We start from the raw sequence: 144,179 nt of genomic DNA, 5'->3' as shown, positions 1-144,179 counted from the left end.
CTGTCAGGCACACCATGATGCACATTCCAAGCATCCTAGACACCACTCACATACTGAGATCCCAAATGATCCTCATCCCTCCAGTTTAACCTTGAAAATACAATAGTTGATGGAAAAAAGAGGGTAAATATTCCTCGAGTGACCCAGCCAAATACACATACTGCTAGTTATCTTTAAACAATGAGGTTAGAAGAGTCTGGTCCAATTCTGGTATAACCTACCAAGTTGAGAACCCAATTACCATTTTAGAGGAAGACGTGCCACTGCTCTTTCTCTCCTCAATATTGTACAAAAAATCTCTTCCAGCTAAATTCCTTCAAAGATTAGAAAGGCATAGCAAGTTTTCTAAAGGTCCTAGAATGGAGGAATAAAAAGGCACAAAATCAAAACTGCATTACTGTCATGAAGTGCACTTCAAAAGTTACCTAAGGAATAGAAGAAATAGGATTATGAGCAGAAGACACCTCCGTTGGAACACTTACATGGTAGATCCTCTCCTCAATAATCCATAGTGTTTGAATGGTAAATTCAGTTAACCAAAGACAAAGTTAATTCACATCTTTCTTTCAGTGGGGGTATCACACAAATTCTTAACTGATGTTTTATTCTACTGAAAGAAAATTCAATTCTATTCAAGTGAACAAAAATAAAAGATGGGGAACTGACACTGAACCAGTGATACATTTAAAGCAATCATAGGACATTCAGTAATTTTGATTTGCTACTACGCAATGTTATTTCCTGCCCCTAAATTAAAGCTGGTCTTCAATGGAAAAGAACAGAATTCAGCCTATATCCTCAGAAAGTTGATGAAGACAAGTAGGAAGCGTTGTAATTGCAAGAAGATGTGGAAAATCACTTGCAACTCAAGCCAAGTAATCTCTTTGTGCCTTTTTGGTTTGGTATACAGACTACATCCTTTTCCCCAGTTTTGGAGGAGACAAAAAAAACCTGTTCTATTTTCAATCACTAGTGTGCACCGATCTCAGAATCTGCTGCTTTGGTGACAGCTGTTGTAGAAATTTAATTGTACGGAGATGCACACCTGCTGAAGTGAGCAGTTGCACAGTGCATTTACAATCCTATAATCTCAGTCTCAGGATACAACTTAAGACATCCATTTTATAATAAGAAAACACTGCTGAAAACAACAGTAGCGAGAACTAGGAAGATGTTTCTACTCCTGACTCTTAAGAAAATTAAGAGGTGTGGGGAGACCAAGCTTTCTGTGTTCATCTATTAGAAGCCTGGAAAAATATAATACGTACACAAACTTCTTGTTCATAAGCAGTAAGGGTTACATCCACTCAGTAGTGCGTGCCTAAGGCTGAGGATTTCCACATGCCTGAGGAGACAAACAGATCTGTCATCTGACAAGCTGGTTCCCTTTGCTGTTTCTTTTTTCAGCAATAAACTTGGATGCTCCCTTGATTGTGTATGTGCCATGAATGGAGAGATGCTAAGCAAATTAGAAAAGCCAAATCCTGCTCTCCATTGCTCAAGACTGAATGCAAGCACCACCATGTGCTTTTAAGCAGCAGGGCTCTCCTCACTGCCTCCCTTCAAAATTTAGTATTATTAAAGTCATAACAGCCACCTTTCCTAATTGCTTCAAAAGCACTGTGATCACATGGTTGTGTCTTCTCAAGTAAAATATGATCAGTTCCCAACAGTGAAGAATGAAAGCCCTCAAGCTTGTGAAGGGTTTGCTCACCACAGCTCCACTTCACACAACAGCCATGCGCTACAAACTTCCTCTCTCTAAATACTTAGAAAATTTGCATAAACTGGGCATTAAGCCCCAAGCTCTCTAAATACTTTAGGAAGAAACAAGTATTTTTAATTAATAATCAGGAACTAGAATTCCAGTGTTAAATTTTCACAAGGTTAAAAAAAAAAGTAAAAAAAAAAATCAGAAAAACAAAACACAAACAAAAACAGAAAAACAGGGCATTTTTTGACTTTCAAGCCTTAAATTCAACTCCTACTGTGCCCAGACTATGTTGCCTGTCCTTCATATATGAAAGAGAAGCATCAATAGGCAGGTCTCTCTAGGTTCAAGAAAGCTCTTTGTTACTCCTTCTACTATTTAAATCATAGTAACACTTTCAAATTTCCTGCTATATAAAGATGCACCTTGCACTGATGTAACTAGGTTTGAAGTTACGAAAATTCTACACATAGGCAGGTGAGTTCTAATATATAATATAATCCAAATCAGAAATACACCAGCCTTGAATAAATTCTAGCTCAGTAAATTAAGTTTTAATTTGAAGGAAAACAGGTAGTCTGAATGTAATAACCTTTAAGTTAGATACTTGTAGTAGAAAATATTTAAAAAATTTAAAGTACTTTATGAGCTTTTGTCACACAGCCCTTCACACCAACATGTCTGTAAAAAAAAGCACATCAGTTAAATGAAAACATTCAAAATCCAAACAAGAGACAACCACATCCCATGATGAAGGAGGGCCGGTAAGTGCAAAGCAGTAATGAGAAATAGCAGAACCCTGTTCCTGCGAGTGCTTTATCCCAGGAGAGCTGGAATAATGTTTGGAAGTTTTTGACACCCTGTAAAGAGTTAAAGCACACAGCTGCCTGTCTCAAACACTGTCAAGGCCACAGACAGAAACTGCCATAAGATACCACAGCAGGAACTCAAGATAAGCACAGAAGGGATGAATTTGTGACAGGAAGCTGCTGATTCCAGACCTGTCAGTGGTGAGATCTGGTTAGCGCATCCTGGTTAACGCATCCAGACAAAATTCTCTGGCAAACTGTGGGAGAGAAAACAGGTGTTCATACTCATATCACTGCTCAAAATCACGCTAAGTTATGGGATAGATGAAGTCTGTGACCACCAACAACCCCGATGTACCCCCAGACTAATTTCTCAGGCTTCCCACCAGAGGACTGCACATGATTCACAGTGTTAACATCAGACAGCGTAAAACTCCCCCCCCCCAGGGGAGGTACCAGAGCATTCCCACCTGAACCAAAACATGTATGAATCCAGTGAACCCATGTATGAACCCTCTTTGTTTCATGGGCTTCCGCCATCCCTGATGGATCAAGATTGTGACCAACACTTTGACCAACAAACATCTAAAATGGCAATAATCGAGTCTTGTTGTTGGATCCTTGGATGGTGATGTCTTTCATCTCTACTATGTACTCATATATTTTCTTTCTTTCCTTACGTATTTTCTTAAATGATATCTTTACACTTTCATATTGTTCTGTTTCTATAGACAATAACCAAAATAGCTACATACCTTTATTCCATTGCAAGCAAACGGCTCTAAAATAAACCTGATATATATATATATATGCGTGTTACCTATATATATATATATACACACATATATATGCGTGTTACCTATATATATATATATATATATACATACATACATATAGCTCTATATATTTATATAGATACATAAACTCTGGTCATGCAGTGTCCTTTTGCGGGTTGTAACACAGCCATCAATCAATACATTTGGGACATCAAAAGTTAGGAAGACAATTTATTACATATTATTTTCAACATAGAACTTTGTTCTTGTACATTTCAAGTTGTACAACAAAAATAAGAAAAACATTTTCTTCTACTTTTATTCTACAGTAGAAAGTTTAGAACTTTGATTGCTTTCCCTATAATGGATAACTGATAAAGTCTCAGTCTTTTGGTGAAGCAAGTTCATCAAGGCAGAAGATACACTGATTTGGGATACTTTAGGAAGCACTTCATTGCTATTTATTTGGTAAAATAAAGCAGAGTTAAATTCTCTTTCTTTTAGGGACATTGTTTATCTTCAATCACATGCTTTCAAAAATACCTAGGATGGTTCTGCTGTAGCCTGATCCTTGGCAGTTAGAACCAGCTCTGCAAGGGCTGAAAAGCTTTTTATGCTGCTTGTTTCCAGTCCCATCTTTTGTATCTAAAAAAGATACAGAAAATCCATTAATTTTCTTTAAAATATTAAAAATTCACTAACTATTCTACTTAAGACATTTAGTGAAGCCTATGCTTTGTCCTGCACTGACATGTGGCAAAAACCACAACTGCATATACTGTAAACGATAAAAATTTGCATCCAACTTTGCTCAGTTAAGTCCCTCTGGTTACAGAAGTGTCTTGCAGGGAATTATTTCACCATCTTCTAGGCAACTTGTAACTAAAGCCAGCTGGAAGTTTCCCAATGTAGCAATCAGAAAGAGAAACTTGGCTGTAGTTGGTTTTAATGCATTGATTTCAACGGATTCTTTTTTTTTCCAACTCCAAATGAAGTTTCTGGGCAATACTTTAAAGATCAACATGAATACATCCAAGAAGAGCCAACAGCATGACAGTGAAAGCATTTCAATAGGCTGCAAGAGCTTATGGTTCTAGCCTTGAACTTCCTGGGAGACAAAAACAACTCTACAATTACAGAGGTTGCTGAAAATAATTTCTTAGCCAGGAAATCTCTTGCTCTGACAATAAGAAAAATATGGCCATGAAAAAACTAAGAGTGCAGTGAAGCAGAAAAATCTGGATCTAACTGAAACCATAATGAAGTGATTCTGAAAAGGTGTTTGCTGCTGGACCTCTTTGTAATAGTCACATGTACCAAAACAATTCCCAAATGATTATGAACAATCTGTCCCAGTTCAGCTTAAATTCACACTGCAGTCATAGAAAAGAAGAACAAAAGCGCAACCCCAGGCAAAAAGTGACAAATAATAGTTTTCGTTAGTAGGATTTCCACAGTTCCACCCAACTGTGATTAGTCTCGTATCTGAGAAAAGCATCTGCTCACACACAAGCAGACTTAATCTACCTCTTATAATGCATCAACAGCATCTACTCATAAACAAGATCAGACAATTCCTTGGCAACTAATGATATAGACCCTTAGTTGGAATAGCTATGATAGAATATCATAGTTGGAATAGATATGACTTGACTTAGTTGGAATAGATATGATTTTAGAAATAATGGAGTACAAAACAGTATGTTTATACAATTTAATGTAGCTACTGCATACACTTCCTGGAATATTTTCTTCAATGTTATGCTATTTAAAATTTCGTATTTGGCACTGAAAAGCACTTACAGTTATGCAGCACAACAAATCAGGCTGACATCCTCACAGCTCTTGGGAACAGACCCTGACCATGCAGAAAGTCAAGGCTGGAAACACCCCGACAGGAGACAAACAAAAGAAGGGCCATAAAGAAGTTTCTATCAGACCTAAGTCAGGTCCCTGCCCTCTCATCTGCAAAGTCAGTGTTTCTTCTTAATGCTTCCAAGCACTGAGCAGTACTTGAATTTTAAGTAGTAAGAAATATAAACTTTGCATTTGTACAAGAAAGGACAGGAAAGTATGCATTGCTGAAGTGGTATCTATAATCACCAACATCTGAAATCGTCTCCTTTATACAAACGTGAAAACACAAACCCACACCAACAAAGCTCTCAAGACCAAAATCAGAGTCAAGATTCCCTTTCCCCTTCCATCTCCTTTCCAAAACTATTAATAATAAAAAACTCGTTTGTCGTAACTTACTTGTTCTCCAAAATACTCAATGTCTAAGGCCAGCTGCAGTCGGATTTTGTTATCATCACTCATGCCCCCATTTGTACCAACAGGGTTTGAAGTTGCAGCTCTTCTGGCTTGCTTCAACCTTTTTAGACTCTCTTCCATTTTCTTAACAGAACTGAGCACATCAGATACAGTTTCATAATACCTGAATTAAGGAAGGTTATTGAGAAATAAAACATTCCATTTTACAGAAGAGCCTACTTCATACACAGAAATACATCACTGGCCCTGCTGAACAATGCCAGAAGGAATGGCTTCCCTTGCAAAGAAGCTACTTATTAGCATTATCAATTAATCAGTATTTCCATTATTAGTTCCAAAGGTTAATCTGAAGATTACTACTTAGTCTTCAAGACTTCTCATCACAACATTTTCGACTTGTTCAAGATGTTTGTACTCAATAGTGATCAAGGAATGCAGCTGCTCAATTTTAAACAGTCAAAATCAGCCCCTCTTTACAATCAGTAGACTATTGAGTAAAACTGATTTTATAAACAGCCTGACAGACCAAAACCCATGTATTTTTAGGCAAGTATAAGTGTATATGAGAGCACACGTGCACACCAGTCAGAAATGCCTATTTCTAAAATGAAGAAACTGATTTAAACAGGAGTCTCAGGAAGCTGGCAGGAAAACTCAGAAAAACCCTCACCCTAATTTAGAAATAGTAGAGATAAATAAAACACCACTGGCCAGAGAGTGGGATCCACATTAAAGAAAGCATAGAATCAAACATTAACTACACAACAAAAGTTCAAAAAGCTTTGTGGACTGAAATCTCATGCCTAAGTGGGAAGAGCATATCATACAAATTAACAGATGCCCAGGACAGTGAGTTAACAGTAAGAAGAGAAAACAGAGCAACAACGGCAAATTATAAGATCCATGAGAGAAATTACCTGATTGAGCTATGTTCTGCAATTTCCTAAAATACGTAACTTTCAAAGAGCCTCTCTATGAAAAATGTTACTCTAAGAATTAAGAGTTGAAACAATCTTCCTGATGATTACTTTTAAACAAGGAGGCAACAGAAAGCAGACAAGCTTTTTAAAAGAATAATTAGATAGGGATGGCTAAAGAAAAAGTGCTTGCCAGTGCCATGGAAACGTGTTTCACGATAGCATTCTATGAAAAGCAGAAGTATTCCAGTAAAAGTCAGTCTATCCTCTTTTCATATCTTGGTATTTCCTAGTCCCACTCACTTATGATTAATTCCTACTTCTGTTGTACTTCCAAATCATTCTGCCATTTAAGCAGAAGCCCCCAGTGATTTTTAACTAGTTTATGCTCTTTTCTATTTTTTTTTCATTTGGATGCAAGAATGTATTATGACAGCAAGAAATTAATTATTTGCATCTGTATTCTCAATAAAGAAACTACAATATTCCTTCATGTAAAAAAATCAGTTTCTTTGACTTATCGCTTGTCAGTGAGGGTAAGATATTTTAAAACAAAATGATGAAAATACTAGCAACAAACCGTGAAAACAGAATTTGACAGAAAATTCTAAGGAGTTAAAAAATGAACCTGCCAGTCTTACTGGTGTTTAAGCACTGTCACCATGTTTAACCTAAGTTTTGGAAAGTGAAGAACTGCTTTTTGGGGGGCAAAAAAGCTCTGGTTGGGTCCAAGGAACTACATAACAGCTACTTGGCATGGTGTCACCAGATTTACTGAAGCTTTAAAAGCAAGACTAATCAGGCAGAGAGATGTAGAGAGACAGACAAGAATTCACCCTAATATATTTTACCTCAATAACCTTGAGTGGCTTGAGATTCCAGGCATCTTTGCAGTTCTTCAGCAATGTTACTTAACAAATAAAAATAAGCTTTTTTCTATGCACTAAAAACTGATAAAGAGACACCAAGCTTGAAAAAAGTGGTTTTGGGCAAAATGAAAATGACCAGTGCAGTCAAGACCAACCTAAGCTTAGTCTTGTCCAAAATACTTAAGAAAAATTTTAAGAATGGTTGGTGAAGGTGTAAAATTGTCTTACAATTTTAAGTCTATTCTGAAACGTACCAGAAGAGGAAGAGTAGGGAGGCAAAAGGAGGCAAAGGACAAGAAAAAACTCGTGTTCTGACTATGGTTTAAAACCTCATATTACTATGTGGTTAATCTCAGGAAAAAAAAAATCAATCTATGCTCAGCAGCAGCCAACAGACAATATAATATGCAAAGAATTATTGGGAAAAACTATGTAAGGACAGACAGAAAGCACACATTATACTCTAACCTTCATGGATTCTTCTGATATTATCATCTATAGTCAGAAAGGTCAAAGAAAACCAACAACACAAAACTATAATGATGGGTAAAGGAAAAAAAAAACCATCCAAATAGGCTAAGGTGGCTCTTTAGTTTTAGGCAAGGTCAGAGATAAAAAAAAATACAGCTAACACGAAGAGTAAATTGTCCACAACACAAAAAGTAGGGGGTATCCTGTGAAATTTTCTGGCAGAACTTTCAAACAAAAGTAAGTATTGCTGTCTCATGTTACATGCTTTAACTGGCAGAACTCACAAAATGCAAAATCCCTGCTCAATAAGAATTTAAAATACAGCTAGACAAATGGAAAAAAAATCCATTAAGGAATCTAATACATATGATTAGTCACGTTCAAAAGCCCTCAAGATGCTAACTAGGAAACAGAAGATCTGCTAAAGTATTACTTTATGACTGCCTTATTAAAACTGCGAACAATTAGCTCTTCAGCAGTTTAAAAGGCCCAAAGCTTTAAACCACTAAAAAGTTGGATAATGATTGCATACATTAAAGAATTCAAAGGACAGTAGAACTCAAGTTCTTGAAAATTCAACCACAGTTCATTGAAAGAAACAAGGTTAGTAACTTTCATTGAAAGTAATGAGGTTAAGGTCTTGTATCAATTTTGAAACAAAATGCGCATCTTTAGTTCACTGCTGCACTCCCAGAACCAACCAATTTTTCAAATGCCCTATTCACCATGTCATGGTTTGCACAGATCTGAGCAGGAACCAGGTCTTTGGATTCCCTGCACAGCTTTTCATCTGCTGAACATGCAATATGAGAGTAAATCAAGGAAATATATGACACATAAAGAGTGCTGTATTTTGGTTTTCTTTACAGTTGTGTTAATTCATAGCAGTTTTTTTTTTCCTGTGCCTGTTCAACAGACATTGGAGTTTTTATCTAAGGCAAATAATGTGCTGTATAGTTCTCTTACTTCTGTGTGCTTTCAGAGAGAGCACCTTCCAGCCACTGATGAATCATGGGCTGCTTCAAGGTATCTCTGTAGTCATTCTGCAGTTGGTAGAAGGGCTTAAGAGCACTGTCAACATAAGGTGAAGCTTTAGTTGGCACCTCCTGGCAGATGACAGGGGAACAAGTTGGGGAAGAAGGAACCAGTCATTTACGTACTGAAAATATCAACACCCAATTCTATCCCATGTAAAAAATGCTAATCTTGTACCTAAGCGAAGAAATGCATAAGGCATTTAGGACAAGTCAATGAGAGATCATTATACACAGGAAAGACACCATCACAAAATTATTCAGTAGCATTATACAGCACGATACACTATAAAGGTTCAAAATGCCCAAAGCTTTTTCAGAGATGCTTGTGCCAGCCATTCCTGTTACCAGGGTATGATCCTGAATGCTCTTTCTGCTCATTCTGATTCCAGACAAAGCTGAGCAGACTCAGTGTCCAAAACAGACTATTACACCTTTGTTAAAATACCTACAGCTTTGTACTATACTTCCTAGGTTGTAGACATTGTCATGGGCTCTGTCAAGCAGATATGGACAGGCTTGAAGAACTCACAACAATCTCAGCACAGCCCCTTCTGAGATTTATTTTTTCATTTGCAAGCAGCACTGACCTTGTTGGTTCTCCTATATAATCTTGGAACTTCCAGTGCACTCTTCAGGTATGCAAAGGAGGACTCACTGAGATCCTGGATAATCCTGTTATTCAAGGTAGGTACACAGGTTGATAGAGAAGTCTTTGAATCTTCCAAGGCTCCTATTAAAGTAAAAATGCTGAAGTTTAAACTGAGCTACCCTGCCTGAACACAACACATCCCCTCAGCCTCCTAATCCCACTCACTATCTGGTGTAACGTACAGGATATGCTTACCAAATGAATACACACCAGCCACTTTTAAAACAGTAACAGCCAGTAACACCAACCATTCCTCAGCCAGAAACACAGACAGAGGCAAGGAAAGAGAAGCGGAGTAAAGTAACATTCTTCATGTTCAAAGTTTTTCTAGTATTACCAATGAAGCAAGGGCTTGAATCAAAAGGTTCTGCCCTTCCAAAGAAACTGTGTGAAATTCTCTCTGAATTCCCTATGGAATGACTGGAACATGTTAAACTCAAAGATGTGATTGGCAACAGACCATCTACTGAGCAGGAGATGTGCACAAGCTCCTACATCTCTAACAGATTTGGACATCTACCAGTAGTTCTGATTTAGAGATTTCAGTGGAGTTCATGATGCAGAACTCCTGGCTACGCTTGCAAACGAGGACTAGTTCACTCATGCAGCTACAAGCCTAGCTTTAATTATTAAATTAAAATAAAACTCCATATTTCACATAAAGAATGATCAGATGAAAAAAAAAAAAAAACAAACCAAATGAACCAAAGAGACAAATGACAAACCCAAAAACCAAACCAACCCAAAACAAAAACCCAGAAAGAAAAAAGGAGACTAAAACACTGAATTGCTTCTACCCTCTTTAGTTAAGGTATTTAACTGTGTTACTTTGATAACCCTCTGCCTCAAATGACTCATCAGGCCTGAGAGAGAACAGTCATTTTAGAAAAACATTTTAGTTTCTACTGGATAATGAAAAGCCTCTCTTTATGTCTTCTTCTCCAAATCTTTCAAAAGTTTAATGATATGAATCTTCTAGGATAAAGTCCTCACTTTCTAGAAAAAATCCTAAACGCACTTTAGACTCACTCAATTTTAATTGTTAAACATTATCCAGACTCAACAGGTCTGTTCAAGATTGTTTCTATTTAACAATTTAAACAGAAGGCAAGTTCCATTAAATATTTTCATCCTAAATAATGAAACTGTAAAAGTTGATTTCATTTTTTTGGGAGAAAGGGGAAGGAGCCTCTCAGCTTTACCTGCAATGCAAGATACATTCTTGAAGCCAATCATTTCAAGCTTAGGTTTAATCATGTCTAAGATGTCAGGAATCTGAAAAAAAAAAAAAAAAAAAAAGCGCCAAAGCTGAGAGAGATATAGGCATGTTATAAAAATTTTAATTACTTTTCCTACATTCTGTAAGTTTGAAGTGCACACAAAACACCCTCAATTTCTATGGGTTTACTGCATTTCTGTGCAATCAATACTAGAAGTTTATAATATGCACAGGAATTACACACTAAATCCTCTACCTTACTGTTGTACTCAGAGGAAATAATTTAGAATTAACAAAACTCTCCTGCAATTTACAACTTCACAAATTACAGAAAATTCAGCCTTACTGAAAATAAATACATAGGAATCATCCCTACTGGGAGACAATTAATACCATACATCTCTCTTCAAGATTCTGGATCATTAATCAAGTGTAATCATGATGATAAAACCTTTTCCAACCTCAAAGACTAAAATCAGCAAACACTTAAACACATTAAAGCTGAATGTTGCACCACACTCCAAGCTGCAACACAGACTTCACTAGAAAAGGTAAGAGTGGCAGAGTGACACTTCACACCAAAAAACTGTAGAAAGATATTTTTTTAGGAGTTAAGTCCAGCAGCTACTGATAAAAATAACTTAAATACCTGAAGTGGTTTGCCCATAATCTGCCATTCCAAATAAGCGCAGAGTGGGCCATATATTTCAGGTATCAGACACCCCAAGTTTTAGCACTTAAGATTAAAAAAAAATATATAGTACATTATCTTAAACAATATAATGCCCTTACAAGATGCCAAAAACATCTATGAAAATTCTTTCTAAGTAAAGGCAAAAGCACAAACCCGATCCTGCAGTTTGTCCAGATCTGCAGCAACATATATCAGCTGACTAGTAGATATAGAAGACAATGGCAGACTTTCTGGAGAACATCCATTCCCTTCATCTTCACTGGGGTTGAGGCTTAAAGAAGATTCCTTTCTACCAACTGGCACAGGTTTTTTGCTTTCCTTTGTATTCTCACTGGAAATGGGCCTAACGGAAACCTGAAACATCAAATTCAAGTGTGAACCCTAGCAATAGTGAAGGCAGTTAAAGCTGGACAAACTGAAACAGTATATCAAGGATTTGTAACACTTCAGCATTAGAATGCCACACTTCCAAGGGATATTACCAAATACCATTACTAAAATAAGTATAAAGTAAATGTTAAAAAAAATTGAGTGCACTACAAAGTTGGATAATTTAGAACAAATTTGTCTAACTAAGGTTAGTAGAGGGCAGTCCAGTCCTGCTGTCAAACAACTCCTTTCTCCCAACTCCTCAAGCTCTCTGCTGTCAGGCAAGTGCTTCCCCTGACTACTCTGTTTTAACTCTGGTACTTAACAGTACTTTGCAAGAGCTCATTTAGCTGAGAGAAGTCACTGAGTCACAAAAGAAATTAAAAATGGAGATCTTACTGCTGTCTTCAACTACCAAAGGGGCACGTACAGAGAAGACAGAATCAGATTTTTCCTTGAGGTACAATGAGAGAGTAATAGGCAATGGATACTATAGCAAGAGAAATTTTGATCAAATAGGAGGAAAAAGCTATCAGTCATTGGACCAGGGTTCCTAGGAAAGAGTGCAATCACATCTTTGGATATACTCAAAATTCAATTTAAGAGGCTCTGCACAACATCATCTAAGCTGATCCTATTTTGAGTAGGAATTGGGAACCAAATGACTTCCAGAAATCTCTCCAAATCCCAGTTCTTCTATCGCACTTGTCTCTCTATGGCACAAGAAACAGGGGCCCACGTGTGTGGCTGGGAGCCACTACAAGAACAAAGTCCAGTTTATCTGCTCAGAAGCAGTGATCATTGATGCTGAGTCAGCTGCCCGGGAAACTTTGGTTTTGCATTCTCAATACTGAACAACTGATTCAGATTATATCAGTCCTTCTTATTTGAAGGGTTATTTTTTACCTGTCTCTGTTTCACAACTTCATTCACTCAATCAACAACACATGAACAGAAGAAAACTAAGATTTTGGCTTCTTGTTTCAGTGGCAGAGGCAGAATAAAGCAGCATGAAGTACAGCTTTGGCAACCACCGACAGCAGCACTGCAACAGTACTGATATTTACAACTGATCACGTATTCTGCAGTCATACTTTTTATAAGCCAAACTCATGAACTGCTTGAAGGTTAAAAAAACATTAACTTCACAAAAGAACTCTTAAAAAGAGGTCACATACATTGCTTCAAAAAGTCTCTTTGATGGACATATCCCATCACCAACCCCTTAAAGCAGGCTGCTCCCTCACCTCACTGATGAACACAGAGTAGCGTGCCAAGATCTGCAGGCTGAGCTTCCACAGGCGGTGCGCTAACAGTGGTAAAAACAGCTGATCTGACCAGCACTTCACAAGACCAGTCCAGACCATGTGAGTGGCCAAGAGACAGAATGAACTCCCAGCTACAAACAATTAGGCAACAAAGGTCAAGTTCCTAAGCATGTTGTTAAAAGACGCAACATCAGTGTAATTGCATTACCCAAGATTTACCCAAGATCTTTCCTAAAAGATACAATCATAGGACAGAAATGTATTAAGCATTGCCTGAAACAAACCCTTAAAATATTATCTCCTCAATGCTTTAGATTTCAAATTCCACTAAAGTCTTGCTGTAGCAGTGCAGGCAAAAGCAAGAAACAAGAATTTGCCTGCAATAAAGGCAGAAACAGCTAGGCCAAATAGTCCATTTTAGGAAATAACATTTCCAAAATAATTTTTGGCAGTCTTTTGAAGAAGTTACATTATATATCCCTGCCAGCCATAACATAATACTCTCTTAGCACTAAACTATTGCTCCTCTCCCAGTTATATGATATATTTGCTATAAATATTTATTTAAAACACTGTACCAATATCCATATTTAAACAAAATACTTTTAATGCAGTTTAGACAGCTTCACATTTGAAGCTGTTTACACAGTTTTACATTTAAAGCAGTTTACACAGTTTTAACATTTTAGAGAATACCATTAGAAAGATAAGGAATGTGTCTGCAAGTTCCAGGCCTACGCCTTGAAGTAGTAAGATCTATATATTTTGTCTCCATTAGGATTTTTTTCTCCTGGTTTGCTTCAGAGGATATTTAGGTGGCTCATAGATACCTTCTTCATAAGTATTCACTCTGTTAGCTGAAATTAGTTCTTCTGATTACAATATGCTTCTAATGCATGTATCAGGTTATACTCTTCCACTCTTACCCTTCCTGTGCATACCTCCTCATCTCCTCATAAATCAATGTATGTTTTTGGGGCAGACACCAACATTATGAATGACAGCAAGCCTAAATGTTGCCAAGAGACAGCCATTTTCACCTCTACACAGTGCTACAACAATTAAGAAAAATATGCTGCAATAACACAACATAGCCTTTTGGTTGTCACTTAGAAGATGTCAAATGCTAACAACTCCTTCTTGCACTGAAGGGGTGGTTCCATAAGTATGTCAGTGACAGCTGCTAAAGAGGGGGTTTTTAGTAAGAAAAGTGATCACTGACCAGAATTTTCACATTGCCATCTCTGTAACAATGTTTTATACTGCTTGAACAGTTAATCAGAAATAAAAAAAGCTCATATGAACCAAGGGATGCATGTTAGTGAATACTCAAGAGACAGAGTGATCACTGCTATTTATACCACTGATTCCTTTACAATAAATATTTTTTGCAATAAAATGTTACCTGGTGCTTCCTCTAGTGTATCTGAAAGTGCTTCTTCTATGGCCCCTGCTATTTCTCTGAATCTGTGAGAAAGAAAAATTTTGAATATCACAATTCAACAGTTGCTTAAATTGATGCCTAAACATTTTTCAATGTTTACTTTAGTATTATTTCTATGTGCTATCAATGGACATACACAGATTTTAAACCTGGGGTTATTTTTGCCCAACTTAACAACAGCATTCTAACACTTGAAAGAGAACCTTTGACATTTTACAGGCATATACAAAGCTTATACTTTAGGATATTATTAAAGTTATGGTTGCAAACATTATCAAAATGATAGCTCACAGAGTGACAAGTCCTCAGCTTTTCCAGGAGGGAAGTTTCTTGTTTTGTTACTGTTTTTAAACTATAAGCAATCAAACTGACACATACTTTCTTTAACCTTCAGATATGTCACGTGATACTGGAGCTCCAGCTTTCTACATGTTTGTTAATGAGCAGTAACATAAGGTTCTGCAAACAACTCTGTACCTAATAAAAATCAATACATGTCCTCAAGGACACCTGTTTTGTTTTTTTTTAATTCCCCTTTTAAAATACCATTTTTTTAAAAATTCACCAAAGCAAAAAAAAAAAAAAAAAAAAAAAGAAAAAAAAAAGAAAAAACCAAACCAAAATGACATCTCCAAAACTGTTTAGGTATAACAGCAAAAGTTATTAAAACCTCTGATACTTTTGCATACTTGCATAATTTTAAGCTTCCCTGTAGAAAGGTCTGTTGTCACTGGTTTCCTCTTTTTTTGCTTTTATGTGCATCATAATAACTCTGAAAGTCTTTCTATCAAACTTAGTAATTACAAACCTGGAGGGTTTCTCTTAAAGTCTCTTAAGTATCATTTCCAGAGCACGACAGGAGCCCACCTAGCTTTTTTTGCTCAAACTCCTAATGGACTAGGATCAATGTTTAGCAACTAAACATGCTTGTGAATTGGCTTCAAAACCTCAGTTCTGCCTATGCACTCCTTCCACCAACAGAGCAGTGAAAAGGATATGGGAACAGAATAAAGTTTTTAACAATGACATAATTTTTGCTGAGTATGTCTGACAGAGGAAATAATTTCCCCAGTGTGGGGTTCACTACAGCTCCACAATCAGCCATATTGACATAACCAAAAGAATGAAACACGGGAAAGAATTTGTGCCAGCACTACTACAGAATAAATGCCTGATAATCTGTCCCTCCAAGGATCATTTCTAAAGGCTTTAGTAATGGCTGATTTCTCTGGGCAATTTCTGTAATTGAAAAAAGAAAAAAACAAACAATCTTAACCATAAATGCCAAAGCGTGAGGTAACAGTTCAATCAAAATCTTGTATGACTTAAAGGATATTAACACACATCAAGCAAAAGCTTCCCTGATATATATAATTAATATGTTGTATTATTTTCACAGTTATGCACTGAAGAATTCATGGGCACTTCCAAAGTAGATTTTTCCAATATAAAGGAATACTATCGTTGAAGATGAATCAGCTGTTGTTATCCAAACATTTCTCAAAATAGTACACTATTTAGACTTCTCAAAAATAGTACACTATTTAGACTTACAGTAATCTTGGATTGAAAGAAAATGATTTTTAAAAGTGTTTTAATCAATCAGAGCTCAGAATACCTAATGGGAAACATTTTTGAAGAGATATATGCTGAAGCTCCATTTCAATTTTATGAGCAAGATTATCAAAGTTTGATCAATTGGTCTCCTACTAGAAAAGCTGGACTTGAAACAAAAAGGGCAATTAATGATACATATCTGTTAAAAGGTTCATAATGGCTGCAGTTCCACAGACACTTTCAGTCTGTGCACCACTATGTAGTGAATCCTCCTGCCCCTTCCTTTGGGAAACATGAATAGTTGTACAGTTAAGTGGTTTGGGGAAATTGACTGGAGTTGAAAATCAATCTTTTTTTTTTTTTTCCTGAGTAGCAGGTCCTTATCAGTTCACTACACAACTGCAGGAATAGATGTGTAAGCAAAAAACTAAATCAGGGTATCAGATATTGTGACTACAATTTTACAAAATAACATGAACCACCAAAATATTAAGACCCAACTCCCAGCCCCATGTTCTTGTCACTTATATTAACTCTACCACTCATAAGATCCCTGGGTAGAATTTTTCAGCACAAATGTAGACTCACTCTGGATTAAAGAAACTGTATAAATGTGGTAGTGTTATTGCCAGTTACAGAATTGTGCAATAAAAAAGGCCACTAAAGTGATACAGGTTAAAAATAAACATCAATTTCTCTTCCCCCTCTTTTGGAAATTCCACTTTTTGTTTGTTTAGGTTTGTTTTTTTTTTTTAAGAGGTTCTCAGAACACTTTGGACCAAGAGAGATCACACATGGCACAGTTGGGTCATAACAGACTTCATTAATGGTTCTGTTCCTTGCCCTGAAGGGTTGCTCTCCAGCCCTACAATCAGACATGTAGTCTACACTTGCTAAAAATACAGTTTTACATTCTATTTTGTTCATTAAAATTTTAACATTACTAGAATTAAAGAAGAGCTTTCTTGGGTCTCTCTGTCCTTTTCTAGCTGCAAGGTCTGTAAAAGAAAATATTACAGATACATCAGACCTGCTACTAAAATATCCTAGAAGTTATTACTTAGCTCCTCAGGAACAGGGAATAGGAGGACAATCTTTGGGAAGGCAATGCTACAATTTAAGGAGTACATCCTGTGAGACAAAAAGAATGTCAGAAACACGGCCAGGTCTGGAAAAGCTGAAAGTTCTTAAGTCCTTTAGTTCTATACCTCTAAGAAAAAAGACTTCTTCCCTCACAGTAAGTATTCCTCTGGATTTGCATATGTAGCATTTAACATACAGCTTAGTTTCAGGAACACTGGAGAAAAATAATTTGAAACAAGAATTCAAGACTTATTTAGATCTGTTCCTGGAAGTCTTAGGAGAAGCTTATCAAATCTGGTGTAACAACACAGTACACATTGAAGAATAGTTATGTGGTTTTCTGCTAAATTGTTGAAAGATATATAAAAGTTACTTGACATAATTAAATTCTTAGTTTGATTTCCACTATGATTTGTTGACAAGTAAGACTTTGAACAACAAGGATGTGTGACCTTAAGCCAGATCATTTTGCCATGACTAACTGTGGCACCAGACTTTCTTAGGCATTTTTCTGGGGAAAGCTGTGAGAAGATTAGAGAAAGAATGAGAAACAACTCTTATCCCCACTTGTTGCACCTGCTGTTGTGCAGATGTAGAATGTGTCATGGAGATTTGTTTACCAAAGGGTGATTTCTTAATTAGAAACTAGATAGTGTTTAGATTGATTGACCAATTAGGTCAAAGCTGTATCGGACTGGCTGTAAGAGTTGCTGAGTTTCTTAGTAAGTATAGAATAATACAGTATATTATAGAATAAGTATAGAATAATATAGTATAAGATAATATAATAAAGCAATTGATCAGCCTTCTACTCTATTGATCATAGAGTCAATGCTAATTATTACCCAGCTGGGAGCCTGCGGTGACAACTAACCTCTACTTTTGAAAGAGTGAACAAAAAAAATGCATGCCAACCTTATTTGAAAATATACAGGCAAATTCCATTTGTTGTTAAAGCTGTGGTAAGAGGGATGAGCTCTTAACCGCTTCACGCTGGCTTGGGAGCCACACTGCCGTTCAAATTTCCGTACGAAATCCATACTGGTGGTGTATTTCTGCAGGAAGAGAAGGAGCATTCTGATCACACACAGGCTCCCAGAAAACAAGGAAGGCCACCACCTATTCAGTAGAACCCTTGTACCATGCTACACCTAAGCTCGAGGTTCAGGATGGGCTGACACTACCCCTCATCACCTAATCATACAAGGCTAAAAGCCTGGACTGCAGAGACACCAAAACCAAATTAACTTGAAAGGGTTACTCTATGGTAAGGACACTTCTAAAAAGCATAAAACTGTCCAAGCACACTGATCAAGCAGAACTGATTGGAGATTCATGACTATTTCTGAGCTCAATCACTGGGGTGGTGCTGCACAATACTAACAGAGTCAGGTGTAGCAGATAAAACTACACAACAAGGAGAAATAATCAGGAATGAAACTCAGAAGTACACATAGCCAACTGCACATGAGAATGGAAGCATACTATTTTTGTCTGTTACACAGAACCTGTATTATAAGAATTTTTAGAGTTGTTTCCCTAAAAGTGTTTTGCAAATATCGAATATATGCAGAAGAACTTCAAACTATTTCAGATAAACTAGCTTCATCCAGTGCATACTTCTAATAAGATGTTTATGAATAATATTAAGTTGGTTGTAAGCAAAAAAAAATATTACATTAATCCCCAAACATACTGTGGATTTGGTCTCAACAGTATGAGAACACTGAAAATAATTAAATAATAAATTAAATCATGTACAAAGCAGAAAGTCAAACACTTGATGAAAATCAGAAGTAAAACAGCCCAAAAAATGTTACTTCATACAAAATAGACCTTGCTAAACAGACCACAAAACTTACATAAATAAATTTTAAATAAAAAAACAACTGCAGTTAAAATTACTTCTATGAACTGAAAACTAGTTTGATTTCTGTGCAAGTTTCTTCTATTAAATAAAATAGGAAACAGTCATAAAACCTATAATATATTCTCATAAATCCACTTCTGAATTAATTAAATAAGCCTGACAATCTCTCAGTGCTTCTGACTTCACTGCAAGGTTAGGGTTCAATCCACAAGCCAGACCACTATGGGAGCAATGTGATTTTGCCTCTTGTGAAGCAGTAAAACATTATCAGGAGAAGGCCCTGTGTTGCTGCTTAGAGGGCCTGCTCTCAAAAACTCTCTTCTGAACAAAGGACATGAACTGCCACAGGGATGCTTTTGTATTGTGTATCTCAGTAAGTTCATAACTTTCTGTTAAAGGTATAATTATGGAATACCTTTCTTGTGACATGGTAGTTTCAGTGTCAAGACAGTACTCTGAAAAATGCACACAAAAGCTTTTAAGTAACTACTTTTCTCTTAACCTGGCTGTATTTATAACACAATGGACCCATAAAAGGAATGGGAGTTAGACCCAGACTGAATGACAGATTAGCTCTCTTTCAGGCCTCCTTTTTTAGATAATAAACCCAGCACTGTAAAAAGGCAAACAAGCTGTTAATGCTCTGCTACCCTAAGTGTAAGTCAGAGATATAAACCAAACACTCTGTAAAGACCTCTCAGTTTCAAAATAGAAGGCACCTCAAGAGATATTTATCTCAATATTGAGAACACTATATCCAGGAGTGGGAATTAACTGCAAGATTGGTTCCTATTTCAGATTCTAGGATTGGATTGTTGACTGCACAGTTATTTAAGAGAAGTAAAATCGGGCACCAAAATGGAGCAATTTTTAAATAGGAAAATCTAAACTTAATCTCAAATGAATGTTTAGGGATAAAAGAAGTATTCTTTTCAAATATCCATAAATCTAGACATCTAACTCAAATAAAGGTGCATCACAACCTGAAACAATTTTAAAAAGTCACCTCACACAAACACTTATTTTAACATACTTAACATTGCCAGTCTGATTTTTAAAGGATTTTAAACAAATGTTTCAATCCCTCTGTCTCCTCTACACCTAAAAACCCCATAACAGAATACACTGCATATTCAAACTTTTCAGCATTAAACCTATACATAGGTACATATGCAAATAAACATTGAGAAAACAAACCTGTTCTGCATTTCTAGCAACCTAGAAAATGGAGAAGAAAAATTATTGTCTAAAATCTGTGCAGCATTACTTGGCTCATCATCAGTGCAAAAAAACATTTTAAAAGGCTTTCCCCTCCCTCTCAATTCAGAACTATTAGTCTTTGGATAGGTGTAATAGCATTTTTACACTTGGTATTTCAACTTTGTATTGCTTTTAAAGTAAAATATTTTAATGATTTTAATGACTATGAGTCACTTAAGTAGTCAAAAGCAGTCTGGAAAGTACTTTGGACTTACTACGTGATTCACCTGGAAGTCATGGGGGGGTTGCTGGGTTTTCATAGGTTTTTTTTTTTTTGATTGCTGGGTGTTTTTTAAATAAATGCAATGCCTTTGCTGGCCAGTATCAGTGTAATGTAAGACAGGCCTTCCAAGCAAATCCAGCTTTTCTGAAGACACAATACATTCCTGTACATCATGCAGCACAGTACAGAAAAAACCTAACAAGGCTCACAGTCTACAGTATGTAGGGCATAAGGTGAAAATTAAGAGTGACTAAAACTTCACAGTAAACTAAGAATTCTCATGAAGGAGGAGGAACACATTACAGTGTCACTTGCATGGCACTATCACAGCTTTCTTCAACATCCATGTAATTTGCTTCTTATTCAGAGACAGCACTGCAAACACACTCAGTCATGCCTACCTGCCTTCATTTATTCAATCAATCTGTACAAAAGAGATCTTAAACCCCAAGAAAAAATATCTAAGTGTTTAGTAAAAGCAGTTTTGCAGGAACACATAAAGAATATATATTATAAACCTCTACTGCCAAGCCAGCATTTCCTTAATTCATCTGTCCTGATACACCAACAATGCCTTCCTTCAGACAATTTATCCCTGCCTCCCATCTCTAGCTTGAAAATAAAATGTTTCACACTAATCACAAGTCAAACTACCAGGGGAAAGAAACCCAAATTTATCAGTAATCATGGTTAAACACAAGCAGACAGGACACAAGGAAAAGCAGAGCTCATATTTTCTACTTGTAACATACTGTAAAGCACTGCCAATCTTCATACTAGACCAAGAAATATATCTCACCATTAGTAAAAGATGATGTTTTAGAGACAGAGCAGCACTACCAATGAAGAAAATACAAGCGTGACAAGTACTTTAAATTCATTATTTAATGTAACCTTGTTATACCAGAGAAATACTATCTCTGTTTTCTAAACCTGATGGCGCTGCCAAATATTTTCAGGTTTTAGTTGACTTGTGTATAAATACAACATAATCTGCAGTACTGCAAGAGAGAAAAAGCTAAAACAAGTAAGTAAAACAAAGGATTTTTTAATCTTCCTATAGTAAAAAATAAGTTGCAACACAGGTATTTAATTAATATGACAGCTCCTGCTATACAGAAGTTCTAGACTTGAGTGAACACTGGAATCATCCACTCCCACCTTCAATAACATTGCAATTCTACTCCCAAAATAAACACTAACTCATCTGACTAACTGGTGTCGAATAACTTCTGTATGAGCTTTCCTAACAAATTTGAGGGGAGAATTAATTCCTATGAAAATTGAACCAAGTGGTTTGAGATAACCTCCTCTTCCAAGTCACGCAGTAACATGAATTTAGACAAAAGCAGCAGGGGGGAAGAAGCTAGAGAACATGACTCTTTCAATTCTCATGTCTGTCACTGAAATTAGAAATGGAAAAATTGAAAATTAATTACCTCATGAAACACATCTGGGTTTCCAGGGTTAAAAAGTGATGGTAATTTCTCTTCCAAACCACGTACTATTTCTGGCCACACCGAATTCACTAAGAAATCATATCCAGGAACAATATCTGCTTTTACACTGAAAAAAAAAATGCAATTATTCCACAGTTATATTTTACCACCAGGCTTCTATTTGGAGACAGAAATCACTAAAAATTAGATGCACTGCACTATACAAAATGCAACAAATTTTTTTTCATATTTATACTGATTCCCTAAACTGTTCTTCCTTTGAAGATTCCTTATCTGATTCCACAGTCTCATCAAATCCAAGGTGTTTTTTTGTAACCCTCAAAGTGTTTTAAAAATTTATCAGATCTATATTTTGCAAGTGTGTACTGAAAAATCAGTACATTTCAGCTGAGAAATCCTATTATTATTGGTACAATTCAAGTTTTAATAGCTCCAAACTTCCAAGACCTACCAAGCAGGAATAATGTGACTAATGCAAAGAAAAGAAGAACTTTTTCTTAATTGATCCAAACTGTATTTATACATATTGTGTTTGATCAAAAGATTAAAAGCTACCTTGATTATGAAAACTTAAGAATTGAGAGCAGAAGAGATAAAAGCATTCAATTCAAATTTAGTACACCCCACTACAAAGAAGAAACATTCCATTATTAAGAAGAACAATTATAACTTGCTGAGGGATTAAAAGAATTAAAATGTTAGTAAAACTTAGGAGTCATAAAAAGCTCAGCAATGGATGACTAATTAGAAAAGTAATTCTGCAGTCCCTAGGGGCTACATCCATAGTTCTGCTAATTACAGCTTTTTTTTTTTTTATTAACCATCCTGCAAACAGATGAATAAATGGATACAATTCAGTAGACCTGAATTATTTAAGCTTGAAAAACAGGCAATTTAATTGCATAAGGAATTAAGCACTTTTTGAGAACACAGTGGAATCACAAATAAATTAAACCTGTAGTTTCAGTACATGCAATAAATCAGTCAAACCTCTGAGGACCATCCCCACTTTTCTGATGTGCACTAACAACTCAATAACTTTTGAACTTATATTTTAATAGCTTTATTATGCTCTTCTCTTTGGATGAAGTGTACAATCATATTTAATGGATTCAAAAAACAAAGTTATCTGATACACTGTATTATGCACGGGACTCACTTCTACTACTGAAATACAGGATTGTCTTTGCTTCCTCTGAAGCTCAGGGCTGCAGCACCAGGAAAGTCTGTTCACTGTTTTGTTTTGAGAGGCATGAGATACAAATCAAACTTGACTATGAATCTTCAGGAAAGGCCAGATAAGTCATGAGTGCATGAAAGCTGATAATGCAAAGGATTTCAAAGCATATGATACTTGTTGTAACTTCAGTCCAGCAGAGAAGCCCAAGATATTTACCTGGAAATTGCACCCCCTGTAACTTCCCGCAGGAGACGACAATGATGAGGAACAAACTCCAACAGCCTATTGTACATAGCCTGGAGGCCATTAGGGTGAGATTGCACATACTGCTCCACCATCACCTGCCAAGAGCAGTTCAATGTTAAATGCCAGAAAAGTGAATATAAAATATGCTGTAATGCAAGACTCACAAAACTCTTAACACTATAACCTCAAATACTGAGATAGTCAGTATATTACTTTTTTTTTCATTATATTTTCCAAGTATAACTTGCCAGCTTGAATTATTACTTCCTTTAAAGCAGCACTCTTAACTGCCAAGACTGGCCCCAAAAATGGGAAGGAGATCCTTTCTTTTAAATGTGAGCCACTGCGTCTGGCTCCCAACCCACTGCCACATCACTGTCACCTGAAGCAGTCTGTCAAGTTAAACAGGCAACTGGTAGAAGCTAATCAAACTCAGAAAAAAGTAAAAACTCCTTCTAAATGTTGAGGTGGTTGATCCAATCCCAAATACAGGCAAACTAAAGCAAATCATATTCTGTGACATTGCTAAGCCTTTAATCAGCTAGTTTGTCTGGACAGTGCCTCATACTCAGTGAAAATGGATAATCTCTGCCATAAAGAGAAGGAAGACAGCAGGAAAAGAACAACAGCTTGTTTCTTGGTATTCTTCCATATGTCTGAACACATTTGCCTCTTGCTACATAAACAAGTGGAATGGTGCAGAAGTGGCGAAAGAATAGACCCTGAGAAAACTGAGGGGAGAGTGACATGTCCCACACTGTAGCAGCTGTCACAGCACTTAGCAGACACCCAATGGAAACCTGTCCTAAATGGGAGAGTTTTGGTTTTTTGATTCTTTAGCCCAAGAAAAATGGAGGTGAGAAAAAGAATCCACACTGGATATAACCTGAAATTAGTGACAGGCAGGTAAGAGAATTCCTCCATCCTTTTTTTCTTAAATAACAAATTGACATTTTGCTGTGGCTCACTTCTCCTGTTCTCTCCACAAAGATATTTTGAAGCTGCTAACAAAAGCTGGAGGTTCACAGGAAAAATAAGCATGTTTGGAAAACAAATGGAATTTTAAATTTTATCTTACCTCATCTACATAGGGTTTTACAAGCACTTGACCAACTAATGCCTCTGCATCTCGTGTTTTATCAATTGTTGCATAAGTGCGTAGACAGTGGTGTATTATGTCAATATTTGATGTTTGAAGGCCTTCCAAGAGCAGCCCTTCCAGAGACTGCTGCAACATGGCTGTTATTCCAGCTATACGCTACAAAGAGAAAGAAAATATAGTCATAAAAAGCCAAAATCAAAGCCCGTCATCATTGTTGAAGTAAATTCATCCAGATGTACCTAACTCAGCTTTCTATCCTTACTTGAAAAGTACAAAAATTTGATAACTGCCAGTGTTGAATGACCATTAACACAAACTTAATGGGTTACTGATGCTATATAAGACAGGGTTTATTATAATAAAGCTAAAGGCGATTATTATCTTCTATATGTTTGAAGTTATATAGTAAGTTATATCAGGTCTGCTTTATCCTGAGGAAATAAGTCAATAATTGTTCCTTGTTCAACTGAACCAGTATGTGACAATAAACAAAAGATTTACAGTAAGTGACCAGGGATAACAAATGTAGCATTTATCCCTCCCTGTCAGAGACAAAACAGACAGCGTGTACCCAGCACTACTTGTTGAATTACCACAAACCAATGACACTGAGTGACACTAGCAAACACCAAAGAAATTAGATTCCTTCTGGCTTCTGCCAAACAGCTTCTTCAGGCTGCACATATTCTACTTTTTGCAAACCGTTTTTCCCAATCTCCCATGACATCTTTTCTACTAGATCCGACTCACTGGTACACCACCTGCAGATAAACTCCTGGCCCAAGATGGTCCCTATAACTCTGCATTTGAAGGAAGTTCAGCAACACACATTACGGTAGTCAGAGCTGAACTATGAATATAGCCAGTAAAATTTCTTCTTTCCCATTTTACATGCTGTATTGTGTCCATCCATCCTAAAATGATTCATGTACTGAACATGCAAAGTCAGGAACCCAGCTGCTGACTGGTCATGAAAGCTACATTCTGACGAGCCTTAGCAACAACAGCTACAGGACAGAAGTCCTGGCAAACACCATTAAGGAAGCCATGGGACAAATATTCTCCCACATGACAAATATTCTCTTACCACATACACTACTCTGCTGCTCATGCTCACTGCTGCTATTATCCAAGTTTGATAACTCAGTGGCCAGAGGAGTCTAGTAAAATGTCCATGTAACAACGTGATTCCATGGATGTCTGGAGCCGAAACAAGTTTATATTGCCAACAGGCAGAGGCACAAACTGGAACTCTGAACTATTTCAATAGCTTGAAAGCCATTAAGAATGACACCCTCATGCTAATCAGCTTACCCCATCTCTATATTCACAGCTTTCTTTAAGCACAAGTTATCATTTATTCCATCTCCCCACTGAATGGATAGAAGAAAAAAATCCCACCAAAACATCAATTAATATTTTACAATTTTACAGGTAAAAGAGTACCCTGGGGGATTACTAATGGCCAGCATAATTTCATGAGAAGACAAAATCGAATATATTCAAGCCAGCCCCTGTGTAGGCACATTCCATTTATATTCTGGTCTGTACACTACAGCTAACAAAACCAACATAAATCTCTAGAATGAGGCCTCAGTATCAGTAAGCAGATGAACTGCAAAATACATTAGGCTGACAAAAACATCTGTCGTATCTCCTACTCTTATTCTCAGTAATTAATCCTAAAGAAGTACGCAAACGGCATAAATCCTCAGAAAAAGCAATAGTTCTAGTCAACTGATAAAAATGACCTCATGAAACCCATTCTTCTCCATAAATTAATTCCATAAAACTCTGTGGAAACAGGCCATTTGTCTTCCAATTATACTGGTTTTGCTTGACTGTGCAAGTGTTAAGTGTCATGCAATACTTACTGGTCTCACTTTGTCTAAAAGGGGCATTCCTTTGCTTTGTACTGCATGAAATTGTAGTTGATTAAATTCTGTGGCAATTCTCTCTAAAACTTGTCCAGTTAGAAGTGGACTAGAAGAGAGATGAAACAAAATGAGAATACAAAGTTAAGATCCTTTCAAACCAACTCACTCTTTTCTGTAACAGACAGACAGAGCTCTCCCTCAATTTTTTGTAGTTTAAATATTTTGAATTCTGATAGGTACTACTATAATTACTGCAATCAAGCAATAATGATCTGGAGCACGCTACATGATTAGTGCTGTTTTGCAGCTCTATCTTGAAGTGGCTGAAGCAGAAGCTGAGAGGAACATAAGCTCTTGCCTCAGCAGTATGAAGCACTTTCTTCTAGATGGCAGTTTTGTTATCACATAAAAAGTCAGTCTTAAGAGAGCTCAGAAACTGCACCAGGTGACCTTCACCATCCAGATTTGTTTCTTTCTTACTCTGTCATATAGTAAAACTAATGATAGTTATCTCTAGAGAAACAGTCCTGCCCTTCTCAAGTCCACACAATCCCAATAATGAGCCGAATTTTCAGTTGTTCAAGTATGATCTTAACTGCAAACTTAATTCTGCAAAGTGCCTCACCTGATTGAAAACATCTGCTTTTGTCCCTCGAGAGATCAACCTACCTTCTGGTACACCTACCCCCCACTACCATGTGATCCAGCACACTGAGCTGAAGAGACAGTCTCATACTGTGCTTTCCCTCCAGCTTAAATTGTACTTGCATCCCAGTCAAGCCTTTCAAGTGCATGACTGGTACATCAGTTCCAAAACTGGCTGATCGACATCCTGCAATCTTCAGCAAAGGCAGAGGAAGAAGTTTGACTGGAATTTGTCACAAACCTTCCTTGTACTAGGTTTGCCTTGCCTGCCTTCAGCTATTATTGCAGCGGTCCTTTCACTTACACATAAGCAGGGAAAACAAGAAAAACTATTTTGTTTCACTTACAAATGACATTGGAATAAACTATAGAGAGTATATTGGACATGACAGGACTAGTGACTTCTAATAAAATAAAGTAAAATAAAATAACTGCACACTAACTTCACAAAGCTTCCTTACTGAAAGAACCACAAGTAACTTGGAACTTTGGAGCCTGAATTACACAATCTGTGAATGACTGGCTTGCGGAAGACTAAAACCAAGAAAATACTAAAATTACAGTAATTTATTCCATCAGAGTTACATTTCTAAAGATATATCCTACTGCTTCTAAATTCACCTTCAACAACACCATGAAATTAAGTTAGTCCCATCAATTACAACAAAACTGAACATTACATTTTTTTTTACCTGTTTCCCTCTAATGAGGACAATTCTTTAGTGCCTTGGGAATGTAGAATCTTCTCAATTTTCTCAACAGACTGAATAACATGAATAAGTCTCAGGACACACATCTGTAATTAAAGAAAGATTTTTCATGTCTAACCCCAATCCCCACTGACATCACCTAAAGAAAATATTTTAGATGGTTTCTTAGTTCTTTGGATTTTTTTCCGGTTTAAGTTTTCTCCCTTTATCATAACACTTGAGTCATGTCTCAGTTGAAGTATTGCTCACATAAGTCCATAAAACACCACAAATGTTTGTCACAGATGTAGGACAGCTGCTCCTATCCCTGATGCTTTTCAAAGTTAAGCACAAAGATAAATGTATGTCTCCTGCCCATAAAAAATCAAACAGCTGTACTTCAATTCCATTCATAATAAGTAAGTTTATATGCTACTGCAGTCAGAAACAAAAGCAACTATAACAAAAAAAATCCAACTAAATCAAACATATGTTTTGGGCAACTACAGTAAAACCAAGATTTATGATCAACTAGACACTGTAAAATATGAAGTCTCTCAACCAAAATGTCAATATATTTTACAAGTACAAAATCCTGCACTGTTCATCTACACAGCCTAAAACCTTCTAATTTTCATTTTCTCTGGGTTAATGGCAAAATCAAAGTCATCCTAAGGATGCTCTTTTAAAGGTGGTAATTTATCTGCTGTACCTTTTTTCTTCTAATGTCTTCTTGTTTAGTCATCCGGTCATCTACTGCTTGAATTCCTTCACTGACACATGACTTAAGACTCTGTGAGAGAAAAAGTCAGTATGTGAAGCGTGCTTCCCATTTAAGGGTTGAACAAAAACCTAAAAAAAAAATCTAAACTTAAAATACAGATTAATAAGATTATGAGACTAATAAAAGCTACAGTACATCAAGTGAAAAAGCTATAAATACAACTTAATAACTGAAAGTAGAATGTGCTCCCTAGGTATTGCTACTGCAAATATAATTATTTCCACCGTTCTTTTAGTACCTTAGAGAGAACAAATGACCTTTGCCTAAAAACACTATGTTTTTATGTCTTGCAGCTGAAGCTATAAATCACTTTTAAATAGTATTTTTCATGTAATAAAGATTTCTCTATGCTAGCTGACCCTGTTTTCTGTGAGACACGAAGGATGTGATACACTGAAGGCACATTTATGCAGCAAGCATCCCTTTGAACTGGCTGCCAAGATGATAATCAAAAATTGCCCCTTCCTATAAATACCAAGTCAGTGTGGAAGAGCCAGAATAAGATCCACCTTCAAGAGGATGAAAATAAGTCCATAAAGGGACTGTGCTGCATTTGAATTTTCTACCACCTTTAAGTTATTCAAATATTAAAACAGCTCCAAGATATCTCCATGGACTTGTCATGCAAGAGTCTATTCACTTATCAAATTTTAGAAACTCTTTATCTCTTGGTTGAAATGCACTATAGGAAACATAAATTTACTGCAATACAGGTACCTGAAAACACAATGCTTCTCCTACTAGCAATGTAAGTCATCAGTTTTCAAAGAGTTTATTGTAACAAATATTAACTTGAGTAGAAGACGTTCTGTACATCATATGAGAGCGAGCTGAAGTTTACCAAGCTGTTGACAATGATTGTTTTGAACATACCATAACTTCTTCTCTTAACTGTCCCAAGGGTACTGAAAGCTGATTGAGAGCCTTGTCCATGCCAACCTAAAGAAATTACCACAAACAAATTTATTACTTTTTTGATAAGATCATATGTGAATTACTGACAAAGCCTATCATTTTACAGATACTGAAAGAGAACTGAGAAAACATAACTTCCTTTATAATTTCCAGTTTTTAATTCAATGCAAAAATATGTTATCTCAAATACAAGCATAAAGATGTAAGACTGCTTTAACACAAAGCCAAAAGATAAACAAAATTTCCTCCTATGGAAATTTTTCCTCTCAGAAGTATGTTAAGTCTCAGTCTTTGAATCTGTGTAATTGGAACAATTACAATTTTCAGACACAAAGTTGGGGATTTTTTAAGATACTTTGACTATACAAAAAGTTTAAAGATTTCTAAAAGAATCCTTCAGAACAGGCTTACTTTTATCATTGCTATTCTATTATAATAATTTATTTCCTTCAATTTTAAAAGTGCTGACAGTCTGAAACAAAGTTTGCCCTGAGTCTAACTCCCTAAGAAATCAGCTTGTCAAGACAAAATGCATACATCTAAAACATTTACTACAGGCCAACAGCAATTCTGTACAGCAATTCTGTAACTTCTACAGGAATGGTGTCTCAGTGCAATGATTAGAGACGTCAGTTTAAGACGTCTCTATATTTATTAAATAATAAAATGCCAAAATAAAAACCAAATACTTTTCATATGAAAAATAAAAATCCCACTGAACCACATTAAGTCTGAACTACACAATACAACGAGTAACACTTACTAGATTTGTTGAGAGATTAACAAAATCTGCATAGTCCTTATTTATGAGTTCTACCATAGCAGTTTTAAGGAGTTTGTAATAGAGCTCCAGATCCTCTCTGAGCTCTTCCAGCTGCACACGTTTCCTGCAGTCTGACACAAAGTGATCAACATCAAAATCTGCCTGAAACAGGAAAGAGAGAAGGATGTAAGTAAACAGTTCATACAAGGAACACACCCAAAATAAAGTACTCCATATGCCTGTCAGTTCACCAAAGTAAAGCCCTAGGGGGTAAAAGGCTTCTTAACGCAGTAGTTAAACTCTCGGTTTTTAGGCTGAAAAGCACAGAGTGTCGTGGGGCTGAATATCCAAAGATCAGCTCTCCAAAATACAGGAGACTTAAAAAAACAAACAAGCCACGAAACAGCAGCCAAGAGTCGAAACTGAGAGTTCTCAGTTCGAGTACTGAGAACTACTCGACACTCTCCAAGCAGCGAGGCCTCTCGCTCCCGTCAGTCTCAGAGCCCAGCCCTACCTGGACACGGCCGCCTCCCGGATCCCCCCGTCAGTGACAGGGCGCTTCCCCTCGGCGCTTCCCGCAGCCCCCGGCCGGGGGAAAGTCCGTGGCGGTGTGGTAAAATCCCGACCAAGGCTCCGGGCCGCTCTCTCCCGCAGGGAGCCCGCCACTCCCATCATCAGAAGGCCCCTCGCCCTTCCACAACCCTCCGGCCCCGGCGGCCCCCGGCGCACCTTCATGAACTCGTCCTTGTCGAAGCAGAGGTTCTCGGGGCCCCGCGGCAGGCTCATCTCGGCCTCCATGCCGGGCCCGGCGCCTGCACCGCCCCCTCGGCCAGCGCGGCACTGCCGAGCGCGGTCGCCGCCGCAGCGCCCCCTGGAGCGCTCCGGGCGGCGCTGCGAGCGGGTCCCGTCGGGCGGCGTGTGGGGCACGGCCGTTCCGAGCCGGCCTGCCCAGGCTCCGCGGGGGACGGCTGGGAGTCACGGGAGCGGATGTGTTGGAAAACGTCTCTGGGATCATCGAGCCCAACCTGTGACTGAACGCCGCTATGGCAACTACGTCATGGCATTGAGTGCCACGTCCAGTCTTTTCTTAAACACCTTCAGAGACTGTGACTCCACCACTTCCCTAGGCAGCCCAATCCAATGTCCATGCACCCTTCCTGTGAAGAAAATCCTTCTAAATGTCCAGTCTAAACTTTCTGTGGCACAGATTGAGGCCATTTCCTCTCATCCTGTCGCTGGTTGCCTGGAAGAATAGGCTGACCCCCACCTGGCTACAGCCTCCTTTCGGGCAGTCGTAGAGAGGAGTAATGAGGTCCCCCCTGAGACTCCTTTTCTCCAGGCTAAACACTCCCAGCTCCCTCAGCTGCTCCTCACAGAACTTATGCTTCAGATCTTTCACCAGCTCCATCACCCTTCTCTGGACACACTCCAGCACCTCAATGTCCTTCCTGAACAGGGAAGCCCAGAACTGGTCACTGAACTCAAGGTGCAGCCTCACCAGTGCCAAGTACAGAGGAGAAATCACTGCCGCAGTCCTGATGAACACACTCTTAGTGATAGAGGCCAGGATGCCATCGGCCTTCTTGGCCACCTGGGCACACACTGGCGCATGTTCTGCTGCTACCAACCAGCATCACCAGTCCCCCTCCACTGGGCCTTTTTCCATCTACCTTTCCCCCAGCCTGTAGCACTGCATGGGGTTTTTGTGGCCAAAGTGTAGGACTCAGCACTCAATACTCACACCCAGCTTTGTGTCCTGTAGATTTACAAAGGGTAAATTCAATCCCCTCATCCAGATCATCCAGTAGTGACGCTGTTGAGCGGGACGGGAACAGAGAACTCCAGATCAGAAGGCTAAGAAAATGAACTCTCTCTTTATTTCAAATGTACCACTCTATATATACAGAACATTGAGAAGACTAATTTCATTGGTCTTAGAGTAAAAACATGTGTCACCATTGGTGTGCAGTGAATGATGCACAGTAGCAGAACATATCTATAAACAATGTGAGTAACAAGATAGATTAGAGAATTATTTACATTCTTTCCCAACTGTTTCCCAGGCTCTTGCCTGGTTAGGAAACCTTTCTCTTTCTCTCTGAGCTGAGAATACCCACATTTCCTCTGTTTTGTTTACAAAAAGAAAAAAGAAAAGAGAAAAGGCAGTGTTTGTGCCCTCCTGCAGGGCCCTTGCAGGAAAGAGAACAAACACAGCTCAAGAGCCTTATCAACTCCGATCAATCAAAACCTCAATTTGGATATTGACTCACAACAGTCGAAGAGATTCCAAACTCAGTATAAATTTCAAGAAATCAGTTACCAACTCTAAGACAGTAACAACTCATTGTCAGTCTGCCAAAGGACTGGCAGTCCAACTTGTCAAAACCCATTTCCCAGTGTGAGCAGATGCCCACATGACAGAAAAGAAGGCATTAACAACATGTGCACATACCCAAATCAGCCAAATTCGGAATCTGGCAAGATGAGTAACATCTGTTTGCCACAGCTGCAATGCCTTTAGGCCTCTGGGATTTATCCCAGCCAGTAAGGTGCAGCAGGTCAAGCCCTGGTTGGCATTCATCAAATTGCTTTTGCAAGATGTGTGCACTTGATAGAAGAATCATGCAAGGCTTTTGGCCCATGCAGTCATGTCCTCAATGAACCACTTGAGTGACATATGAAATGCCATGAAATCTCTGAAATGCCATGGCCACAGCCCTTAATTCAATCACTTGGGCCGAGGCTGTTGTGGCTTTCCAGTACTTTGAGCTGTTAGCTCTTTCCCCTTTTTTGTTTTTTTTTTTTTTTTTTTGAAAAACCAGCAGCACCTGCGGGCTCTAGGACCCTGCGGTGCTCGGCGAGGCGCAGGACCCGGTCCAGGGGGCCGGGACAAGCGTCCCAAACCTGGCGCGGGGGGGCAGAGAGCCCAGGCTCTCTGCCGAGCCGAGATCCACGCGGGTCGGTCCCTCCCCCCAGCTTCTCATAGGTATCACTTGAGGACCCTGAATCTGGGGTCCCTGGGACACTCCGTGGCCACCCACAGATGGACGACCTATTCTAACTTTATATTTCGGTGCACGCCTCCACCAGGCTGCAAGAATCCCGGCAATTCCTCCGGCTTTTCGCCCTCCCCCAACCCCACCTGGCCATGGATGAAGCCACAGCTTCACGGAACCCCGCCTCTCCCGCTCTGCGAACAGGAGCAGGACGCGCGGGGCGCGGGCAGGGGAGGTTTTCCCGGGAATATAAAATTCCACCCTGGTTTTGGGGATCTTGGCACCACTCATGCCTGCCCAGTACAAGGGACTGCTCCTCGCTCTCAGTGTGTCCGTCCTGCCGCGGAATACAATGGACTGAATCGCGGCCCCACCCCCATCCCCAGCCACGGTAGCTTCAGCAGTGGCGCTGCTTCGGACCAAGCCGGTGTTCGCTCCCGCTGCCTCTGCCTCAGTGGGACAGAGCTCGTGGCAGTCTGGGGGAAGAGGAGGGAGTGGTGGGCTGGATGCAGACTCTGAAACAAACAGGCTGGATGTGTTGTCCAGCACAAGGCTGCCTGCTTCTGCCGGCGGCGGTGGATCACAGAGCGAAGTCGCTGCTGAATCGGCTTCAGGCAGCGCGGCGATGGGAGCCGCTGTGCCCTGCGGGCGCTCCCCGCCCGCAGCGAGCGGCGCGGGGGGTGCAGTTTCCCCCGTGGCGTGGCACGCCGCCAGCCCAAGCGGAGCGGGCGGTGCGGCTTCGGCAGCGTCTTTCGGCGCTGGCGGTCCCGGGGTCGGCGACGATGTCGGTCCCGGGGCGGGAGGCCGCGGCGGCGGCTCTCTCAAGAGTGGCGCTGGCGGTCGCGGCGGGCTCGCTCCAGGCGGAGCGGTGGGTGGAGCGGCAGGCGGGGCGGCGAACCCCGCTGCCGGCAGGTGTGGCGCTATGGTCGGCGCTGGTATCTCAAAGGATTTCAAACCTGTCGGTCTGCTCGGTGCGCAGGGAGGCGGACCGGGAGGCAATTGCTCCTGTCCCGTTGGCAAAGCCGAGGCCCCCGCGTGCGGCCGGGGGCCTGCCAGGGGATGGATGGATCAGAGGCTCCATTGCCGGTCCTGGCAGTACCAGAGGGTGGGACCGGTACATCTGCGCAGGCTCTATCAGCGAAGGAGTCGGGAGGGCTCCAGCCCCCACCGCGCCGTGGACTGCGGGCGGCGCCGGCCCCCCCGCGAATGCGCTCTGGAAAGGGGGGGGTGCTGCAGAGCCGCGGGCTGTGCAATCAGTGGCCGATCTGTCGGCAAAGAATATCTTGGCTGAACGTAGTCACAGGGGTGGGAATACTTGGGCTTAGCATGAGTTCCCGGCGACATGTAAAGTCCGCGGGGCGTCCCAGCGTCTCTCGCAGACCCACTCTGCGCCGTGGCGGGCCTGGGCACCGCCCCGCCCGCCTGTCGCCCACTGATTCCCGAGACACCGCTACATACCGAGGCGGCATCCTCATTTCCCGACAGCTCCCATTCGGAGTCACTGCTCCTCGGGGTCTTACGAGGCAAGGCCGTATAGATGCATCCCCAGACTGCAGACAGATCAGACGCTGTAGCGTCCCTCTTCCTCACTTGCTTCAGGAGGCACCGGCCCAAATCGTTCCAGACTTTACGATCAAAGGCGAAACTAAGATCTGCAGGGAATCCATGGTCCCGAGCCCAACTCAGGAGCCTGATGAAGTCATCATCCGAGACCTGGATACCCAATTGTGGGGCTTAGCCTTGCCAAGCGGTCAAGACCACCCGTTCAGCCGTAGATGGCTGGTTCCCCATTGTTAGGAAACCCTCCCTTAGCAGACGTCCACTTCAAGAGACAGAAAGTCCACTAGTTCAGGGAAAACCGTCCCACTCAGTTCTCGGCTTCTAAGAGCCAACCCGCGGTCCAGACAGGACCAAGCCTTCTCCGGAAGGCACACGGTTTCAGCGTTACCTCTCTCAGGAGGCCAAAGGTGTCCGGCCAGAGCCTCCAGGCTACTGGCATGGAGCTGCGCAGCAAAGCCCCCCCACAAGACGCTGTGGTTCGGGGCTTCAGCCGACGCTGCAATCACGTCGGGGTCACCAGATGACGCTGTTGAGCAGGACGGGAACAGAGAACTCCAGATCAGAAGGCTAAGAAAATGAACTCTCTATTTCAAATGTACCACTCTATATATACAGAACATCGAGAAGACTAATTTCATTGGTCTTAGAGTAAAAACATGTGTCACCATTGGTGTGCAGTGAATGACGTACAGTAGCAGAACATATCTATAAACAATGTGAGTAACAAGATAGATTAGAGAATTATTTACATTCTTTCCCAACTGTTTCCCAGGCTCTTGCCTGGTTAGGAAACCTTTCTCTCTGACTGAGCTGAGAATACCCACACAGTAGTACTACCACTGTAATCCCCAAATCACTAAACCGTGTCACCCAGAGCCACATCCAGATGCCTCTTGATTCCACCACTTCCCTGGGCAACCTATTCCAATGCCTGACCATCCTGCCAGTAAAATTTTTTTCTGATATCTAACCTGGATCTCTCCTGTCTCGGCTTAAGGCCATTTCCCCATGTCCTGTCAGTGCAGGCACAGGAGAAGAGAGCAGTCCCCACCTCACTACAACCTCCTTTCAGGTAGAAAGCAATGAGGTATCCCCTGGGCCACCTCTTCTCTAGACTAAACAAACCCAGCTCCTTCAGCCATTCCTCATAAGACATGTTTCTAGACCCTTCACAAGCCTTGCTGCCCTTCTCTGGACATGCTCCAGCACTGCAATGTCCTTGAATGATTTGGGTTGGAAAGGATAATATCCTTGAATGGGTTAGGTTGGAAGGGACCTTAAAGATCATATAGCTTTAACACTCATGCCATGGGCAGAGACACCTTCCACTAGACCAGGTTGCTCAGAGCCCCATCCAAGATGGGCTTGAACACTTAGGGTTGGGACATCCACAGCTTGTCTGGGCAATCTGTTGCAGTGCTTCACCACCCTGACAGTAAAGACTTTCTTCCTGATATCTAATCTAAACCTATGGCTCTTGCCACCCTGAGATGTCGGGGTAGCTGAGCTGTGCTGCTGGTGTGGGTGCCTGGTGTGTGCCCCACAGTGGGCACCAAGCGCACCAAATTGACCCAGTCATGTAAAGCTGCAGGGCCCAGCCATCAGGGCCTACGGCACAAGCCAAGGAGTCACAGGGCTGCAGAGAAGGAAAGGAGCTCCAGGGGATGGAAGCTGAGCAGGGTCATCCAGATCAGCCACATCTCTTCAGGTTTTATGTATTACCAGGGGTTATTACAGCTTGGTGGTCCCCGGGGGTCTGTCTGGCCCCCGGGGCAGCAGCTGCCTAGGTGTCCCGGATAGCACTGTGCTGGTGAGGCACAGCCTGTCTGGGCCCCTGGGCTAGCTCCGAGCCGCTGGCTACTTTGCAAGCACTTGTGGAGTGATTTCAGCTCTTAGCGATTTCAGCTCTGTGCTCGCAAAGTGCCTCAGCAGACGCAGGGAAGGAGAGAGGTGAAGGCTGTGTGGAGTTCTGCGGAGATGTCTTTATTGGCAGCTTCTGCAAAGGGTTCCAGTGACAGCTCTTCCGTCCAAACTGGGAAATGGTATGGGTTTAAATAGGCTGTTGAGGGATCAGGATTTGTCCTATGACTGAGGTCGAGGAGCATACGACCTATAGCCTTACAGAGAGATAACAGGGGTCTGATGTGTGGAAGAGGGGTAGCTCTGTTCCACTCATCATGAGTCTGCATTTCTTACCTTAGGCTAGTGACCGCCATGGAGGCCTTTCAGGCCTCTGACTGCTACAAGGGGTGGAGGATATCCAGCCTCTATAGGCAAGAAATGTCAGGGTCAGACCATTCTCTAATGCAAAATAAGCTTTTTCTCATGTTTAAATTTATTGTAGTTTGTGCCCATATGATCCTTAGTAACAGGAACTGAGTCAGAGCATAATTTACTTCCCCCATCCTTTTCAGCAGAATCTCTTCTTAGGCTCTTGTTTCCTTCAAAATCTTTTGTTCAAGGTCACTGATGACTTAGTGAAGACAAATTTAGCTCTAGAAAGCCTCCCTGCTGTCACTTGTTTCTGTTTGCACCTCAGGATGGAAGACAGCAAATGATCTTGTTCCTCACATGAGCATTTTACAGATTTAATTTTGTCTCAGTGAGCTCAAATGAGGAGCTATCCCAGTGACTTACCAGAGAGTTGTAAAGGTACATCCTGCACAACTCTTTCTCTGCTAGTTGCTCTGTGGATAATGACAGAGAAGACTTCCCAGGCCTGACGAACATAGACTCAGTGGTACGCTGGGCTTGAAACCCCCAGACCTCTTGGGCAGCCAACATTTTGACAGCTCCAACACATATCTCCTGTCCTAAGTTCTTCAGCACTGCCACAGAGCCAGGCTGGTCTGTAACCAGCAAAGATTTGTGCCAGTGATTCATGGCTAGCACTGAGTTTCTCAGAACTTCCCTGAGTTGCTAGGAGTATGAAGGGCCAAGTGGGTCAGTGGTGAGCATGGTGGACATGTGCACCTGCTGGCTGGCTCCTTGTGTGCTCATTGCCCCTGCTTGCTTTCACCCTGTCCCTTTGCAAAGCTTTTCAAGACTGACATGTTTCAGAGTGTCCAACCCCCTCAGAGATCTCAGAGGTTGGCAGGCATGATTTATACCTGTTATGTGTTGTCAGATGGAGAGCAGAAAACAATACACCCCACCTCCCAAATCTACACTGGCACTTTTTTGCAATAGCTACGACTGTGCATGTCAGGTTTCTTACATTGTGATATTGAAATGTCTACATTCTGGTATAGGAACAAAGCCACATTATTGCTTAGCCATATTTTAATTTAATGAGCTGGATGCTTAAAATTAAAATTTTAACCAGCATTTAATGTTAACTTCTTAACAAGTAGTTACACCTACTTCTTTTAAGTGTACTAGCTATGACAAATCTTGTTGTAAAAATAATTGCTAGTGCCATTTATGGTTTTGTTTACAAAGCTCTAATTATGAAGTGCTTTGAGGAAATAAAAAGTATGCTTCTAACTTGGATTTGTTTATTGATGAGCTCTTACACTCTTCATATTTATTGATGTAATTGTAAATTCAAATATGAAGTTTGTGGAACTTAACAATTTGCTAGCAATATGGCATTTTAGTAAGTTAATGCTAAAAACAGAATTAGGAGTTGTAGGTTATTTCTACATGCCCTTTGTCTCTGTACAGCCATTTTCACCTGGGGCAGTGGTGCACAAAGTAAAGTTTCTCCAAGAAGAGACAGGCAAAGCAGTGAGGAAGCTAGCCATTCCAAAGAGTCCTGCAAAGCTCCCTATACTTCCATTACTTTTGTTTACTTAGTTCATTTGTACTACAAGCCCCTTCGTCCCTTTCCTTTTCTGATTCTTGTTACTGTCATTTCAATACCCCCTGGCTTAGAAAACACAGTTTTAAACACTTTTTCCCAACAACAAAGACATGGCACCTAAGAATTTCTTGAAAACTTTAAATCACCATTTAATCTGCAGCTTTGAATAGCATATTATTAATGGACCCATTAGATGAATGGAGAGAGTACTTGAAAGTCTGTCTCAGTTATTATTGTTATTATCTGAATAAGGATAATGTAGGTGCCTGAGAGTAGAAGAGCTACTTTTAGCTGTTGTGTGGGCACTGAATTTTAAAGATTCTAGGACCCTTCCTTATTCTCAAATAAAGAACATTTCAAGGGAGGAATAATGAATGATACAACAAATTATGTTTAGGATAATTGTATTAACATTTTACTGAAGGCTGCCAGTGACCAATCCACTGTCTTGGAAATTCTGGTGGATACCAGTTAAATTGGGAAGGATAGCAGTTAGTTTTACCTTCCACCACATTCTTGAAAGTCGTCTCTGGTTTTATTATTTACAAGAGTTGAAGACATCACCTACAATTTATATTAAATAGGAAAAGTGTGACTGAGTACAACATGTAGGGACAGATATACTACAGTTAATATGTGCTACAACACTCCAGGTACTGAGAAGCTTCAAAAATTTAGGTAGTAACTGAGGTGCCAGTGTTAATGTATTATTTTGAGTACTTTGCCTTCCTAAGATGATACCTCCATCAATGTATCTTCTGGCCCTCCAGCAAAACTGAGTAAGAAATAGTCTATGTTAGCTGCTTTCAGTAGATGTTAAAAACAAAGAGCATCAGTTAATAAATAGAAGTTCAGAAAGGAGAGAAGGACATTTTTTGAATATTGACATCTTACTGAGTGCCTTTATTTTGTTTCCTTTTAGAAATTGAATTAAATACATGAAAAAGTGTAGAAGAGTTTATATACCTGACTTCAGTCCTGAACACTGAAGTCAGTGAGTGAATGCTGCTGATTTCTGTGGTTAACTGTCAGTAACCCAACTCCAGAGGTGTTAATAAGCCTACTGACCTGGTGAGGGTCTAGTCATGCTTAATGTCAATAAGTAGATTAAAAAAGACTTAGTCCTAAATAAACAAACCAAAGAAGTTTGGAAATTCCTTAGGTGATGGTCTTGGAAGACAACTATAACATTGCAGTAATGACATTGGTATGTGGATATATCAAAATATAAATTTATATGTATGATATAAACATGAATCTTGACCAAAAAATATATATTTTTTAAACAATCATTCACCAGAGCAATCTCCCCAGGGACATGGAGAAGTGCCCATGGCTGCATCACTGGAGATTTTCAAGATGCAATTGGAGAGGGTGCTAAATAATTTCACCAAGGCTCCCCTTCTGATGAAAGGTTGGATCAAATAATCTCTGGAGGTTTTTCCAAACTGGGCCATTCTGTGCTTCTGTGGCACATACTACAAGATCTGTAGTGAATGTGTGTAAAATGTAGAACTGCGGTATGAAAGTATGCCAGCTTAAAATCAGTTTTGAACATACACCATCTTAAATTGTTTCAGAACTGTCCCTTTGCCCTGATGGGGTAAGTACAGACTGATACTTTACATCAAAAATATGTTGAGTACAGTGACATGAGAAAGGAGAGAGGCAGGAGGGGAGAGAAGTGGAGGAGGTTTCAGTTCTCTCATGCTTGAGTTGCCATGCCCAGAGAAGGCATAGTGTAAAGGAGCTGCTTAACTTAAGACATCCTGCCTCAGGGCCCCACACAGCTGAAAAAAAGGCTGTGGTTTTCCACCTTCAGCTCCTCCTGACATGCTCACAATGACAGTTAGGAAAGTTCTCAAAATGGAATTTAATTATTTTGAGTTAACCTGAAAATTTCTTCTCAGTTGTTGAGTTAGCTGATTAATTGGAGTTCAGTGATATCCCAGGCATTACAGAAGTAGCAAGACTAGAGCAGAGATACCTGCCTATACCTGATTCAGCAGACTATTTCCCAAAATTCAGGAGTTATCAATTTATTACCATCAGGAGAGGAAACAAATGGCAGAGTTGTTTATTAATTTGATAATGTGCTTACTACAAGAAATTACAAAAGGCAATTTTTAAGACAGAGCGTTCAAACAACAGTTGCATTGATTTATAGAGCCAGATCCTTTTTAGTTAGTGCTTTGCCCAAAAATATTTGTTAAATTTTTGATCAAGATTACATTATTCACAGGCAGGGCCATGAAAATCATCATAGGGCTTGGACACCTCTCTTATGAAGAACGGCTGAAAGAATAGAAGATTTTCAGTCTAAACAAGAGGACTTATAAGAAGGATAAAGACTTTTTATGAAGGCCTGTAGTGACAGGATATGGAACAATGATTTTAAACTGAAAGAAGGTTGATTTAGATTGGATATAAGGAAGAAAAGTTGTGTTCCACAACAATGAGGGTGGTGAGATACAGGAATAAGTTGTCCAGGTAAGCTGTTGATGCCCCAATGTTGGGGAAGATGAAATAGGAAAGCCCTATAAATATGATGGCCTGGCAAAAGAGTCAGAAAATACAGATATTGAGATGAGAACAAGATTTGAAATACCAAACCCTAATTACTGAGCAACTCGAAAACAATAATACAGCCAAGTTGAAAGCAATCCCCGCTTCTGATTAAACAATGCCCTTTACCTACAGATAGATCCAAAGGTCAAATGGAATGTTCTGTCTCACCCCCCAATGTATGGTTCATCCCACACCTGTAACCCTCCCCTGAAGTATCAGATGTCTGTAACCCCATTGGCCCAAGTCCTGTCCCAGCCCACCTTGAAGCCCCCTGATAAGGTGTGGCCGAGGGACCGGACGCTCTCTTGGACCTTCCTCTTGGGACGGTCACCTGGAACCCTCTCTCTCTCTCTCTCTCTCTCTGTCTCCCCCTGCTCTCCCTGGGCCTGCCACGAGTTGCGGCTAGCAACTCCAAGCAGGGCCCTTCACCCTTTATAATAAACCACATGTTCTAAAGACCTGACTTCAGAGATCCTTCATCACCACCCATCCAAACCGTCCTGGAGCCCAGCAGTCCCCGCACCCCAGCACTGGAAGTGTTCAAGATCAGGCTGGATGGGGCTTTGAGCAACCTGGGCTAGTGAAAGATATCCTGGCCTATGGCAGGGAAGTTGAACTAGATGATCTTTAAAGGTCCTTTCCAAGCCAAATCATTCTTTAGTTGAACTAGATGATCTTTAAAGGTCCTTTCCAAGCCAAATCATTCTTTAGTTCTGTAGTTCTGCAATGCTGTGACTTTTCAGGAAACCTCTGCTGTTCCTTTTCTTTCATTCCATATTGTTTCTTCAGCATGTCTCATTCTGCCACGCACACTCCTCCCTGGAACACTACTTAGTGAAACCCTTTTCTGCATTTGGTTTAGATTTCTCTGCATTTTAACATTTGTTTGTTTGTTTGTTTTGCATTGTGATATGTATCTGTGTTTTGATTGAAAGTGGCATAGTTTCAGCCATTTGATTTCTTAAGGGAGCTCAATGGTTCCTTAGGGGAGCTCTATAGTTTCTTATAGTTATCACAAAGGAAAGATAACAGTTGTATATTGCAAGTTCTGTGAGATTTAATCAAATCCACAATGTGTTTTGGAAGAGCTGGGGAACAGAAATTTTCACCTTTCTCTAATAGGTAGCTCTTAGGGAAAGAGATGGAAAGTTAGGTGGCCCTTGGCAATAGAATTATGAATTTTTAGCATTTTAGCCACTGGATGTCACTAATGATTCACAGAAACACAGAAATCTGTGCACTTTTTCCAAAGGGTAAAAAATTATTTAAAGAACACAAGATTTGGAGGAGAAGCATTTCCATCTGAAATGGGAGCAAATCTTATTAGCCTGCAGTAAGCAGAGATATGGTTGGGCTTGTCAAGTTTTGTTTAACTTGATGATTTTTAAGGTGGCAAACAAATACTCTGTTAAGAGATTCTGAAGAACAAAGCCAGCAAAGTTTTTTGCACATTTCATTTAAGAGGTGTGAGCTAACCAAGCTGGAAGACAAACTCTGCATGGGAAAATATATGAGTGAGTTGTGGACCGTATGTCACGGAAATTGCATGTAATCTTGTACTTACACATGTGGAGCCCACCTAGAAACACCACAACAGAGGAAATAATGAAAAAGGCTCAGATGTGCCATTATTGTATAAACAAATTAAGAGGACAAATACACATCTGAAGATTTTAATAAATGTGCTTTAGGATGGCAAAGCATCTTCTGGCCAACATCCCCATATAAATGCCACCACTGCTGTGCCTTTTGAAATGCAAGTCTCAAGAATACCAAATTACTTAACACTGTCATGAATTTTGCATTAAATTAGCAACCCCTACAATACCTGCTACAAATGCGTGTAGGACTTCTAGACTTCTCTTCAAGAAATCCTAGAGAACGATTTCTATTTATGCAGTGCACATGCCAGATACCAGACATACCCCAGCTGCTTCAGACTTGCTGTGAATCTATAGATCAGCTGTGCAGCCGCTGTGCAAGGGACACTGTCTGCTGCAGTCCAGGCAGGGGTTTGGTCAGGTCCACTGGCCTCAGACACATTCCTTTTGACTGGAATGCTACAAATTTCCTGACATACCCAGCTGATCTTCTCAAGCAGCACCAGCCATCTGCCAGGAGACACCTAATTTGTAGAAAATGCAGAAAAATAACCAGACTCTGCTTTTTCTTCTAGGGCATAAAATGCAGGGAGGAAAAGAGGGCATGCTAATCAGGAAATGAATCTATGAGCAAGAATACAGAGAGATTTTACTATAGATTTAGGCAACGATACTCTAAATACAGGATCACCATTCCAGTCTGGGGAGTGGCACACATGTTAAGGCAAGTTGCCATTATTAATGAACACATTGTCATTTCAGTCTTTGGGCTTTTTTCTCTCTCTGTTTTGAATACTATTAATTTTTTTTGTCTATTATAATTTCTATTTAAAGTTTTGTCCTGGTTTCTAAGCCGTAGTCATGTGAATATTTTTGTGCTTATTAAAGCCCAGGCACAATTGAAAGTGATAGTGGCAGTATATTCAAGGTGACAGTTTTACAGTATGTGTTACAAAACAAACTCAGGCAGACTTTAACAAGGCTCAATGTACTAACCACCTTGGTACAACTCTTATGACTTCAGATGGATTATATGAATTGAATAAAAGTTTCGTTTCTTAGTGTACAAAAGGACATGCTGTGCCATGAGGCACAATCAGTCAATGGGTGCTGAACATAAGAGAGACATCTGTGCTTTTAAGGGACTGATCATTCACAGACACCATCCTCATAGCTCTCTTTTATAAGTGCTAGGGCCCAAGGACAGATATTACAAGATGTATTATCAGTTCCTTTGTGGGACTGTATCCTGATTTAAGGCCTTGGGAAGATGAAACTTAAAATCTCAGCTCTGACATTGTTACTTTTTGATCAGAGACAATGTGCTTACTCTTTATTTGTACATTTTTAATGTAAATTCCTGTATATTTAAAAATTACTCTGCACAGATAGAAATTTTAAGTGACATTATTTAAAAAAATAATATCCTCAACTGAAAAAAAAAAAGAAATTAAATTAAAAAACACCTAAAAATAATGCTCCAAAACTTTATTTCAGTTAAGCGTACCCAAAGGCTCATAAAAGTCATATTTGATTTGAATTAAGTTTGCCTGTTCTTACCTTAAGGCTGCATAATTTTTTTTCTGAGAAGAATTCTTAATCCTCATGCAGATGGGAAGTAACAATAAACACCATCTGCTGCAAATTAGGTTACTCTGTTAGCAACGAGTGACATCAGGCTTTGTCTCAGCCTCCCATTTTCTGTGCTTAAGTACACACTGACACTTCAGCCTGTAACAGAGCAAGTGATCAGAAACAAAGTGGAAATAAGAAATGAAAAATCTTTCTTACTCCCCTCCTGGCAAGATCCTTCCTGTCCCTGACAACCCCACAGTTTTATTGCTGTATGCCAAAGGGGCCAAGATCTGCTCATCACCCCATTTTCCTCTGGCTCCCACTTCTCCTGTGGGAGTGGGAGCAGCATCATGAAGTGCTGGCAATCTCTCATGACTGCTAGGTGCTGGGATCCAGCCCAAGAAGTAAATAGGATCAGCAGGGGAGGGCAATGTATCAATTGAGAGTGGATTTAAAGCTGTCTGCTGCTGGCAGAGCTCTCAGGGAAGAGGGCCAGTGAGACACTCTGCCTGGCTTCCCCTGGCAGAGCCTGTTCCCTGACTCGGCTGCCCCATGGGTGCTGTTCGCACCCAGTTCCACCCCAGGACTGCTCCATGATTACAGCGTGTCAACTTGTTAAGGACAGCAGGTGTCAGAGCAGATGCTTCTCATTTACTTGGCATGACATCTCTCCACACAAAGCTCTCCTGCACCATGACAAGGTGATTTTGAAAGACAATGGTCTGGTTTTTTTCCATTATTTTATACTGTGTCTGATGAACTTTCTCTATTGGCAATGTTCATAGTGTCTTGACCAGGTTCAGGCAGCTGTTAATTCAAGCGCTGTGCAGATCACTGATTCATATACTCTCTTAAAAGATAAAAATTCATGAACTTTAGAAGTCATTTAAAGAATCTTTCTGATGCAACTATATAAGGAAATGTTATATCTGCCCTCAAATCACCAAAAATACACTTGTAGTTAAAGGACTCAAGTCTGACTCATTACCAGGGGAAAGTTCTCTTTGCTCCTTATTCAAATATTTGTGGAAAAGCCTGCGCATCTTGACAGTTTCAAGAACTCATAGAAATAATGTTTTTGTCATTCTTTTTTTGTATTTGTCATGCCATGGTTTCCAGTTAATGCACAGGTAGGTGAGTGTCAGCATGATTAGTGACAGGGAACCAACCTTTTTTAATATGCTCAGAAAATTTTACTGGCTCTGTATTGGATTTGGTAAATTAACACTAGTGATGCTCCTAAAGTTTTAAGACTCATCTAAATACTAAAAGCCATATAGAATATTCAATTTTTCTATGATACATCTCCTGAGCTTGTACAGATGTGCTCATCAGCTGGTGCTCCTGAGAAAAGTAGGTGTCATGAGCACACGTGCTACACCATCCACATGGCCATGTGGTGGTCCTGCAGGCCAAGCACTACAAATCTAATCTCCTGATGTTCTGAGGAAATATCCCTGTGTTCCAGACATACAATAGGCTGGTTTGAGCTAGTGAAAAATAATGCCAGCTGCCCAGAAATCATAGGCAAATGTAAGAGATCCCTTCATTCTACGCAAGCAAAAATTTTGAGTGGAAAGAGGCCATACCTGAGACAGATGGTATCCTGAACTACACATAGGGTTGTGAGTCACTGCCTTTGTCTAATGCTGTACAGATAGGGGAGAAAAACCCCAAACCACAAGACCATGATTTTCAGTCTTCATTCTGTCCTTAGGCTAGTTTTGTCAGACTCTCACTTGGGCTACCAAATAATTTACACAGAGCAATAAATGACTGGACATGAGCTCATATTTTCTGTTGATTCCACCATTTTCTGCTTGTCCTCTGCCATCTAATCTTAACAAATGGCTCTTGTCAGGACTCTTGTGCAGCCAAGTGCCTTTGACAAAAAAAAGTTTTCCTCTGGCTTCAGCTGCAATATAGAAAGATATTGCAATTGCAAGTGAAATTTTTTAATCAACTAGTTTTATGGAGCTTTTGGTTTAGATAACTTACAACATTTTAAGGGACTGCATATTTAAAATCCATGCTTGACACTTCTTATGAATCAGATCCCTATAAAATGGACCACATTCAGCATCTGAAAAGCAAGGCAGGCACAATCGTGAGTCATTTATTAAAAAAGTAGGATGTATCTGTGCTTTACCAATGGTGTAATTATATGCACTGGATTAAGAAAGTTCTTTTCATTAAAAAGAATTTTTAGTATGCACCCTCCCGAGATATAAGCAAAGAAATTAGCAATAGAAATTACCTGCTTGGTTATTAAGTCCATCCCTTCACAGCAGGATAATTGTTGTGCAATAAAGAAGACAAATCGCTCCAATAAGCTTAAATTTGTCATGGGGAAGACTAAAGGCAAGATATGATTTCTTTATACAGATTAAAAGGACTTGTCTTGATGGAGTGGTCACCATTTGTTATATAAGAAAATAAATCTTTGTGCCAAAAGACAATGCCCAGCCTGACCCAGTTCTTCAAATGCAAAAACTGTGTTTTCATCTTTTCCAATGTCTTTGAGTATACAGTTCCTGTGAGATATGGAAAAGATGTGCAATGGAGATTGATTAGAAACCGGAGTGCTAAATGTCTTTTGCTATGAGGAGCTACTACTTCTCCCTTACTGATCAAGGTTACTGGCATTGTCAACTTTCTGAGAAAATACATGTGGTCCTATTCTGCAAATCTTGCATGAGGAGCACTGGATATATGGAGTTTTTTGCTGGGGCTCTCCAGACCCACACTAAATGTCAGGATGGAGGGCAGGATTCTGGGATAAAATATCACCTGTGGCCTTTCTCTAAACTGACAGAGCCAGCTACCCCTGGGTCACCCCACTGTGAGGGAACTGCCAGTGTGAGGGAGGCATTTATATCAGCTGCTCTCAATGCTCCCACACTTGCTGCTTGCTGGTAATTTTCATTAAAGTCTCACAATGCAGCACTTGTTTCCTTGAGTTCCTCTTTCATTTCTCTTTGTCATAGCCAAGTGGCAGAGAGACAACAACTGTTTTTCAGTACTTGGGGCCATGAACAGGGAATGAGGTGTATGTATTTGATTGACAATTAGAGAAATTAGGAGAACTTCTCAGACTGAGATCAGAGTTGCACACCTCCCCGATACAGGGTGCAACCTGCAACCAATCTGCTTGGCTGGCAGGTGTTTTTGAGAGTGTTGTCTGGGTTGCTGTCTTTAAAAAGTCATGGCATTGAGGAAAGCTGCATAACATATTGAGTGTTACTTTGCATTTTAGAATACTTGCATTTCAGGTAAGGAGAGCAAGAGAGCAAAAATGGAGGTAGAAAAATAACAAAGGAGCCAGAGTGGTCTGATTTTACTAAATAATCCCATATACAGATGCTGCTAAGATGCCCAAGAGGGCCGTGTGAAGCATTTGAGGTAATGGAATCACAGGAAATGAACCTGGAAGAGTTACAGTACATCTGGAAATATCAAAGAAAGTGGATTGAACTCAAGGGAAGGAATAGTTCCTGTTTCAATTATGGGAGAAACTCATGAGGAAAACAATGAGAAGTTTTTCTTTCAAGGAAAAATAAATTTAATACTTTAAGCCTTTCTGAAGCTCACGTCTAAATTGTTGCCTTCAAAATTCTTGACAGTGCTGAGTCATCTGGTGCTCTGTGATGACAATTTCCCTCACTGTTCACAGCTTAATTCCACTTGACCAGGTCCCTTAGATCTACCTCCATTGCCTGATTGGTTTTGCACACCCCTGAAGTCTCATAAACTGCATTTCACATGGCTGTAGTAAGTGATTCCCAGCTGTGTATGTTGTCACCCACAGCAATGACATTGTTTGATAAAGAGAGAAAAGAGCCTGGGAGAATTTTCAAGGTAAAAGTACATTTAAGTACATTTTCAGTAGATGTAAATAGACTAAAGCTATCATCACACCTGCCTCTCTTCTCTAAAGTCCTGCAGATCACAGACTCTAAGTGTCACACTCAGCAAGGACAGGAGAATACAGAAGAAAGAAACGAGTGCTGTGGGCAGTATAAAAAAAATACAGGGTTTAAATTTATTTCTGACTCATACACCCTAAACCATGACTATTTTGTGCAAGTTGTGAGTTCAGCCGTGAAAGCACCTTGGGTCACCTTGCTACAAATAAAACTCTTTGCTATTTTCTCCCATCGTCTCATAAAGTTTGGCAGGTGAAATTTCAGTTCTGCTCTGCTGTTCCAGCTGTCTCACATTCTGCAACATCCATGTCCTAAAATGTTTTCTCTAATCCCCTCTTTAAATTAAATTTTTTTTTCTAATTGAGGTTTTGGGGTTTTTTTAAGATGATAGCAGTTGCTAGAGCAAGTCTCGTTGACAGCTCAACTGGCCCCACATTCTGTCTTTGATGGTGTCTAAAAAAAATAAGAATATTTATTAAATCCCTGAAAGATACTCTACTGAAATCTCTCCCTAGATAACACTCAAAGGGACTCAGATGCCTCAAAGCAAATTAGCAACCTGAGATGTCAAAAAAATCTCTTCTTATGCCAAAAATTGATTGCAATATTCTCATTAAGGAAACAAAAGAACAAGATTTAGCCTTACAATTAGATCCAGCCTCAGCCGGATCCAGTGGCTATCTTAGCCTTGTGCTTATAAGGACCCTGCCACATGCCAGACCCTTCATTCTATCAAGCCAGCCCTCTGCAGCAACCACTGCTTGGAGAATTTCACTGAAGATAATTGAAGATCCCTTTCCCTTGGAAGGAAAGACAGCTTGATATGCACTGTAGCACAAGTTGGTAGTGATGCTGGAGTAACAGATATGTTCTTGTGGGATGTGGTGGGTTTGCAGCTCCCAGATCTCTTCTGCAGTGCCCCATGGAAACACTGAGCCCATATTAGGATCAGCACTGCCCTGTAAAAGTCCTGGTGAGGCTTGGGAAGCAGGTACAATGTGGAGTGGCACACTGGAGGTGAGCAAAGAGAACATGAAAGAGGTGGAAGGGATGAAAACAGTCATGGGATGGACTCTCATCACATGGGTAAAGGTAAATGTGTTTATTTTAGGACAACTTAGAGCTCTGAATCCAAGTTTGGCAGATTGCCCAGTTTTATTTCAGGCCAGTCTTTACAGCACACATTCACTCCTCACCAGAGAAGGAGGAGAATTTTCTTCAAAACATCTGAGCTGACAGGGCCAGCTGGAAGCAGATAGTGTGGAAAAGGGAAAGCAGACTTTGAACTGGTCTTCAACCAGCTTGGATGATGGCAATAATGTAATTTGTTCCTTCAACTCAGGGGCTTTGCAGAGAGCAGTGTCTCATCAGCATCCCAATTTATCTTTGTGACCCTAGGACAGAAATCTCTGCTTGTATTTTTTGCACTGACCTCTCAGATTTTTGTTTGGTTTGTTTTGTGGTTGTTTTTAAAAGAGGGACAAATGCTCTAACAGCATTTGCTGTTTATTATCCTCCATCTCATTCAGATTATGGCTTGCAGCTTTTACTCACTGGGGAAGTTTGCATAATAGTTTCAGTTCACTTGTTAACAGTAATTATTTTTTTCTAGTCTCTCTTTTGATGTAAGCTGAATAGCTTGGCCTCTAAGAGATGTAATTAGTGATTCCTGCAGTTTGCTATGGAACAGGAGAGTAGCATCATTGAATTCAAGATAAGTCTTAACTTGGTGTTTCAGACACTCACATAATGTGTTATGCAAGAAGGAGATAAAAGCTACACAATCCTGCCCTTTGGAACTTTCCCCCAGTTATTTCTCCCCACAGCTTCAATGCAGAGAGGAAACACAGATTTCCCAATGCAGGTGGAAGGACATCAGCTGCTCAGATTGCTCAGCTGGCATGTGGTTGGCTTGTGTGACATGGGATGAGGCAGCGCAGCTCCCCCTCTTCCCCCACCCTTTTGTCCGTGCAGCTATGGACAAAAGATGGAGTCTGGTATAACGTGCAGAAGCAAGGATGAGATGTGATCCTAACACAAGAGAAAGCAAATAAATAGTCCCAACTTATTTGGATGAATTGTATCTAGAGAAGTCAGGCCATTCATTCAAGAGGCTTATAATTTACTGTTTCCTCTCAGCTTGTTGATTGTCTCCTCTGAAAACCCATTTACTGTAATAACAACACTTGAAATTTTTTTAGCATTAACTGTCAGTAGATCTTAAAATTCTTAGTGTTATTTAAGTCTCATCTCACTCCTCTAAAGAAATCATGATGATATTAATAGAAATACCTCTTACTTACCTCATAGGGAAACCAAAAGCACAGAAATTGTAATGTTGTTTGTGTACGGCTGTGCATGAAGTAAATGCTAGACCAAAGAACTGATCTCTAGTATCATGCAGCTTTACCAATTCCCTACCTGCCCATTTTATTTCAGTAAAAAAGTAAATCAGTAAAAAATCCAATCGCATGGAAAAAATAGAATTTTATTTATTAATATTAAAATCTACTGTTTAAAATATTATTTACTATTTTCATTTTATTCACACCCTTTCTTTGCAGATAACTAGAGATGATTTAAAAGTAACAGTTCCTGAAGTTTATGTAAAATCTCCTTTAAAAATGCTTTTTTTTGGTACTGTCGTTTTCTCAAAGTCACATGGCAAACCTCTGATAGAAATCCAAACTGCCATGAAGATTGATAGGACACTGCAACATAGGAGACAGGAGCACGTTTTTAACAAATTTCAGTCCTATCTGAGACTGCTATGCAGAAGTGCATAACAAAAAAAAAAAAAGGCAAATACACCAAAACTCATCACTTTTTTTTCTGTCTTCCCTGACCTGAAAGCAATCACATAGCTGGCTGGGCATCTCCAGTGTTTCTTATCAAACCATCAGTTGTTCAAACTGTGCAAAGCCCACACAGTCATTCTTTGACTGTTCCCTCAAGTGGGGACATAAGGGCAAAATGTGTCAATTCTACAACCAGAAGTTTTAATAGGACTAATGCCTTGTCCCTCTGATATTCTCAGAAAGCATAGGGAGAGGAGAATAGAAATGTTCTCTTCTTTACTTATGTAACCTTTTTTCAATTATTTTTGTGTGGTGTATCTCTTGGCTACATACATATTGTGAAATGCAGTAATTGTCTCTTCCAGGCTTCCCTTTCATGTGTTTTCCAGCAGTTTTTTCTTCCTGTCCTCTGTACTCTTCCATTCCAATTCATTTTAACATTCCTAGGAGAATATCCTAGATATCCCGATGGATTCTGGGACAGATTTAAAATCCATTTTAACCAAGGGAAATCTCCCCATTCCAGCTGTAGATAGAAATAACATATCAGGAACTGGTGGTTGGCGTATCTGGTGTCTTCTTCCGCAGCACAGATCACACACTGGAATTTGGCAGCTCTGTCCCATATGCTGATTTTTATCTTTGCAGAGATACAGTTCATCTGTAGGCCTTGTGCATGCTTCCTAATTTCTGAATTAGCCAGAGCTCTTTTAATTTTAACATCCAGACTGTCTAGTAAACATGTCTTATTACAGCAGTACCAGTATTCCCTTGAAGATAATATCCATTTCAATTTTTGCTTTTTTGGACAAGCTGCATCTTGCCTAAAAACTAAAACCCAGAATCAATTTTTTTAAGAAGTCCTTTTACATTCAATTGATTTTTCTATTGTATCTAATGCATGAGGCTTTTAGTTCATTATTCTTGCTGTGGCCAGTAGGCAAGAGGAATTCCTCTAAAGCTTGTTACTATTGGGATCAAGCCCAATGTCTTAGGATGATTTATGGAATATGCATGGCTGTACTCAGGTGGCTGAGCCTCTGTTTCTCTTCCCCACAGCCACCTGTCCCACTGATGGATGCACATTGTTGGGATCTGTGATGTGAGAAGGACTGTGTAGTGTATCTCTTCCCAGCTTTGTTTTTGCCAAAAAGAAAAAAACAACAGGTGAAAATCTCTGATTAGGTTGGGAGCAGAGACTGTTCTAGTGACATAGGTGAAGAGCAGCTCCACTTGCATTCCCAGGAAGATCAGCTACCAACAGATGATAATTAGTTCATTAGCATCCCCATTAGTGTCTGACAGCATGTAATTAAGCTGCAGAGAGCACAGTGTAGGAGCCAGTCAACAAGCTAGGAGGAAACCACCCAAGCCAGTCTGAAGAAGTCTGCCAACAGCAGAGCATTGGGAGATACCACTGAGGTGTCAACACAAGTCACAATGAAAGGGATTGGACCTTCCACCAGATCTGAGGGAATGTGAAAGGTTAATTGGCTTGTTCTCTACTTTCTCAATCTCTCTTTCTCACCACTTCCCTCAAAACCACAAACTTTTAATTGATTCCCAACATGAAGCAGTTCCATGTAGAGCACTGCTCATCTGTGGATGATAAAGGCAATGTTCTTTCATTCTCTCCTCTCCTTAAACCACAGTTTAATGACTAACAGCTGCAAGCAGCATAGCAAGGCACAAATGCAGATAGAAGTTCAGGAAAGCAGAACCCATAAGCTGACCCCAGAAGAGTATCACAGACAACATAAGTGTGACAGCCCTGTTGTTTTGGTGGTAGCTTTGGTCCTGTGGCTGTTGCAAGCTGTCATACTACCCTAGGATCAGTACATCACCACGAAGAGGTTTCTGTGTCCTTATAAAGACCTCTGTAAAATAACTGGATAGGGAGTTTTTGAAAGAACAGCTATGGGGATTATTCATCCATTCATTGCTAAGACATTTTCTTATACCTCTATCTTCTATTGTGTTAGTATAATTTTGTTACTACAAGAAAGCACTACACAGTACTACTATTTCTTTTATTTTTTGCTCTCTTTCATGTTATAAACTGTGTTGCTGATGGAAAAACCACATCTTCTTACCTATGATATAGATTATGTGCATTAGCTGTAAGTCCTTAGAGGTGGTAAGGACAACCTTTGACAACCAGAATAGAAAATAATCTAGACTTCATTCTGTTTCACAGAGAGGGAAAGGTGTATGATTGTTTGCCTTATAGTTCCTCTGTTTCCTAGGACCTGCAAGGCTTCTCTCATTGCATGGGAGGTGGGTAAGAGCATCACTTTTGCATGTTTCTGCCTTGATTGGCTGCTCCATACCCAGGACGTGACAGTAAGGAAGTGCAGAGGTTCAGATGACACCAACAGCTGCCTGGGCCAAGCCCACTTGCACAGGCACTTCCACCAGCCATATTGTGCCCTGTCCAGTTGAGTAATCCCTCACAAAGCCACCTGGAAAAAGGGCGGAAGGCATACCAGGGCCCCTGTTCTTCTTATTACAATTTCCCACTCTTCTCAAAGGCAGAGTGCAACACACACACAGACCCAAATCCAAAGGGTAGCATGCCAAAGTCCAGAGCTGTGGTTTCCCTTTAGGACAATGTAGCTACTAAAAACACCTCCTCCACAATCGCTAAAGATTGTATTGTATAAGTTATTTTGCACTCACCTAGGGAAATATCTTCTCCATGCCTTGCCTATTGCAATGACTTTGCAGTTTGTGAGAGTCCTAGGCTTTATTGATTTGAAAGATTTGTTACAGTATACTCACCTCTTTATTTTTAATGAAGTGGCCTAAGAAAGTTCTGGCAGCTATGTTTTAGCCATTTCCCCCCTCAGTGTGACTTAGGCACTATTTTTCCTGTAGTTACCTCTCTTTTAGGAGAACCATAAATCATCAGTTGTATAGCACTGTACTGGGGATGCAACCTTCAAAAATGTGAGAAAGAAGCCAATTACTGTAGAAATTATTTTGGATAGTCAAAGAAAGCTGCCTTCACATGCCAAACTTAGCTGTCTTGACAAGACTTTAATATTATGTTGGCAAACCCTTTCTTTTTTCTTTTAATCTGTATTTTTAGTTGAGAGGCTACACTGATTTTACAGAAGACTAATAATGAACTAATCCAATCCGTGTAAAATCAGGGCACAAAGTTACAAAGAAAAAGCAATGGAAAGGAGAAGAAACATGAAAAAGCATATTGTGGCAGGGCTGAGTTCCTATCATTGCCTGTAAGTAAGTCTGCCTGACACTTCCCAGATAAGACTGCTTTCTGTTGACTGTAATTATGTAACTCTAGCTGTTTAGGATGAAATATGCCTTGCTGGGTGACTGCCACAAATAGATTTTTTTTTTTAGGCCAGTCAAATACTCAATAACAGAAAACAAACCCCAGGGAAGCTTTCTCTGATGTTCACCATCTGGAACAGTAAATTCCAGAATGGTATCTTACAAACCAGGGCCATCTAGAAAAGCCTGGATTTTTTAATGGATTATGATATATGTTGCCATTGACATAAGCAAATAAAAAACCCTGCCTGCTTCTTTAACCTAGGTAGCAATTCTCTGTCCTTGGAAACCTCAGTCTTATTTAGTGACCTATCCATTTTAAGAACCTACTGTTTCTGTGATGGGATGTGACAACTTCTCGGTTTTGCAAGGCAGTGCAATACATCAGATATATTTTTCTGAAACTGAGGACAGCAAAGGTGACCAGCTTTTCTGGTGATGAAGATGAGAGACTAAACCTCTATATGTATTTTGATCCTTGCAAGAGACAGCTGTAGTCAATGTTGTGAGCTGCAAATACAGTGGCATATCTTTTGATGAGGAGGCAAACAGGCTTTGCATGTTAACTTCACAAGGTGACTGTTCCTTTGTGCTTTGAGTACTGCTTTGAGAGCAGTACTCCAGAAGTGCTTTATGACTCCACCTGTCAATGGCTCAGATCCCAATTCTCCTGTGTAGAAGGATGAGTTGTGTAAAAGCTGTCACTCTACCCTGAGCCTCTCCGTCTCTTTCCTCAGCCCTCAGTCCATTGTGTGTTTGAAGCTCATTCTCGTCTATCAGTTCAGTCATGTCCACTCTTGGGTTGCTGTGAAGGATGGATGACTCCTGCTTCTGTAAATGCTGCCCAAATCCCTTAGCTCCAGCTCCCTCAGCAGAAAGTAAATAACAAAAATACCTTTCCCTGGGGTCTGTGATCAGTGACCTATTTTGGCTGGGTAACTTCAGGTCTGCAATTTATGACAGACTCAGAACTCATTTCCAGTGAACAGAGAGCACCTGATGGACCAGTCTGAGGCACACAGCCCAGAGAAAAGCCACAACAGTTTTAGGGACTGGTCCTCACTTCTCTGAAGTGCTTATGGGTGTCACGGTTTAACCCTAGCCTGCCACCAAGCCCCACACAGACAGTCAGTCAGTCAGTCAGTCAGTCACTCACTCACTCACTCATTCCTTCCCCCACCAGTGGAACTGGGGAGAGAACAGGAAGGGTAAAAGTGAAAAAACTCATGCGTTGAGATGAAGACAGTGTAATAGAAAAAGCAAAAGCCATACATGCAAGCAAAGCAAAGCAAGGAATTAATTCACTGCTTCCCAATGGCAGGCAGGTGTTCAGCCATCTCCTGGATCCCCCTTCTCATTCTTTCACCACTTTATATACTGAGCATGATGCCATATGGTCTGGAATATCCCTTTGGTCAGTTGGGGTCACCTGTCCTGGCTGTGTCTCCTCTCAACCTCCCTTTCACCCCCAGCCTCCTTGACAGCATGGCAATATAAAAAGCAGAAAAGGCCTTGGCTCTGTGCAAGCCCTGCTCAGCAATTACAAAAACATCTCTATATTATCAGTCCTGTGTTCTGCACAAATACACACACAGCCCTGTACTAGCTGCTGGGAAGAAAATTAACACTACCGCAGTCAAAACCAGCACAATGAATTATATAAGTGAATAAAGGGCACACTGCCTTTGCAAGAAACACTCACATCTCAGTTTTATTAACAATGGAGGAAAACTGTCATGACATAAACAAACTCACTAAAGCCATACTTTTTCTAAGCATGACTTCTGAAGCTGAAGAGGTGCTGAGCTTTTCTCTCTTTCTTTTTGCATTCTCAAGGCATCCTTCTGCAACAATTGGAAGTCAAAAGACATCAGATTTGTCCTTGTATGAGGTAGAAAATATTCTTGAGTTCTGATATCCTGGTCAAAGTCACATTTTTAATATAACTTGCAGCAGGTCATTGGTTGTATACATACCATTGTCAGTTCTACCAAATCAGCTAAACAAAGCTGAAAAGTCAGCTGGATTTGTTGCTGGATTCAGAATGCTGGTCTATAAATATACCCCAAGCTGAAATTTTTGTTAGCAATAAGATTGGTAAGAATTGTCAGATTTTGAACAATTTTTGTAGCTCTTGCCTTCAAATCTTTATTTGATACTAAACTTTGGGAAATAAAATATTTTAAATAGATGGATTAAAACCATGGATCTATTACTTTGATTGTCTGAATTTACCTGTCACACACTTTTGCATTTTGTCAGACTTTAAAAAAAATACTGTTGTTGTTATTATTACTATTAAGCATTTGCAAACCTCATCAATTTCCAGGTTTCTGGTAGCATTGCTACCAGAAAAAGTTGTGGTGTGTCCTTCCACTTTGGGTGAATAGAACTGAGCTGTTGTTTTCATAAAAGGGTAGTTGATGAAATTTCCAGACTGCAGAACTTCAGAGAGATGTTGTTCATTGTGATTCAGTAGTAAAGGGAAAGATTAACATTTCCATCTGGCATGACATACCCCACCATTCAAAGTCTCATTTCATGAACTTTCACTGCACTCTTTCAAAACACAGTGTACCAGACAATTTTAGAAAGTAAAGCCAATGCCTTTATACAGACAGTTCCTCTTGCTGGATTAAAGACATGCATGCCTAATGCTGTGACTAACACTTCCCACCTTATGTCCTGAAATGCAGCATCCTGTTCAGATCATCTTTTGCTTCCTTTTTCTTCTCCATGGAGTTATATAAACAGCTTTTTCTCTTATGACGGTTTTGGCTCATTACATTCAGGGCATGCCTGTGGCAACTACTACATGTAGCTCAGATTTCCTTCTGTTGCCATCTGCTTTCTACACCTGATACAAAGCCTGGCCCATTAGCAAAATCATCACTGTGTGTGCCCTATTTTTCTTCCACAAGAATCTGTTATTGTTCCTCAGAATCACTAATCTCAATCACATCCATCAAGGACTTGGGGGTGCTGGTGGATGAGAGCCTGGACAAGGCCCAGCAATGTGTGCTTCCAGCCCAGAAAACCCAGTTGTACCCTGGGCTGCATCCAAAGCAGCATGGGCAGTAGGGCCAGGCAGGGGATTTTGCCCCTCTGCTCCGTTCTTATGAGTACTCACCCAAGTACTAACCAGGTCTGGGATCCAGGTCCCAGAGGAGGGCAACAAAAACAGTCCTAGAGCTGGAGCATCTCTGCCATGGAGAAGAGCTGAGACAGCTGGGGTTGTTCAGCCTGGAGAAGAGAAGGCTCTGGGGATACCATAGAGCAGCCTGACAGTCCCTAAAGGTGACCTACAAGAGTGGTGGAGAGGGACTTTTCAGCAGGGTCTGTTGTGATAGACCAGGGGGCAAGGTTTTTAAACTTAAAGAGGGTCAATTTAAATTAGATATAAGGAAAACCTTTTACAATGTAGGTAGTAAAAGACACACAGATTCCCCAGAGAGCTAGTAGATGCCCCATATCTGGAAGCATTCATGGTCAGATTGTATGTGGCTCTGAGCAACCAGATCTAGTTGATGTCCCTACTCATTGCAGGGGGGTTGGACTAGATGACCTTTAAAGGTCCCTTCCAACCCAAACTGGTCTATGACTCTATGTGACTTGTTTATTTAATGTCCTTCAGTTTATTTATAGCTCATTTCAAATCATGAGCAGCTCCTCCCTCATGCAGCAGAGTATTTAAGCACGGAAGCTGGTTCACAAAATTGCCCTGAGCAGGATGGTTCACAGAGGTGCTTATGTTAACTCTGCATTCAAATATCTGAGCAACAGAAGATCTAAATAAGACTCCTCCTTCCCTAATTTTTTTTTTTTTTTTTTTTTTTTTTTGTGGTTCTGCACTAGACATGCAATTTCTGCGCTTAAAATTATCATTGTCTCTTTGGGGGCTGCTCTAATTGCATACTGAAAGTACCTGAGCTGGAGATTGTGTTTACTTGTCTCCACTCTCAGCATAAAGATGCTTTTGATCAACAGTTTCTGTACAACTTTAATTACAGGAGGGTGCTTGTACTGGGTCAGAATAAAGACAACTCTAACTTGACATCATGTCTCTGATACTGGCCAATACCAGCTACTTAGAAGAAGAAATTGAGAAAAAAAATGGCAAATATGAAACAATCTTTATTCTATTTATTGATGCATCAGCATCAAGTCCAGGTTTTTGGACTGGGAGGTTTTTTTCACCCTCAAGATTTAACTGGGCTTAAGTTAAAATTTCACATGGTCAAATTCCACACTAATGAATATATCTAGCAGGGCTTTTTTAACCCATTCTTGCTTTTGTCTCCCTAACGCCTATGCCAAAGAGTTACATGGTTTCACTACCTGCTGTGCAATAAAAGCACTTATATTTTTATTGTTTATATTTGCTACTGGCTATTTTGGTTTTGTGCACCTTAATTCTTTCATTATAAGAAGCAGTGAAGATCTGTTGTCCTTTTCCAAGCCATTATCATTTCATAAATGTTGATCCTATTTTCCCTCAGTAATCTCTTTTCCAAGTTAAAATGCTCTGAGCTATTTCTATAGCTTTGAACAGACTTTCCTTTGTCCACCTCTTTTATGGAAAAAAAATATTCTCAGAAAAGGCATGGGCACACTGTACTAATCCAATTAATGATGGCTTCTATTTGTGATTCCTGTTCTTTTTTTCCCCCCAAAGTCAGTAGCTAAATTAGAGCTCATCCATTTTTATGTATACATAGAAGTGTTGTTCCTGTATGTGATACGCTGGTCTTATGTTTTACCTGCTATTATATCTCACAGCTATTCAACATTGTGAAATCCCTCAGACACTTTTTGCAGTCAGCTTTAGAACTGATTTTAATAAACCATTTTTAATCATCACAAAAAGTTTTTCACCTATACATGCACCTTCCTTGCCTGTCTGTAACTGCTTCCCAAGTCTGAGCACATTATCTTTGGGATTCTTAGTGGTAATTTCCCTTCTCTGTGAAAAGTAACCATTTGTTCATATCTTCTTTTCCCTATGTCATTAGCAGATTTTAAATGCATGACTTCTCTTTCATGCCATGACAACTATATTCATCTAAGAGCTTTCTGCGAGAGCTCACTGAAAACACAAAAAGGAGCAGTGCAGCAGCAGCCTCTGAAAACAGGGGATTCAGATTACAGAAGCAAAGCATCTGGGTCAGCTGGAGGGAGATAGAGCTGCTGAAGGTCACAACAAAACAGATGCAGAAGTATTAAGGAAACCTAAAATGAGGTCTGTCTGAGAGAAAATCAGCTGGAGAGGCTAAATGATTGGCCCATATCAGGTCTTGCTCAGAAAGCTAATTCAGATTAAGCCATGCAATGTGAATGTGAAGAATTATATTAGAATCATGTCACAGAAAAAGAATTAGATTACTTGAGGGACATGCTGTATGTCTCATTCCTATTTGATCGTCATTTTAAATCCAGATTAGCTCTGTGCTCCTTAAGACTTATTAGCATCTCATGGCCTATCTGAGTACATTATGAACCTGTATTTACAAGCAGTCATTCAAATAGCAGAACACAGAATTTCCTCTGAGTGATAGCTCCATGCCTGGACCAGTCCTCATGACCAAGCCTGCTAGTGTGTATGGATGGTATTTTGTCCCAAAATTTCATATTAGAAACTGTTCCTCTTTGGGTGACAATTAATTCAGAGGAGGAATGGCACTTGGTTTTGTCCCACAATAAATTTTGAGGAGCCAGAGCATGAAACTGGTTTTGCTTTAGTCTGTTAGTGATGAAAGGTGCCAGCAGAGAAGCCAAAGACTGACTGGATAGGAGGGAAAACATCATTCACAGTCCACCAGCAAACCCATTTCCAATGGGCTTGCACTAATGACTGAAGACACACTATTTTGCTTGGTGAGATCTTTCAGCCTACTTGATTTTGTCTTTATACCAGTGCTTACCTCTGATCCAGCAGATTTATAAATTTCATCATTTTGAGAGAGAGGTTGAAAATTTGTTTTGAAAAATATTAGGAGCTGCTTCTTCATTTCCCAGCCTTGGCTTTTTGTATGTGCTGCCTGTTTCCCAGCCTTGGCTTTTTGTATGTGCAGCATGCTGCATGCTGTAAGGGTCCATGGAGCTTGTTGCCACCAAGTTGTCCTTCTCAGTAATAGAATTGTGGTATTTTATCAAATGTATTTTTATTCTCCAAACTTACATTTCCAACTGCTCCTTCTGCAGTGTTAACACATATTTTTAAAAGGGCAAAGAAACAAATAAACTACATGATCTATTTGAAGCAAAGCAATGGCTGACTGGAAACTTGAGTTTATTAAAAAATATACATGTCTTAGTTGATTGAGACACGGCTTTAACCACATATCAGAAAAGTCCTTCTGTATGTGTAGTTATGTCACCGACAGAATTACAGGGAAAAAGAGTTGGCATTTCTTTGTAGAGTTTTCTCATGTGCCATCACAGAAATGTACCTGGTTCACCATTGAAGGAATGTTTTTGCGGTGTGAAAAGACAGGGTTTGTTATGATATGCAGCTGTGCTGTGCTAGTGGAGGCTTTTGTTATGCTGTGCACAGAGCCAAAAGCTCTTTCAGTTTGGATGACTTTAATTAAAATTTCAGATAGCAAAGGCAGAAAAAAATTCCATGTCTGAGAAAATACAGCATGTGTCTGTGTGTCTTCTGCTCAGACTATTCCCAGACTACTCCCAGAGGGTTATTAGCTTGAAGAGTTAGACACTGGAAAGGTTAGTTGTATTTCCAATGCAAAACCTTTGTCTAGAGCATCTCTGTCCCCATCTTTCCAATTTAGTAAATAGACATCCAGAAACCTCCTTGCCACCTTCTCTGCCTTTATCCCAACATATTTGCTGATCAGTTTTCATTGGGAATTTGATGACAGGAGTTGAAGATACCCATTCTGGGAATACCCTTTCATTCTCATCCATCACCCATTCATTCACAATTTCCAGGCAAAAACTTTGTGTTTGGGTGAGTGTGGGAGGGTGTGAATTAGTGAAGCAGGCAAAAGGTGAGAGAGTCAAACTAGCAAAGGGAAAAAGGATGCTTGAAACAGTGACTATTTAAAGGGGGGAAATAAATGTTGAGTTTAGTGTTTGTTTGATAAAAGGGGCAGAGAAAAGCAAAAATGCTTGAACTAAGAGAGAAAAGGGTGAAAAGAAAGCAAATGATCAGAGAGAAGAAAAGAATAAAACTGCAGGAGTAAATTAATAGAAGGGATGAAAGCCTAGGAAAATGGTATTTAAAAACCCTCAGTATTTTCCTGAGAAAGCAGTTTGGTTTTATGCCCATGCCTTAGTGAATGAAGTTGGTTGCGGTGCCAATTAGTTTCTGAGAGTTTATAACTTGTCCTCATTTTTTACTGCACTTTTCCTCTTGTCTCAACTGCAGTTTCATTTCAGGAGCACAGCTGTAAGTCTCTTTTCTTTTGCTGGAGTTCTGGGAACCATGACCTTCCATGCCACCAGCATCTCACTGGACATGCATGAAAAAATTCAGGGTTCATCCAAGGCAGGACAGGCAGCAGCTGTCTTTAGACAGAGCTACTTCAGCACCCACACATGTTCCTCAGAGTAATAACCCAACTTGTCAGGGTCTAGCTTCACCTTGGCAACTGCTCACACATTCTCAAAATGGCATTGTAGCAGTGTGGGTCTTCAGAAGACATTAATTTCTCTATAGCCCTTTAAAAGGTGGAAATGTATAGTTTTTTCAGAGGAGATGGTGTGTTTTCTGTAGCATTTTAAAACTGTGGGGAAGACATCATTTTTCCTTGAAAATTATGGGAATTTTAATATTCATTTCAGTTGAACTTCTTTTAGACATTGCATTGTAGCAGTGTGGGTCTTCAGAAGACATTAATTTCTCTATAGCCCTTTAAAAGGTGGAAATGTATAGTTTTTTCAGAGGAGATGGTGTGTTTTCTGTAGCATTTTAAAACTGTGGGGAAGACATCATTTTTCCTTGAAAATTATGGGAATTTTAATATTCATTTCAGTTGAACTTCATTTAGACATTTGAGTGTTGTTCCCAGACACCACTCAGAGAAAGATCTTCCCAAGGCCATAGGATGTTGTGCAGAAGGACAACAGGAGCAGCAGTTTGAAGTATTTTTTTTTTTGGCATAAGGAATAAAAATAAACTTTTAACCAAAGAAAGGAGAAACCTGAGAAACCTTTCACATTCCCAGATGAAGAAAGCATAAGAACCCATTTCCAGAACTCCCTGAAAGAAGTGGTGAGCTTCACTTTGACTCTGCATGTTCCACAGTGGTGTCTCAGCTCTCCCATTAATATGAAAGCAAGGTACCTTATGACTAATTTGTTTAGCATCTAAAAGCTCATTAATTCCTCATACCCTGTAAAAAATCTGCAGTGAGACAACAGCAAGAAAACCTGTAATTTATATTTAAAAAAAGGATAACAGTGTAGTAGTTTCCTTACGCATAAATATTTCAGTAAGAAACTCTGGAGAGCATTTTTATTAACAAGAAGAAAAGTAAAAATAATAATGATGGCAAAAATGAAGAAATACATTTTACCTTTATACAAAGGAAAAAGGTATCTAGAAGTTTCCTTCCAACAGTGACATTCTAGGGACATGCACTTATTGTGTTACATAGGTACCTAATGAAATCTAGGCAACCATGCTCCAGTTTTAGATATCTGATATTTTTAATAAACTGCAAGAACAAAATCTATCTGTCAATAGCATGAAGATCTTTCAGGGGCAGGTTTTATTAATGTTTATTCCTGTCAATGAGCCCTTAGTCACATGAGGAATCCTGTGGTTAAATGAACAAGAGAATAATGTGAAACTTCTGCACCTCTACAGATAATTTCACATAACTTAGGGAAGAAATCTTAGCAATATTTTCTTTGTTCCTTCTCTTATTGAAGGTGGTGGCTAAGCAAAACATTTACAAGTCACATATACAGATTTGTAAACAGTGTTTGAAATTATGGTTTTAAAGTCACTTTCTATCGGTTTTCATCCAATTTTGGGATGTGCATGGTAAACATGAATGTTAATTTAGTCCTTGTGTTGACTCCAGCTACTAACATAGAATGCACTCTGCTTATCAATAATGAAATGCTTTCCCTTGCATTAGTGGGAAACTGCCTTGTAGTATCAGATTTACATGGTACAATCCTGAGTCTACATTTTTCCTCTGGCTTTGAGCCCCTTAGAATTTCCTTCATGATTCAAATGGTCAATATATGTTTTAGATTCTGCATCCCTTAATTTAATTTTTCTTTATATTACTGTTGTTATTATTACCAGATATCCTTTCTTCTTCAATGAGTTCCCCCACTGACAGAAAGAATTAATGTGTCAGGTTTAAGAGAAAATTTCTGAAGTCCATGCTTATAGAATTATTCACATCTCTCTTGACTCCCTCTCACCCTTTCTTTTCTCAGATACAGGGAAGGTAAATGATTAATCATGAAGTTGGTTGCTAAAAACAACAATAACATCAGAATCCTTTGATTGTTTTTATTGTGCAGTAAATTCTTACATTTTAATGTTTTTTTTTCAGTGCAAGTCGCATTCTATTCAAAACTAACTGCCAATTTCTTTCTAGACTGGAACTGTGAGGTATTACACTGGGCTTTTATTTTGATTCTGGGGTTTAGATACCTGCCTTTTCCTTCATTGATTTGCCCCTAGCATTTCAGGTACTTATCTCAGCAGAATCATTGACTTAAGCTAAGACAACCACAACAAGCAAACACAAAGCTACACACCCACACAGCAATTTCTGCCTGGCATAGTACACAAATGACAAATGCTCTTTTGCCTGTTTATGCCATTCACCTGTGTTCTACTCATCATAGTTTGAATGCTATTATAATTTTCCCTTTCATCAGGTAACTTTAACAACCTCTCCACTTCTGCAACAACAATTTAAACATGAATGCTCACCCATCAGTGCTCAGACTCACTCTGAGTGAGGTAATGCTCAGCAGAGGTGTGAGTGGCTATACAAGCATCAAAGACGATTTTTCTGGTAGCAGTTTTCCTCTGTGAGTCAGATTCTACATGAACTATGAGAACACAGATTGAAAACCCCTCCTCTAACTTGATTCTGTATATTTTCTCCACTTTTCCAGCCTACGGTTGTAGGCAGGCATCATTAGTGTCTACAGAGGAGGCCATAGCTCCAAATGATGTGAAATACAGTAGTTGGGGAGATCATCTGAAGTTGTTTACTGTCTCTAAAGAGAGTATTCAAATGTTGTGACATCCACTCATTAGCATCTACAAAGGAACTGTAAATGAATATTAGATATTTATCTTGAAACTAGGTCAAAATTTGCCCCAAATGCCAGCTACTTAACCATGCTTGCATGCTTTCTTTTGAAACATCCCTGGCAAGTAACAGGAAACACAATGAGAAAAAAGATTTTGCCTTCTCATATGCCTAGCCCATTACCTATTTTCAAGCCTGGGGACTGTTCATCATCAGAATTTTGTTGCTCAAAGCCACCTTGATTTTGCATTTGAAAAACATTCACAGATGGAGCAAAGAAGCCTGTTTCCTGCAGTGAACACTCCTCTCTGTGCTACTTTCTTGTTTTCTTCATGGTGATTTTTTGTTTTTAGGGGGACAGACAGCATTTAGTTGAGTATTACCATAATGTTTTCTAAAAGCACTTTCCATGGTTGAAGAGACCACTGCTGGATTCCTCACAAGCCAGCTTGGTAGCCTTGCAACAAGCTAAAAAAAAAAAAATAAATGTAAGATAATGAGAGAAATCTGCAAACTGAAATAATTCCCCACTATTACGGCTTGGTGTTCCCCGGGGGTCCGTCTGGCCCCTGGGGCAGCAACCGCCGTAGGTGTTCCGGATAGCACTGTGCTGATGAGGCGCACCCTGCCTGGGCCATCCTCGGCTAGCTCCGAGCCGCTGGCTACCTTGCGAGCACGTGGAGTGATTTCAGCTCTTAGTGATTTCAGCTCTGTGCTCGCAAAGTGCCTCAGCAGACGCAGGGAAGGAGAGAGGTGAAGGCTGTGTGGAGTTCTGCAGAGATGTCTTTATTGGCAGCTTCTGCAAAGGGTTCCAGTGACAGCTCTTCCGTCTGAACTGGGCAATGGTATGGGTTTACATAGGCTGTTGAGGGATCAGGATTTATCGTATGACTGAGGTCGAGGAGCATATGACCTATAGCCTTACAGAGAGATAACAGGGGTCTGATGTGCGGATCATGAGTCTGCATTTCTTACCTTAGGCTAGTGACCGCCATGGAGGCCTTGCAGGGCCTCTGACTGCTACACCCCACGTTAATAAATATTTCAAGTCGTCCCAGTAATGCTACAATTTTCTAAGAAAAGCCAGAACCTTTCATTAATGACCTCTGCTAATGCCTTTTACGGCTGGAGTCATTCCTCTCTGTCGTACTAATAGCAGCATGACAGACAGGCCAATAATGGCATCCTGGGGGCTGCAGCTCAGCCAGGACCTTGATGGGGACAGAGGGCTGGGGGGAGCCAAGCCACTCCCTTTGTGAGGGCCTGGGGTGGCTCTCAGCAAAGGATGTCTCTGCAGGGCTGGTCAGTGAAGGACTGGTGCCCACGGGATGATAGGGATGATACAAAGAAGGGGAAAGCTGGGGCAGCCCATCAGCTGCTCTGAATTATGTGGGGGACTGAGCACACCCATGCCCACTTCAGCAGCAGGGAAACAGTGGGTGAAGGTTGTGAGAGCCCCTTTCTCCCCACCTCAGCTGCTGCACTCAGGAATATTGTCCAACATCTATAGCTAGCATTTACCTTTGGTATTAATGTTGGGAGCAACATCTCCTAAGAATACAAGGGACTAGGAGCAGAAGTTAGCTATGTAAGAAGGTAAAAAAGCCATCCAGATTTTAGTAATCATGACCCAGTCATCATTTTGGTCCGTATATGCAGACAAATATTCTGAACACTTCTCATGGAATATTTCTCATGCATTTTTCTGATATCTGTTGAAAATGTAGGTTTGCTCCTGCCCCCATAGAGGCCACTGAGGGGTGGAAACTGTCATCATCTAAGTGGGGAGGAAAAGGCTGCTGCCCTGTTTGATGCTCTGGGACACATTCATTTGAAGCAGATGTGGGGAGGGGAGGGCTGAGAGCTACAACAGCACCCTGAAAAGCCCCCTGCCTGTCCCCAAGGCTGGCTGAGAGCCTGTTGTCAGGGCCTCTTAGGCTGTAGGATCTTACTCTGGCACTGGCACAGAACTCGCTTCAGGACCCAGCCTTCTCTCTGCCCCGGGAACACAACTAACTGGTGTAATTTTTGAAAGTGCCTTGCCCAGTTTTCAATAACAAACTTCTGGGGAGACTTTGGGACCACCACTAGCATTGCAGGGGTAAGAAAGGCATAACCAAGACTGAAACAGTCTTCATTTGTAACTGCCCTTCTCACCCTGGCACCTAATGCGAGTATATTCTGTTTTCTATTTGTATTTGTATTCTCAGCATCTTCAACAAACAACAACTGCATGCAACTGTTTGCATTGTTAGGAACAGCAAGACGGCAAACATACAACACAGACTGTCCCTGCAGGTGGAAAGGACTTGGCTCTTCCCGAAGGACCTTGATCCAGCTGCAGCATTCTGTTAACTGCATTGATTTTCGAACTGCCTCCTGGGTTTCAATAGGATCAGATAGGATCCTTCCACACTGCCCTTGTGCCAGGGCTTGATTTGTTTTCCTGAGAGCACAGGTATTCCCCACCTCCCTGGACTGTCCTCAGCAAGACGGATGATCCATGCCTGCGCAATGACAGTGCAATGACAAAATGGCCTCTCCACTCCCTCATTTTCCTTTGGATAATTTGTTACTGTCCTTGTCTGTTTAGTGATGCATTTTATAGTGGCAGCTGATTCTTTCAAGCTTAATAATGCAGCTTTCAAGCTACTTTCTGACATTATCCCAACATAATCACTATAATTCCTTCTGTTTTCAGTATAGGTCAAGTTCTCCCTGATTCAATGAAACAACATTTTTAAGTAAGCATCATTCATCTTAGGGTGCATTAGTCTGTTTCATTTTGGTAATTGGTCTCTATAATTTTTTGTTTTCTCTTTCACATTTTCCTTGCTCCTTAATTATCTAATAACCCTACAGATTATTAAAAAGCTGAATCTCTGTTAAATAAGGTGACCACATGCAGAGATTTCTTTGTAGTTTAATTTTCATTCTTTCAGGATTCAGAATTCTTGGAGCTGAGCAAAGAAGTGAGTTCTGATTTTCTATTATAGGCATAGAAAAGAACAGGAAATAAAGGCTCTAGTTGTATTCAAATCTGAAATTGAAGTGGAAATAATTTTAAAAATAAATGGGCTAACAGAGATGTGTAGGGGGCACAGGGACTGGATATTTTATTCTATGGCATAGGATAACTTTTGGAATGTGGAAAACATCAGCAAGGTTGGAGAGGGTATCAGACAACTGTAGGTGTAAGGGATTGTACTTTTCTTTATTATTAGATTTATCTGAGCCCAGTCTCCAAAATGACAGATGTGCAAGTCAAAGTGATTTGCCGTGAACACATTAAAAATAAATACTAACAGTTTTTTGTGACTATAAGTGTCTTTAGCCTAGAAGGGACCTCTCAGCCACAGCAGATGAGGGTCCTAAATGTAAAGACTTGGTTCCCAAGAAGCAGTTTTTCAGAAAGTTCCAAGTATTTGCAGAAAGAATGCATGATAAAAATTGGCCTGTTCTTCATTGTCTTTTGGTGGGTAGTAAAAAGTTGCAAAAAGAGGTTGTATTTTGTATTAAAAAAATAAAATTTGCTTAAAATAATAAAAGCTTAAATTCTGAATTTAAATTAGTTTATATGTTAAATACTTTATTCTGATTCTACTGAAACACTTAATAAAGTCTAAACATAAAATATAAATATATTTAGTACATGTACTGATAAATTTAACACATTATCAATATTTTAATGAGTCAAAATTATGTGAATGAAAACAATGCAACCTAAATTAAATTATCAAAACAAGACAAACCCAACCTATTTATGTCCATTCCCTACTGAACATGTGAAAAAAATCGTCATATTTCTGTGAAATATGGGGAGGGGGAAATCTCATTTTTAGGGAAAATGTGTATATAGATAGTTTTGCAGCCACATTTCCATCAGACATTTTTAAAAATCACTCTGCTTGAAAGTTTAGCTTATACAGTACAAACAGATGAATACTGAAAGTAATCACAAGTAATTATTATGTATTATTTATTCTTACTTGTATGCCCAGTGCTCTTACAGCTCCATAGACCCAGCAGAAGGAGTGGTGCCTTCCCAGAGAGAAGCTGGAAGACTTTGATCTGTGACAAGCTTTCTACTCCTTCCAATAAAATAAATATAGAGCAGAGGTCTACCTTCTTATGTTCTGCAGAGAACTGCCAAATAAAATTAATACAACCATTGTCTGATTTGACATTTTTTGCTGGGTTGGCCTAGAAGATACTTTTGCCGCACTGAAGAGCAATTCAGGATGATTATACTGATTATACTGATTAAGTCTTTGACATGACTTCTGGAGGGATCATGCCTTTTGAAGATAACAATTTTATGTAAGTGTCCTGTGATTTCCAAGTGTATCCATGTGGAAAAAAAGGCAAACTCCTCAGTATCAGGGACAGCAATTAGGGTTGTGAGTTCCTGGAACAGCAGTCACTAGGTTTTAGTTGACTTAGAAGCAGAATACGAGATGAAGTTGCTGTGCAAGAGGTGATTTAAAACGTAGTCAAGACATGATTCAAATAACAAGTGAAGTGGAAACACAACTGTCTTAAGGAGAAGAAAGCATTGAACTTTAGATTTTCCCTAGTGTTTTATTTTATGCACTCCAATTCATGGAGGCCCAAGAGACTTCATAATTTCTTCACAGTCTCTGCCTGTGTAGGGGAGATTCTGCAAGCATAACAGCCTCTTGATCTGGACACAAAGTCTGACCCCAGGCACTGGAGGAGATGTAGGCAGACTTTTTCTGCTATTTCACTGCCATTTGTAATAGTGTGCATGTGGCTAGTGCTCCAAGCTACCAAAAAGTCTACAACACCTGTTAAATATGGAAGCTGGCTGGGTTACCAGGTCAGACTCATCCTACACAGATGTATATACACAGGGAGCAGAAATACTCATTTTTGCTGTATGCTTTAGCCTGTACCAAACATCTCCTTAGGGTGCACGGTGTGGCCTCAGGACTGAGCACACAGCAGCCTGGTCCAGCTGTCCTGCATGGAGCTCTGCTGAGGCCCAAGCATGTACTGCTGCACCAGTGCAGACTGGTGCTTCTCAATGCTTAGGGACAAGATCCACCAAGTTATCTTTATTGCTCTCACCACAGGGAAAGGGGGCAGATTGCCAGCAAGACACAATAGGTTTCCCTCTTGTAAGATTTTCTGTCTCTGATGCCCAGAGGACACCATCAGGGGACTGCGAGGGCCATTCATTATCTCTTTGTGAGACCTCCAGTGAAGTAGTGGGACAAATCAGATGCTTTCCAAACCCTGGGGAAACCTGCTGTAATTCTGAATTTTTCTGGAAAACAGTGTGCTATTTGCTTTTTTTTGGAAGAAACTGCTTTTTTCCACTATGATCTGTTTATATAAGAGGGCAGAATAAACCAGTTTCCAAAGATGCTATTATTTTCTTTGGTGCTGGCTCCCTTCCCCCATTTAAGTCTGCTTTTTATATGCTTTTTAAGTCTGCTAATGAGTACATTTCTCACATTTCCCAAATATTCTTTTGTAATTCAATGACTTGACCATTCTGGAAATTGCAACATTATGCTAAACAATTATTTTAAGGCAAAAATCTGGGAAAAAAAAAAAAAGACATTTATTTCTATAAAATTGTTCCTTTTTCTTCAGGCTTTCGAGATCTTTTTTTTTTCCTTAGATTGCAAAGTAACCAAGAGTAACTAACTAAAGACAAATCAATTATTTAATTAAAAATAATAAATGAGGAAAAATAAGATTTATAACTAGAGGGAGAAACCTTACAGCCTTTATTCTGTCTAGTAACAATTTTCACTAAACTAATCAGGCTAAAACAGACATTCTTGGGGTGAACAGGGAAATATAAATATCTCTTTAACCAATGGTTATCTCCCTTTAAGGTACAGAAAGGATTGAACTATTCAGATTGCATAAAGCAAAAGTGTGCATCATAATCTCATAAAGGCAAGAAAGATTAATAATGTTTGGAGCACATGAATTTTCACATGAAATATTCTAAGACAGAACTGCTGGAAGCCTCTTAAGGCAACAATGGCTGTAAATTCATATATTACATGTAAATAACCTTGCTGTCAACAAACACAGGGAAAATTTAAATCAAAATAATTATTTTCATCTTTTCACAATTTCAAAAATAACAGAAAGGGAACTGAGGACTTGTTTTCCAGTTTTGCATTTGTTGTTCATGGTACTGTGTACTTAATACAGGCCACAGTGCAATAATCAGAATGAAACTGTTTATCCTACCAGCTGCTGACATTCGCTCCTTGCTTCCCTCATCTTCCTAGTCTGCACCTGGGCCCCTCTGATAACTGGTCCCTGGTGTAGCTGCATGCTGAATAGCTACATCATTTCTTCTCTCACCTTTTCATCTCCTCCTTTCTATACTGAAATGTCACCATTTTCACAATGGTGGCATTTCTATTATTTTCTGTCCTCATCAATAATTACAATAAATTCTGTTATTCCTCATTGTTAATGTCTACTTCATCCAAATGTGAAAAGAGAAGTTGTATGGTCCACATCTTGGTCATCTCTTTCCTCTCACTGCAACTTGGTTCTCTGTAGCTTCCTCTCATACAGCTACTTGTTCTTTCTGAAGAAAAGCTGAGGAAGAAAAAGTTCACATTATATATTTTCCTATGATTGTATGCACCCTTGTTTCCTTTTCCATACTTTGTCTCCTTCTGCATGAGATTAAAGCACTTCAGTTCTGAAGTTCTCCACCCCATTATGCTCTGATCAGCAACTATTATCCATGAAAGAGAAACTGATTATTTTTCTGACTAATTCCAGAAAACAACAGTTCACTATTCAGCATCCATTAAAGAGGAAAGCAGAAGGCAAAAAACTAGTAAGAAAGGAGTAGAAAATAGAAACATCAATAAGTCTTTGCCAAAGTCTGCAGTGCACTCACACCTAAAAAACTTAATGGAGCTTTGATTAATCAATGTTTAAAAGGATATAGTGAAACTAGAACAAATACAAAATTAATAAAATAATATTTTAAAAATATGTAAATGTATAAATTTATGGTTACCACAGAGAAGATGAATGAGGAATAATTATTGACTTTTTCTCACAGTACAATAACTGAGGGACATCAAATGAAATTATCAGGTAACAGGTTAAAAAAAAGGAATTCCTTCACAAGCTATTCTTAAATTGTGGAATTCATTGTCACTGCATGATGCAAAGGGTGTTGAGAAAGCTGATAGAACAAGTTTGCTCAAAAAGGAATCAGAAAAGTGATTGGAAATAAAGCCTACCAGGACCATTAGACAGAAAGGTGGTTTTGAAAATTCCTAAACATTTTCATTCGTATTTTGCTTTCCTTCACCCCTTTCATAGGAATTCCTGGGTATTGATTTGTCCTAAAACCACATCATGATAAGACTTACAATTTTAGTGCATATGTCATAAACTGAACTGAAACATCAACTGGTTTTCCTAAGGTTTCATTCTTTTTTTAGCATTTGCACACTGCTGATAATACCTCCAGGGATGAAGAAATGTGAATATATCTTCCAGCTTCATAATATCATGCGTACATCTCACAGGCTTTCTTGTGGTAGCAGAGATCAATATGAAAACAAAAATAGGAGAAAGAAATAAGAGCTGGATAGGTGCACTCTGCATTCAGCATTGATCAAGGGAATGAGTTTTACTTCTGAGTTAATGCAGAAAAGGTATGACAATGATACAGATATCTGAAATCTTGACCAGAAGAGCTTTTATGGGAACAAGGCTCCATGCTCATGCCAGAGAGGGATGCTTCTGATGGAAGGCACAAAAATATGGCCCAACATCTGTCTGGTGACAGGACATCCATGTGGTAACAGAGCGTGGCATCTGGCACTCTCTGTCAAGCAGCCTGACACACCCATCACCCAGTGGCAGCCCTGATCTCTCAATTAACATGATGGGTGTGCACCCAGACATTCCAAGCCGGCTGTCACTGTTGGAGCTACTCGTCCAGCCGGCAGCTGGCTCTCTGCTGTGTCTGAAGTGTCTTTCTGAAAGAATGTGGCAGAGCCTTTGTGAAGGAAAAAGGGGCACAGATAAGGTGAATCTTGTCAATGTCTCATGGGATCTAGGCTGCAAGCCTGCATTTTTGTGCTGCTTCCCATTCTGTGCACAAGGCAGAGGAAAGCACTGGCAAATGGAGTTCCCCAAAATGCTCAGTATACATCCTACAGCCAGATAAGGCTAATAGGGCTGAATATTATTGAATCACTTTTACCGCCCCGGATTATCTGGCCTAACTTATTGATTGATCTCTGTACCTGCTGCAAAAACATATCCTCATGAACAAGCAATCATTCACTGATGTGGCAAATTATAAATACATTTATGTGATTAAGAATAGGCAGATTTTCCTTAATATATGAGTACATGGGTGCCAGACTCTTTTTGGTGGTGCTCTGGGACGGGATGAGGAGCAGTGGCCATAAACTAAATCACAAGAAGTTTCAACTGAGCATGAAGAAGAAGTTCTTTACACTGAGGGTAGCAGAGCACTGGAACAGATTGTCCAGGGAGCTCGTGGAGTCTCCCTCTCTGGAGATATTCCAAACTCACTTGTATATGTTCCTGTATCACCTGCTTGAGGTGACTCTGCCTTGGCAGGGGGGTTAGACTGGATGATCTCCAGAGCTCCCTTCCAACCCTAACTATTCTGTGACTCCATGATTTTCCACAATCACAGAAATTCATACATATGCTCTTATTCCCAAAGAAGTGAATATATACAGTCAGTTATTTTGTAAGAAGTCTTTACTTATTATTTTCTCTCAGTGTAATCAATGTCTCTTTACTTAAACCACCAGCCAAAAGGTGCCCAGTACTGAACACATCTGTTTAACAAGCTTTGTAAGATAAATATTGCAGACTATATATTTGGAAGTACATTTCCAAGACAGCTAAATGCTCAAGTTTTTCTTTTAGATTTCAGTGTGTTTTTGTGTATTTCAAGATCAAGGAGATTTATGGGATTTGAGCTTGCTGAACTAGAAGAAAGGGGAGGGTGTTACAGCCAACAGCTGTATTTGACCTCTGCTCATCTTTGTAGTCTCTGCTTGGAAAAAAAATGACTTGAAATTAAACAAAGATGGCTTAAAAGTATAAATGCAGCTACTTTCATCATACAGCATATTTTGGGCTATGAAATGACTGAACATTCAAAAATAAGCCTAGTAAGTGTCCTTGAAAAAGAATTATATCAAATTATTAATCTACATTAAATAAAGTGGTTTGACTTGTACTGCAGCTGCCTGCAGCAAATACCTACTTTACTAAGAAGTTCAAGGCTCCAGAGTAACATAATTTACATATCAGTATTTAAGTACTACTAAGATTAATTGTCTTTGGGACACCTATTAGCAGTAACTGAGGATGGGAAGAAATTATGAACCAGATTCTGCCTTCTTTCTAGAAGGCAGACATGGGTTACATAGGAAAATGGAGCCCCAGGAATGACAGGTACAGAGTTACCCAGGGACATTGCTTGGTGTTTCAGTGGCTGTTCAGACCATGCCTGTAATTGCAGTACAGCTTGAGAAGGAAGGCTGAGTCAACAGAGCAGCATGATTTCCCCTCTTTAATGGGTAAGGAATCACAGTCAGAAGAGAATGTTCCCTCTGCAATTGTAGCAGTCCACTAATAAGGATGACCAGAGGAGAAATCAAGCCATTCAACATTTTTTTGGAGTAATTACTATAAATCCAAAAACCTACAAGATATTTTTCGTGTCATCTAAGTCAGTCAGTTCCTGATTCCTCACTGCTCCACAAACACACAGCAGGGAGTGATATTAATATGTGATTTTTTTCCTATATTTTGAGTATGGCAGGGGGAAGAGGATTTTTAAAAACCCCAACAAAACAAAAGAGAAAGAGTGAGCCACCATGGGAAAAGACTCCTAAAATCAAATATCCTACCAGGGAAACCTTACAAGGAAGATGAAGTCCATGAGCCTATGCTTAGATGAATCAGTGACAAAAACCCCCACTGGTCCTGATGAGACAGGTGAGCCAAATTGTATTCAACATGCCATGTGCTGTAAATACTTGATGAATTTAAAAGAAAACAACCACAACCCACATGTATTATCAATGCTACTTCCAACAGAAGAGTTGCAGGGTGGATGAGAAAGAGCTCCACAACAACCTGTGTGGAGCAATGTATCACGCAGAGCAGGACAGTGGCAGATCAATCCCTACTGAGCTGCTTTTCCCTGTGCCATGCAGCAAGACATGGAACAGAAACCTTTGTGGAGGGTGTGCAGAGCCCTGTAACAGGACTGGCTGTGGTCATAGAGATTTCTTCCCTGCAAAGTAGGGACACCAAATGGCGATGTACTAGAGAACCAGACTGATGCATGATCTCTGCCAGGGATGGGACAGTCCCTCCCTACCCTCTTCTCAGGGGTTTGGGAAGAAACAATACACTGGCTCCAACTCATTATTGTTTTCAAGTCTTGATGAAGCTTTTCCCCAAGTTTTTCTGTTCCTCTGAGGCCATCCAATAATGGAAGAGGGAACTGAAGCCTATTGGCCTCATCCTGGATAAGCAACTCGATTCTGATGCTACAGACTTCTTTTAATGGGGCATTGAGATGGAAGACAGTTTGAAATTCAGATTACAGGCTGCACTTTCAGAACAAGGGATTAAAAAAGAATAATTTTGTAATCTGATTAAATATTATTCCATCTTGGTGTATTTGTGTTATAAAAGGACCAGGCACACAGCACAGCTTGGGTCTACAAACTGTAAAATCAATAGGAAGTGAGGAAGCTTAGGTAGGAGACAGAAATGTCAATATTCTGTTGGATCTAGGCCAAGGTTTGACAGTGTAAACACGGTGGAAGATGGCACAAGACCCTTCTTCAAAGAGTTAACTATGAAAAATAAGTTACTGAGAACTGAGAAACACAAGATTTCCCACTATCACAGTCTTAACCATGAAGATTGTCAGGGTCAGAAGGAGTGTGCAGAAGGAGTCTTTGCTGTTGCAATAAAAACCAGAAAACTACAAGGAAAATAACACCAAACATTTTCACTGTAGACAAATTAAAAGTGGATCCACAGGTTGCCATAGCTACAAAAGTCCATTTACTCCAGTAGTGTTTTCTAGCAGCTAAACAAAAGTTTAAGTGATTCAGGAGAAAACACAGCTATGTTTATAATGTTCCATTAGGTTTATATAATTAGATCTTTCAACTGCAAACCACCCCTTGGTGATGGTTTTCTTGACTGTTCATAAAAACCCAGTGGACTTATGTAACCATTTTTAGAACCATACATCATAACTCTGTGCCTCTGCAATCATTTGGGATCAAATGACTACTAGCATGTCATACATGGCAATTTTCACAATCCAGAATACTCATTTTGGGTTACAGTAATCCAATCAACAGCTTCTGTGGATGGTCAGAGGGATACATATGAAAAGCTAAGTCTTAGGCCATAAGGCAAGCCAAAACCTTAGGCATGCAGCCCTGTGTGGGAGCCTCTATACTTCTGCCTGAGAACAGTAATCTTCTCATGCATGCATGAGAGACTAAAGCGGTTTCTCTGCATGTGGGACAGGCAGAAGAGGGACTTGTCATTGTATAGACTATGCTGAAAGAGGGGAAATTTCCATCAACAAAACCTGCATGTGTGTGCATGGCAGCAGACTCCATCATTAAAACGTCATGTTGGATTGCTAGATGAAAGGGTTAGTCCCATCTCTCTCCATCAATGCAGTGGTCTCCTCCCAGAGCTCTTGTGTGCATCGCTCTATTAAAAAAATGAAAATTGAATTTTGGTCATTAGGTGGGAAGGTTCTGGCAGTGTGCATCAGCCAGCTGGGATGGGAGCCTGTTTTTGGCACAAAGCTCGCACAAGTTGGGAGACATAGTCTTTGCTGCAACCAGCAGCTGGAGAGAGCTATGTGGGTTTCTTCAGTCTCTGGACAGTTCCCATCAATTCTTTTACTGGGAGCCCATTCTGAAAAACCTTCTCTTTCTGTCCTGGGCTTTGGAACAGTCCTTCCAGCTGTTATGTTTCACAGAAAAGAATCAGAAAATTTGAAGACATTTGACATTTGAGACATGGATGGTGTCCATCCATGGACACTTCCATAGAACCTGGATGCTGAGGTGAATTCTACATCACCTGGATGTGATGAATCACCTCCATTCTTGCAAAAATCAAAAGTTTGTTTCAATGTCCCTACTACAAAGAACATGTCAACATATTTAAAGTGGCATTTTTTAGTCTTAAAAAACATTGTGTGAGAAGGTCAACAAAGGCCATCCCTATTTTTTCTTTTTTCTTTTTTTTTTTGTTTTGTGAGAACAGCTATAAAACAGACAACATTTGTGAAGAAGAGTCTGTGGCTTTCTACATGCCAACCAAGCAAAGAGGATTCATGAGGTTCAAGCTGGTCACTCATCATTACCAGCAGGAAAGGTTCTTATGATATCCAGTCATGCCTTCCCATCACAGTATTCTGAAGACACAGGGTGGCATGGATCAATTAAAAGGATAGCTTGGCCTACAGAGCTATGATTTCTGGTGACCAGTGAGATGAAATAAAGACAGTGCAATGCTCAACTCACAGGCTAAGTTGGCTGAGCTTGCAATTAAAACAAAAAGGTTGTATATAAACTTACAGTTTTTTAAAATACAATCAGTAAGACAGTTTGGAAATTTTTGAGTGTAGAAATGAAACTTAAATCTCATCCCTCAAAATACACTGGGCTTTCCTGTTTACTTAAGGAAGCAGAAGATGGATTCTTTTCTCTGGATTTGCCTGTATACATTATATAGAACTTTAAAGTTTTAATGAAGCAATTGCAATTAAAAATATCTGAATAGAACATAAGGTTGGTCTTTTAAATACCTACACAGTCCAACTTTTATAATTTTCCATGTTGTGCTGGAGTCCTTGAGAATCATCCGAAGGTCATTAATCTTCCTTTTTTAAAGACAGAAACATTCAGTGTTATAAAATTTGTTAAATCTGTAGCACTAACAGATCTTCAGACCAACTTACACAGAAAGTTTTTATGAAAAATTGCAAACAATAAGCTGCACAACCCCACCCCCTCTCTGCGCCCCCGAATCCAAATACTGTTTATTTTGAAAGCAGTGTTGTGAAAGGGTAGGCTCGTAGCTGCTATTGCTGTTGACAAGGGAGGGAAGGACTGTCATCCTCATAAGTGTTTGTACAGTGACCAGCACAGTGGGATGCCCAATAGCAAATAATAAACCTTGATCAGAGATTTCAAACATTCCTTGTAACATCAGAGAGACCATTCTGACTGCTGCACAACCAGGGGCATCAGCTACTGTATGAAATCCTTAGATTACCCCAGGGATTCTTTGGAATCATGTTTAACTAACCCAGTCAGGCCACGGGTGTTTTCACTTCCCTCATTTTTCTTGTGCTGTGATATTGCTTTAAAATCGGTAGCGATTTTGGAAGAATGGTTACTTCATTCTGTACTCAGTTGAGAAACCAAAGCACACTCTGGAGGTGCTGAGCCCCACATCTGTAGAGAGCCAGACAGGCAGGAGCATGTGTATGTCCCCTAAGGCCAATCAAAGTCTCCATGGAACCCAAACCGGGTGTAGGGCCTGCCAGGTGCCAGCTGTCCCACAGCCCTGTGCTCCAACACATTCCCCACTTTCCTTCAAGGGCTGCCCTGGCGTTGGTGCTATATGTCCTACTTTGGGACAGCGACATGACAGCCCCCACTGCTTACACTGCCCTGCATGACGAGCTGTGTGGCCCCGGCCACGCTGTCGGGGCTCGGACCCAGCGGGTTAACACCTCGGCGGCTTTCTCCCCGCAGCCCGCGGAAGGCCCTTCCAGCCTCCCTTCACCCCGTCCCCGCACGGCGGGCGCTACTGAGGGACCCGCAGGCACCGCGGCCAGCGCTCCTCCAGCGCTCCTGCCTCTGTCCTGCGCCGCTTCAGCACCGCGGCAGCGAACAGCTCCGGCCAGGATCGGGGGCCGGGACCGGAGGCCGGGATGGGGGCTGGGGCCAAGGGCCAGAGCCGGGGCCAGGACAGGGAGCTGGAGCGGCGCTGGGCTTAGAGACCCCCTCCCGGCGTCGGGGCGCAGCGACAGCCCCGCGGCAGCCGGCGCTGTGGTTTTAAATGGGCGGAGCGGAGGCGGGCATGGGGCGGGCGGTGGGCGGCCCGCGCTGGCCCGCGGCGCCCATATAACCCCACCTCCCGAGCGCGGAGTGCCGCGGCAATTGGCTGGATGTGGTACTTGGAGATGTTGAGCTGGCTGCTTCCCCCCATGTCCCTGCACACACACAGGGGCGGGTGGTGCGGGCGGGAGCGGGAGGCAGGGCTCAGCCCCGGTGGTGGCGGCGGTGGGGCTTCCCCTACTCGCTGCCTGCCCGCCGCCGTGCCCGAGCCGCTCCTGCTGCTGGGCTGCTGCCTACGGCCGCAGGACCCGGCCGAGCCGGGCCGAGAGGAGCGCGGGCGGCTGCTGGCGGCGGCCGAGATGATGGCGGAGGGCGGCGGCGGGCCGGCGCGCAGGAAGGCGCTATCGCTGCTGGAGGCGGCCCGATCCCGGTACGAGAGCCTGCAGATCTCCGACGACGTCTTCGGGGAGTCGGGCCAGGACAGCAGCGGGAACCCCTTCTACAGCACCTCGGCCGACTCCCGCTCCGCCGCCTCTTCCCAGGACGAGGACGACGACGAGGAAGACCAGGGGCGCCTGGCGGTGTCGAGCCCGCGGAGCAGGGCGGCCCGGCGCCGCGCTCCCCGGGCGGCGGCCACCCCGGCGGAGCGGCGGCGGCATCGGCAGGTCTGCGGCGGCAGCGCCGTCCCGGGCGGCCCCGGCCCTATGGAGGAGGAGGAGGAGGAGGAAGCGGAGAGGGGGGGATGGACGCGGTCGCTGCGAGACGTCCCACCCCCTCATTTCAAGGATGGCAGCGGTACGAGGAGAAGGGCTGCCGGGGCCGGGGGCGGCGGGCCCGGGCAGCCGTGGGGATGCCAGCGTGGGGTGCCCGGAGAGCGGCCCCCGAGGTCGGGTCGCGGCGTAGCCACGGGAGAGAAATCCGTACACGGGCCCGGCTACCGCTTGGGCTGCTACCCGGCGCCGGGCCTCGCCGGGGGACCACGGCAGGTGCCTCCTGCCCGGCCCCTTCCCGGGAGCGGCCCCGCTCTCCGGCCGCTGGTGCACAGGGCCGGGCGCGCCGGTGGTGGAGAGCCCGGCCGAGGCTGTGAGCTGGAGGGCGAGGAGAGGCCGCGTGTGCTTAGTCACAGGCATCCCCTCCCCGGCGGGGCTGTGGCGGTGCCCCGACCGCCGGCAGCGCAGGGCGCTGCGGGTCACCTGCCCCGCGCTGTGCGCTGGGGCTCTGGGATTGGAACTGGGATTCCCTCTGGCTGCAGGGTTTTCTATGCAGCCGTCCCTCAACTTAACCCTCCTTGCGTGGCTTTTGGCCAGAGGGAATACCAGGAGAGTGGTGAAATGACACAGCGCGACCTACAGCAGCAGTACATAGCACAGAGATATCTGTGGAGTGGCTTGTGTGGCAAGTTACACCGCTGGCTTGCCGAGGGAGCCATTATAACACATAATAGATCTGCAGGCCTCGACAGCCAAGTTGACTGTGTAGCAGAGCAGCAAGACATTGCAAGAACAGGTTAATGGTTACGAAAAGCTGGGATATGAAATTCAACATGTGCATCTCAGAATAGGATAGGATGATTGCTGTCAATTGAGTTGACAGTTTGTCTGTCCTAAGGTTGCTTATATTTTCTTTTTTTCAGTAGTGTTTAATTAATTAATTTGGCTTTAAAAGTAAATGCCAAAGAGTGCTGCTGCACTCAGTGTAGTGTGCTGAAATCTGTGCAGTGGGGTAGGCAGGAACCAATCTGAGGAAGCAGCTTTGGATGGTTTAGGAGGAAGGTATAGCTAGCACAGGAGCCCAGAGAAAGTTCAGTTGTGTTTCTGAAAATGTGAAAAAAGGAGCTATGTTTGCCTCTATAAATAGCTTGTAAAATGTTTTAAAATCACTGCTATGTGCCTCTGTAAAAAAATTCCTGAGTTCTATTGAAGGTTGTTATTCATAGTCATATCTAAGATGATGTTCTGGACTATAAGCTTCATGATGTGATGATATTTCAGCATTGATTATAATTTAGTTTATCTGCCTTTGATGGCTTATTACTTCATATTATTGCTTTATAGTAATATCCTTTTTAATACAGGCAGAACTGGGATTAGTGCTTTAATACAGGTTTGGAAAGGAATTGAGTTGATGATCTGTTAATTCAGGAATTCATATTTCCTTTGAAATAAAGGAGTCAGATTTGACAGGAACAATGCAGATGTCTCTTGAGGAAGGTGTATGGCTATTGCTGTGAATATTTCCTCCCACTAATAGATGCAGAAGAGGTTACTTCTGCCCTTCAGTTGTATTGATTGTGATGAGGATGATAGATGCTGCGTGCTCTTCATAGAATGGTGATTTGGTTTGGCAGAAGTTCAGGTAGTGTCATGATTTGATATGTAGGAAACATGTACCATCTGTGATATTTTTATTTTTGACTACTCAAATTCCAAGCTGTGGAAACTACTGCATTGTATATAACTGGGCTCTTATAAATCTAGTTTGTACATTGACTGGCTTTAGGCCTTGCAGTTATCATCAGAGTCATGCTAAATGTACTTGTGCTGGTACCATTGTTGCTTCATTGGACACCATTCTGACACAAAAGTTTGTATCTGTACTTGTTGAGGGAAGGGTCTCCACTGAGGTGCCTTGCAGTGATAGTATGTCTTTCAGCCTCTTATGGAATACAAGCAAGAAATACAGGGTAAGATAGAGCGCCAAGAAAACTGTATTCTCAGTTCAAATGTGTTGGATGTAAGATACTTTATTTCTAGGTTCTGAGATGAAAAAGAATAGGTTTACATGAGACTGAGATAAAAATGACCTTTGGTTAGCACCAAAACTTTAGAGCATGACCTTTTGGTCAAAATCTTAAGGTTTGCTTAGGGGCAAGTACTTGACATCATCTGATGCCAGGAGACAAATGTCTCATGAGACTTCAGCCTCATTGATGCTGGAGATGAATTCTTGAGTCAGACTAGGGTCAAGCTGTTTGGTTTGGAAACTGCCCTTTCATGGAAGGGTGTGTGGAGGAGGACAAAGTTTGAATTAGTTGTTGAGTGAGCTAAAGCTCCCAAGAGAAAAAATAAAGAGCCACTTATAAAGCTTGTGGTCTTTTTAACTACAAGTAGAAAACACTATCACTTCCCTTTTTTCTTTTGAATAGATTGCTTACTACTGCCTTTGCCTTCCCAGCCTCAATATTAAACTTACATCTTTAAAAAGCATTGTATCCATCCCTGGAATTAATGTTGAGCGCACAGGCTGACTGATACTTCATCCCAGAAATACACTCAAGACCCAGATGCGTTGGAAGCTGCTGGCAGTGTCTTAGGTGGTTGAATATGTCCTCAGTCTGCAGTCAGTCACTGCATGTATGTGTGGTGATGCTGCCTTGCTTGTGCGCAGGTTCTGACAAACTGGGAAAGGTCTGGCTTGACTTCTGTGCCAGGAGATAAGTGCCTGGCATAGCTATGCAACACAGTGCTGTTTGTGTCCCAGATTTTTTGTTTTCTGCCTCTTCTTCAGGAATCTCCACTTCCTGTTGTTCCTGTTACATTTAATGAAAATAGTGGGTGCTTAGATTCCCTGGTGAGGGGGTTGGGGTGGGGGGGAAGGCCCACAATGTGAATAGCTTTAAGTGATTTCCTTTGTTGAAATCCAAAATAGCTGTTAACTTTAACATAGAGGTTAAAATAGACAGCTTGCTGCCACTTTGTGTTATTTCCTGTTAAACTATTTTGCAAATCACTCTTTTAGTGGGTGAGAAAATTCTCAACCATATGATTGATACCCTGATTTTTAAACTGGTAACTTGAGGCACTGTGTAGTTCTAATGAAATCAGGTTGAGGAAATAAATGTCTGTCTCAAACATCAAGGCAGTAATAGAAGTTCTGAGGTACTGGGATGTGGTTAATAGATATGAGGTCCTGAGGAAGTTGCTGAAATGCTTTTCCTTCACAAAGAGCACCTGGCTACAGCAGGTCCATGGGTAGGTCAACATGTGTGTTTAAAAAGATGATGTCATCCATGATCAAATGCTGGATCCAGGCTTTTTGACCTAGTTGTAGAGTCCAGAAAGAATAAGAGAACAAATTGCTCCTAGGATAGGGAAAGCATAATTGAAAAGGAGAGAGAGAGAGAGCAAGCAACTACTATTACAAGCTAGTACTTACCAGTAACTCAACATAAGCCCTTCATTTCTGGTCACTCCTGCCTCAGACTTAATTGGTGTTCTCTTCCTTTCTTTAGGAGTGGGGTGGCTCTGAGTGGTGCTTTCCCTTGTTAGCTCAGTAATCTTGCCAGGAACTGTTGTGTAATACATAGAGGCATTGCTTCTGCTCTTGGTTCTTTGGAGGTGCGAATATCCTGGTATTGCTGCAGCTGGATGTTCCTGTTTTGGGGTAGCTGGCGTTTTCTTCCTAGGATCCAGTGCGTCCTATATCCATGTAGTTCAGCAACCAGAAAATTTGACCTCAGATGTAAGAGCACTTCTTACTGTTAGGATGCTATGTTAGAGTTATGTTTTAGGGTGGCAGCAATAGCAGGGAAATCTAAGCAGAAGTTAATGTTGAAGTCCTCAAAGATACAGGCAATTAGTGCTACTGTGCCTTCATTTTCTATGCCTTCCAAACCCTGTTCTTAATCCTAGACTTAAGGAGAAAATATTAAGAATGTTCCTTGCTGAAAGAGCATAGCAAATCCTCTTTGAGTTGCATTTAGACAGTGAAGATAGCTTTTATGAATTTCCAGTGTTTCTCTGAAACAGTGTGCCGTAAGTTGTCATCTTTGAAGAACATGCTGCTGTATAACAGAATGCTCTCAGGAAGAAGCTGCTAAGACCATGTTTAGCAATCTTGTCACCTTGAAGAAGTTTAAGCAAATATTTAAAGTAGTTTCTAGTATTTTCTGTTCCCAAGAGCATGGACAGTCAGATGGGAGGGCAGCATTCCAGCTACAAGGAGCCTGGGCCATAAAAGAGGGCCATATACATGGTACCACCTAACAGTGCAGGAGCTCTTGGTTCAAATCCTGAATAGAATCTGAAGGCTTTCATCTTACTAGATTGATGTTGATATTTAAAAGTTCTGGAGTAAGAAAAGTATGAAAGCTACGTAGTCACTTATGTCAGATTCTGTTTCAGAAATATCTGGCCCAAATTCTCTGACTCTAAGTGGATAAAGTGATGCCGATATGCTTTGTTCTTATTTGTCATCAGAGAACTTAGCTGCTTTTGACTTGCATAACCATGGAAAATATTGGGAAAGAATGCATATTTATATAATCTGTTCTTGCATTCTATGTAGAAGTTACTTATAATGACAGTATCACAACACTTTCAGGAAGATATGATAAATAAATCTCAAAGATGTACATTACTACTTTGCAAAGCCTTTATGGGATGACTTTGTCTTGAAGTTTTGCTAAATAAGTGAATTGTGCAAAGGCTTAATATCTCATACATCTTACAAAATCTAGATAGGCTTTTCAGGAGGTTTTAATGGCTTTAGAGCACATTTTCCTGCTTCCATTGTCACTGAAGAGAGCAAAGTGCATGTGACAGCCTTATTAATTAAAAAATTGAATGCAACTTGGCTATCTTGCCATGTTCCCTTGCCTCTTTTGCTCATACTTCTGTCTTAAACATGCATTTGGAGAATAACCTGGTATTTAGATAGACTTTACAGGAAAAAAGAACTAACACTGTTTTTTCTCTGCTTTTATAAAGAGAATCTGTTTTAGTCAGTACTTGAGACAGGAAAGTCTGTAAGCACTGCAGATTAAGGTCTTCTCCGTAGACACTTGCCTAGCCTTTTACAGAGAAAAAGCATATTTGCTTCTAGATTTGTTACTGCATAAAATGAGTGTTTTCTCCTTGTAGCTACTGATGGGGTCATTTAAATTAGTTCGGTTCCTACAGCGACTAATGTCCTTTAGTCAACATCTCAGAAACAGGACAGCAAACAGTTTCCATGTCCGTATACCTTTAAGTCAGCCTAGAGAGGAAATCAACCTCTCTGCTGAGTCTAATGAGGATGATAATGGTGGAGTTGACTCACAAACTCTGCACTGACTGCTGGGTCATAGGAAGTTGTCCTGGATGCCCTAGATTTAAAAGAAACTGGAAATGTCTCTTGCATGTTAGTGTTCTTATAGGAGTTTTGCTTCCCTCCTGTGCAAAAGCTTCAAAAATTTTGGAGTAGATGGATTTAGCAGTTTGGAAATACAAGGTATTTCTAAAAGGGAAGGTAATTGTGGATACAGTTACACATCCTGACTAGAGGTAATAATCACTGAGATACCTCATTCTTTCGAGTACTGCCAAAAATAGGGCATGTTATTAGAAAACAGAACAGATGGACTCAAAAGGAATGCATGGCTAAGACAAATTAATGAGGATACTAGCATGTGACACCTCAGTTCCTTGTAGAAGATGTAGTTTCTAGGAGCTTATCCAAGCTCCCCCTTCATATTCTTTAAAGAACAGGATGTTAACCAGTCACTGGCTCTGTGTGAAAATGAATGAACTTATACCTGAGAAGGTAATTTAAAAATTAAGGCAGAGTTCCTTGATTGACAAACTGCAGGATAATAGGCTTGGAAAGCTCCACAGATGATTCTGTGTCTGTATAAATTACTCTTGGACTATGTCCTTATTTTCTGTGAAAACGGCTAGTATTCATGTGACATGATAGAAAACATGCTTTTGATTCTGCTTTCTTTGATAACATGAGGGATTCACATGACCTGTATTGATAAACCATATGTGGTGTTAAGGACAAAGAACAAAACCAAGCAACTTCTATTCAGAAAGAAATACAAAGCTGTTACTATGCACCTGAAAACTGGGCAAGTTGAAGTGTAGTCAATGAGGCACACTGTAAGGATGCCAAAATCATGTTGGAGAGGGGTACACAGGAAACACAGAAGAAGAACTGTGTATGTGTCTGGATGGATGGGGGCAATTAGCTATGTGTTGGACAGGAAGATTATTGGATTAACATAAAAGATACTGCAAGCCCATTAGTGGGCACAAATGAAGGTGTTATTTCTAGTGAAGAAAAAGCAGAAAAATATTTAAAGCAACTGCTGTTATAACTGTGTTTCATTTCTGATTACATATGGCAGGGAGGTGGGTGTGTTTGAAGGATTAAATTCAAGGAAAAAATGAGAATATTTTTCTTTTTTGAAGTTACTTACAAAAATCACTGTTGTGGAAAGTCTGCTTATCCATTGCATATAGCCATCTCTGCCTTTTTTGGAAAGGTAGATGGTGGTTAACTTCTGAGTAGGGAGCACCTGTAGGTGTGCAGTGCTAGGGGTTGGCATGTAGCTGTGGGCGTGTGACTCTTCCCACTGATGTCATGGTGCTGTCTGCTGCTGGCTGCACCCTATTGACAGAGGGCTTGGACAATGGTAATCTTTTCCTGAGCCCAGGAAAACTACATGGCCAGGAAGAGGCTACATGTACTGAAACTTACAGATTCAGATTCACAGAATTATTAAGGTTGGAAAAGACCTTTAAGATCATCAAGTCCAGTTGCCAACCCAGCACCACCACAATGTTAATGACTAAACCACATTCTCAAGTACCATATTCATAGGTGTTTTGAACACTTAGAGGATGGTGACTCCACCTCTTCCCTGGGGAATCAGTGGTCAGCACTCTCCAGAGGGCAGGATAGTGGTTTGTAAACCTTGTGCTGCAGCAGCCAACTGACAATGAACCACCTTTGGTTTGGGGAAAGGGGTTCCCAGGATGATCTTGAAAAATGTAGGATGCTCTTACATCTGTCTTGCTGGATGTGTCACATTATGTATATAAATACATATGTGGATATAAATTATCATTTAGCCTTTCGAAGGGCTTCTAGCCTTCTGGACTGTATTTTTGAAAAGGATCACTAGCTGAGAAGACCTCCTTAAACTGAAGTCTTTCTCATTTTTTGGCAATTGTAGTTATCCCTTACTCATAAACTTGTCCTTTTATGTAGTTAGTGGTTGTTTTGAGATGAAGAAAAATACAGTCTTTGAAGGTTTATACTTGGAGATCTGCAGTAATTCCCTTTTGTCACTGACTGAGATTAAAAGAAATTAAGCTCTAACATTTGGACTGTATTTGAGTGATCTGTAGCTATTTTCATGGTGCTAATATTGTTGCAAGTAGTTTCATTTGTTTCTTTTAAGGGCTTGTCTTCAAGTGTATCAGAAAACCTTCCCCCTTGGGAAAAGAGTGATGGGTTTTAGAGTAGATGACATCTTGGTCTTTCTACATGATGAGGTTGTAGTTGACGAATAAAGAATGACTTCTCAAAAAAGGCCTTTCTTTATCTGCTTCTGTACTACAGGGTAATGACTCAAACTGACATCAGAGATGGTCTAAGAGATTGTCCAACCTCTACAGCAGCCCCCTGCCACTGTGCCCCTGGAGTCTGTCAGAGCCAGGGCCATCCTGCCACCCCAGCCAGGACAGTTGTAGCCAAGGGCACTGAGGCATCCTCAGGCACTGGGGTTACAGGTGAGGCTGGCTCAGGATGTGGGCCCAGGGCAGGGCAGGGCTGTGCCAAGCTGGAGCCTGGCCTAGCTGGGATGGAGGCTGATGGCTGATGGAGCTGGGGAGCTGTCATGGAGCACTGGGCCAGGAGGGCCAGGCAAGGCCAGTCAGGCATGGTGGTGACGCTGGGGCACTGACAGCAGCTCTTTGAAACAAGCTCCTTGGTAAAAGCTTTAACTTTCTGTCATGGCTCTTCCACAAAAAAAGCATTCGGAAGCAATTTGTTAGTGCTCACTTGAGCCATTCTTCCAGCCCACTTCCCAGTGGCTGTGGATTCTCTGTACCCTGTCCCTACAAGCTGTTGATAGCCAGCCCTCCTGTCAGCCATGGAGAGCCTGGCTGCTGCCACAGTGGAGTGGCCCTGGGAGTCACAGAGTGACGGGGAGATAGTGCTTGCCATTACCTACCTTTGACATTACCTTTGTTTCATGGGTGCCCTGCAAGTTCTTTTGGTGTAGATTACCTTCAGTGTTTTTGTCTTGTGTATGAGACATATGGGGATTTTGGTGCGTGGAGCAGTTGTGGAAAGCTAGGAATCAGCTGAGCCTTGTGGAGGCCCCCCATGGTCACTGTGTTCTGTGAGACTTTACTGCAGTGAACTGGAAACAAATTATTGGGGTGGGAGCCATCTCTGCAATACTGGCTCTGAGTTTCACATTGTACTTTGCATTGCACTACATCAGTTGCAACAGATCTTACAGACATTAAAATACATAGTGGGGAAGAGTAGGCAGATGAAGAAATATCTGATTGGATAAATACCATCTAATCCCCATCAGGTATTTTCACTAAAATTGTTATTACTGAAAATGCCTGTTTGTCTCTATTTGAATTGGATAGGTGTGACCTAGCATCTCCAAAAATGTGTGGCATAAAGATCTGTCAAAAGCTTAAATATTCTGATGGGACATTTTTACTTTATTTTTATTTAATTTCACTTAATTTTACTTTTTATTTTTAATTAATAAGAACCTGAAAGCACATTCCTGAAAGGACCTGGACTTCTTGAATTTGTTTATTAAAAGTTTAGATAACATGAAGTTGGGAGTGATTCCATGTACACTGAAGAGCAAGCTGAGAATTTCCAAGGTTGTTGATAGCCTGAAATAGTCTGGTGCAGGAAGCACAATGGCATGGTGCAAGAGGCGAATGCTTAGTGTGAAGGCAGCACTAACAGCAGAAGTGGAAAATGGAGTGGAAAAGGAACTGGTGGTTGAAGCTGAGCACCAGACAAATGTGACTCAATGTCATGCTGCTGTGAAAAGGCAAACATTGAAATGTAGTGTACAAGACTTGAAATGAGACTGTTTTGCCACTTAAGAGAGAGAGTCTGGGTTGCCAACCCAGGTGAGAAGCATGTAGTTAAATATGAAGAGAAAGGACAGAAGCAGAAAATCTACTCACTTGGCCACCTTTTAGTATTCTGGTTTTAAGCCAAAGGGCCATATGGGTAAGTAAAAGAGCTATTATAGGAAAGGGAATTATCTGCCTTACCTGCTCTGAAAACTAAATATGAGGAATAATGGATATAAATTGATGGATAATTGAATCAGACATGATAGAAACTCTCAGACGGTGCAGTGGTGCAGAAGACAAATGCGTCACTGAAAACCTAAGAACAAGTGTCATTAACCTGTTGTATCTCTTGTAACAGACTGACACCCAGTATATGTGCTCAATGGGGATAGAGACCTTGGACTGAAGGACTTCCTAAGGTCCCTTCCAGCATTCTTTTCCTTTGTTTTAGATTGGCTAAGATAAACTAGCAAGCTGCTTAGTGGCAAGTTACATGTTGGAGTGTTATGCAAAGGACTTGCTGCTTGCATCTTCCATGTTAACTTTTGGAGTGGGGAGAAGGCTGTGCAGCTTGTGGGGAAGAGCTGTGTGCTTGCAGAAGGCTACCTGATCTGTTAAGGTGAAACTCCCTCCTTCCCTTTGTCCCAGAAAGTGGTCCAGGCAAACTTGATGGTTACTTAGAGTGTTGTTTCCACACTCACTTTGATGGTAATGAGCTGTGTGTCCATGAATCTTGTATCTCTACTCAAATGATTTACACTGAGACTTCTTTATGTTCAAAGCACTAATCTGCTTTTGTTAGGGATGTCTGATGTGACACTACCCAAAGACTTGTGAGATTAGCAATGCTACACTCTGGAGGCAGTGCATCAGTGGTGCCTGAGTTTGTACTTGCCTCTGTTCATGACAATTTTTGAGGTATAAAGAGCTTCCTTGCAACTGAATCCCAACACAACCCTCTGTAGACCATAAGGATAGATAGATGGAAGAAGACAAGTGCAGGTCTGGAAAAGGCTCAGCTAAGTCATGATGTAGACACCTGCAATAATTGATGGTCATATAAGAAGTGTCCTGGCAAGAAAGAACAAGAGAATGTCTACTCCGTGTTTTTTTCAGTTAATGGACTGGTGTCCTGGTTCAGGGCAAGTCTGGGGAAAGAATTCCCCTCCCCCCCCCACAAAAGGGTTCCTTTAGGAAAACAGATTCAATTGGCCCCTCCCCCCAGCCAGTTCGGGAGAAAATACCTCTGGAGGAAAAAAGTGGAAAAAACCTGTTTATTATACAAGAGAACTTAGACAATATTAAACAATAAGACTTCTTGCCACTCCAAGAGAGACAAATTCAGAGCAAATCCCCCCCCCCGGGCTGCAGCTCAGCTCACTCAGTCTCTGACCAGTCCTTCCGGCGCTGGCAATGCCGCGGCCCAGGCCCGGCCCGCTGGGCCACAGATGTGAGCTGCTGATGCTCTTCTAGTGTTCAGTCCAGAGCAGATCCAGAGAAAGGAAAAAAACCACAGTCCAGAGAACTTCTCTGCCTCAGCTAGCTAAAACTAACTAGAAAAAGCAAAGGAGAGCTCTGTCTCGCTATCCGTCCGTCCGCAGACAACACCGTCCCGGAGCAGGAATGTGGAGGAGGGAGTGAGTTTTTTGAAAACAAACCCTGAGCTTCTTCCCTCCTCCTTTCACTCTTAGAACAAGACTTCAACATAAACAGGGCAGACGATTAGAGATAAAGGCATCATACAGCCACCCTAGGACAACTGGGCATCAGAAGGTTGTTCCTTCACTTATTTGTGAGCATTGCAAAATTGTTTCATCTTCAAAGACTACTTTTTGGCACTTACATCTTCTTTTTTCCTGATATTTACCTCAAGTATATTAAAAGATTTGCTGTTTAGCTTTTTTGCATTTTTTTCTAGGTATTTCTTTTTCTCTTTTTGCTTCTTCTTTTTTTTCTCCCAAGGCTAAAAATAAGAAAGTATAATATTTCTTCACAACATTGCAAGAATACACCCCTACTTCTAGTAGTGGTTCTCTCCCCTTTCCAGTGTAGGATCAACTCTTTGTTGACAAATTGAACAGGTGTCCAAGTAAGGTCTTACAGTTCCTTGTTCAAAGGTACTAGTATGTCACTATCTTCACTAAAGATAACCAAAAACCTGCTTTGTGCTATCCAAAAAGTGACTGTTCTAGAAGTCAGTTGTGTATCATTTTTCTGCAGAATAAGAGATTGTATCTGATTTCAACAGACAATTAGAGAAGAAACTTTCAATATGGGTTTTTAAGATTTATTTTGGCCAATACATTCAGGTACTATCTAGTAGGATGATCAGCCCAGTATTTTCTGCTAGTGTTTTGAGCATAAAATTTGTTCTAATTCCATATCCTGGTAAAAAAATGAAATAATGCCTTTCCCAAAGTCGCCTCCCTTCATCCAGACAACTTCTTTCTCAGTCAAGGATCTGGGTAAGGAGGATACACTAATACTCTTACTCATCTGTGCTGCTGCCAATTCACAAGTATTGAGCTAGAAATATAATAGATAAATTAAACTTTTCTTTAAGTAATATCTTGGAAGCTTATGCACTAAAAATGGTTTTAAGGTCACCTATGATGCAAATGTCTGCATTTGCCTTCATGTCTTTCCTTAGTCTTTTCTTAAAATCTATTCAGTGTTTAAGGTATGGGGATCAGAGTAAAAAGTTAAAGTCATCAAGGTTCTTATTTCTTTTAGGAGGTCTTTGTTTTCCCAGCTTAACATGTTACCTTGAACTTGTATTCATTTAGGTTCTTCTTATGGGACTCCTTGTATTTGAGGATTAGAAACAAAAATATATACTAAACTGCAAGATTCAAATTTTTTTCTGTCTTTGTTGCAGGTATTTCAGCTTCTGGTGTCCTGTCCTCAAACTCTTGAAACTTACTCTGTTATGAACCTCATTAGTTGCCTTGAGAATGAAGCCAAAGTCCTTGCCGTAACAGATCAAGCATGCCTAGGTTATCATGAATCTCTGTCATGAAAATTGCTGTCTTCACTTCCTCCTTCTTCCCCTTCATCCCCCTTTATTTTATTGAGGAGCATTTTGGATCTTTCTGTACAAGGCATGGCTGTTTCTGGTTAAGAGGGGTGTGAGTTCAGCCAGCAGTACCAAAACCTGTAATCCCACTAGACTTGGGTGAATTCAAAACACATTGAACTATGTTGAGTGCAAATAGTAGTGTAGGCACCTAACTGCTTCATGGGGACAGATGGTAGGTATAAAAAAGTAAGCTATGGGTATTTTTGAGTTGGTACTGTCAGAGTGGGTACTGAATATGAAATGGTTCTAGAAATATGAAATGGAGTTGATGCTGGTAATGTGATGCTGTTGTTGAGATTACACTAGTTTTTAACTCTTTTTTTTTTTTCTTTTATTTTTTTCTTTTTTTTTTTTTTTTTTTTGGCTACTAGCTATCTCTCCCTGAATCAGTGAAAATAAACTAAGTGAGCATTAGTTTTTATCTAAAACAGACATTTGTATTGTATGATGAAGCAGAAATGTTTGATAGCATTTTATGGGCATACATTGCAGGAGAGTGAGTGAGATGTTAAAATAAAAACCGTGCCTTTTCTTCAGGTCTTTTGCTGAAAGGTTGACTCAGAAGGAGTCTGAGTACTGACCTGGAGCAGCTTGACATTGAGTAGTGCACTGCCAATTGCTCTAACGTCAGCTTTCTTCCTAAAATAAAAGGGTGATGGGTTTATTTTTTTAAGCTGAAATGGGTGGCTAAAGGGAGAATCCTTCAGCACAATACTTTAATCAGAAAAGGAACAAGAAATAAGTCTAACAAAAGCTGCTCAAAACTTTACTTTTAAGCTTTCAGTTTCTACTGAATCCTTTTAGTCTGTACTATAACCTCTTTCTAACCTGCCCTTCTGTGCTGCAGCATTTAGTTCCTCTATTTGTATTTTGCTTTCTAAAATCTCATGCCATAAAAATGAATGTTTCTCTTGTATCTTAACATAGATTCTACCAATACTTCCCTTTTTAACATCTTGTTCTTAGTCATTATGAAACTTCCTTTTTTTTATTCTCTGGGCTCTGCTGGATACCATGTCTCCACTGTTCTTGTTAAAATTGCGGGTAGTCAGGGGCAGGAGTTAATCAGATTTTGCTTCTTAGTAAGCCAGACTTTGTGCAATTTTGCTCTGCCCCATGTCCATTCTCTTGGGATGAGAAGGTAAAGTAAAATATCTTCCAGATATTGAGTTCCTACCTAACTTATGGGAAGATAGCTGATGGGGTGACAGCCTTTTGAATTGCCCTTGCTGAAAGATGGCTCACTTGAGTTAAATCCTTATTAGTCAGCACATTTGTAGTGAGAAGAGCCTGTAGGCTCCAACAGCATCTCCTGTGATGAAAAAGCAGGTTGATGTTGAGATGTGAGGTCATGTGAAACCAGATTCTGCCTGTTCTTGCCTCATAGTGTCGCATAAAGATAACAGCTGGTACTTCTAACATAACAAAATTATGGCCAGGTGCTCTTGACCACATTGCTCAGCCAGCTTGCTACAGCTGATGCTCCAGATCTGCTTTTGTGGATGATACAATATGTGAACTGTCATACCCACCACAGCATCTAACATAGCATTAAAAAACTGGCAGGAATGCAGTATGCAGCTCAACAAAATCTGAGTTCAGATCTGATAGTTCATATGGGTTTGATTATCCCATGATTATTCAGTTCAGATATGATAGTTCACATGGGTTTGGTTATCCGTGATTATTCAGTCTTCTTTTTGGATGAAGGTTGCACTTCAGGAGTGTCAGCTGCCCTTGCATGGAGTTTTGAGTTAGCATTATATTGTGTCTGAGTTATGAATGCATCTGTGCTCTTGCTGCCTAATAGAAGAGACCAATGCAATTTTAGAGGCTAATGCCCCAAGTAATGGGCCCAATTCCTTATAGCAAACATTTAAGGAATATTCTCCCTTCTTGATCACCTGTATTGGCAGGAGTGGGGATTTTGTCTCCTGTGTCTGATTCTTCACTCACTTTGTGATTTGTACCCTGTAGTCCCTTATTTGCCTGACATTGGTTCTAGAGGCAGGAGGATGTGACCAAAATCAAGTGATTGCTTTCTTTAGAGAAACTAAGTGTTATGGTTTCTATAAGCAGTTCTGGTGTAGCTGTTTTTCTTTTCCTCTAAGGCTAGCTGAACTCAGTGTTCTACATATTGGTAGATTTTGAATGCTTCCTAAAGAAAGGAGACACAAAGATTTATTCTAAGTTTTGCTTTCTCTGACTACTGCTGTAGAGAGTCATTGTTAGCTACCTTGTTTGTAATTTAGAAGAGGGAGGAGAAAGTAAGTAAATTTTTAAACGCAACTAAAAAGGCTTTTCTAAGAAGAGTTTTAAGCACCTAGTTTGCTGTGTCTTGAAGGACTCCATGCTACACTTGCCAATATTCGTTCTTTTGCAGTTATTTCTGTGTTTTTTATGGACTGCATCACTTGACATTATAATACCTATACTGTTAAATCATTTGTTTGGAGCAGTCCTAGGCTAGAAGAAGTATGCTTAATCTCACTTCAAAAATATGTACTTCAGGGTGGTGTTGCACTGATGCCTAAGAATAATTTGATCACTGTAGTTTAAAGTTAAGTATCTGCCTCAAATGGTTTCTTCTGGGCTGGAGTGAAAAGACCGTAGAAGAGGTTACTATTGTCAAACAATAGCCTCAAAAAATTCTTAAAAGACATCCCTTTTGATGTTTATTGAAAGTACTACCTGCTTGCTTCATATTGCCATGACAGCAGAAAGTTTGGTATCTGATCTGAGTGGTAGAAACTAACATTAAATCCCTTGATCAAAAGGAAAAATCCATGCTTCCAGAAGAACTTAAGTTCTAATTTGCTTGCTAAGATTTGCAAAGAGTGAGCAAAATCTGTGGTGGTCATAAGGCCCAGGATGGAGGACAAAGTGGCTGCAGGATAGACTACAAAGGATTTTCCTAGTAAAAAGACATTCCCCCTTTTTCCTGCCATGACACGTATTGTAGCCTCAGTCTTGCTTTTAGGATTAATAATTTGCATGGCTGACTGCAAGATGAGTGTCTGCTCTGGAAACCTATTTCTGCTAGAGAAAAACGCAAGGCTCTTACACATCCTTTTGATTTGCAAGTGACACAAATTAAAATTCAAAGGGGAGTGTCAAGGGATGTAAATATAGTGCATTATTCTTTGAATCCAGAGATGCATATAAGTATATGCATAGGTGATACTACCTTAGTGATATGTGACATATGACTTGAATGATATGTTTCTTGAGTGACATGAGAAGTGTTATACCAATGTAGAAGGACCTCTGACTGATACCACCACTCCCCTGCTCTTACAAGAAGACAGTTTTCTCAAAGGACAAAGGGGAATTACTCCTTTTTATATTGGTATAAAACCTACAAGTAGATCAACTGAAGCTTATAGGATTTGAGCACCCATTCAGCTGTCTGCTAAAAAGAGGGTGAACTGTATCTGCTAGGCTGCTTTAGTCATGAATGCAGTTAATGGAGACTTCTAGGACAGTGTTCCCCAATAATTTTTGATCATTCACCCCTGTCAGTGGAAGTTTTTTCACCAGGTACCCCAATCTATGTATATTTATTTATTTATTTCTATATTATATACCTGCACTACTGTGCTAATATACTATGTACATTATAAAGCATACATAAAACCAGAATTTAAACCAGGATGAGATAAAGATGAAATTAACACTGTTTAATTTTTTAATTTTTTATTTGTTAACAACTGAGAAAAATGTTTTCTTCCTGCAGCCAAGTAGGTTGTCTTGTGCAGCACCCCATGTTGGAAAGCACTGTGCTAAGGCCTATGAAAGGATCTTGGTAAAAGTTTGTGTATGGCCAAGCAGATGGTACCTGGATCTTGGCAAGGAGGACTGTGGTAATTTGCGTCCAGCTCTGCCAAACTGCTTCAGTTCAGACCCAGAAAGAGAATTTCTGTGAAGTGGTTTGAATCCTTCTGCCAGGGATGCTACCAGACCCGGATGTAGCTGTGATGAAAAGCCGTATGTTCACCTGCTTTCTCTGTCTTCTCTCTTTTCCCCAAATAAATAACATTCTAGCTTGCTTAGTGGGCTTGGAGTTTTCTCAGACAAGGCTATAAAAACTCCAGGCCTGGTTTTGCTAATAATAATCTGAAGACTTTTTTTACCCCCACTAAAAACATCAATGAGGGTTATAGAATCTGGACCTTAAGGGAAGCATGTAAAAATATCTTGATGTGGAAGGTAAAATGTTACCTATTCAGGGCCATTCACAGTGAGCAGGAAAGGAGATGTATCAAAGGTGATGGAAGAAGCTGATGGAGTTTCACAGTAGATCTCTTACTTAATTTTATGAGGCAGTCAACATAAAGAATTAATGGCAAGAAATGTTGTTTAAATGAGAGCTTTGTGAACATAGTAACAAATGGCTGAGGAACTGGAAGGGCCATGTAAAGGAACAAATCTGTCTATAATATAAAACCAACTTTAGCAGTTAGGTCCAGAAAGCTTAGGAAGTGGGAGGCTCCCTTTTTTTTAAATGTGAACACAGCATGAAGTTCTTTGAAAATCTCTCCTGTATGAAATCTTTCTTGCTGCTAGGTCCAAGATGAGAAATACAAGCTACTTTCTGCTTTTACAACCTAAACTATGTTCTTACAGTGATTAATTCTTATGAGATCTTTCAGCTTTTATTGGTTCATATGAAGAAGCCTGGACAAGCTGACCTCTAAGTGTAGCTGTGATCTGGTGTTCTGGATGGCTACTAGTAAGCAATGCTTGTCTGGTGACCTCCAGTATTTTCCCTGCCTGATCTCAGAATACAGCACGCTAAGCCTGTGTTTGAAGAGGTGAACTTGGCTCCAGAGCAACAGAGCATCTTCCCTGAAAGGCTGTGGGGGAAAGTACACAATACTTTCCTTTGCAAACCTAGTTCTGTGGCCTGGTTCCTGCTGCACTTGTGTCTGCCATGCATGGTGTGGGCTGCGGTGGGAGCTGCCAGGAGCCAAGCAGCCAAGCAGCTCCGCACGCTGCACACAGTAGCTGGGCGGAGGTTATGGGAGTGGTGCTGTGTTGCTGAGGGACTGCTGCTGCTGCTGAGAGTGAGCAGTGCTGTGCCACTGAGGATCCATCCCACTCTGACTCTATGCGCTGTTTAGCCCTGAGTTGTGTTTCTGGCTTGCTCTCTGCAGACGCAGCTCCCTGAAAACCTTTCCAGGGGGTACAGTGGCTTGTAAACACATTTGTGTCACCCTGAAGTTAACACAGGCAGTACAAGTAATAAATCCCATATTTTACACAGGAAAAGACTGTGACTGCCTTTTTTTTTTCACTCCTAATTGCTGAAGAAGTGCACTGACTTCTTAAAACTGGCAAGTTGTGGATTTATAAGAGTAATTAGGAAGCCTATGCGCTTGGAGTCCTATGGAGTGTGTCATGTATCCTGCATGTGGTAAGAGGATTAGGCATGTTGATGTACATGGTATATAGAAGTCATTTCCTGAACTTTCCAACTGCTTGCCTATTTTGAGTTGAGACGTTCAGACACTCTGTAGCACTGGTCACTTCTTAGGGCAGGCAGAGCAAGGATGGAAAAAGACAGTCTAACAACAGGGGCAGGAATAAAAAATCAAAAAGAAAACAAAAAGCACACAAAGTGATACTGTGCATGTGTAAAGGAGTCCTGACCCTAGCAAGGATTGCAAATACATGACCTCCACTTTGCATCTTACATGTCCTAAGAAAATATTAAGACTCTCATCTGCCTCTTAAGCCTAATGCACCAGCAGACAACATATGGCTTGTCCCAAGATTTTTGAGGGTGTTGGGGAGGAACATGGAGAATATAAAGCAAGGGAATTACAAATTTAGAAGTAGGTGTAAGAGCAGATGCAATATGGAGTGATGAGAGCACCTTTGCCTCTTAATCTGGGGTGATGACAGCAGGGAAGACTTTTCTTACTGGGCAGTTGATGAAAATCACCTAGAAATGCAAGTTCATGCTTTCCTACAGAGAGCAGTAAAATCCAAGGGAGACTGGTACAACCCAAAAGAAACAGGTTTGAAAAAGCCTGAATATTATCCCCATGCTCCTGTCACCAGCCTTCTTGGCAGATTCAGATTTTGAGCTCTTCTAGAAGACCTGCAGCATCATCCTGCTGATCACCCTCTCCCAAGTGGGTGCTGCAGTAGGTGTTCACATCTGTTTGTGTGAAGTAGCATTGAATACTTTGGGGGCAATGTGCTTACTCTAACAAATACTCCCTGTCTTCTCCAAGAAGAGCCTGTTGCTGCTGGGAAGCACTTGCAGAGACCAGTACTGTACCTTAGCTTATGTGAGATGGAGATGAATCCTTAGGAGATTCTGTACTGCAATTAATATTAATGTTTGTGGATTATAAGGTTACCTCCAATGCTTTACTGAAGTGTCTGGATTTCTGATTGCTGTATTTTTTTTTCCTTTTTTCATAAATAACTAATTGTTGAACAAAACAGAAAGCCATTTCTTTGTGAGACTTACTCAAAAACTGGAGGTTCATTTTTCAATGGCATATGTGTGTGTTGTATGTAAAGGAGTTGATGTGAAGGCTTTCAGCATCTCATTAGTTGGGTCATTTATACTGACTTATTGACTTTTATTTACAAAAGATAAATTAAATATTCTGATGATTTACTTGGAAACATATCAGGCTTTTTTCCCTCCTTCAAACACAGAAGCCCTACCTTTCAAGGCAGGGTCCTCACATCAAATATTGCTGATGCTTAAGGTGGATTTTTATTTTAAATTTCTGGAAAGGAGCAAGTTGCATGGGAGTAATGGTATTTGTGACCAGTGTGTACTAGAACAAACCAGGAGCCTGGGAAAGAAAGATGAGATGGTGGGATTGTACCTGTGAGAGTTGCTAGTGCAGGAGAGGAGTCCCCCCATGGAACCATCCCAAAGCAGTCTCCTGGGATTTAGCTATGAAGGTCACCCTGCTGGTAATGGCAGTTGTGCTAACATAAAACTATCCATGCTGCTTTGTACAGTTATTTCATAAATATTTCATTCACAGCTGTCCCCACAGACAGATGTGTAGCTGCTACATGGTCTTGTAAAAGCTGTATTACAGGTGGTGTATGAAGTCAGCACATCAATGGTCATCTCTAATCTGCTAGATGTGCCCAGTGTCAGCTGGGCTGCCAGGAGCAGTGCAGTAAAATGTTAATAGAAAACTACAGTAGCAAAAGAGCGCAATGGACTATCAGCCATGGAAGCTGTGGTACAGGAATTCCCCTGAGGAGGAGCATATGCAGTCCCACAGCCAAATAATGTGCAAAGAATTATGTAAACTGACACAATACAGTACTACTTCAGCTTTGACTCTGCTGCTTTAGGGTCTTTGGCTTTTGGAAATTATTTTAACCCTAAGACCTTGTACCAGTGTTTTGGGAGATTTTATTGGATGTTGGGAAAATGGTGATTGGTCGATTGCAAGATCTCACCACAGAAATTAAGTATGTAATTAAAGGTGTCAACATGAGCTGCAGTGGGCTGTTTATTCTTTGTACTTGTCACAGCTTGAAAGCTTTGTAGCTTTAAAACATGATTGTAAACACAAAGAAATACTCTCTTAATTAGACAGTTTTTTGCCATGGCTTAAATCTACAACAAGGCACGCTTCCATGGAAGACTGCCACAACATGTCTGGCACGTTCTCATTCTCAGACCAGTGCTGTTGGTGGTACAGCATACATTTGATCAATGAGAAAGGTGTAAGACCTGTCTGCTCGGTCTCTTGAAAATGCCTCAAAATTTAGTTGTTCTTCAACAGTGTCTTATCACACAAGGTAATCTACTGAGTGACAGCCAAAATTATTTACCCTTGGTAACCCAGTCTCAATGCCCCAGTGAAGTTCTTTACCTTTTGCAGGCTGAAGTGCCAGCACACAGCAGTATGAAGGAGGAATGGGCAGGGTGCCTTCATTATTACCCCAGGCTTTGGAAGGTCACTACCTCATCAGGGGACGAGACTGTCTTTGGTGGAACAGTGCATTACTCATCCCTGACCTATGCCAGGTTTGCCTACTACACTTGATGCTCAAGGGTTTTGCTATAATGCTTAAGAAAGCGGAATGACAGTCTGGATCCAGTACACAGCATGGAAACAAGCTGAATTGCAGGAAGTTCCTTAGTTTGCTAAATACTTCATTAATTTTACTATTTGATTTTCTAAATAAGTTCTCTATTTAATTTTTCACTAACTCAGTGCTGCTTGCTGGGGAGGCCAGGGACTCTTAGGACCAGAGTCAGCACAGAGGAGCTCTGTTCTGGTTTTCAGTCCACTTTCATTTGTCCTTGGATTGCTTCTAGACACAGCTCTTAATGCTCTCTATGGATAAAAGTCAGACTGCAGTCTGTGGATCGCTTTATTGCTGACGCTGTGAAGAAAACAATCCTTTTTAATGCCGGGGAGGAAAGAGAAAGCGACCTTTGGTACAAGGAAAAGCTGTTTGGTACAATTTTTTTACTATGGTTATTATGTGCAGACATGGAGGCATTGTCAAAGGCTTACTTATAAGGTTGGAAGAGTGCAGGTAAATCATGCTTTACTAAATAGTTTGGAATAGACTTACTGAAACTAAATGTAGAGCAGAAGTGTGGCTACTGAGCACCCATACAAGGGTGCAAAGTAAATTTCTGTAAAGGTGACCTTGCAAAAACTTACCCAGAAGCATGGGCTGCTGAGAGTGAGCCCTTATAATCTACAAAAAGTACCATCTTTGGAAGGACTATGTCCAGTTTCTTCTTTCTAAGCCAAGAGTGCCTGCCTGGGTGTCGTTGACTTTTTAAATTGCCTCCTCCTAAGCTGGCTCTCATCTCTAAGCAGTGCCACAGTATGGATCATGTTTTCATAATTTATATTGAATTCTTGTGCAAGGCAGTCCCTAAAGGAAGCTAAGATTTGTCTATGAAAATAACAGGTGCAGACATCTACTCGCTCAATATATTGGTCAGAATCACAGCTGGTATAAATTAGGATGATGCCTTTGACTTAGCAAAGTAGGCCTGCCACTGAAGCTTTGGTAACTTTTTCTAATGAAGATGAACAAAAACATGCAGCATAATATCCTAAAAACCTGGATACTTGCTGGCCAGTTCCTACAGGACAGCAGTCTCTGAAATAAACTGGAATAAAACTTAGAAAATAATTAAGTGAACTTACTTCAAGCTGTCTTGACAGGCTTGTCATAATGCTGTCAAACTGGCTATGGTTTGAGGATGGTCTGATGTACATTTCCAGGCCATTAAGAATAGAGCTGGTATGAAGACTGATATTCTGGCAAGCCAGATAAGCTCCAGTGCTTCTAAAGGTTACATGAGGAAACTTAGTGTGAACAGAAATTCTGAAAAATATTCACTTGGGAAATACTAAAACGTAATTTTTTGCTTTCTTGCCTTTTTTTATTTTTTAGCTCTATATAATACTCCCTACACATTGAAAAATATGAGAAATTGTTTTAACTGTCTGTCATATTTCATTAATTGACACCTTCCATAAAGACGTCATGATTTTTTTGATGGATGAGTATTTTCTGATGAAAGGCTTCTGTCAGCATCTTTTTATGTTCTCTAAATAAGACTCAAAAATCATGTGCACTTTTGCAAAGGCAACTTGTCAGGAATATAAAACAGTCTCTAATTGCTTGGACTTAGGAAAAAGGAATTAATTGGCTTCTTAAACCTTGGTTTTTGAAGACTGTACCATATGTTGGAGGAGAAAGTATTTCCCAATGGCCAAAAAAAAAAAAAGTTTCTGGATTGATTTTTCTTAGGTATGTATATTATATGCTGAATGTGCTATTCTCATGGGTGGCTATAAATTGTTAGATTTTTCCTTAAAGAAGACAATAAAATTACTTCTAAATTCTTGAGCTGATACTTCTATCACTCCTGTTTCTGATTTGGGAGTATTGGGGTCTGCCAAGCTGTTAATGAAGTTGCATTAATTTCAAAGTTAGCTGTGATAGCTCTGCACAAGGCTTTACACACCATGCAATTTGGGTTATTATACATAGGGTAACACCTGGGCCTGTCAGAGTAATGGGATATTTTACTGTGGGCCTCGATTGCAGTTTGAATGAGAGCAGTCTCTTTTGCGCAGCAAAGCAAAAGAACTTTATTTCACTGCATATTCTCCTTACATATCTGATTTATCCTGCCCAAAATAACAATGCTTTTGACCTTCTTAAGATTTGTATGCTATGTTGTAAGCACTGATAGGTTACACTGCGTTTTGAAACTTTCTGTCTATTGTCCATCCCGTATTCTGAGTCTGTGAACTCTGAGCTACTAAATTACAGGTTGGTACTCGGAACATAAAAAAATGGGAAAGGATACATAAACCTTTTAAAAATGCTCTCAAATGACTTAATTCTGCAAACCAGTTAAATAAGGAAAAAGCATTTCATTCACTTGGAATTCTTATTTTTTTCCTAATGTGTTGCTCAGCAAGGAAGACTAGAAAGGGAAATGAAGCAGGGGGAAGAATGTGACCAGTGGGGTCCCATCCAAGAGAAAAGACCAGAGATTGTAGGACGACATGCAGGGGCTGCCTGAAGTTCCACCTGAAGTTTTTCTTAAATTGTTCTGCGTGTTCTGCAGTGGGTATGTTTGCTGAGAAGTTGAGTGTGCAGCCTGCTCTCTTGCTAGACATCAGAGCCAGCAAGGCATCTGCAGTTTGCCCTGAGCTGAGTTGAGCCAAAACCGGCTCTGCAATGCACACACTCCGGGGGCAAGGTGCCAGGTTTTGCTTCACAGTCGGATCGCCAGTACAGACACACAAATGGCTTTTCATGCTTAGTTTTTTTCATTTATTTTGAGACTATTCTTACAAATGGAGATGTCTCTTTGTGGGAGACATTCCTTCTGAGTGCAAAAGAGAAAATGGAACCAACTAGTCAAAATAGCAGTAATGACTTGCAAGGTGGTTGCTGTGGATTGCACAAGCAAGTTCTTGCTGGCAGACAGAGTGAGAAGGAAGAGCTTGTGTATGTAGGTTGTATCATAACAGAAGTTGTTTGTTATTTTCCACATCCTGCAAGGTCACTTGGAGCAAGCCCAAAGTTCTGGTGCTGGCATGTGTGCTGCGCAATCAGAGGTTACTCAGTAGAGCTCTGTCCCTGTCCTGACTGTGCATGGAATACTGGGTCTGGCTGCATATTCAGACATTCCAAGAGCGCTTTTGCAGTTTGTCTCTGTAATTTGTATTGGAAACCCTGACTGGCTTTGAAAGAAACGCTATGAAAGTAAATATATTCTCCATGCAAACACTCTATAGCAGAGGAGAGAGAAAAATCTGAATTTTACAGTCATAATTCTATAATCATTCTGAGAATGGACAACTAGGCAAAGCCACTCTTTAATTTGTCTGAGTAAAGCTTTGAAAGCTAAACAGTGCATGTATGAAACACTGAACTCTTCATATCAGTATTTTCTGGGTAAGTGCCATTTAAGTCAATGTAAAAATCCTTTAAAAGTACAAATTAGCTATTTAAGTTCCTTATGCAGACAGTTGGCTCTCTCTAGGGGATATATTTGTGTATTTAGAAAGTCATATTTAAATATTTTAGGCTGGTTGTTAACTATGCAAAACTAAATTCATGTTAAAAATTCACTTCTTTTCCTACTGAAATTCAATGTCGCTCTTGTTATATTGCATATCAGTAAATTATGAATCAGTTGTGCTCATTTTGCCAATAAAGGCTGTTTTTTAAAACAATGAGATTATAGAGGAGCTTTCATAATTTTATTTAATCAACAATTATGTTGATGTTTGAGTCAGAAAGTGATTGAGCTTGCTTTTTTAGAGCTGTGTGGGTTCTGCATGACCAATGAGATACAAAGCTTGTATATTTATTTCAGGAAGGAGAGGAGGTAGCAGGTTCTCTGTGTCTGGAGCAGGACTGCTGGGTAAGGAAGGATTATTGTATCCCGTATACCTGGCAGGTTTCCATTATCACTTATCAAGGTAAACTTGTGCAGTTGCTGAAAATTTAATTACACCAAAATCACATTTTTTGTGCTTCTGACTGCTCTTACCTCCCTGTAGAGTCCAGCATGTACCTATTGTCCATATCCAAGAGTCTCAAGATGAACATATTTCACTTTGTAAGACTTAATGTTTTATGAATTCTTGTTTGCTGTAGACAAGATTTATAACATTACCCCTACTCTCAGCTTCTGCTTCTGAAGCCAGGTATTTTAAAACTATATGTGCTACCTGGAAGGTTGCCTGAGCACTGGAGTTGAGTTCAATAGTTACTCAAGATTTCATATATAACTAGGAATACACTCTGTTCCATGTGTTGTTATCAAAAAGCCATACCTACCATAGAATATAAAAACTTGATTAAGTTATGGGGAAGAATGAAGATACAGTCATGCATAGAGCATCTTTGTGAGTTATAACAGTCAAGCCAGTGCTAGCAGAAAATAAACCTCCTGATCAAAAGAAGAAAACATTTGTTAAGCAGCTTTATTATTGCACTAGCACTTAAGGTGAAGTAAATATATCTATTCTAGCCCCATAGTTTTCACTTGATAATGAAAATATTTTATCATTTAAACTGAAATTTTCTCTTCTGTCTTTACCAAAACATGGTTTGTGCAAGGCTATTTCTTCTGGTCTTACAATATAGAGGAATGTGCTTTCAACTGGAAGTTTCTCAATCTCACAAATTAGAATTTGAAAGTAATCTTTAAATAGATTTTTTTTTTCCCACTGCACTTATTAAAAAATATGTCCAGTTTTTTTTGGCATTCTTTGCAATCTGGAGGTTTACTGTTTCAAAGTCTTGATGCTATTTTTTCTGTCCTTCTAGTAGCTTGAGTTCACCAGAGTGCACCCAAACATTAAGGCTTATGAATAAGTCCAACCACAGTATTTGTGTAATTCCTTGTAGTTCTGTTTCATGGAAAATTTCTGCAAGCTGTAGTTGTAGTTGCTGTAACTAGGAATGTGAACTGAGATACAAGGGTACTGGAGAATGCGACCTGAGCAATGTGCTAGTGGATCATTGCAGAGCCAGGTTGTGGAATGGTCAATCTCATGCTCTGATGCAGCTGGGAGAGCTGATGCTGAGATCCAGACAGCTCTGTAGTGCAAGAAAGACTTGCTCTTGTTGGGCAGAACACCAAATGAGAAGCTGCATGCCTTCTCCTTTTGATTAGGAGGAGTGTTTCACACAGTCCCAGGGCTGAAGGCTGCTGGACTAAGGTGCAGTATTTCTTGGATCCAGCTCTTGGTTTGAGATTATACCCATGACACTGTCTTTTTCACAGGGGTATAGAGCTGCTTTTAAGTGCTCCCCTGTCTGCTAGGTTTGAAGAGGCTGCTCCTCTCAGGGTATTGGTTTTCACTGCTTCTGTAGAATAGAGAATGTTCCCTGCCCTTACCTGGCAACTAAAACACTACCACAAGGTGCAAGCATGAAAACTACTGCTTTTAGAATGGAGCTTGGTTAGTTTGTGGGAGGGATTAGAGGAGAGTGGGCTGTTAATACTAGTGTCTGCATCCCTGGTATTGTGGGTTTGATTTTCCTAATTCAGTTTAGTGTAATCTGGTGTCTGACTGGCTGATCTTGTAACACTCATACAGTGCTGCCAGCCCTTAGAGCCTCCTTTTTGTTTTTATCACCCTCCTCTTATGGAGTAGTTGAAACTGGCAGAGAAAGTGCAAGATCAGTGAAATGCTAGAGTAATCACAGGATGGGACTGCAAGGCTTATTACATCATGGGAGGAAGAGGACCACTGCATGCATTATAGTGCGTGACACTAGCCACATGGTAGCTGTGACTTGTTCTGGTAATGTGCTTTCTTGGGGATATCAGACTGCATAATAAAACTCCAATGTGGTGGCAGAGGCACAAAACTCAAAAACACGTAGACCTTTATATGACTCTGTGTGGAGCAGGGCCAGATATGAAAGTCACAGAATTATGACAATGAATTAGGCAGGAATTAGAGGTACAGGAGAAAAGGTAGGATCAAGTTATAGAGCCTAGGAATTATGTCATCTGGGATGAGGGCAGTGCTGTCTCTGGAGAACTCATATTGTCCTTCTGGGCTGTTTGGAGGAAGGCACTGCTTTGATATGCATATGGATAAATAAAAGACTATCCAGAAAGAGTCCAAAGCTGCTGAGGACAAAAGTTGCAGATATTATGTAAATGGAGAAATAAAATGCCTGCTTGTCTCACTGCAAAGGCCTGCATGCTGCAAAGTAATGAGTGTGCAGAGCAGAAGGAGGAACTTTTCATAGTGTATAGTATGATACAGGAGGGAGAATATGGGGGCGAGGGGAAGTTTCCTGATGAAGTCTGTCAGGCAATGGGTACATGCCATCATTTGCATGAGAAAATTAATCATGCTTTTAATTTCTGGTGCTGGATGTGCCTCGAGGTGATCAGGAGTGTGCCTATCTTTCCTTCTTTTATCCTAGGTCCAACACGAAAAATGCCCCTGACTGCCAGTGCCATGGACTTTTTTCAGCTCTTTGTCCCTGACAATGTACTAAAGAATATGGTGGTCCAAACCAATATGTATGCAAAGAAATACCAGGAGAGGTTTGGTAGTGACGATGCCTGGATTGATGTCACCTTGATAGAAATGAAGGCCTTCTTAGGCTACATGATATCAACCAGCATCCACCACTGTGAGTCTGTTCTCAGCATCTGGAGCAGCGGCTTCTACAGCAACAAAAGCATTGCACTTATCATGACACAATCAAGGTTTGAGAAGATTCTGAAGTACTTCCACATTGTGGCCTTCCGCTCGAGCCAGACAACACATAGCCTCTACAAAATCCAGCCTTTTCTGGACTCTCTGCAGAATGGCTTTGACTCTGCTTTCAGACCTTCACAAGCCCAGGTAAGAGTTAAGCCGTTGGAGGGAACATCTGACCTGTGCACTCTGGTTGTCTCACTGGGACAGAAAGTGCACAGCACAGCTGCCTGGGGAAGCTGGGGCTTCCCAGTGTGCAGCTGTGCTGCAGTGCCTCCATGAAGCAAGAGAGAGAGCAGCCCTGTCCTGTGCAAGTGCTTATCCGTGTCTGTCAGTGCAGGCACCAAACAGGTTTCAGTGGGAATGGTGCTCTCTGAGCTGGAGCTGTTTGCTTTAGTGACCTAATTTCAGTGAGGCTGGCTACCAGTAGGTTTTGCTGTCCTGAGGATGGGAGGTTGCAGGTTGTGCAAGGGTGGAAAGGGCAGAGCTGGTGCAGCTGGGCTGGAGGGAAGCCGGCTGAGTTGGATGGAGGAGTTTGAGAGTGACTGTCCCTGATCTTAGCAGTAGGTGCTTGCTGTATGGTCCAGTAACACTGCTGCTTCCTCATGACTGGAAAGGGGGACAGGTGAAAATCTTTTAATATTCGTCATAATCTATTTAAACTTAGTTCAATACAAATTATCTGCTTTTGAAGCTGTTGCTACTGGTCGTGTTCAGAAATCTGGAAAGAAAAAGGAATAAGCATGAAATATGTTACTGCTTGATACAACTTTTCAATCAATTCTCTATTTCCAGAATATAAATATTTCAACTTAGGCATTTGGAAAGGGTGCTGTGTCCATAGTCCTCTTTTTCTTCCTCTTTCCCTTCTGAAGGATCCCATTTTTGCCCACTTCACAAAATTAATGAAGGCATAGATGCTACACATTCATTGAAGTGTGCCTAAAATAAATGGCAAGTGATTACAGTTTATTTTATAGACAATAAAAATCATACCTATATAACCCATGAGAACACAGCTGCCTAAAAAGCTGTTAAGGTAGAGAAGGGAGGAGGGAGGAGTGTTCTCACTAAGCTATGCAAAGTATGTTTCCATTAAGACAAAACAGGCAGTGAGAAACGTGGAACTGTTGGGACTGAGCTCCCTCAAAGATATGAAATCTAATCCTTATGGCTGCTGACTTCAATAGGCAGAAGATAAAGGCTTCAGAAATTGATCACTGTGTCTAATGCAAGTGCTTATAATGATGTGCTGTGGCACATACTGTGAGTGCAAATCCATTAAAGGATAAGATTTTATTTGCATGTGTATCTCTTCTCCCATTCCCCATCCCAAGCAAGGCTTGAGAACTGAATTGACAAAATCTCAGCACCCTGTTTGCAGTGGCAAAACATCTAAATCTTTACAAGCAAAATGTATTATTATCCTGAGCTTGGTAAGGAGATGCTACTTAAAAAAATAAGGGGGAAGAAGTAGAGACTACCCCATTTTCTTCCTTCCTTCTCCAATTCTCTGCTCCTTTTGTCAGTGTTTACGTCAGTGATTTCTATGCAGCATGTTTCAGTGATATTGAGTGGAACAAAAAGCACTAAAATACTTCAAAAATAACTCTGTAAGAAAGAATAAGGTTTTGAATCTGTTGTTAAAAATACCCTAGCGTAGCTCCAGTAGGCTTCTAGGGGGTGTTCCAGGCCTCCTCCTGAAAGGAGCCTTGTGCATGACATCCTCCTGGGTGCCATCAGTTAGGGCAGCACACTACCTGTCTCAAGAAATGAGGACCCCATCTGCTCAAAACAGTAGGAAAGACCTCTCCTTGCAAATTGTCTTGAATGCAGACTGCAGTATACATCAAACCCAGAATGCCCAGTGAGAAATACCAGTAATAATTAAAAATAATAAGCCAGTTGCATAGAAACAAATGGAAAGATGAGGGGAAAGAACCACTTAGATGGGCTTTTGGAAGTTCTGCCTCTGAAAGCCAGTTGGAGAGGAGGGCCCAGGTTTCTGTGATCAGTGATACCTGAAATCCCAAGTTCAGATTTGTTGCTTAAGGTATCTTAAACATGAGATTTGTGGTACCTGGGTGGCTTGTTGCTGACCCACCCACCGTCACTCCTACACACAATCTTTATGCTACCTTCTTGTATGTGGCATCAAACAGCTAAATCACAGTTCCTGTTGAATGCAGCAGGGCTGTTTGGGCTTAAGGGTAGGCTTGTTACTGACTTTTTTCCTCAGGCAGTGTGGACTCACAGAGCACAGTTTAGGAAGACGCCATGTTTAACTCTCCCCTATGGACAGAGCAGGGACACTCTGCATCCAGCAAGTAGTACAACATCTGCCTTCACAGTTATTTCTTCTATAGATTTGATATTTTCTTTTTTGAGAGCTAGAAAAGATTCTTCAAGTGGAACTTCAGTCAGAAAATACTTAGGGTTTTTTCTTGTCTGTGACCCCCCCCCGTCCAAATGTGCCTGTAAAAATAACACCACAGTTGCTATGAAAGGAAACAGGGAGAAAAAACTATGCCAGTATACCAAAAGAAAGAAAACAGTCTAGTGAATTATAATTATTTTGCTAAATATACTGAACAAGCAAAAGGAAATAATTACTCTCCAGCTTATGAAGGAATTGTAAGTCCAGAACATTTTAATTGTGTATCAGCAGTGCTAGCTGTAGTTTCTGAAGTCAAAAATATGGTGTTCTGACCTAGATTGGTAAAAAAAAAATGACAGGAATATTCTGTGCATCTTATCCCTCCTCAGTATTACTTGTATAAATGAACACTACCTCTACCTGAGCAACAAGAGGTGGTCATTTGGGTGTGTTCTTGTAAGCAGTGTTATTTCTTTGCTACTTAGCTTTGTAGCTGTGCTACTGTCTGCAGGCCTGAAGGCAGGGAGGATACCCTGCCTGCACTCGGGAGGTACAGAACAACAAATTCAAGGGTACTCACCTGCCAAGGATATACACGGAATTCCAGAAACCAGAGGAGTTCAGGGAAAATAACATCACTGCTGAAATATCCTTCTGTGCCTGCTGAGTATTTATATGCTGGTCAGCAGGATGTGGCTAGACAGGATTGCTGTCTCTGTCTGTCCCTGACTGGTGTGAGAGGTCAGGAGCATAACTCCAGGTTCTCTCTGCTTCCCTCTCCCTCTAAAGTACCTTCTCTTTGGTGTTTTGGAACCAAACAGTTTTGCATCTGCCCAGTGAAATATCAGCTGGGAACAGTCACCTTCTCTCCAGCAGGAATGAATCCCCTGGCAAAAAGAGAGAAGTCCAACCTCTTGCTTCAAGGGCACAGTGCTCAACTTTGGCCAGTTTTGTGTTTCAGTCTTGGTGGTATCATAGGGTACAGCTAAGCAGTTTCACCATAGCTCTTCCAAACCAGCTTACAGCTTTAGATGACAGCCTCTTTGAAAACATAGAGGGGCAAAAACAGGCTGGTCAGCTTGCTTTTCTGTCCTCATGCTTAAATGCTCATTTTGATATTGAGTATTTCCAAATCGTAAGACTTTGCTTGTGCTGTACCTCCATATTTCAGTTTTCCTGTTCTCAAAATGATTCTTTAGGAGTTGAGGGTGCTGGTCCCAAATGAGAATCATTCTGTCTTAGAGCTTCTGTGAGTGTGACACAAATACATAAATATTCAGAGAACGCTGGCCAAGTATAAGGCATCAAGCAAGAGAAAGACAGACAGAGGAGCAATAAGAATACTGAATAGCAAGGTAAATTTCTGATGTCCTAGAGCTCTTGGCCAGTTGATTCTTTCATGAAGCCAGATTTTAGGGAGAGTTTGGCAACAGAAAATGATAAAACTTCATTGCTATTTTTAAATTGCCTAATGGTAATGGAGTGCTGTAAGAGCTGACTTTTTTGTTTTTTAAGAGGATTGATTGATGACTGAACAAATGGGCAGAGGAGCATGGAATCATGGCTCCACTGGGGTTCAGAGTTAACCTTTGAATGATGGCAAGAGGATCTGTAAAATGTGGATAGGCCAAGCAGGACTTTGAAAATGAGAAGAGAAAGAATATGTCTGATATACTGGAGAAGAACTATGAGAGAGAAATAAAGAAAAGTGATGTGGTCAGTGTGATGGACTAGGAAAATGGCTTTCCAACAGCAGTCTGTAGGAGAAGATTGCCTTATGTTGAGTAAAAATAAAACTGTTGCAGGATGGTTGTGGGTTTTTGATGTAAATTTGTCTGGGTGGGTGGGTTGTTACTCTAAAATGAGTGCCATTTTAGAGCTCTTACTCAGAAAGCATAGAAAATACAGGCATTGCCTAGCTGAGGAGATTTTGCAAGTAGGAGATAAAGACTGACATTCAAATTCACTAGCTAGTGATATCTGCAGCAGGAGGAGAGGGACATCTACAATGACCAAAAAAGGAAATACTGAGGGGTTCTTAAGGGAAGGGAGATGTTCTCAAATGCAACATAATGGAATCAGAACTGGCAGCTAGATATGCAAGCAGAGATGTCAGACACCAGCAAGAGAATTTAGATTAGACAGGAGGAGCTTTGGAGCAGAGAGGCAGAAGCACAAGCTAGTCTTGCAGTAGGAAATGACTGACTGTGCATCCAGACACAGTTACCAAGGGGCCTCTGCAACTGGATGGTATACACCAAAAGCCAGAGACAAGGCAAGCTGAGGCAGCTTCTCCAAGAGACAGGAGAAGAGAAGAGGCTGAAGGCTGAAGAGGACAGCCTGTGTTGTGGAGGGCTGAGGGGGAGAAGTTTCCCCAGATATGTTGGGTCATTATCTAACTATATGGAGTCCAGGAGTCCAAGTACAAAAGACTTAGTGATTCAGGGCTTTTGTCTACAAGTCTGTTTGGATTCTACAAGCCTGTTTGGTGAGAGAGGATGGGTGAATTTTGGTGTGGAAAGAGCATTGGAAATGGTCTAAAATGGAGAAGACAGAAAGGCACTCCTGACAGTGGCTGTTTTGTTCTGTGAGTGAAAGATATTGTGAGACAGAGCAATTGATGGAGTCCCATCTTGGAGTCTTGCCTTTGCAACACTTGGCCTGCAAATACATATTGAGGGGAGAACAAAGAGTGAAAGTTTGGCAGGGTAGATCTATCAGGGATAAGGGGAAAGGAGGAAAGGAAGGAAAGGAAAGGAAAGGAAAGGAAAGGAAAGGAAAGGAAAGGAAAGGAAAGGAAAGGAAAGGAAAGGAAAGGAAAGGAAAGGAAAGGAAAAGGAAAGGAAAGGAAAGGAAAGGAAAGGAAAGGAAAGGAAAGGAAAGGAAAGGAAAGGAAAGGAAAGGAAAGGAAAGGAAAGGAAAGGAAAGGAAAGGAAAGGAAAAGGAAGGAAAGGAAAGGAAAGGAAAGGAAAGGAAAGGAAAGGAAGGGATAGCAAAGGGGGAACAAAGCAACTAGATGACGAGCTTCTGAACTGAACTGGGAATTTGAGAGAAGAAAATGGAGATAATTTCTATGAAGAAATCCACAAACTATCTTGCATCATAGGAAGTCAGAATAGGAAGTGGGGAGCACTTGGGGAGTGAGAAAAAGATGGTGAAGAGGTGGCCAGGAATGTGTGTAGGAGTAATTAAGCCTGAAAGTAGATTTTTATCAAGGAAGATGAGAAACAGGAATATGCCATGGGGGCGGTAAGCTCACTCCTGTAAAATTGTGTATTGCAGCAACAGCAAGAATGGGGAATAGAGAGGGAGCAAATATAACTTTGCATGGGGATTTGGCAAATAGATGGATTTGAGATTACAGGAAAAGCAGGGAGGACTGAGAATACAGGAGGGTGAACAAACTAGTAGGATAGCCAGTAGCAACAGGGCTAGCTTTTGTCCTAAAAACACCGTGTCAGTGCCAGGGGCAGGCACAGCCCATACACTGCCTTGCTTGCAAAGTTCTTTACAGCTGTTGAAGCAGTGAATGCATGTGGAGGGGTGAAAACCCCTTGTCCCCTACCCTCTGAAGGAAGCTCCAGGGTTTTAAGTTCATTTTCCTTGCCTGTCCACATTTTGTCTTTAAAGTGACAGCAGATCTTTCCCTAACCTGTTCACATTTTTATTCCCTCTTCACAAAAGTTGAGTTGGAACTTACAGAGAAATTATTTAAATTCAATACAGAGGAACGAAGGAGGGAAGGCAGGGCTAAGCATGGGCAGGAGGAACAGGAAGATGGAGAGAGGTTTTAAATATTCAGATTCACTTCCTAGATGTAAGGCTGACAGGCCTTACTGTGTCATAGAAGGCAGAAAGAGTGTGAAGGGTAAACAGGATGCAGTAGAGCTGCTGCAAGGAGAGTTGATGCTGTGGTGCAGAGGGAAAGAAGCTAATGACAGAGGCTAGAAGATGTCCTAAGGTGATGCTTATACAGCCTTTTCTTTCTGCTGCTCTCCATCCTACAGCAGGGGAGATTATAACAGTGGAACCACACCACTCAATGGGATCTGGCTGGTAAGAGAGCCTTTCCAGAAGCTGAGGAAATTCTTAGCCATGTATCCAACCTTTTCCCAAAGGATGTGCTCCTTCCCTCTGCACTTGAGAAGCAGAAAGGCAAAAGCGAACGAGGGCAAGTTTAATATTTTCAAATGCTGTTCAGAATCCTCTGAGGCAGAAGCAGGAAATGCCCCAGATGACCTTTAGATTGTAAGGATTCTGTTCTGGGCCTCGAGAGGGGAAGATGTGGCTTCAGTAGGGAAACAGGGCAGCTGCAGCTGGAAGAACAAATAGTTTTATGTGCAGCTCTCCTTGCTCACATCTGCATTTTGGTGTATATCTCTCAACAACAACAACGGAGGAGGAGGAAAAGAGAGAGATATCTCTCTCAACAACAACAACGGAGGAGGAGGAAAAGAGAGAGATCAGCCATCACTGCGGGGGGAGGGCACGGGTGCCTATTTTGGGCTGACAGAGCTGTTCAGCAAGCATCTTGTGTTCAGGAGACCAGCAGCTGCTCATCTCTGGTGCTTAACTACTCACCCACTGCATCTCTCCAACAAGCATCACTCCTAGGTGTAGTACGGCTTTGTTCTCATTTCCGCCCTTGACTGTGCAGATGTGCACAAAAGTAGCACACATGCATGTGTGGAAAGGTTTTGTCTGAGGGTGGGAGCCTTTGCATACCTGTAACTGAGCCTGTCTCCTGGAAGGATGGTCACTGGAAAAGAACAGACTCCTTTAAATTATAACCCATCTGACTATTTTGCACGTCTTTACAAGGGTATGAATTATGGCCTGCTGGGACTGCTTTCCCTGCATGTACAAGGAGGGGAGCCTGCAATGACTTGCTCTGATTTAGATGTACATGTCTGAATTTGGTCAGCATTCATCAGCTGAGACCTTTCAACAGTTTGCAAGTCTTTGTACTTTCATAAGTGGCTTGCTAGACAACTTGCACATTGTGCAGTCAGGTATGTGTATGTTATGCACAGCTGCCTGTGAGCTGTGGGGAGCTATTAGTGCTTTTCTATAGGTGAGTTCCACAGTGTGATACCTAGCAGTATCACACTTCAGTTTTGCTGCCAAATTAATGGAGAGAAGTGTAACAGAACAGGGAACTACTTACATCATCTGGATGCAGAATGCAGAAGCTGCTTCACTTTCACAGGTCTTCCTTACTTGCTGCTTCACTTTCACAGGTCTTCCTTACTTGCTCCAGTCTGACTTATCTTTTCTACTCCTGCCTCTGGTGGTTTATCCTTATCTCCTTTCGTCAACCTTTTCATCTCCTGAGGCAAGAGAGACTTCCCTAAAGCTGCTGCTGCTAGGAAAAATATTTTCTGTCTCTTTACCACCTCCTCAAGTGGCAGCAGAAAGCATCTTTTTCTTCCTTAACTTCTCTCTCTCTTTATTATGTGTTTTCTTTTGCTATAACCAAGGAATGTACTTTACAATGAATTGTAAAGTGTAGGGGTGTAAATTGTAAAGGGGATGTTTGGGTGGAAGACATTCTGCCAAACAATATTAAGCTTATGAAGAAGTATGGTAAAATGCTTCTAAAAATCCACTCTCCCTGCCCCGTCCTCTGCAACATTTTGGAGGGATGTTGAACTGTAGCAGACAAGTAAGAAATGAGAGCTGTGCCTTGCAGTGTTTGCAAATTACGTGTAGAGCAGCTATCCATAGTGGAGTGTGCTTGGCCAGGCTTTGTTTTTTGTTGATGGTAGCATCAAACAAAAGTGGGTTTGCTTCTTTGGGGTGATGCACATAAGCACAGTGCAAGGGTTGTATTTCCTTGAAAGCAATTAAAGCACCTTTTTTTTAGCAATCATGTATTCTTCTGTTTCTTTCCCTGCCTCTTTTCTTGCCACTTGCAGGTGCTACATGAGCCCCTGATAGATGAGGATCCTGTTTTCATTGCGACCTGTACAGAGAGGGAGCTGCGCAAGAGGAAAAAGAGGAAGTTCAGTCTTTGGGTTCGGCAGTGCTCATCCACTGGTTTCATCTGCCAGGTGGGTTTTACCTCTTCAAATGTCTTCATTCAGTTCCAGAAGGCCCTTAAATGTACTGTAGGACCAAAGGTAACAGTCACTTCTCTTGGTTACCTGGCCGGGTGCTGCAGCCTGAATGCAGGATGCCTCTGACTCCTGCGGATACAAAACGTGATGGACAGTGATGACAAGTTCCTCATGCTTTGTTTGCTGCATGATTTAACTGAGAGTTTCTGTCTCTAATACTGTCTGTATGGCTGCCAGCCTTCAGCTAATTACATTGAAATGCAGTTAAAAGATCTGTCTGTTTGTATATCCTAAGTTTATCTAAATGTCTAGGTACTGTGACTTGTCATTTTTAATGAGTCAGATTTTCTCTCTTATAACTATAACACTGCACCTGTGATAGCCAGTGGTGTCCAATAGACTAAATCAATATGGTACCAAGATGTCAATTTTTCTGTGAGAAATGTATTAGTGGAGGCCCCTATTACACATCTTTTCACATATCTACCTCTCAATCAAAGAAATAAAATCTGATGTGACTTCAAGGTGAGATGTCAGCTGGAGTGAGAGACATGTTAAAGGGTTTGTTTGTATTGTTGTACGGCATTGGGAACATCTTCTCAAATTCTCAGATTCCCCAAATAGCGGATGTATTTTGAGAGCCCTTGAAAAATCTGGTCATTTATTTTGATGCTTAGAGGTGAGGGGGCAGATGTTTTCCGATATTTTTCTCCCAAGAGCTCCTGTGAAAACGTGGTGTCCCATGTGTTCCAGAGTGGTGGTACACAGAGGTAGGATGTGCACACTGCTTGCTATGTCTGAATACATGTCAGAACAGGGCCTGTGGATTTGCTGCAGTTGAACATTTGTTCAGAGCGGGATTTGGCTGGTGAATCATCATGACTGTTTGAGTAGCTGTGCAGGAAAAGAGGCTCACTGGGAACAGGGGTTTGCATTTTCAGCAATGCTGTTCACTCTGAGAAGAAATTTAGGATCCTACTTCTTCCATCTAGGTTTTAAAGCAGCTATTTTGTCTGATACAAAATAGACTCACCTTGTGAAGCCTCCTTGGAAGTTTCTGCTCTCAAAGCTCTTGGAAAGTCATTTGCTATACAGAGACAGTGTCTTTGATCTCCAAGGAGAACTTTGCCAATCCTACATGCAGTTTATTACTGAAGCATATTGGGTACAGTGAGCACAAAGTCTGCTCAGCTCTTGCCACACTCCCCCCAGCCAACTGCCACAAAACTAGTAAGTCTTCAGACATGCCAGAGGTTTTAGATTCTGAGCTATAATTATGTTGAACCTCCTGTCCTGTCCACTGAGACACTAAATTAATGGAATGTCAAATTAAACAGAATAGATGCTCAGCACCACCCTAATCCTTCCACTCCCTTAATGAATTAGATGCTCATGCTTCACTTGCATCCAGATGACATCCAGGATTATCTTACCAGCTGCCTTCTATTTTCATTCCTTGACTTGGCTGTCATTATCAACATGCTGAAATGACTTGGTGAAAGGGACCAAGGGAACAGTGAAAAAGAATATAATTTCATGCTAAAATGGAAAAACCTGATTTGGGGAGGATGGGCAACTTCAATTGTTACGATTGAAATCGTATGTTAATTGATACGATTGAAATACGTAAAATTGATACGATTGAAATGCTATGTTAATTTATGTGTCACACTTACAAGCCATTTTGCAGAATCCAAAGCACTTTTTTGGTGGCTACTTGGTGTATTTAGAGTATTAAAACAGGTTTTGATTTCTTTTCTCCTTCCTTTAAACAAAGGAAGAGAATTGATCTAAATGAGAAATAAATCAAATGTTTTCCCCATTGTGTAAACCTTCCCTTCCATCTCTTGTGAAGCTGCCATCATGAAGAAAGGACTTGTCTGACAGTTAAGGACTGACTTGTCTATCACTTGCCAACTGTTGGAAAAGCTTTCAAAATATGCATATTCTGTAATACTGCCTGGGTGAATTCCCTCCCTCACTGCTTCCACACAATGACATTGAGGTCATTGTGAAGATAAATAGGGCTATCAACACTTCATAAATCAGGATAATTCAGTTTCAAAAAATGGAATACTATGTATCTGTAAAAAGATAGGCCCACACAGAAGAGAGGAGAGACCTATGTACGACTGGTTTTCAGGGACAGAAGGAACCTCAAGAGGTCTGTGATGCTCCTGGCCAAAAACAATGTCCTCCAATCCTGAATTATAAGCCTGGTGTTAAAAAAAAATCCATCTGAGGAGACATCTTAGTTTTCCCAGTGTTCTGCTTTTCCTATGGTGAAAAGGATTGGTTGGTTTTTCCTAATGAAAAATAATGTCGTGGTTTGACACTGGCGCAATGCCAGCACCCCCATGAAAATGCATCTTCCCCAAATAAATGCTGTGAGATGTTATCAGGAACAGAGCAGAGCAGGCCCAAGCTTAATAAAAAAAGGGAAAGAAAAAACTTTATTAAACTACTACTACTACAGAAAACACATAAACTAAATCCAGGATGAAGACCTTTTAAAACACCCCTCCTCCTCCCAATTCCTAGAACACCCACCATGAAACATCACCCGGGATTCCTGATCAAATTACCACCCTTCAGATAATCAATACTCAAGCTATCAAGGGAGAGAGAAGTCTCTCTTGCACCACAGACCCCCCAGGAAACACAGTTGCCACCTCCTGTGTTTCCCTGTCACACATGGCAACCACCTGGAGAAAATCTGCCAGTGTGACACTCTCCTTTCCATGTCACAGTGCTCTCACCACCGTGCATGGACAGACTGCTCATAGGGCTCCTTTAAGGATGCTTTGCCATGGACCAAAAGATACAACAGTTCAGCTTCTCATCTTGGGACTACAGTCCCCCCCATTTTCCCCTGGGGCCAAGGGTCCAAGAACAGAGATCATCTTCTTCCCGAAGACAGAGGGCATCACCATTCCCTCTCAGCTTTCTTCTGTTCTTGCCATTCCTGTGCTGTTAGAAGCTGAAGCAGGTCTCCTTGGGTCACCACTGCATCCCCCTAAAATGCAGTCTCTATTGCAGGAGATTTTGGTTCAGTCCATGGCTAACAAGAAAAGTCCAGCCAAAAGCTACTTCATCATCTCCTCCCACCTAAATATTTCTTCTTCTAACATCTCAGGCCCCGGACTGTCTCTCTTCCACTACAAATCAAGGAGGAGTAATATTTTACAAAGCCCTCATTTCCTGGAAAGGGTTAAAAGTTCAGACTCCCTGGACGGCTGATATCTCCGTCCAGCATCCCGTCTCCCACGCTGGGCATCATCCCCCCCGCCCTTTCTCCTTCTCCTCTGCCGGCAAATCTCCAGGTGCCGCCAGGCTCTCTGTCACTTTCCCTCTGGGGGGGGGGAACAAAGGCATCTCCGCTTCTCTCCACCCTTCCGTCCACAGGAGCTGGCTCGGTTCCAGACCTTCAGCCCCTCGGCCTACCTGGACAAGGCCGCATGGCTTCCCCTCCCCCACCCAGCCCATGGCTGGGCAGGGGAGATCTGCACTCTCTGATGACCAGAAACAAAGAGACAGTTCTCCTGGGAGTTCTTGCTTTTAACCCCCTGTGTTCTCAGAGGCGTGTCCATACTTTCAGTGGTCACTCCAGGTGCCAATATCCAAACCTGACCACTGATTGGTTTGACCCAACTTCCTGGAAAAAAATTCACTTCCATGTCAAACCACAACAAATGGATATGCCACATGCTGAGTTATTGTGTGAACTCTGGTTGGCAGCTCACAGGTGAGTTGTTAATGTTAGGAGTTTCAGCTGTTTGTCTCCTCAAATTCCTGTTCCTGCTTGTTCTTGTGAACAAAACTTTGAATCAAATTTTTGGGTATGAGTAAACACTCTTTTTTGATGGCTTATACTTTACTTTTTTAAGGAAATGGTGTTTGGTTAAAAATCTAGCCCAATAAGCCATTCATGGAACAGAAATGGCATAAAGCTCAAGTGCTGCTTGTGAACATAAGAAGGTGCATAATCTTATACATTCATAATATAATGTATGAATATTAGACTACTTTTCTGTCATCTGTACTCCAGATAACTTGACTGCACCCTGATAGTTAATTGTTTTAAGATGGATGCACAATTTCAGATTATATCTCTGCTTCAGAAAATCTCAAGCAGAGCATCTTGTTGCAGTGAATAGCTTTGTTGGCTGAGCATCTCTTCATGGTCAGCTGGCCAAGTGGGAACGTGCAGGAAGGACACATTATTCAAATATATGTCTGCCGCAGTTGGGAACATGAACAAAACCTCTCAGAGGACTCAGAAGGGCTCCAGGAGAGTTGACTTTGGCAAAGTAGATTGCAAAACTGCCCTGATACTGTTGCCTTTTTCATCTGCCTTTGACATTGGACATCAAGGTGGCAGCAGTTGCTGTGGGAGAGGGCTTGGGCCTTCTTATTTCTTTCTCTCTAATTCAGGGGCGACAACAAACACAGCTTGTAGGACTTCATGTGTCCCTCTCTGCTCCATCTTCTCTTTGCTTTTCTTGTTTCTTTCCAATCTATTTCCCTGCATACTACTTAGCACCTCCTTACCACTGAGGCACTTTTAAAACCAATATTTTAATGTCTTGATTGCAGTTTAAATTATTGAAGTAGCTTAGAAGTCTTTCTTATAGTATTTGCTTAGAGTATATTTAAATGGTAAGTCATACTATTTAAATCGAAACTCCCGCTGTGTCAGTTTTTTTGTGAGTTCTTATTTCTTTCTTTTTCTCAGAAAATCTGGAACATTTGATTATAAAAATGGTTCATAAATATGATTGGTGGGACTATTTCTCATTTTAGATATCGTAATATCACTCATCAAAAAATGATGAAGAAAATTCCCAAATACCTTACCAGGGCTAGGTGGGACATATCATGCTCTCTCTTTGCACTTCTTGTGTGGCTCGAAAGGAATGAACATGGTTATGAGTAAATAAGTGATGCCTAGTCCTTGCATAGCTCCTCCTGCACAAGAAGGTTTTCTGATAATTTTGCAGGAGAAGGAAGCACAGGATGCTGGTGAACCCCAGCACATGGAGAGCTGGCAGAATAAGGTATTCCCATAGTACTTCATCCTGAAACACAGACCCATAGCCCAAATGTAACCTTCAGACAATCCCTGACCCAAAGAGTCATCAATTAACAAGATGAAAGACAGTACGTAGATGGTAGACAGCACTGCAAAGGGACAGTCAGGCAATATTAATCACTCTGATAGGTAGTAATGGAATTAACTCATCAACATTATTATTTTCTTAAAAGGCTGGTATCATGGTGAGGAAGAAATTACTTTATGGATGTTTATATCCTTTCCTATTCACTGAGATGAATTTTATTTTCTGAGGCTATACTGGAGACTTTTCCCAATCCTCCTCCCTGCCCCTGAATATATGGGCTCTGCACTTGCTTTTATTCCCTGGCAGAAAATTCTTGCAATAATGCATTTCATTTTTACTAATATCCCTGTGAAATATATTACTCAGATTTATGAAGTCCTTTAGGTCCTTGTGCTGGGACTGACTTTGAGTTTTCACATTCCACTGCTTCCCATGAAGTGATGAATCAGAACAGAGTAAGGAAAAGTACTGTGTCTCTACATCTTGAGTCTTTTCATGGTCCTGAAGAAACAGTGATTTGCATGACAGCATGTTTAAAGAGTTCAAAAAGAAACCTGGATCAGGGTAGCCCCTACCTGAGAGTGTGAGAAAAAGCTCTCTCCAAAGAGCAGCAGTCTCAGTGAAGGGAGATGTCTGAGGTTGCTGCATAGATCAGTGGTAGAGCTCTCAGTGGCAGCAAAAAAAAACCCAAACAATATAAACACCATGCTTCTATAGTATATGCTGTAGTTCATGTCAGACAGGGTAGCTACAGCCAGCTTGAATACTTCATAACCCTATTGATTTTACAGAGTAAGAACTTTCAGAATTTAGGGAAACTGAGACTGTACCCCAAAGAATTTATAATTTCACAGCGCACCACATAAGTGCATTCAGTCAGTGGGAAAGGGAGGGGTAAATAAACCTGGAGTCAGTTTTGTTTTCAAGGTCAGAGTTGCAGGAGAGTTAGCCATCTGTGCACTTGTTTAATAAGCTGCTCAGAAATGTTGGTGTTTCAGCCTATTTAAGTTCTGTTTAGAGATTAGTCTGAGCCCTTGCATTTCTTTAAACAGGGCCCTGATAATTCCTCTATTGCTAGAACAGTTGCATCTGGAAGACACAGATGTAGCAGCTGCTTTGAAGAGGTTCTCAATGTCAGGCTTTGTCTGTGAGGGGATCCCAGGAAACCTCATCACCTTCCTTTGGCAGCCACTGGTGACTGGAAAATCCTATCTACTTTCTTCCTCTGGCTCCCACCCAGCTCTTGCTTTTTAATGCATGTGGTTCTGTAATGCCAGCATGTGAGAATCCCAGATCTCAGTTAAAAGTCAATTATCCTCTTGCTCACCAGTGTTAACTAGAAAGGTATTTTTGCAGATGCGTGATGGGCCAGTCCTATTAATTTTTATGGACTTTGCAATCTTACCATGTTTCTAAATTAATATGAAACCTAAATGTGATCTAATGCAAAGATCTCTCACAGTTTACATACAGTCTTAGTGTCTATTTTCAAGTGTGAATGACAGTTATTTTTTAGTTCCTATCTGAGCTGCTTGGAGTTTATGACAATAAAACTACCTGTATAGTTTTGTCCCTTCTGCAGCTGTTCTCAGTACAACTCTGCTTGGGGAAGAAGACTAAAAGCACCAGAGCCTTCTGTTTTGTGCACTTAATAGGTTTGCTATAGGAATGCTTCTCATGGATCCCATCCCTTTGTGCTGGGTGCAATAAGCAGAACTAAAAGAAATCCCTGCCCTAGAAAGTTTAGGATCTAAGTGCAAGAGGCTTAAGCTTCTGACAGTAAATCTCTTTAGTTCAGACACATTTTGCCTGCCCAGAGAATTGTGGAAGCAGGCTGAGTGCAGCAGTGTTTCTTGGCTAGTGCACATGGCAGAGATCTGGGACTAACACACTGCTAGGTGCCAGTATACACCCTACTCCTGGTGAGCCTGCACGGGCCGGGCAGTCATCAGCCTTGTGGTTCCTCCTTGGAAATGAGCTAGTCCTTGATGTCACTGATTTGTGGTCACTTGCTTTTGTTTTAAGATTTTATGCCTTTTTTATGTATTTTCCTCCTTGAGCTGCTGTGTGTTATCCTGTCAACAGTTACAGCACTTCTGATAGTTTATACTGCTCTTGCCTTGCATCACGTATATATCTTCCCACTTACACCTCCTCACTTACACACCTTCTCACAGCTCAACTGTAATTTTCGTAGAAAAATTGAGCCAATGTTGTGCAATTGTGTGGCACCAGAGTGAAGCCTCAGTCATGGACTTGAGCTGTGCTGCCAGTTACACAGAGGGAGCCTGGAAAAGTACCATTAAGAAGAAACTGGACCAATGCATTGTTTAGCAATTGCCTTGTGGGGATTGCATCCTTTCTAGGAAAGGTTTTGGAGAGCAAAAGTAAAGAGCTCTGCTGAGATGGTGGTGATTTCCAAACAGGCAGGAGAAGGGCAGCATGGAAAGAGGCAAATGTGGGCTTGTGTGACATTGATTGGTGGATGCTTGGCTTCACAGGGCAAGTGTGAGCAGGAATCACTATACTGACATGGTATAGGAGGAGATCAGTAAGGAAGCCTAGACCATAAAGGCCTGTCTCCATTTTCCAGCCCCATTTCCTTCTGATGATGCAAAGAAGAGGGAACTGTCAGAAGGCTGACGTGGTCAAAGCAAAGGGTTAGGCAAGTGATCTGAGGAGTGAAGCACTGTCTGGATGTCAAGATATATTGCAGCAAGGCCAAAGTAAAGAAGGATGATTTCAGTAATTAGGAGGAAAGCCAGACAGTTCTTAGGTATTTGAAAGAATAGGAATTTACGTGGAGCTGTTAGAGAAAATGAATCTGCCTGATCTAGATGTGACTGCCTGGGAGAAGGTACAGAGCAAAATCTGCATTTGTTGATCCATGAGTTGTTGATCCATGGGTTGTCGATCTGCCATGCAGGTAAGATGTTGTAGTGCCCTCAGTGACAAAGAATTAACAAGAAATTATGGAAAGAAAAGCAAAGAAAAGCCATATTGGACAGGCATTGTCAACTCTACCAGCATCTTTTTGCCAGTCTCAAAAAGATCTTTTTAGAAACTTTGAAGAACATGTGCAGGCAGAACAAGTATTTATCACTCCACAGCACAAAGATGTTAGCTGCATCTATGAGTGTTAATGCAGATTGAAATCATTCTAAATAGAATGCAGAGGGGGAAAAGAAGGGGACCAAGTAAAGAGCTTTGTAAGCAACACCAGGAACTAGCTGGGAACAGGTTGGGAAAACTGTATGTTCTTGCATACCCTTCAGAAAATAGCCTTTAGAGTAGCAGGAAGGGAATGAAGAGAGGCTTGAACAAATGAAAAGATCTGGTCTCAGTAAGAGCACCACCACTGGTGCCAATATCTGCTAGACAAGAGCTGTCTGGGAAGAGATCATTAAAGAAGGAGAGAGTATGAACTGCAACAGATTTAGGATGGAACTGGAGAGGAGAATCTCCCAGCAGTGTTGGTAATGGTGTTAAAGGTGATAATGGTGTTAATGGTCTTAAAGAAGTTGAAGGTGAGGTTTAGGATGAGAGGGGAAGACCGACTGAGGCGGGATCTAGAAAGTAGTGCTAGGAATGTGCAGTTGTGGGTTAGCTGTGAAAAAAATGAAGTTATTTTTTCAATAGCTATTGAGGATCGAAAAAATCATGACTACTTTACTTTGCTATCTTGCTTTTATAACTGTCATCTAAAAACATGGCTTCTGTTTTGTGGTTGTTTAGGATCTGCCCTTTGTGAAATATTTTTGCACAGTATGTTTTTCAAAATCTTCCTTCTGTTGATTACTACCTCTGCCCATTTTTTTTGCTTCCAAATGTCATCTGTTTAATTTGAGAATTGTACCCTGGGGTGCTTCAATTATGTATGAAGGTGGAGTATTTGGGATGTGCTATTCACAAGTGCTTTCAATATGCCATCTGAGCTTTAAATATGAGCAGAATCACCAATATTTCAGTTTCTAGGGCATATTCTCTTAAATGTGCAGTTAAGATGTATCTTTTATTCCCAAGTGTTCAGTTTTTTATTCAGTTTCTGTGAGACCTTATGAATTTTCCACAAGAAGGTAATGAAAACATACTGGAAAGTATCTGGTGCAGTAGGGCAACCCCAGATAGAGAGAAGGCACAACTGAGCATGTCACTGTTCTGATGAACAACAGATATTCTACAAATATTCAACAAATAATTGAGAAATGAATAGAAAAAGCACTGCATGTTAAATATCTTCAGCCCATAGTCACCTCCTAAGATGATGTCACATCTATACAGGTTATCCCAACTGATGCTGTAGATCAAATGTATCAGTAGCCATTAGAAAAGATAGAGAAAGAGATCTCTGCAGATATTCCAGAAGCACTGCTTGGGCTGTCCTGCACAGTTCACATGGAAAGAACACAAAATTCTAATGTCCCAGGACAAACCAGAAGGTCTAGTGAATGGTTTAACAAACATTTTGGGGGAGCAGTTTCTGACTGTGCCTATGAATGTCTGACAGCCAATTTCTGGCAACTGGTGCTTTTTCTGCAGATTCCTGACTATTAAATAACACTTCTAATGCATTACAGAAAGGCAGGGAATGTTGTGGGCTTCAGCTGGTAGGATCTTAATGGGTTGAGGTAGAATAAAATAAGCTGGATGAGGGAAAATGAAGGCTATATGGGATCCTAGGGATTTGCAAAGATATTTGAAGCCATGCCTTTGCCAGTTATCTTTACACAGTGTCCTGGTTTAGGACAAATTAGGTGAAAACATCTCCAAAGGAGCCCCTTATAGGAAACCAAACCCTCCGCAACTTCCCCCCACCACCGGGTTCGGGAGGAATTCCTTCAGAGGGGAAGTGGAAAAAACTTGTTTATTAAGGAACAACAAAAAACACTCCCCAGCACAAGAGAAATAGCCCAAGATGACCACAGATGTTTTCACCAGTCCAAGGGGGTTGAGCTGTATCTCTCTTCGCCGCAGAGGGTACGAAGCTTCTTCCGCAGACCCCGGGGGAGCTCCTGCCCGGAGTAGGTCCGATGTCTTCGGGGGAGGGGGGGGAAGGGAACAACGGAAACCGGGGAAAAGGAAAAAAAATGGCAAAAAAGCAAGCCAGCGAAAAGCAGAGAAAAAAGAGAGGAAAACAGAGCCAGCAAAGCAGGCAGCCAGCAGCAAGCAAAAGCAGCAAGCAAGCCCAGCAGCAAGCCAGCCGCGAGCCGGGGGGGGGGGGGGGGGGGGGGGGGGAAGGAAGACAAAACAAACTGAGAACAGGGAACAGAAACCACGATTGGGATAATGAGCATGAAAATGTCCTGTCCCCACGACACACAGCCACTGTTCCACAGCAGCCTTTATGCCTTCCAACACTGTGCTGCTGTCACCCATCATCCCAATAAAGCTTTGAATGATGCTTCTCCAAAACAAGAAATACTGTGCCAAGAAAAAAGGCTGGTTTTGGATAGGTAAGGAACTGCCCAAGGAGAAAGAATATTTAATATTGGAGGAGGAGGAAAGGTTCAGCAGTGGGTGTGGGCATTTAAGTAACAGCCACTGGAGAGGTGAACAGAGCAAGGGGGTTGAGATTCACAGCCAGATGCACAGGGAATTGTGCTAACAAAACCTGTGAAATGTGTCGCATCTTCACATGAAAGTAGTGGTACCTCAGTGGCCAGTTGCATGCTGGGCATGCTCTTTGAAGGAGCTGCTCGCAGAGGCAAACCAGCCCACAGCGAGGGACCAGCTGGCACACCAGCAGTGCCAGAGGACTGTCCCTTGGAGAGGCAGCAACAAGGAACATGGAGCAAGCATGCAGCAGGAGAGACTCTAAGATTTACTGGACACGGGGAGGTAAGGTGTAAGACACTTCTATAGACTTAGAGAAATTCCTGCTTTGTTTTCAGGTCATCTACAAATCCAAGGCCAAAACTAATATGTCTGTGTCTTCTGTCTCCACTGCCCAGTCTGTAGATTTTGAGGGTTTGATGTGTGGTCTCTGTGCTGACATACTAGTAACCTAATCTTAATTTTGTTGCCAATAATCACAAAATACCTTTGCTGTAAGTTTGGAACAATCTGTTCTTTGAATGCATTCCACTGGCTCTCTGGAGCCCTGATTAATAACCTAAATGACTCATCATAATTAGCTCGTCCTCAGTCTTAGAACTGGAGAAAGCACAAATTTGACAGCTAGCAAAAATGAGTGGAGCAGAATCAGGGAGTCTGCAAACATTGCTGCCTTTGTCCTCATCTGGGAGCTGTTTCTAACAATAAAAGTGGTTTTAATTTTTTTTTTTAAGACCAGTGGTGTATTTAAGTCTTCCTGTTAATATACACTCTGCTTCTTGGAATTCGCGTGCATTTGTCCTTGCACCAACTTTGTTTTCAGCATGTCAGTTCCTTCAAAATACAAATTATGTCTAATTTCCCAGAAATTTCATATGTAACACATTCTGTTGAGGTCTATTCCATGATGCATTAATTGCTAGGGAATATTACACAGAATACCAGTGCTGGGAGATGCACCATCTAAAACAGGGAGATGCTATTTAATTGAATTTTGTTCTTCTCTAAGATCATTGAGTTACAAATTACTGGGAGCACTAGTGCAAACATGAGCATTTTTGTTCTCTGAGGATTGCTATGAATTTTCATTTGTAACAGCGTCTGTTGGTAAGAGAAATAAGCTATACAGAAAAGTAATGGTGCATGTTTTGCATGGTTGTATTCTCAAACAAATTTAACAAAGTTGCTGTGGATATATCACTCCAAAAACCCTGGCAAAATTACTTTTTCCTGCCCCTGAATACTAAACAAGTTTCAGTTTTTTTCTTTGACAGGTAAAATTTTCTGTAATTCATAAAAGATTTGAGTATTTCAGAGCCAAAGTCACAAAAGTAGGCCTGGGCAAGTTCTTCTGAAAATTTACATTTATTTGGGTATTTAAATCTTTGCAAGTTCCATGGTATTACAATAGTATTTGAGTACAGCGTTTGCTTCTTCCTATTTCTCTTTCCAGCATGTTATTTCTGCTAGCTCTTAGAACAAGATGAAGGTTGGATGCCTACTTGGCTTTATTAAGTGTTGAACTAGGGTGAAAGTTGTGCTTGTAAAATACTGTCAGTGAAGTAAAATAGAAGACTTGCGTACAAACAAAAGGTTACACATTTTCTCCGTCTGTATAGTTCAAACTGTTTTGGTGGGTTGCTTCCAAGTCAGGATCTATGTAAAGGATCTAAGTGTTAGCACTGTGCCTGGGGAGTTTGATCACGGTGTTCTGTCTGGTTGGGTGTGCATTTTGTTCATTTATGGAGGTGCACACACACCAGTGTCACAACCTGACGGTTACTGCAAACGGGAAATAAATCTCAATATTAATGTAGTGAAGGTAATGGGCCATTTCCTTCTGGCATCTTACACTGGCTTTTCTTGAAACTGAAGTTCCCATGCTCTCCTTTTGCTGGCAGCAATGAAGCCTATGCAGATTCAGTGTAACGTATAATCCCAGTTATGACTGGAGTCTTCCTGCCAAGCAAAAAATCTTCAAACTGCACAACAGTGACAGGAGCCTCAGAAGTGAAGTGAAGGATGCTGTATTTATCAGTAACTGTGCCAGCTAACCTGAATTGGTTTAAAAGCAACAGGCCCTTGAGAGGGACTTTAATTATCCTTTATAACAAGTGTCTGCTGCTTTCTCTGCTTGTCTCAAGTTGAGCTGTGCAGGTTTGTTGGGAATTGCATCTGCTCCCTCTGGATTCCTTATAACCTTCTGACTTTTCTTACCATTTCTCGTTTAAGATTTATGTCCACCTCAAAGAAGGGAGTGGTGCTGATGGGTTGGATGCTTTGAAGAACAAACCACAGCTTCACAGCATGGTGGCCAAAAGCCTTTGTCAAAACGCCTCTGGGAAGAACTACATCATCTTCACAGGCCCAAGCATTACCAGCCTGAACCTCTTTGAAGAATTTGAGAAGCAAGGTGTGTGTTGGGTGACTCATTGGGTTTTAATGGTGACAGACCTAGGGGCCTCATGCTATTGAATTTTAAAAAAATTCCTAAAGTCTTCACTGATATTTCAATTCCTTGTATAGGTAAGTTGTTCATGTCTAAGTAAACTTCTCATTCATGAGAAGGTACTATGCAGAAGACTTTCTAAGTTGCTCTTTAAATCTTCCTTTTTAAATCTTCAAAATGAGGATGTAAAAACAATTTTAATATGGTTATTTAAAGTGCTTGCTTTTGTTCTTTGACTTAGAAATGTGAGGTCAAATCTCCTATGTGACCTGGGGGACTTTTCAAGGAATTTCCTGTCTGCTCATGATTTTTCTGTTCCTGTTGTGAAAGATGAGGGATGGGGTGAATCCTTAGAGATGTGCCTTAGAAGTCTTTTTTGATTTAATATCTGTTAAAGATGTGTTTTTTCTAGAGAACATTTTATGCCTTTGCAAAAGCTCTAGAAAAGTTTGGCTTCTTGTGTTTTGAGGGATTTTTGCTAGTATCAACATACCTTGATAGGACAGATTTTAGTTTTGAAAGCAAAACAAAACTCTCCATTAGCAAAAACACACTTATCAGCAGAATGTCCATTGATACAGCTCTCCCAAGCAAGTCTTTTGCTACTGCAAAGAGCAATCCCAGGTCATCCTTTCTGTCAAATGCCCTCTCACTCTGAGCATGGAAAATCACATGCTGCTTTGCTTTCAGCGAAGCTGAGGACTTGTGACTCCCCTCCAGTTATAGGATCCTGCACTCTTGCCATCTGTTCTAAGTCATTTCATGTCACTGTGGTCTTGTTCTTCAGTCAGCACAGCCTTTCAGAGTGATGTGGTGCATCAAATAGATCCTTCCCAGCAATGAGGCTGGAACTGCCATCATGCATCACAGCTACGAGGCTGTTTGCTGACATACCTCTGCTGTCCAAGTTGGAGATTTTTTGTCATTGCAGAAAATGAAACCCACACAAACCATTATATTAATGACACATGGCCCAAAGCAGGGGGAAAGTCTGGGAATTGAGACAATATGTTAATTCTCATTTAAAATGAGAACATTGGTGAGCTGCACCAGTGCTGTAGTTTAGCACTACAGACTGTGTTGGCACTGAGGGCTGCATCTGTTGAGCTCCATACAGAACTTATCTCCTACATTAATTCAGGCAAGCTGGAAGCTCACTGGCTACAGAGGAATTTCTGCATATCTCATAAAAGAGCCATGGTTTCCCAAATGCTGCGAACAGCCAAATGGGAAATGAGTAGAGCATATTTATAGTGCACTGGGTTTTTTCTCTAAGCAGAGACGTATCTTTGTTAGATGGCTTTTCTTAGCTGATTATAAGCATTACATTTTTAAGACTACGAAACCAATGATGCAAAATGTGAGTTTAAAAAAATGCAGAGGATAACACACATACTGTTTGTACCTGAGATGAAATGTTAACGTTTAAATGTAAACACTGACAGCTTGACTGAGTTCATCCTCTATGCTCAGCTAGAGAAGGATAAAGATGATCTGGCATGATCCATTTGGTCAGTAACCCTAGTAATAAAGATACATGGCTACTAAACCAGCTGAATGTTTATTACTTGCAGATAATTCAAATTGTTAACAGAGCTGAATTATTCATAGGCTTTACACTGCACAGATCATTCAAATTAATGGTTTCTAGCAGGTAACAAATTCAGTAATGTCTTTTAAAAACATGCAATTTTGATTTAGTATCTGATCAAATATGCTAATACAACACTGAGATTTCATTCTGGTTCATGATTTGTTATGTAGTTTCATGAGACTATAATCTCTGACAGCTGCCTCCAAAATTAAATTTCAGATCTGGTACACACTATCACCTTCCTAGGGGTGAAGCTATTAGGTGGGTAGGGGGTGGACACTAAGAAAGCACGTTTATTTACTTTGCGATATAGCGTGGCACTCGTAGACAAAAAAGATCATGGGGAGAATAGTCTTTCTGTTTAATAAGTCAATGGGATTGTCTGCATTTGCCATGAGCAGCTAGGGGCTAGCAAAGAGGTTTTGCAAGGGAATGCTGAGCTGGAAGGACTGTGAGACACTGGGAGAGGTGAGATGCTTGAGATGTCAAGCTGTGGTGAAATCAGTAAGAGCCTTGGGGGAGATGGTGTTTATTGACTCTGCTGCAAAGCAGGTTGTGTACTGCCAGCACCTGCTGGGATCCTGCTGCGTTATCAGTACATTTGGGGAGAGGCATGCAAAGAAGCCTGGACTGGACAGAGAGATCTCTCCTGATCTACCACAGAGTCTCCTTCAGCAGTGAAGTCAACGTTGGGGTTTTTTTGGTGTGTGACACTTTTTTGGTGTATGACTTCAGCTAAACCTGAACAGAGTGACGCCATGACCAGAAAGTGTCATGAGAGCCTGTTGAAAAGTATCTATGCTCAGGTGCTCATGACAGATCAAGACCCCTTCTTAAACTGATAAATTTACTTTTTTTATTCAAGAAGATTCCATTTCTGGGCTAGAGCAGGACCAGTGGTAGAAAGATCCATTGAGAGCCAAAACCAAAAAGAAATTGGTATTGATCTTAACTGCTTTATTTTGTTTGAGGGTTTCATGACTATCAACAGGGAAACAGGGAAATATTTAAATAAGTTCATGCTTGGAAGCCATAAACTTTCTGGGAACATGAAAGTTTTAAGGCAGTTGAAGGCAATTCTAGAAAATCCGGAAATTCACTCACTAAAACTCTATTTGTTCCTTTCAAAATTCTTGATGGAAAGGACTTGGGGTCTTGGTAACCAGCATGCTGAACCTGAGCCAGCAGCATGCCCTAGCAGCCAAGCTGGTTAACACTGTCCCGGGCTGTGTTAACAGGAGTGTATCCTGTAGATCAAGGGAGGTGATTATTTTCTCCTGTTCTAGACAACATGCACCCAGTACAAGAATACTCTGTATACAAATATACTCTGCTATGGGAAAGGAACTGTTCATGTTCAGGTTGAGAAGAGGCTTTAGGGGGATGCAAAAGCAGCTTTATGCTACTCTATAATGAGAATGGAGCTGGCTCTTTACAGTGGTGCATTGTGGAAGGACAAAAAATAACATATTTAGGCTGAAACAAAAGATGTTGAGACTAGATGCAGGATTTTTCCTGAGGGCAGTGAAGCAGGATACCCAAACAGGTTGTGCAGTTTCTGTCCTTGGAAATTTACAAGCCCAGACAAGATAAAGCCCTGAATGGCACTGTCTGGCCACAGAGTTCACCCATTTCTGTCAGGGGATGGGACTGGAGACCTCCTGAGTTGTTTTTCAGCCTGAACTGTTCTTTAATCTATAGGACCCTGTAATCCTATAAAAAAAAAGTTGTTAAATCTTAACTGTCATTCACTTTTCCTCACTGTAGCCCACACATGCATTATTGTTAAAGACAATAACACTCTCTGTTTATTGAGAGCCTGTGTTGTAGCACCTTCACTGTACCACAGTAGAAAATAGTGTGCCTTGTAATATAAGGGATGTCAGTGAACATAATTCTAAGACCTATGTGAAGATACCAAGAACTGGGAAAATTTCAGAAAATAAGATAGCACTTTGATAATTTTCAAAATCAAAACCCTGAATAGACCTTTTTTTTTCCAGGGGACATACAAAGAATTTCTTTCACTGGCCTCTGAATAGAACTGGAAACCTGCACTGAAATGCCCCAGATTCTCTGTTCTGTGAGCAGACAGCTGTCACTGCTATTTGCTTTGATATTCATTCATAGCCACATCCCTTGTTACGTCTCAAAGCATTAATATTGTCCTTTATAGAGGACAAAACTTCCTAAAGCCCTGTGTTCCATGCTTCCCTTAAATATATGATCCCTGAAAGTCTCTTCTGCATGTTCTCAACCAGCAGGAGCAGCTGGCTCTGTTCTGCAGAGGGGCTGGTGTTGGCAAAGCTGCAAGAACTGCCAGCCTGGTTGACCATGGCATTCCCACAAGGTTTGCAGGATACTGCATCTCCAGCACATTGACTAAATCAAGCACACTTCTGCTCCCCACAGCAGCCCCACCCTGGTTTCCTAGCTCTGACTTGACCCAGTGTTGCATGCAGAATAAATGATTGCAGACTGTGTATTTTTGTCTGAATTAGTTCAAGCCTGACGGCCTTTGTGAACTGTACTAGTGTAGATGTGGTGAAACAGGCTTCAGCACAAGCTCTCTGGAGGCTGGAGACTCTGGCAATGAGTTTTGGGTGACTATGCCACATTTCTTCTTCTTTGCTAAACTATCTTAGTTGTAGTCATTTATATTACACTTACAGTTTAAGAAGACCAGAGAACAGACTGTTTCAACTGACTCCTGTGTGTGCAGAAAACACCTGTTGTAATTCTGATTTAATTACACACAAAAACTTCATTGAGCCAGATGGGTGAAATTTTTATTGTTTCTATTGCTATAGTAACTAGGTGGTTTTAAAAACCTCTACAGTAGATTAAGGGTTTCATCCATGATGAGAGATGGTAGTAAATCTGCAGAAATGCTGCACTTTTCTAGGCTGTACAGCAGGAAGGGTACATGATGTGTTCCTTAGAAAGAAAATGGTTCCCATTATTCTACATGAGGAGTGGAACACTTGCTGGAAATTTTCTGCAGGCTTATTGCTACAGTAAAAGGAAAGGCTACAACTAATTATTATGGGATCTCAAAGATGGCTGTTGCTGTTTTGAAGCTTTAGGACAATAATGTAGTTACTAGCTTGGTTTTATTCCATTGTAGCCTCATGGAAAAAGTATCACATTTCAGTGAATAATAAACTCTGGGCAGTTAAAGAAATTCTTCTCAGGTTTGCTTGTTATCAAAGCGAGAAGATCTTAATATTGACTAGAAGAAAGCTTTATAAATGTTTGCTATGTTAATGGCATAGTCCGCAGGTACGTGACCTACACTGTTTGGGTACGTCTTAGCAACAGAAGAATTTTTTAAAAAGAAAAATAGAAAATCAGCTTTCCACTGGAGGTGCAGTTCCCTCTATAATGATTGCAAGCCTATTGTCATCAGGCTTTTCTAATTTTCTTTGTGGAAGGAACTTACAGATTTCCAGGGACAGATTCATTCATTAGAAATAACTGGTGGAATGCAGGTTTCTCCCTTGAGAATGAAGTTGCTGTGTTGGTTGACCTTCTTCTCTCATCAGTGTCTTAAATTTCTGATGGAAGAGCTGTAGCTTCTTGTAGATCTTCCCACAGCAACTGGACCAATGCATGAATATATGCAATTAATTTATTAGTATTCCTGTAGTGTCTGTGAGCTGTTGAGGGGATGTTCAGCATACCAGTTACTATAGGCAAGGACAAAGGCTGCATGCGCACTCAAGAGCTTAGGTGCTTCTAGAAAGACAGAGGCAGAAGAGCCACATGAATGGAAATCCAGGAACAGAGGTAACATGTTTAGGGAAACATAAGAACAGAGATAATATATTTAGGGGAAGCCAAACACTGCCTTCTGACTTTGTATTTTCGCTGTAAGGATATAATGCAAAATTCAACATGATGAAAAATTTGATCAAGCAGACTTAGCTGACAGATGAGCTTTAAACCACCACAAGATATGCACAGATGTCACCTGCTTCCATGCCCACTGTTTTTTTCTACTCAAATGGGTTAACACAAAACTGAAAGAGACCATGGAAATTTCCATCCAAGATTTCTTTGAGTCAGGGAACAATTTGATCTGCTTCTCTTGGACTAACAGAAACAGGCTGTTAGTATTTCACAGCCTAATGAAAAATTCAAGCATTGTTATTAACGTTGTTTTCAAACCTTGTTTGCACCTGCCTGGCTGTATTGAGATGCATTTTGTTGTGTTAGTTTTTATTCATTGCCTCTCACAATGAGAGGCATATGAAAAGGCCAAGAAGCTGTGAGCAACAGACTGTGTCTCCTGCAAGAGCCTCTAGTGTCTTTGCAGGACACGATCAGTGCTTGCTTTAGTGCCCTAAAATTGGTTTTCACTGAAATTTCCATCTTCTCCATCCTTCTGGCATATGCATTTTTTTTCAATCAACCAGTGGTTTTTAGCTGCCTAAGCAGCATTTCCTTAGCAAAGCAGATGATGCAGGTGCAAGGAGTATTGAGCTAAAAATCAAGAACGTGGCAGCATAGTGAAGCAGCAGATTAAACTATTGTGACTAAAAGCATCATGGGAGTAATGTAGGAGAATTTATTTCAGTTGACATCTGAGATATTATATTTTAACATCTACTAATATAGTATGTTATATTATAACATCTAAGATGCTATAGCTTTCCCTACCTCCCTGTGCCCTCCAAAATTTATTCTTTCTGTTAAACAGCCAAGACTCTCTCAGATCATAAATTCTGATTTGTCCCATAATGCATATCATCACTGGGGAAATTTTGAGACCAGTTTTAAACATGTTGTAATGTTAAATGCAGATTGTAAGTGCTAATGCTAGGAAAATACCCTGAATTATTTTTCCTGTTGTTTCATCGTGACAGTGCAGGAGGCCTCAATATATTTCAACAAGATATCAGGCTTTCTGCACTTGTCTGTAGGACACAAATCTTTGGTATTACAGAAGAAAACCAGTTGGCTGACATATCTGTTGGACTAGAACGTTGTAGGGCAAGTTCTTTCAGAGTTCTTTCAGGCTCGCTCTGCTGGTTTTGCTCTCTAGGTCCATGCAATGGCTTGCTAATAGGGAATGTGTTTTTCACATGCAGAGATTTACTGCTGTGGGTTGCTGAGCACCAGGAAGAGTGACTGCACAGGCCTACCTCCATCCATGCTGATCAATTCTGCAACTCCACAGTCCAGAGGACAGTACAGAATAAGAATGAAGGGAAACATGTCATTGATTTGCTGGTACAATAAAGGGCACTTTCGTTTTCTGACCAATGCCTATTCTCCAGTTCAACAAGGTAAGCAATATTCCTACTTCTCATCTCAAAAGTGCACATGCTTTATGTCACAAGCCAAAGTGAGTCACTGAGATTGATAATAAGCCTGAACAAAGAGTTTGATTGTAACTGATCATACAACCTAGATAAACAGTAGCTGTTGTAACTGATCATACAACCTAGATAAACAGTAGCTGTAGTGATAATTTCCCTTTTGTATCTTCATACAGCTATTCTTTCTTTCTCATACAAAGGTTAAAAAGCCTACTGCTAATGCAGCCTCCTTGCCTGAGCTGGTAGAGGCACTATCCTTTCAGGTGTAAAGAATATATCTTTGCTGATGTTCCGAGAATGGAAGATGGGTACTGCATAAGACAATATTAGCCCCATTTGCAAAGCATCTTGTAGGATTGCTGCAACAGAAAAATTAATAAACGTCATGATGTACTTTGAACTTCAAGCAGATCCTACAATTAATTTTTCTTATCTAGTAAAATCTTAGTCACAAACAAGTATCTTTTTTTGCCAGGATTAGATATGATTAAGGTTTCCTGCTGTATGTTAAATTGATTTTGGCAGTCGATGAAAAGAAACCAAACCAGATAATTCGGATAGTTCAAATAATTACAGAGAGCTTCTTGCTACTGAAATATTTTCCTTTTTGAAAGTATAAAATGGTTTTAAGAACATTTGGAAACTTCTGTAAAATGCAATGACTAAAACTTCTTGAAATTAGTTTTTCAATGAGAATGTTGTTTCAGTTTCTTAGAATTTTTATAATTCAGATTTATGTATAACTGCCAGAGACAAATGAGTAGAACATAAACATTTAAACACAAAGCCACTAATTCAAAGGCATATTCAACACTAATTTTCTGAATCCCAAACAACTCTCACATGTGTTTACAGATCACAGAAGCAAAGCTAAGGCCTAGAATTACTGTATGGTAAGCTGAGGAAGCTGACTTGGTGTGTTATTCAGTGCATTGCCAAAAGGCTCATTGCCTTAGCAAAGCATGGCTGTTCCTGATGAATTTGTGCTGGGCATCCCAGCAGAGTGAGGACTTGGTGATTCAGACGGACTGATGTCTGAGCACAAATGCTGAAAATATTTATGAGAAGGAAGTATGACACTCAGACACCCTACTGAAGCCAGTCTCTGGAGTAATGTATCTCCCCATGAGGGGCTTTCACCATCAGGATTTGTGCTGTTTTCCTTGTGTTTCTTGCTGGATTTAGATCATTCAGCAGCACTAACTGGACAAGACTTATCACTATAAACTACTACTTGTTTTTTATAGACTAGCATGGAGCATTTGGTTATAATTCATAAATATTAGGAAAAAACTCTGTTTATAAACATCAGTGTTAACTGCCCTTTTAAAAAGAGGAGCAAAAGCAGACTATGCTGGCAGCATCCTTTAAAAGCAGGATATGGAGGTGTGAGCTGTTGTGCTTGTGATTGACGTTGGGTCTGTTTTGGCATAGATGGGATTGTAGGTGGTGTGTGTGAGGTATTTGTGATAATGACCTTTGTGTGTGATGGACAAGGCTTTCCCAACTCATTGTTTACCAAATGCTGGCTGGGACAGTTGACATAGTTCACTGTGAATCAGAGCAGAAAACAGAGACTGGCTTTTTTAGAGAGTGATGCTGGGCAAAGAGTCTTTAGCAGGAACATGGGAACAGATGGAAGCTCAATGGGAAGGCAAGAGACCAGATTGCTTGCCTCTGATTTCACATCGCTAAAGTCAGTAAAGCAAAGATAGTTTAAACCAACTCAAGAGAAGCTGGACCACCAGTCTCCTCTAAGGTATGTAAATATAGAGGAAGAAGAAGAGAAATCTGTGCTGCTTGAGGCAGGCCTGTAGCACAGATGTGCTCAGCCCATGTTACATGGGAGAGGAGGTAGTTAAACGGGGTTAAAACCCACATGAGGTGGTTGAACAGAGACTGGTGCCAGTGGGATTGTCTGGTGATGCACAGTGCATTTGCACTTGGCTGAGTGTAAGTTTGCGTGGGCTGGAGGAGACCATGGAGATAAAACCTTAAAAACAGTAGGCAAGAGATGGTCAACAGAGCACTTAGGATGAGAAAAGAGGTGGACATAGCTAATAATTAACTATTTATTGCAATTTAAAGAAAAGTCAAGAAGGTAAATCTTGCCTGTACTAGGAGTGCAAATCCCATCCAAGCCAGAGGCACCAGGAGGGCAGTACACTTGTCAGAGCAGATCTGTGAATACTATTTTTAGATGCAGCAGGTTATTTATTATGGATGTTTTAAACCAGCATGTCATAATATATCATCTCAGATACTCAAGGATGGACCTAATTCCTTTGGTCTTGCAAACATATCCTGCTTACTCTGCTATCAAGTATGTAGTTTCTGTCTAGAACAAAATCCAGTCAGATTTTTAATTGCTCTTAAGCTTTAATTTTTCCTTGAGCTTGTATTACAGAAGAAGTGAAAATTCAAAAGAGATAGGGACCCCCAGAGATAAAAAAAGTTAACTTATTCTAAAGCAGGTAATCTGTGTGCTAGTCCAAATGTCCCCATCTGTGGGATAAGGCTGCATCTTGGTTTTTCACGCTAGATCTGATGCCCACTTCCTCAGCATCTCCATTATTGTGTTCTAGAAATAATTGCAATCTTTTCTACCTATCATGTGTAGCAGGATGGAGCAGGCAGCAACCTCACTTGCTGCCCAGTAGGATGCCCAGAATAACATCTTCAGCAAAAAACTGTTGAACCCAAGATCTCTTTAAGTAGCTTCTTTCTGAGAAGAACTTCCACAGGTGCTCTTCACCAACTAGCTCTACTTAAAAGCTAAACAGTCAATAACTAAGCATAGAAAACAGAGCTTGGGCCACATATGCAAGGAATAAAGAGCTGCAGATGGCATGTTAGCACCTCAAAAGTGACTTGTGAGAAGATAGGAGATGATGTAGAGTCATCACAATTGTATGAAGCAGTTGTATGAGTCTCTGTGTGGTTCTTTCTCTGGGAGAAGCTGGAGTGATAGGTGACTGGTGACAGTCTAGTTTCCTGAAAAAATCAGCTTGTGAGATTGGCCCAGAATTGGAAAATCTGGGGAAAAAGGCGTGAAGTTAAAAAACATATTTCAGAACAGATAAGCTTAGGGTTTCAACTTACCATTTCCATGTGTCCTTTGTGAGACTACAGGCAGGGGGTTGTATATAGTATAGTATATATAGTATAGTGAGATTGGGGACGGGGCTGGAGGACCTCAGTGAGAAGACCTCGATCATCAGACCTTGTACAATGCTGAATGTCAGCAATTCCGATAAAGAACTTTAAGAAATCGAGGTCCTGATAAAAAGCCAGATAGCACTTGGATCATGCAATGCCCCTTCTTTTATACTGTTATGAAATCTCAGGGTTTGACAAGATGGATGCAAGTGCTGGTATTAGTGGGACTCCTATTTTTAAAAAAGCATGATTCTAGATAGGCTTAGGATAAGTGTTTTCAGGAAACAAACATATGTAAACCTGTCTTTTGTCTTGTTTCATTTGAGGTAGTATTTCTCAAGCTTTGCTTCACAAGCATACAGCTTAAAATTTTAAATTAAAAAGAAGAAAGGGTTAAAAGACCGCCAAACCCAAAAGGTAATGCCTTTCTATTGTGACAGGATGGAGGCTGGCAGTCAGTGCCCTTTCCAGCATGGAAGCAAAGGCAGGCTGTGGCTGCTGTGCAGGTGGTATGTTCCCTGGAGTGCTGCCAGGAATGGGAACACAGCGGTGCTGGGGGAGGACCAGGAGGGGGAATGGTTCATTGGATGTGTCAATGAGTCAGCTGGTTCAGGACCACGTGCCACAGATACCTGCAGCTAGGAATGACCCAGCTCTGGCAGTTGTCTTCCCTGGGAAGGTGGGCTATGGCTACAAAACAAGCCTAGGAAGGGGTGAAAATAGTATGCCTATAAAGCTATTTATAGACTCAAAACAGGGGAATGTTATGGGAAATATAATAGAAAGTGATAGGGAGTATACGGTTCTGCCACCGCAATGCATTCCTTTAAAGATTATGAATACAAAGTAAATCACAAAGGAAATACAAATTCTCCAAAGGAAGAGAAGGGAAAGAAAGAGAAGAGAGCAAGAGGAGAAAGAAGGTAATTTTTTTTTTTTTTTTTGTATAATAATTATACCAGGAACATACTTAACCTTCCCTGACTTGCCCTGATGAGATAGCAAGTGATTTTGCAGCACTACTGCAGCAGGCTGGTGGTGTATCAGTTCTTTTTACCTCATGCTGGCCAGATATGTGTAGGACTCATTAAAAGAATCAAAACCACACTATAATAATTACATGAATGTAATGAAGAATTTTTTTTTGTTTGATTGGTTTTTCCCACCACTCCTTGGGCTACATTTACACCCAGTTTGAGGAGGCAGAGGTGAAAGGAGAGTGTATTGAACAATTCAGAGGTAATATAATTTTGGACTCTTGAAAAATCAGACTTTAAACACCCCAAATAAATTTCTGCATGGCTCAGCTGTAACATGACATTTAGTATGTGGCATACTAGCTTCAAAATAGAGCCTGCCAGCTAGGACAGCACAGGGGGCTTGACAGAGATAATGGATGGAATGAGACTTCCAGGTGGAGGAATGAAATGATGAAGTCTGTAATCAAAACGTGAGTAGCATTTAAGGGTTGATTGTAAAAGAGTTGGCAGAAGGAAGGTGAAGAAAATTTTCTTGAAAGCTTGAGAAATGAGAAAGCTGAGGATTGTACCTGTACTGAAATGATGCTAAGAAAGGATGCGACCAAGCCTGTGCTTCTCTAGACCTGGAGAAAATGGTGTTGTACTTGAGAGAAGGGAGCCTCCCTGGGCAGTGTGCCATAGCCATGGAGTAAGTGGTGCTCCATACCCTGGAAAGCCCACAATTGAAACATGTGGGGGCATAAGGTCAAAAGTTAGGGAACAGACTCTTATGCTCTAAGTTTGTTTTACCCACCCTTTCTTCCTATGGGGAGCTTTCTCTGGGAGCAGTACATCAGAAAAGAGCTAGGAGAGTTTCATAGGAGGACATTGGACTTACAAATACTGCTGTAGTGTTGGATAAGGCCAGGTCAAAGATAGACCACATGAAGGAATGGGGCGCATTTAGTAACAGGTGCTCTAGCACCTGTATGTGCAATGAGTGGTTGGTAGAAGGCTGCAGGGTGATGCCTGTTGACTTTCCACAGATTTCTGCAGTAGGCAGGATGGCCATCCCCCATGTTGAGCTGAATTATCAAGCCAGCTGACCAGGCAGGACAGGAAGCAGCACTTGCAGGCAGAAAAATGTGTGCTCAGCTCCAGTGAGCAACCTATGGGTACTTCTGAGCTCTGGCTCCCCACAGCAGGAATCAGGCTGCTTTTCATTTCTGAGAGACTGCAATCACCCACCAGCTTCACTTCTGTCTGCACTGAGATCAGCCAGTTGGCTCCTTCTTACTGTATTTTCTTCTCTGTGTCAATTGGCAACCAGGGAAGAGAAGGTGATGTTGCCCTTAGCCCCCATGGGTGGAGATAAGCAAAGGATTTAATTTCAAGGGACTAATTTGGGACCTCCAGAATTCAAAGCATATAACAGCAAGTCACTGCTCTAGAGGTGACCACAATTTCTTGTGGCCCAAAAAAGGAGAGACTAATACTGTCTGTAGGGTGCTACTGTGGGACTACAGGAATGTCTGGGTTCCTTTGAATATATGGTAAAGATGTTTGTGTCTAACACCTTTTCATTTCCAACTGAAAAATGATCCCTCTTCTTCCCCTTCCACTTGTTCAATGTACTACCTGTGGGAAAAGAAATCAAGTTAGCATCTCTGTTACAGATAATTTTCCAGCTTTAGGTGGAAAACTGTCAATAATGTTTATTTTATAAGCCATATATAGAAAACATATTTTTCAATTGCTAGAATTACGATGTCAATTTAAAACTGTTATGTTTCTAATTGATGCAGGAGTTATAATTAAGAGGAAAAGTGGAGAAATTCCATGCCCACTGGCAGTTGAAGCCTTTGCTGCTCACCTTAGCTATATCTGCAAATATGATGATAAATACAGCAAGTAAGTAAGAAGATGTGCATGTTTGTGTGTACTTTTTTCACACCTCCTCTTTTGCTGCAAGGTTTGAATTGTTCATGTTGAGCTGCATCTGAGGGCCCAATGCTGCTTTCACCGAGTCTCTGACAGAACTTCTGTTTAAATCAAAGATCAGATGCTGGCTCTGCACAAAGCAAGAACTGCATTGCTGGTATTGGTTTGGCTCTATCTACCCACCCATCAGACAAAAAAAAAAAAGAAATTTTGAGACACAGGTCCTTTGCATGTTATAAATTACTTTTAAGAAGTGATGGGAGGATGAGCCAGCAGATTGATAGACAATTCAACAAGGCTCTACCAGCCCCACAAGTCTCTCAAGCTAGTTCAGCTCTCCACCTCTAGCAGTATATGATGTTTAGTTGATAATCTGTCCTGGTGATATTTGCGTCACCTGGAGCCAGAAGAAAAAAAGACATTCAGTTCTACATGTAAAGCTGACCTACATGATGAGAGAGCAGAATGTAGAACTTTTGGGTCCTGAATTCCAGTTGGTGTCCTCAGTGTTAGCTCTTAATGTAGCAAGGAGGAACAGCAGGGAGTAAGAATAGCAGTAGTGAAGCTTGGCTGTGGGAATAGCAATGAGGTACAGAAGATTTCAAGAACTAGAAATTGACAAGAGAGAAAAAGCAGCACAGATTTTTCAAGCCAGTTCTGGGCAAGGCAGCAAGAATTCAGTAGAATATATGAAAGAGGAGGAGGTGGTCGCTGGAAAATGATGTTGGGATCTGGTCTGAGGAAATCAATGCGGAAAAAAGCTGGGGTAGTACATTTAAATGGTTACTAAAAAAAAGAAAGTAGGAAAATGGGAGAATAGGAAATCTTATGACCAAAGAGAGAATATTCTGGCAGTCCTAGAATTAGTCAGAACCTAAATATAAAGATGTCAGTCCTCTCTAGTTCTGCCTTGTGGTCCACCTACCAGCAGTGTACACTCTCGCTCTAACCCCACATCCTCCCACCTACTGTTCACAGCAGCAGCAATCATCCTTTGCTCACAATAAACCTGAGGAGAAGCATCAGTAAGCTTCCCAAAACTGTAATGTAATGTGACTGAGGCTTACTTTTTTAGTTACAAATTGAACGGATTTAGACCTACATCTCCTATCACAAGGATATTTGTCATGGGTGAGCTCAAGGAATGTTTATCAGTATTCTTGCTTACATGGACTGATACAGAGGTGAGATTATTGCAGAAGTTTGCTTCTGAGAGCAAGGAGGTCTGCTCTTTTACATACTACCAGAAATGTCCAAAATTGTGCAAATATGATGTTAACATCTGTCAAATATATTGTACAAAATTTCTTTAAATAATACTTGAACCAGGCATTAAGTCCCATGTCTGCTTCTCCTTTGGGACTGCAGGATCTTTGTCTGGGGTGATTTCTTGCATCCCAGCTGCAATTGTTTGGCTCAACAATGTTCTTCCCTCCTTTCTTGACTTTTAGGTATTTCATTTCTCACAAACCAAACAAGACCTGGCAACAAGTGTTCTGGTTTGCCATCAGCATCGCTATAAATAATGCCTACATCCTCTACAAAATGTCAGAGGCCTACCATGTGACAAGGTACAGCCGTGCACAGTTTGGTGAAAGACTTGTAAAGGAGCTTCTGGGCTTGGAGGACACCTCACCCACCCATTGATGCTTTGCTCTTGGTGGCGTAGGCAGGGGCTGGAGGGAAAGCAGAAGATGCCACACCTGGAGCGGCAAAGCAAGGAACTTGTGACACCACCAGTGCTGTCATCCAGAAATGCCAAGTGATGCCACTAGAGAGGTGCAAACTTTGTTCCTAGTATCAGCTGGATGTAAACATCTCGTGCAGAAAGTGCCACTGGAAAAGCTGACACAAAATTGCATATGTGAATGCCCTGTGGGAATCTGTATACCGAAAATAGACTTAAATTAGCCATCATTTCAATGCTATTTGTTGAACAGGGTCACCTTGTAAAGTTCCTCTTGGGCCAAGAGCTTGTCAGAAGCTGGCAGAGCTCAGCAGTCCTAGATAGGCATTACAGGAAACTCTACACCTTCCTTGGAGTTACTAAATTCTGGGACAAGCCCTGTGAGGCGGCACCGAGGGCTGTGGCTGAGCGCAGCTGCCATCCCACGTCCCATGAGGCGTCGCTGCTGTCCTCCGCTGGGACAGGCAGAGCAGCCCAGCGCAGGAACCTTGCAGCAGGCATCTTGACAAACACCACCTTCGCAGGCAGGCAGCCAGGAACAGAGGACCAGTCATGATTTCTTCTTTCTGTGTTTTTTTTTCCCCCTTTGTTTTTTTAATGTTACATAAGACAATTTGATCCCAGTTGGAACACAGGAAAATTAGGAGAAACCAAGTACATTAGTGAATTTAAAATGACAAATACACTACACTGATTTTCTTTTTTTAACCATAATGAAGCATTTTTTTACACAAAGTGATTAAGTATTAATAAGTATTAATTACTGTTAATTACTGTAATTAACAGTGAGTAAACCAGTAAGTAATACTGCCTCACATCTTAACTGCCACGGTCAGTGTACAGGTGAGAAATCAAAATATATTACCTATATTTTTTCTTGATTTCCACTGTATCTTAAATGTTGCTTTAAAAGCTAATGTAATGGACTGTTAAAGTTTTAAGAACAATAATGTCTTGCTTTTTCTTTAGTAACTGTCAAGACCTTTTTGGTCCACTTTAGAATTTTGTTTGGCACACAGTTAGCAGGAAAAAAAGTCACTAATAGCCAAGTGTTTCCCATTATCACTGTGGAGTGTTCTGTAGGAATTCTTTTTGGTAAAGTTCAGGGCTTGTCACAGTAGTTGTAATTAAGCAGATTACATGTTTAGTAAAATAACATAGCATTGTGTCTTAGAAAAGGAAAGAAGTCCAGTTGCAACCAACCTTAAACCTTGCTAAAACAGAGCAGGCCTGAAGAGTTCTTCTGTTTTGAGTGACACTGTAGAGGGCAAGCATCATTGTGAGCTGGTGGTCAAGGCCATGTTTTGGTGCTCGTGGAATCTGAAAGCCACTGGAGGTTCAGAAAATAATGCCAAGAGAGACAGGTATGATTGAAATGAGAGAATCAATACTGAGGAAAAGTACCCTGCCCTCTACACTTTATTGATTTCAGTCCACAACTCAGTCATTAAAAAACTCTGTATTCTGAAGGTTAGCAGTGATGGGCACAAACAGAATTGCATTAACTTACAGGGCAGGAAACCATGTTGATTAGAGGACCCCAAGCCTGAAAAGTTTACTCCCAAAGAATGACTCAAGTTTATTCAAGAGGAATGGAGTGAATGATTGATTTACCAGTGTAAATCTTATGAGGTTACA

General features: G+C 40.9%; 2 protein-coding genes across 6 annotated transcripts; one reads left to right on the top strand and one right to left on the bottom strand.

Annotated features, from left to right (window-relative positions):
- Nucleotides 1-3,510: 3,510 nt before the first annotated feature.
- On the bottom strand, nt 3,511-30,993 carry COG2 (component of oligomeric golgi complex 2). 4 transcript variants are annotated; one of them, XM_053972583.1, is made up of 19 exons: nt 30,891-30,993; nt 30,162-30,323; nt 29,357-29,422; nt 28,412-28,492; nt 27,703-27,806; nt 26,363-26,471; nt 24,465-24,644; nt 23,357-23,481; nt 21,940-22,066; nt 20,215-20,235; nt 18,063-18,202; nt 14,469-14,530; nt 13,043-13,194; nt 11,580-11,780; nt 10,716-10,788; nt 9,452-9,594; nt 8,794-8,933; nt 5,553-5,733; nt 3,511-3,941 (listed from the first exon to the last, which is right to left on the bottom strand). In XM_053972583.1, exons 1-19 carry the CDS (start codon nt 30,957-30,959, stop codon nt 3,840-3,842), a joined length of 2,238 nt encoding a protein of 745 aa, XP_053828558.1. In that variant the 5' UTR covers nt 30,960-30,993; the 3' UTR covers nt 3,511-3,839. The 4 variants fall into 4 exon arrangements, with proteins under 4 accessions (XP_053828558.1, XP_053828560.1, XP_053828559.1 ...); XM_053972585.1 differs by lacking the exon at nt 30,891-30,993 and adding an exon at nt 30,676-30,873; XM_053972584.1 differs by lacking the exon at nt 20,215-20,235.
- A 47,956-nt stretch (nt 30,994-78,949) lies between these two features.
- PGBD5 (piggyBac transposable element derived 5) lies at nt 78,950-143,187 on the top strand. 2 transcript variants are annotated; one of them, XM_053973446.1, is made up of 8 exons: nt 78,974-79,252; nt 79,361-79,476; nt 106,039-106,466; nt 114,615-114,749; nt 127,661-127,843; nt 134,567-134,762; nt 140,719-140,824; nt 142,306-143,187. In XM_053973446.1, the coding sequence occupies exons 1-8, from the start codon at nt 79,041-79,043 to the stop codon at nt 142,499-142,501; spliced, it is 1,572 nt and encodes a 523-aa protein (XP_053829421.1). In that variant the 5' UTR covers nt 78,974-79,040; the 3' UTR covers nt 142,502-143,187. The 2 variants fall into 2 exon arrangements, with proteins under 2 accessions (XP_053829420.1, XP_053829421.1); XM_053973445.1 differs by having other exon boundaries at nt 78,950-79,476; nt 127,661-127,841; nt 134,565-134,762.
- The last annotated feature ends 992 nt before the right edge of the window (nt 143,188-144,179 follow it).

This window comes from Vidua macroura, chromosome 3, assembly GCF_024509145.1.
Source record: "Vidua macroura isolate BioBank_ID:100142 chromosome 3, ASM2450914v1, whole genome shotgun sequence".
Classification (NCBI taxonomy): Eukaryota; Metazoa; Chordata; class Aves; order Passeriformes; family Viduidae; genus Vidua; species Vidua macroura.
The sequence above is the reverse complement of the archived record's forward strand: the minus strand, read 5'-3'. Positions and strand labels throughout refer to the sequence as shown.

Coding starts and splice junctions, on each gene's coding strand:
- PGBD5 (XM_053973445.1), top strand. CDS start 79,041: ATGATGGCGGAGGGCGGCGGCGGGCCGGCGCGCAGGAAGGCGCTATCG. Junction 79,477..106,038: donor TCATTTCAAGGATGGCAGCG/GTACGAGGAGAA, acceptor CTTTTATCCTAG/GTCCAACACGAAAAATGCCC. Junction 106,467..114,614: donor TCAGACCTTCACAAGCCCAG/GTAAGAGTTAAG, acceptor TGCCACTTGCAG/GTGCTACATGAGCCCCTGAT.
- COG2 (XM_053972583.1), bottom strand. CDS start 30,959: ATGGAGGCCGAGATGAGCCTGCCGCGGGGCCCCGAGAACCTCTGCTTC. Junction 20,236..21,939: donor ACCCAGATGTGTTTCATGAG/GTAATTAATTTT, acceptor TCCATTTTCTAG/GTTGCTAGAAATGCAGAACA. Junction 9,595..10,715: donor GAATGTATCTTGCATTGCAG/GTAAAGCTGAGA, acceptor TTACTTTAATAG/GAGCCTTGGAAGATTCAAAG.